The sequence below is a fragment of the Carcharodon carcharias genome, chromosome 5 (assembly GCF_017639515.1).
Source record: "Carcharodon carcharias isolate sCarCar2 chromosome 5, sCarCar2.pri, whole genome shotgun sequence".
NCBI classification, from domain to species: Eukaryota; Metazoa; Chordata; class Chondrichthyes; order Lamniformes; family Lamnidae; genus Carcharodon; species Carcharodon carcharias.
The window spans coordinates 38,185,531-38,302,142 of NC_054471.1; the positions used below are offsets into that span (position 1 = coordinate 38,185,531).

The 116,612-nt window shown below is 40.9% G+C and overlaps 2 protein-coding genes across 11 annotated transcripts; one reads left to right on the plus strand and one right to left on the minus strand.

Moving 5' to 3' along the window:
- Positions 1-12,658: 12,658 nt before the first annotated feature.
- LOC121277840 (zinc finger CCCH domain-containing protein 6) lies at positions 12,659-68,085 on the minus strand. Of its 5 annotated transcripts, none has more exons than XM_041187519.1 (13): positions 67,210-67,434; positions 66,951-67,105; positions 45,081-45,270; positions 44,807-44,923; positions 42,975-43,233; positions 40,330-40,460; positions 32,158-32,289; positions 31,183-31,294; positions 27,931-28,040; positions 25,660-26,000; positions 23,186-23,763; positions 22,083-22,325; positions 12,659-15,198 (listed from the first exon to the last, which is right to left on the minus strand). In XM_041187519.1, exons 2-13 carry the CDS (start codon positions 67,043-67,045, stop codon positions 13,700-13,702), a joined length of 3,807 nt encoding a protein of 1,268 aa, XP_041043453.1. In that variant the 5' UTR covers positions 67,046-67,105; positions 67,210-67,434; the 3' UTR covers positions 12,659-13,699. The 5 variants fall into 5 exon arrangements, with proteins under 5 accessions (XP_041043453.1, XP_041043454.1, XP_041043455.1 ...); XM_041187520.1 differs by having other exon boundaries at positions 67,264-67,432; XM_041187521.1 differs by having other exon boundaries at positions 32,158-32,286; positions 67,210-67,432.
- On the plus strand, positions 65,566-105,760 carry LOC121277841 (ADP-ribose glycohydrolase OARD1-like). Of its 6 annotated transcripts, none has more exons than XM_041187524.1 (6): positions 65,566-65,589; positions 97,627-97,701; positions 98,167-98,320; positions 102,421-102,479; positions 103,167-103,279; positions 105,025-105,760. In XM_041187524.1, exons 1-6 carry the CDS (start codon positions 65,581-65,583, stop codon positions 105,125-105,127), a joined length of 513 nt encoding a protein of 170 aa, XP_041043458.1. In that variant the 5' UTR covers positions 65,566-65,580; the 3' UTR covers positions 105,128-105,760. The 6 variants fall into 6 exon arrangements, with proteins under 6 accessions (XP_041043458.1, XP_041043460.1, XP_041043459.1 ...); XM_041187526.1 differs by lacking the exon at positions 65,566-65,589 and adding an exon at positions 67,586-67,607; XM_041187525.1 differs by lacking the exon at positions 65,566-65,589 and adding an exon at positions 67,614-67,747.
- The last annotated feature ends 10,852 nt before the right edge of the window (positions 105,761-116,612 follow it).

The following is a 116,612-nucleotide window of genomic DNA, read 5'->3' on the forward strand; positions in this document are numbered from 1 at the left end:
TTTTATATGTTAAGAAACTATTTGGACGGTTGCCTGAAAGGGGTTCTGTAGTTGGGAGTCTAGTTAAGTGGAAATCTTTTGGGAACTGTTACAAGACAAGTTTAACTGTAATCTTGTGTGTGTTTTTTAATTTTCTTTTGTTAATAAATGTTTTAATTTAATCTTTAAAATCTCCAAAGGTGGTAGTGGAGTCTTTACTTCTGACTTCAATGTACCTATCTTCTCGTAACTGATACAAATTGAAAAATTGTTGTGATAGCCTGGCCGAGTTTCCCTTTGGTCAGCCTAGCAAACACCACCTGTCATATCAGAACAAAGTTGGGGGCTCTTTGAGGGATTTTAAAAATTCCTTGATTGGCTTGGAGTTGATGAATCTTAAAGCTACGAGTGTGAAAAGAACAGTCAACTCAGGAGTTGGTGTTGTGGGATTTTAAAGTGATCAGACTGCAAATATGGCTTTAGCAATTGCTAAGATTTTTCTGGGAGTAGATGTAACCCTGATCAGTTTGCAAAGAGTAAGGGAGCAAGCAGAAAGGAAGGAGAAAGAAAGAAAACAGGAAAGAGAAATGGAAATACAAAAAATTGACCTCCAGGGGGAGAAGTTAGCAATGGAGGAAAGAGAAAAAGAGAATACCAACTTAAAAGGTTGGGTCTTAAACAAAAGAGACCTCAGATGCTGAGGAAGATACTGATGGTGAAAGTACCACCTTCAATCCAAAATTGGGGAGATGTTTAAATTTGTGCAAGCTCTTCTGAAGTTTGAGGAAAGGGATGTAGAGGCATTCTTTATTACATTTGAGAAGGTAGCTAAGCAAATGAAATGGCCACAAGAAATCACAACATTGATTTTACAGTCTAGGTTGGTAGGTACAGCTCATGAGGTATATGCATCACTGTCAAAGAAGTATCAGTGGATTATGATGCAGTAAAAAAGACTATTTTTAGTGCATATAAGTTGGTTTCTGAGGCATGCAGACAAAAGTTTAGGAATGTAAGGAAACGGCCTGGACAGAGTTACATTGAGTTTGAGAGAGTAAAACAAAGTAATTTTGACCAGTGGATCAAGGCATTAAAGGTAGAGATGATATATGCAACTCTTAGAGTAGTAATTCTTTTGGATGAATTTAAAGATTCACTTCCTGCAGTGGTTAGAAGTCATGTACAAGAACAGAGGGTTAAAATGGCAAGCAGCAGAGGTAGCTGATTAATATGAGCTAGTCCATGGATCTAAATCTTTTTTCCATCATCCTTTTAAATCCGAGAAGGATAGAAAGTGGGAAGTTGAAAGGAAGGCAGGTAGTCAGGGAAGAGAAGGGAAAGTTGGGAATTCTCAAAGTTTCTCCCCAGACCAGAAAGGAAGGTGTTGAGGGTAGAACTGAACCTGAAGTCTTAAATGTTTTCATTGTAGTAAAGTTGGGTACACAAAGTCAAATGTGTTGGAGGTTACAGGAAAACCCATTGCAGTAATTGGAACACAGAAAAGTTCAGGAAATAAGTGTACTGTGGGCTTGGAGAGCCAGAGTCAAGGAAAAACAATGGTTTGTGTACAGGTGGAGCAAGAAGAATCAGTGGTAGCTAAAGAAGTGGGAATATGTTCACAGTTTACCCAAGGGAGTCCTGAGGGGAAGGTTAAAGAAATGCTTAAAGATTTTGTCTATAAAGGGAAAGTCTTTCCATGTGTACAGGGTGGAGCAGGCAAATATATCAAAATTTTAAGGGACATGGGAGCTAGTCAGTCCTTAATGCTATGGGATAGAGCTGGTTGTTGTCCAGAGGGGGTATTGCAGGAAAGAATATTAATAAGTGGAATTCATGGAGTTGCTAAACACATTCCATTGTGTAGTGTAAATTTAAAAAGAAAAATTGCCCATTGCAGAGGTTCAGCTAACCCTAGGTAATGATACAGTTGGATCACAAATGTTGGTGATGCTTACTGTAGTCATGCAGACTGTGGAGGCACAATCAATACAGATGTTGCAGAAAGAACATCCTGGATTGTGTCCAGATTGTATGGTAATGAGATCACAAGCTCACAGGTTGAAGCAGGAAGAGGAAGAATCTATAAGACAGGGGAAAGATATTGACATCCAGTTAGCTGGATCTTTGAAAAGATTGTTCAGGAAGAGAAGGTTGAAGAGAGTGAGGCTTGAGTGTTTAGCTCAGTGAAATTAGTAGAGTTACAGCAAAAAGATCTACGGATAAAGCAATTATACTTGACAGCTTATTCGGACACAGGGGCAGGATGTATACCAGAGGGTTATTACCTGAAAAATAATATGTTAATGGAGAAGTGGAGGCCGTTTCATATCCCAACAGGAGAGAAGTGGGTGGTAGTACATCAAATAATAATCAAATCTGGATACAAATTAAATATTAAGAGTGGCTCATGAAATTCCAATATCTGGACATTTAGGAATTAGGAAAACTCAGGTTAAAATACAAAAACATTTCTATTGGCTTGGGCTGCATAAAGATGTAGTCAAATTCTGTAAAACATGTCACACATGCCAGGTGACAGGAAAACTTCAAACAGAAATTAAATTGCACCATTAATTCCGATTCCAACATTTGAGGAACCTTTTACCATGGTCCTGATTGATGTGTAAGGCCCCTCCTCAAGTGCAAAAGTAGAAGTCAGTACTTGCTGACAATCATGGATATGTCCACAAGATTTCCGGAAGCAATACCTTTACAAAATACTACAGCAAAAAGGATTGTAGGGGAGTTGGCCAAATTCTTTACAAGATATGAGTTACCAAAAGAAATACAGTCGGATCAGGATTCAAATTTCATGTCACAGCTGTTTAAGGAAGTAATGAACATCCTGGGAATAAAGCAGCTTAAGTCATCAGCTTTTCACTCTGAATCATGAGGTGCTTTAGAGAGATGGCATCAAACTTTGAGAACTATGATGAGAGCATTAAGTCAAGACTACCCACAGGACTGAGATTGGGGTTTCCATTCTTGGTATTTGCTATTAGGGAGGCCCCTAATGAATTGACTGGGTTTAGTCCTTTTGAATTAGTCTATGGTCATGAAGTAAGGGGACCACTTAAGTTGATTCAGGAGAAACTAGTAGGTCAAAGTTCAGAAACTACTCTCCTGGATTGTATGACAAAATTCAGAGAAAAATTGAACAGAACCTGTGAGTTAGCGAAGGAACATTTAAAGATATCACAGCAGGTGATGGAGACAGGTGCAGATAAGAGGGGAAAAGCTCATAGTTTTGTTGCTGGAGAGGTGTTAGTGTTCTTGCCAGTGTCAGGTGAACCCTTAAAGGTAAGGTTTAGTGGGCCTTACAGAATTGAAAAGAGACAGAGTGAGGTAAATTATTTAATAAATACTCCAAATAGAAGAAAGGAGCAGAGGATGTGTCAGGTAAATATGCTTAAAAAGCACTTTGACAGGGAGGTATTAGTAGTGGTAGATCAGGAAAAATAGGTAGAATGAAAGATTCAGAAAATTATTTTCCTCTAATTAAATTGGACAATGAAGGAGTGCTTGAAAATGTAAACATAATACTGATTTATCTTCCAGACATATGTGAAAATGATTTGGAAAAGCTATGGCATTCTTTAAAGTTCAAAGGAAACAAAGCTATTTGTGTGAATAAGTTGGGGAAAACAAATTTAGCTGTACATGATATAGATGTGGGAGATTTAGTTTCAATAAGTCAACATCCTTATAGATTAAATCCAGTAAAATTAGCTGAAGTGCAAAATGAAACTGAATTCATGCTTCAAAATGACATCAGAATCTAGTTGCAGTAATTGGAGTTTACCTATTGTGATGGTGCCGAAACTGGATGGAACACGAAGACTGTGGGGATTACCGAAAAGTAAAAGCAGTGACAAAAGTGGATTCATAACCTATTTCAAAGTTGGAAGATTATATTGAGAAAGTGGGACAGTGTTTATCATAAAGATTTACTTAGTGCTTGCCAATATCCTCACAGCCTTATCAAAGAGAGCAAAAAAGATATCTGCTTTTGTAACGCCAGGGGGACCATATCAGTTCAAAGTTACGCCATTTGGTATACAGAATGCACTAGCAACATTTCAAAGACTGACGAACAAAGTAATTGCAGGCATAATAACAGAAAATGCTGGAAAAACTCAGCAAGTCTGACAGCATCTATGGAGAGAGAAACAAGTGTTAATGTTTTGAGTCTGTATGACCTATCTTCAGAGCTAGTAATTGCAGGACTGAGCAATTGTGCTGTTTATATTGCCGATTTGCCAAATGTGGGAGGAGCATTTGCAACATCTGAAATAACTGATCGACTGTAAGAAGCTAATTTGGTGGTGAATTTGGCTAAGAGTGAATTTGAAAAAGTGCGAGTTACATATTTAGGCCACACCATTGGACATGATCAGATGGCCTCACGAGATGTGAAAGTCAAAGCCATTGTGAATTTCCCAATGCCTACGATGAAACGGCAAGTTTTGAGATTTCCAGGCAAGAGTGGATTTTATTGGAAGTTTGTACCATATTTTAACAGTGTGGTTGCTCCATTGACTGAACTACTGAATAAGAACAAGAAATTTCAATGGATACAGGAGTGTCAGAATGCATTTTACAGTTTAAAAACTGTTGACAGCCACTACAGCTTTGGCAGCACCTAATTATGCCAAGCAGTTTAAGTTGGCGATTGATCTGGGTAGTGGTGCTGTGTTTTTGCGAGATGTTGAAACTGGAATTGAAAAGCCAGTAGGATATTTTTCATGTAAGCTGAATGTACACCAGAAAGATACCCATCGATCAAAAAAGGGACTAGGTCTGGTGCTAGCTTTGCAGCATTGAGTTTTTTGTTGCAAACAATTCTTCAGAAACAATTATTTATACAGACTACAATCCTTTAAAACGTGACAGAAATGCAAGACTATTCAGATGGATTTTATTACTGCAACCATTTAATCTAAGATTATACATGTGGCTGGACAAGGAAATTTAATTGCAGATATGTTGTCAAGAGTTTAACGTTCAAAGGAAACTGGACATTTAAAACATACTAGACTGGTGACCTCTGTTGTTGTGGAGTGTTTGTATATATTGTCATGTTAACGCATGTACCGGGTAGTGTAATAGTTTTGTGTATAGAGATAAGTATAGTAAGTAAAGCAAAATAGGTTGAGAAAATGAAACTGTCTTTTAGAAACATGCTGGTTCATTTTTCCATAAGGATGGAGGTGTAAAATAATTTTTTTCCCCACATATTTTTGTGGGATACTGAAGCAGGCTTGTGTGCATGGGACTAATTTAATTAAACTAAAGACAGTCCGAGTGCAAGATTTAAATTATAAAAGGGGTTAAGTGTAAAACAGGCATTTTGAAATGGAGATGGAAGCTGTATGGGGAGTGGGGAGATCTTGAGAGGTGGACGACTATGTGAAATAGATCTGTGAAAAAGTAGCCTCCAGCCACTCCAGAGAAGTGAGGGGGAGAGAGAAGTTGTGAAATACCTCCCCCCTTATAGCAACAATGGGTGCTTGTAGTAATATGGTTGGACGTTTTATAGATTAAGCATCTATTTGGACAGTTGCCCGAAAAGAGGTTGATCACTGAGGGTCTAGTTAAGTAGAAATCTTTTGGGAACTGTTATGACTAAGTTTAACTGTGTAACTAATCTTGTGTGCATTTATTTTTTTCTTTTCCTTTATTAAAATTAGATTAAACCATTTATTAAAATCTCCAAAGGAGGTAGTGGAGTCTTTAGTTTTGATTTCAGTATACAGACCTTCTCGTAATAGATACAAATTGAAAAATCGTTGTGATAGTCTGGCCAAGTTTTCCTTTGGGATTTGGTCAGCCTGGCAAATACCACCTGCCATATCATAACAATATTACAGACTTGCAGGGCCCACTTCTGTTCCTGTTGCTCACTGATAAATACCATGGTCCCACCTTGAGCAATACTAAAAGTCTTCACAAGTAGGGTAAAATTGAAATTAGTAGCATGTTGGTCAGTGGCCAGATGTATGGTCACTCAGGCTCAAAGGGATTAAACTGGTATTTTAAAGCAATGCTTGAGCTTGTGACCAAATTCTAGAGAAACCTGTGGAGAATTCAAGCAGCCCATCAACCTTTTATCCCCAGATCTAAAAAGCAAGAGTTAAAATATGGCTTCTTCAATGAATCTTTATTGGAATCCTGCTCTCACCTGAGGAATATCCTGAATGCACAATTAATTCTTTTCGCCTGATCTGATTTTACTGAATGGATCAATGCACTCATGCAAATCCAGCAGGGATCAATGAACAGCAAAGAACTAGAAGCATGGCCAAATTCCCACTCCTTATTCCTGCATTGCCAGACCATCTGTGATGCTCCCATCATCCCAGGGGATGCTGTCTCTCAGCAAAAGCCAGTGTTTAGGTAGCAGCTCTTAAAAGTTTTGTCTCTATTAGGTTGAATTAAAACTAGCTGTCATTCACTGTGTTCAGGACATAAAATATCGGATAGAAAAGCAAATTACTGTGGATGCTGGAAACCTGGAATGCAAGCGGAAAATGCCAGAAAAAAAATCAGCAGGTCTGGCAGCATCTGTGGAGAGAGAGAAGCAAAGTTAATGGGCGGAATTCTCCCAGATTTACACTAAGTGCGGTAGCAGGTGGGTAAAATGGAGTCCTACTCGTCAATGAAAATGGCAGGTTTTCATGACATATTGTACCAAGCCCGCCTCATTATATATTCACTCCCGCAAAACACACCGCTTCCATGGTGGATGGGCTCTCATTGGCCCGCCCATCACCCCGCTGTTGCATCACGCTGGCCGCCATGTTTAAAAGGCAGCTGTCAGCACAGCGCTCATCGCCACCAGCTCACCACCGCTGCCTGAGAGACATGGCCAGCAAAGCCAAAAAGACTGCAGCCCCCCAGCTTCAATGATGGGTCCCTCGAGCAACTGCTGATGCCGTGGAGGCCCACCAGGATGTGCTCTAACCCAGCTCTGTCAGAAGGATGGGCAGCAAAGTTACCAACCTGGCTTGGGAGGCTGTGGCAGCGGTGGTCAACACAAATGCCCTGCAGAGGAGGATAGCCACCCAGTGCCGCGAAAGGATGACTGATCTCCGTTCTGCCAGGGCAAGTCACTCTTTTCATCACTCCCAACTCACTCACTCTCAAACCCATCACACATCCACAGGGCCCTCACTGCCAGTTCAAGGGACATCACCATTCACTCTTTCACACACACCTGCATTGTCCTCAGCCCATCCATGGGACCACTCACCACCCTCAGAGGCCAGACATACTTATCTGGCCCGGCAAGTGTCCTGATACACTCTCTCCATCTCTATCCATGCAGGACAAACTGACAAACGGGAGGGAAAGGTCACAGACAGGTGGAGGGATACTGGAGATCAAAGTTCTTACACAGTTTGAAAACAGAGCCATCCAGCTGGCTGGCGACGACTGGGACCGGTCCTGTGCTGACGATGAGGTCGGTGCTGTTCTACCAAGTGAGGATCCAGAAGTGCAACATCCAGATAACCATGCCATGAGTGATGTGCCCCATTTCACGGGTCACCACCACGCTCTCCTTGCTTCTGCAGGCACATCTGCCAAACAGCCGACAGAGTCCATGACCCTGGGCCTCCAATCAAGCCCTGAAGAAGCCTCTGAAGAGGAACTTGAATGCTCCCTCCCTGTAGTAGCCTCTGGATCACAATCTGGTGAACACATCACACTTTGATCCCCAGCAAGCAGAAGGAGGGACTTCCCAGGTCCCCGACACTCCGAGGATTGCTGGAGACCAGACCGTTGCTGAGTTGAGTGTCAGATGAAGAGCCTCTGGACTTGGTCATGTCACAGTTGTTGGAGCTGCAAAGGCAAGCTAGGTAACATCAGGAAGGTTAGTCCGCTGCACTCAGTTGCCTCCAGGGCCAGGCATCTGTTGCTCCCGCCCCCAGCATCCCTGAGGCCTGTAAACAACAGGTGAGCTGTGGAGAACGCTGCTGCTCACTCACCTCAGTTCCCCCAAAGTGAAGGCTACCAAGTGCACGTCGCTTGCATGCAGTTGTGAAACACGTTGGTGTGCTTTCCCAACTTGGATAGATGATACATTGGGGCTCCGAGAGCCTGGTGGGATGGCCTTTTAATTATATGCCCATCTATTACAATTAGCTCCCTGCAGGCCGATAGTGGGAAATGCGGCCCACCATTGGCAGGCTGAGCGGACGATGGTGATTTGCCTTCACACCATCCTGAAGCAGGTTGCACCATATTTTCCATGCACACCACCTACCATGCCCCCTGCCAGCGGGCTCGGAAAATTCCATCCAATATTGAGTCCAATATGGATCCTCCCCAGAACAGATAAAATGTCTGATGTTCTCTTGCACACAGAAGTATTGGATCAGCGCAAATATGTTTCCACCCTCAGATAAAAGGTTGTTTCTACAATTGGTCACAAAAGGATACAAGAATACAGTACAGCTCTTCACTTACCAGCTCAATTCATTGTGATCCCAACTAGATGGCTAACATAATTTGACAGTGGCAACTAAACATTGGAACCTTCCGCTTCCTAAGTCTGTAACTGATCTCAAATGATTATTCTTTCCGATGATAAAACTGCCAAACTTACATGTATATATCATCCCTCATCTCAAGACATCTTATCCAGGCAAATAATTATTTTTGAAGTACTTTGGTTGCCATGTTTGCCTGCAAAACAGCAAAATGCATACAGCAAGGTGCTGCAAATAACAAAATAAATTGCCAGTTAATCTGTTTTGGCACTGTTGGGGATAAAAATTGGCCAGAACACTGGGAAAAATCCACTTCACTATGGATAGTGCCGGTAATGAGGTTAGAATCATAACTCCGATAAGATTAATACCACCAAGCCAAGCTAGCAATTGATGTTCTTTTGGGTACCATTTCACATGTAGAAACCTCCTCAGAGTTTAGGGAAATCAGTAACAGTAACATACAGATCTGGTTGCCCTAGTGCATGAATCACAAAAGGCTAATATGCAGGTACAGCAAGTAATTAAGAAAGCTAATAGAATGTTATCATTTGTGAGGGGAATTCAAAATAGGGAGGTTATGTTTCAGTTATACAGAGCAGAGTGAGACCATATCTGGAGTAGTGTACAATTTGGTCACCTTATTTAAAGGATACTAAAAGGTTAGTTAAGGAAAAAGTGGGACCTATCAGAGATGAAGGTGCAAATGTGTGTAGATGCAGAGGCTGTGGGAAGGGTTTTGAATGAATATTTTGTCTGTGTTTACAAAGGAAAAGGAGGATGTAGATATAGTAGCCCAGGAGGAACACTGCGAGATATTGGACGGGATAGTCATAGAGAGGAAGTACTCGAGGGTTGAAATCCTTGAAAGTTGATGAGTCACCAGGGCCAGATGGATTGTTTCCGAGGCTGCTGAAGGGAGTCAGGGAGGAGATGGCAGATGCTGAGGATGATTTTCCAATATTCACTAGATACAGGGGAGGTACTGGAGGAATGCAAATGTAGTTCCATTGTTTAAAAAAGGATCAAAGGAAATGCCAAACAATTATAAGCCAGTTAGTCTTACATCTGTGGTGAGCAAATTAATTGCATCAACCCTGAGAGATAGGATTAAATGTCATGTGGAAAGGCATGGACTAGTCAGGGATGGTCAGTATGGATTTGTTAAAGGAACGTCTTGGCTCACAAATTTGATTGAATTCTTTGAGGAAGTGACAAGAAGGGTTGATGAAGGTAGTGCAGTAGATGTTGTGTACATGGATTTTAGCAAGGCATTGGACAAGGTCCTACATGGCAGATTGGTCAGGAAAGTAAAAGCCCATGGGATTCAGGGTAATGTGGCAAACTGGATAAAACGTTGGCTTTGTAACAGAAAACAAAGGGTAATGATCAATGGATGCCCTTGTGAATGGAAAGTTGTCTCAAGTGGTGTTCTGCAGGGCTTGGTGTTGGGACCTTTGCTGTTTGTGTTATATATTAACGATTTGGATGTGAACACGGGGAGCACGATTGGGAAATTTGCAGATGACACAAACATTGGCTGAATAGTGGATAGTGTACAGGATGGCCATAATCTCCAAAACTATATAGATGGGTTGGTGGAGTGGGAGGTAATGTGGCAGATGGATTTTAACATAAAGAAGTGTGAGGTCATACATTTAGGGAGGTCAGTTACAGGGATTACACAATAAATGGGAATATACTAAAAGGGGTAGATGAAGTGAGAGATCTTGGCGTACAAGTACACAGGTCCCTGAAGGCAGCAGTTCAAGTAGACAAGGTTGTAAAGAAGGCATATGGAAAGCTCTCCTTCATTGGCAGAGGTATAGAATATAAAAGTAAGGGCATAATGTTGGAATTGTATAAAACACTGATGAGGCCACAACTGGAGTATTGTGTGCAGTTCTGGTCACATTACAGGAAGGACGTAATAGCTCTGGAGAGTGCAGAGGAGTTTTACAAGAATGTAGCCAGGGTTAGAAAAGTGTAGCTACAAGGAGAGATTGGATAGGTTGGGGTTATTTTCCTTAGAACAAAAGAAGGCTGAGAGGTGACTTGATTGAGGTGTATAAAATTATGAGGGGAATAGAGAGAGTGGACAGGATAAAATTGTTTCCCTTGGTGGAGAATTCCAGAGCCAGGGGACATAGATTCAAGATAAATGGCAGGTGTAGGGGGAACATGAGGAAGAACTTTTTTTTTTACGGATGGTGGGCGTCTGGAATTCGCTGCCCAAGTTGGTGGTAGAGGATTAAACTCTAAACTCTTTTAAAAAGTACCTGGATCTGCACCTTAAGTGCTGTAAACTGCAAGGCTATGGGCCAGGTGCAGGAAGGTGGGATTAGAAAGGGCACGTGGGTGCCCTCAGGCTGGCATGGACAAGATGGGCCGAATGGCCTCCTTCTGTGCTGTAACATTTCTATGGTTCTATGCAAATGAAATGGAAGCAGTTCAGGGAAGGTATACTAGACTAATGAGGACTGGCAGCATCGGCGGAGAAGAAGAGTTGATGTTTCGAGTCCTCATGACCCTTCCACAGAACTGTGTGTTACATTAAATGGATAAGCAGTAGTTCACTAGATTTCAGACTTATTCTAGACAAAACAAAAAGGTTTTCACAGTAAATGCTTTATACATTGATCTTTAGTAAATCATGTCATTATTCTGGTTGATGCTGCCAGACCTGCTGAGTTTTCCCAGGTAATTCTGTTTTTGTTTTGTATTTCCAGCATCTGCAGTTTTTTGTTTTAATACTAGACTAATACCTGAAATGGGTGTGTTGCCGTACGAGGAAAGGTTGGACAGACTAGGCTTGTACCCGCTGGAGTTTAGAAGAATAAGAGGCGACTTGATTTAAAGATATATGTTCCTGAGCGGTCTTGACAGGGTGGACGTGGAGAGGATGTTTCCTCTTGAGAATCTAGAACTAGGGGTCACTGATTAAAAATAAGGGGTTGCCTATTTAAAACGGAGATGAGATGAAATGTTTTCTCTGAGGGTCGTGAATCTTTGGAACACTTCCTGACAAGGCGGTGGAAGCACAGTCTTTGAGTCTTTTTAAGGCAGAGGCGGGTGGATTCTTAGTAAGCAAGGGTGATAGGTTATCAGGGGTAGGTGGGATGCAGATTTTAAGTTATCAGCCATAATCTTATTGAATGGTGGAGCAGGTTTGAGGGACCGAATGGCCTACTCCTGCTCCTTGTTCGTATGTAGTTTGGCAGCTTGGAATGTCTCAAGTCTCATGTAGCCCATGAAGCATCCATGATGCATACCAGACTTTCCAGAATAGGCTATCACCCAGCCACATAATCAAAATGTATGGTACAATCCTTTGGTTGTCAGTTTTACCATAACAAATAGCTTGGTGCACATTTTTTGAGTTCTTTGCATCAAAATTATTACTTTCATGCCTGAAAACTGAAACAAAACAGAAAACAAGTCTGATTTTCCAAATGAGCAATTTACATACTTATTACAAGATAAACATACATTTGTGTACACATTATCAGCATAACGTAAACCACATTAGAATGCAATACCTAATTTCAGATAATCTTCAAAACAAACCCAACTGAAACCAACCTTTCTTCTGTGAGCTTAACCTCCACACGGATGGGCCAGTACAGAATTGCCGCTGCGCATCAGTGTTCACAAGAATTGATCAGCTCTTGTAATTGTGTAGAATGGTTCAGGTATTTAGGCATTTGGTAAATATAAGCATGTGTTTCATTCAAACTACTGAGTAAGTGAAGACAAGAGTTAAAATACTTTCAATTCTACCTAAAACTGAAAAAGGTGTTGAACTATGTGCAATGCTAACTAAAATGATTTCTGATGTGGGTTCATAAATCTACAATAGTTTAATTTAAATTTTAGCTGTTAAATGCTTCATCATTGCAGAATGTCACAACTGGGTGGGTACAGTAGGTATGTATAAGTCTATTTGATTTTGTATATATAAGCATAATACAATCTTTAATTTACTACTCAATTCAATATCTCAATTTGGTTCCTGAGGATGTTACTCTAATTTTCTTTGCATATCATGTATTTTTCCATTTTAAAGTAGTTTTTTAAACCTTAATGTTTATGTATAGAAACCCCAAATTAAAATAACTGCAGTCAGGCTGAAGTATTATATGCAGGATTGTGTAAATAACTAAAAATTACAGCATACATATAAAATATACATTAAAAGAGTTTAATACATTTGTACAAAAAGCTTTTACATTAGGTTTTCTTTATAAAGCTAACTCTCAGTAGCTCAATATGAAAATACGGTATCGTACGTAAAGAACAAGTTCAGAAACTTTTATTAATGCACAATAATCCACCACTAGTTCCTTATGTTAAATGGATAAGCAGTAGTTCACTAGATTTCAGACTTATTCTAGACAAAACAAAAAGGTTTTCACAATAAATGCTTTATACATTGTATACATTGATCTTCAGTAAATCATGTCATGATTCTGGTTGATTTACCAATTCAAAAACTGATAATCAGCTGTTACATTTGCTAAACAAAAAACATAATTTTTGAAATACATTAACAAATTGTACAGTGCAATATCTATGGACAGTGTCTAACTGCAAATGGTTCCACACTTGATTGCGACAAAAAATTAAAGCAACTAATTTAAAACAAAACTGCAGTGCACGCATGACAGCATTGATTAACAATGAAACTCAAAAACTAGTTAGGACCATGACTAAGTATACCATTGGAGTGATATTATTGAAACTGTACAATATAAAAGTGGCAGTTATTTTTCTTTTTAAGATTAGCTCTCAAAACAAAAAGTAGTTACTTGAAAGTACTAAAAACAATATAGTTTTTCAGTGTACTACTTCAATAATACATAATCACACAATACCCAAGCAGGAAATAACTTAGAATGCGATTTCAGCAATTTCAGTACACGGAAAAACAATGACTTCACCGGGAAGAAAATTTAAATGTGGTCACAGGTATATTCTCTCTATACATATATATATATATATATTTCTATTACCATAAAAAATTATTCATTCAAAATGTAGTTCTTACATACTCAGACCAAAAGAAAATTAGTCATACAGTCTGCGTGTGCCACTGCATGCATTTCTTTGAACAGTTAAACAGACTGTACATAGTAAAAAATAAATAAACCACTACCAACAAGCCAAATAAGTTAAAGAACCAGGACAAGCTACAATGTACAGACTGAACACCAGTCTTTCGATGGGTGCTAACAGAAAGGTGATGCTGTTGGATCAAAAGTCTTGAACATTTCTTTCAGTGGTTTCTTATCCTTTTTACTGTTTAAATCCTCTTCATCCACTTGACTAGGAGGTCCAGAATGTTTAGTTTGTCTTGGGTCACTGTACTGTGGTCTAATTAGACCAGCTAAAGCCTGGATTGGCAGATTATGCACTGCAGGTGCAGAAGTAGCAGTTGCCTGGGATGCTTCAGGCTTTAGCTGTGGTCTGTAACTATCTGACTTTTCTGCACCAAGATCAGTTGCATTCTCTGTAATACTACCTTCTTGCACCAATGAAGATTTATATGTTAGTGCTGAGTCACACAGAACATTTTCTGACTTTGTGGGATTTTTTGGTACAAAAAGTTTCTTTACTTGCTCTCCTTCCCTAGAGGAATCTGCTTGCGTAGTTAAAACGGACGTCACTAAACTTTGTGAAGTTTGGGTCCTTGGGTCATAGAGACTGATGCCACTGAGCAACGTGCTGGGGGACCCAAGTCCAATGCCACTTGCAGAGAGCTTGGGAGCGTATGGGGGGAGTGTCTGATCCATCTTAACAGTCACTCCTGACACTTGCGTAGAACCACTACTTAATTTTGATAAGCGAGGATCTGCTCGTGCAATGTGGGACTCTCTTGAAGTGGTATCTGTGCTGCTGCTTTTCTGCAATCTAGGATTCGATGACTTTTGCAATCGTGGGTCTAAAGGTCTGTCAGAAGAAACCCTTGAATCGGCGTTCTTTTCCGTTTTCATTGTGTTATTCTCCTTCGACCGCAAAGATAGCCGTGGATCAGTTTGACGAGGGTCACTTATAATACTCAGAGCTCTATTCAGCCGTTGATTAGCTATTAATGGAGGGAGAGGTAAGTTTATTGAAGACACTGGGTCTGGCTTTGGCAACGGCAGTGGAAGGAGGTCCTCAGGAGTCCAAACAACAAGTTTTGCAAAGTGAGGTTTAGAGAGGGTGATGTCCATCTTGATATGGCTGAACTGCTTCAGCTGACAGCGTGGATCCCGTAAGGTCACACCAGGTATTGTATCTAAAGGTATTATGGCTGGTTTCTCCCTCAGTTCTCGTTCTGTCTCTTCGTCATCATCGAGTCCTTGCTGCTTATTGTTTGGGATAGGATGAGGATCATGTTTAGGGCTTTCACTAACAGAAAGGCCTACACCGGCATTCTCATGTACTTTCATCTTTCTGGGATCTCTTGCTAACCTTGGATCAGCAGAGACCATTTCTGGAGGTTTTTTGACTTCTCCAGCTGTGCCTTGTCGTAAGTCAGCTCTTAAGCGAAGATCTGAAGGTTTGTTTTCGGGGGGTTTTTCTTTTACAAGTCTGGGGTCCATATATGTGTAAGATGTTTGTTCAGTTACAGGAGGCTGCTGGCTTTTCATGGTTTCACTTTGTTTCTTAAGAGTTTTCAGTATTGATTTTACACTGCTACCATCTTCCTCTTCATCACTAGAATACCAATTTACAGTCTCATCTGAAAATATTAACAAAAGTTCTACGAGTTAAATATAAACACTGACTTTAAGTAAGTAGCATTACCATAATCAGGTGGTGTGCAAATGTGAATAATGCTTTCCCTTCCAGTGCCATGCATCATACTTTGAGGACAACTTGCTGCCAAAGACTTCACTTATGCTGCTTTAGATACAGTCAATAGAAGCAGCATGATACAGGTAGTATTCAACTGTATAATTTAATCATAAATGCTGTTGCCATGGTAATGGAATCAAATGAAGGGTTATAGTAAAATAAGTTTAGGCAGTGTTAAACCAGTTACCGCTGAGTTGGGCTGCATAGTAAAGAAGGGACATAACTCAGCATCATCAGAAAGTTATTAGCACAAAAGGCAATCATAACTGAGGGTGACCTGAATATTGCTCTTTTGGTTTAAAAATAATGAAGAAAAATGTTTCTTATAGATCCAATCGGCCACTAAAGGCAAAGAATGCATATATAATTTTGATGTACAAAACATACAGATCGTGCTAAACACTTCTAGGTGAGCAGTTCTGCAGCTGTCTAAGTGACCTCAAACTGATTATTACAAACATCCCATTACACAAAATGAGACCAAGTTCACCTTTTAACTAAAACTATGGGTTAAAATCAACCTAAAGGATAAAACGGTAGATTATATTGAGTTACAGCGTTAACAGATCATAATTCTATCTACACATTACTAAATTGTTCTCTAGGCGCATATCTTGTGTGCACAAACACTGGTTGTCACCGTTTTTACTCATTACTTTGTGTCAACATTTCCCATTCAATTTTGCTCTGTAACTGTTGTAGTTTCGAGCTCTGACCACAACGTGGCACCATGAAGCAAGCTGTCATAGTCTCATCCAAGTCCATCATCATCTAGTAAATTGAGCAATTCACTAATTACCCAGAATTCACAACACAGAAATAGACCATTTGGCTCCTTTGCGTACTCTTCTATTCTTTCTTTTACTCTCCCTTAAAGGCATCTGTGCAATTAACCTTCACTGCTCTATATGGTAGTATGTTCCTCATTCTAATTATTCTCTGGGTAAAGTTTCCCCTCAATTACTAATTGGCTTTATGAGCAATAATCTTGCATTCACAGCCCTCAGTTTTGATCCACCCCATGACCCCCACAAGTGAGATCATCTTTTCTATGTCTACATAGGATTACATAAGATATATGGCACAGAAACAGACCATTCGACCCAACCAGTCGTTTATGCCCCACTTCAGCCTTCTCCCACCTTTCCTCTTTGCAATCTACCATGGCAACCCTCTACTACCTTCTCCTTCAAATGCTTGTCAAGTTTCCCCTTCAATACATCTATATTATTTGCTTCAACCACTCACTGTAGTACCAAGTTCCAAGTTCTTACCACTCTTTGGATTAAAGATTTTTTAAATTCCTTACTGGATTTCTTGGTGGCTATCTTATATTGATGTCCTCTAGTTGTGCTCTTCCCCACAAGAGGAAACATTCTCTGCATCCACTCCAACAAAGCCTTTAGTAATTTTGAAGACCTGTTTTAGGTGATCCCTCAGCCTTCCTTTTTCAAGTAAAAATAGATCTAACCCATCAATCCTTTCCTGATACATGCACGCATACATTTCAGTATCATCCATGTAAATCTCTGCACCCTTTCCAGTGCCTCTACATCTGTTTTATAAAATGGCTCAGGAATGCACAAAGTACTTAAGTGCAGTCTAAACAAGGTTCGATACAGATTTAGCATAACTTACCTACTTTCAATTCTACCTCTGCTTGGTTAGTTATTTTTATGGCCTTCCGAACCTGTAGTGCAACTTTTAGTGATATATTTTATGATCATACTCCAGAACCCCCTTTGTTCCTCTACCCCTAAACCTACACCTTCCAAGTAATAATTGACCTCCCTATTCATTCTACCAAAATGTATCTCACATCTGTGTGTGGAACTTCCATTTGTCAATTATTTGCCCATTCTGCAAGTTTATTAATGCCCTCCTGTAACTTTCTGTGGTCTTCTTCACCACTGGCCACATGCCCCAAATTTGGTGTCATCCACAAATTTTTGATTCCAAAGCCAAAATTTTGAACAGCAGTGGTCTGAGTATTGAACCTTGTGGAACAGCACTTCTCACATCCTGCCACTCTGAAGAAGCCAGCTAGCAATCCATTCTGTCACTTATTCCGACTCCACATTCTCTGACCTTATTCATTAATCTATAATGGCGCACCATATAGAAGGCCTTAGATGTACTTTATCTAGATTGTCTAACGAATTACCATTGTCTACTCTGCTATCTCCTCAAAAAAATTCAGTAAGGTTGGTCAAGCAGAATTTTCCCTTTTGAAATCCACGTTAACTATTCATTATTAATTTTTTGTTTCTAAATGTTTTTCTATTCTCTTCTTTAGTAGGGATTCCATTACTTTTTCATGCCACCAATATTAAGCTTCCAAGTCTATTATTTCTTGGAAATATTCTGCCCGCCTTCTTAAATATAAAAATTACATTAGCTATCTCTCTGGCACTGCACCTTTTTCTAATGAGCTATTAAATGTATGTAGTAATGCCTCTGCTATCTCTTCCAGAGATTATCTTAAAATACACAATATAATCCCTCTGGATTGGTGGTTTTATCCTCTGAAATAAAAACAGAAAATGCCAAGAATACTCAGCAGATCAGGCAGCATATGTGGAGAGAGAGAGTTAATGTCCCTGATGTAAAGTTACAGACCTGAAATGTTAACACTGTTTCTTTCTCCACAGATGCTGCCTAACCTTCTGTGCATTTCCAGTTTTTATTTTAGATTTCCAGCATCTACAGTATTTAGCTTTTTGCTTTATCCTTCAAGTTTGATTTGTTTATTCAATACATCCCTCTTATTCAATTTTAAGTGAACTTATCACATTGCTTATCTCATCTTTCAATATTGTCACGTCTACTTGCTCTCTCTTATAAACAAAATAAAATAATGTAATATTTCAGCCATCGCTCGATCATTACCTGTGGTATTATCTTATTTCTTCATGGTCTTAGTTACATCACAGCCTTTTTACTGATGCCTGTAAAACATTTTACTGTTTTGTTTTATGTTTCTTGATTAGTTTAATTTCATAGTTCCTCCTTGCCTTCCTAATTGTTTTGACTTCTCTCATCTCTTCATATTCTCTCTTATTCATGCCCTCCGCTGTCTATATACTTAATGTATGCCTCTTTCCTTTCTGTCTTTATTTATTCATGGAGTCCCACTAGTTTTGTTCTTTTGTTTTAGCCAAATATATTTTTCCTGCACTCTGTTGAACACAGTCTTAAATGTTTCCCATCATGTTCTCCACTGTCGTTTGCCTATATTGTTGCCCATTTTATATTCCAAAGATCTATCCTCAACCCCTCAAAATCAGCTCTTCTCCAATCTATTACTCTGGTTTTCATCACACTTATTCCCTTCTCCGTCATCATCTTGAAGCGTATTATATTATGGTCACTTGTGCCCAATGTTCCCTTACTTTTACTTCTCATACCAGCTCTAGTTCATTCCGAATTACTACATTCAAGAGTACATTTTCCCTTGTTGGGCTTTTTACATCTTAGGTTAGAAATGAGTCCTCTACACATTGTAAGAACTCCACCCCCTTATCCCCATTACCTACCTTTTTAGTTCAATCAATATCAGAGTAGTTGAAAGCCCCATGATTGTTATTCGATGCCTTTCACTCAATTCCCTAATTTGTATGCATATTCTTCCTCCACTTTCCTTACACTATTAGTTGATCTGTGGACTACAATATTAGTGAGATTGTTACTTTATTTTTTATTTCTATCCATATGGATTCTATTTTAGTGTTGCTGATAGCTGCATCCTTGCAGTGCCTTATTACATCTGTTGCATTACCCTCGTGTACTCTGTTGCTTCTTCAAAGACTTGAAGGAGGTTGGTAAGGTTTGAACTTCCTTCTTGAAATCCAAAACAAAAACAGAATTACCTGGAAAAAAGGGCTCGAGGACTCGAAACGTCAACTCTTTTCTTCTCCGCCGATGCTGCCAGACCTGCTGAGTTTTTCCAGGTAATTCTGTTTTTGTTTTGGATTTCCAGCATCCGCAGTTTTTTGTTTTTATCTTCTTGAAATCCATGTTGGCTATTCTTAATTATGTTTTCAGTTTTTAGACATTTTGTAATTTTACTCTTAAGGTTCCATTATTTTTCCTACCATTGACAATAAACTAACTGAAATTATTCTATCTCCCATTTTAAATACAGGGATATAAACAGTCCTTCAAATCCTCTGGCGCTGTATCGATCTCTAATGAAATTTTCTAAGTATATAATGGTGCCTCTACTACCTCTTTGCTGGTTTCTTTTAGTGCTGTATGTATGGATGCAACTTGATACAATAGTGAAAAATGCCTGGGACACTCTTCTTTAATCATTTGTGCCTCATTGAGATGTCCCTCCTCAAGCTTGCTGGCAAAGTATTGTTGAGGACCACTATATTAATGTGCTCAGAGATGGAACTAAGTAATGGCAAGCGCAATGAAACCTAGCGGCAAGTTCACTGAGTAGTTCCATGCCAGGTTGGAAAGAGAATCAAGTAATAGGCAGGGAGGGAACAGTGTGTACTGAAACTCTTTCAAAGAAAAAAGATCACCCATACACAATCTAAGTCATTAACATTCTTTCACATTCATTCAACGAGAAGTATACAAAGCAGCGCAGAAAATTGGTAATGGGAATCTGGAAGACCTACAACTTCAGGATGGTTTGATACACAGTTCCATTTACTAACCGTGGTTAAAATGAGTTCAAGAGGAACCCTTTGAACATTGGATCACAAAGCAACCATGGAATAAGCGTCACTTAGCAAAATCATACATGAAGAAATAACCTGTAAACAACTGCTGTAGCTTGCTTGGCTGGTGGCGAGAAAGGCCCTCCCTGTCAGATCCTTCCTACACCTACACTCCAGGAGTCTCACCTCTCCACATGCTGCCCTTGAGATGGCTGTGGTGGGGAAGAGACCATTGTCCACCTCCTTGTGGAATGTGCCTTTGCAAAGAAGGTCTGGAGATAGATGCAATGATTTTTGTCGAGGTTCATCCAGAGCAGTTCCGTGACACAGGACTCTGTGCTCTACGGGCTGTTCTCAGGGACATACTCCAAGACAAACATCAACTGTAGCTGGAGGATCATCAAATTGTTGAAAGACACTCTTTGGTCTGCCCGAAACTTGTTGGTCTTCCAGTGCAGAGAGCTGTCCCGACCGACTGTTGCAGACTAGCACATTCCAAGATCCAGGACTATGTGTTGAGGGATGCAAAGAAGCTTGGCACAGCTGCCGCAAAGGCTCAATGGGAAGAGGTCACTGTCTATAGCCTTCCAGCCTTGGTAAACTGAGGGGCTGGGAATTATATAGACTCCTCTGGCTGTATGACTCATACTGAATGTATGCAGTGAATATTATGTGTATCACAATTGTATTGGAGCACCTCAGACTGCAACATGATCTATGCAGACAACTTAAATACCAATGCACTAACTGTCTGTTATGATCATTTTGAAATGCTGTAATGTTCCTTTGACTGTATTGAAGGACCTCGGTGCAACATGATCCAAGTGGACAACTTGAATGTTATTGCACTTTTTGTGATAGCCATTTTGAAATCTTTTTATAGGGCCACAGTCATAGTTATACAGCACAGAAGCAGGCCATTTGGCCCATCATGTCCATACCAGCATCTAATCCCATTTTCTACCACTTGACCCATAGCCCTTGATGCTAAGGCATTTCAATTGCTCATCTAAATACTTCTTAAATGTTGTGAGGGTTCCTGCCTCTATCACCCCATCAGGCAGTGCGTTCCAGATTCCAACCACCCTTTGGGTGAAAAATCTTTCCTCAAACCCCCTCTAAACCTCCTGCCCCTTACATTAAACCTATACCCCCAGTTATTAACACCTCCGCTAAGGGGAAAAGTTTCTTTCTATCTACCCTATCTATGCCCCTCATAATTTTGTATACCTCTATCAGGTTCCCCCCCTCAGCCTTCTCTGCTCCAAATAAAACAACCCTAGGCTATCCAGTCTCTCTTCATAGTTGAAACACTCCAGCCCAGGCAACATCCTGGTGAATCTCCTCTTCATCCTTTACAGTGCAATCACTATTGGGTGACGATCAGAACTGCACTTCAGCTGTGGCCCAACTAGCATTTTATACAGCTCCAACATAACCTCACTGCTCTTATATTCTATGCCTCGGCTAATAAAGGCAAGTATCCCATATGCCTTCTTAACTACCTTATATACCTGTGCTGCTGCCTTCAGGGATCCATGGACATGTACACTGAGGTCCCTGTGATGCTCTGTACTTCCCAGGGCCCTACCATTCATTGTGCATTCCCTTGCTGTGTTACTCTTCACAAAATGTAATATTATTTCAGATATTTTATAAATAAACAATATTTTTGCAAAAAAATGTAAACAAATACTGTGCATATTTATCACTAAAAAGGCTAATTGGATTTTAAGACAAGATGATAATATTAACTGCCTGTAGCCAAAAGTGCAAAAATATTGGTGAGGCCAATGGAGCCAATTGCAGCTATTTCTATGTAATGACTGAATAAACAGGAAGAATTCAGCTTGGCTGCATTGCCTCCAGTCTGCCAATACTCTGTAGCTAGATAAATAAACAAGGATTGATCACTTAGTTAGGGACATGATGGCTGTCAAGTGCCCAAACTCCAACAACAGTTGGAGTCTTCAGGACAGAAAGAGAAAAATTAGTCCATCAAATAAAAAGAAATACATCCTAGTTAGGAAATACAAGAGAGTAATCACCATTCAATGACAGATTCAATCAAATTAACAGCAATTTTTAGACCAACCTTCATCTCTGTTCTGCAGCAACTGTGACTGGTTGTTGTCCGATCCTCCCTCTTCCTGTTGCTTCTGCTTAATTCTTAGAAACAGAGCTTTTTGTTTGGCTGGAAGGAAGTCTGGAACAGTAACAGTAGGTTTACGGCCTGCTGAACTGCTGGCATCAGATTCTGTGTCGCTATCTCTCGAATCGTCTGTAGCCAAGTAAGACTGATGATCTCTCTGCTCAGATGCCAAATTTGATACTCCATCTGCATATTTTTTAAAAATGCAAAGAAAAATTGCTTCTTAAGCCAGTAAGACACTACTAATAGGTCACAAATAAGGTACTTCAAGGAAACTACATACCTACCTGCCTTATTTATATTTTTCTGAAATAAACACATCTTTTGCCATTCAATTTTATTGTATTATAATGTTCAGATTAAGTTCTACTTTGTCTTTCTGCCCAAGTTATAGGCAAGAAACCATTTTCAGGCATTTATCACGTCATAATTTGTGTTAGGCGATATGTGAGACTTGCCCGAGTTAAACTGTTTGCCTACACATTTGGTTGGAATGCAAAAGCCCAGTAAAGGCTCATAGTTCACCACCTGGGGAATTACAAGCAAGAAGCCTTTCTTGCATGGCTCCACAATGCACAATCTAGAACAAATAATAAATTAGTTTAAAACATCTTACTGCAATACTGAAAGAGCTTTGTCTGCACATAAAATTAGGCATTGTTAACTACAAAAAAAAAAATTAATGACATAGAATGTAAAGCAGTTTGGCTCAACTAGTCCATGTTGGTCTTTTATGCTTCACACTGGCCTCCCTTACATTTCATCTAAACCTATCAGCATAACTTTCTATTCCTTTCTCTAATGCCATGAAGTATGGTTCAACAGTGTGAACCATTACCTTTTAGTTACTTGAAGCTGTTTATTACGTCAGCAGATAGTGGGAATGTTTGGCCCAACCGTAAAGCGGAAACCTTGTTAGTTTTAGTTGAAGGCCAGTTTAAAAACGTGAAAACAAATTTTGAAGTCGATTCTGTCTGAACAATGGTTATTGTAAACACGACATACTGTTCCTTTAAGCAGTATCTCCAAATAAGTTAATGCCGTACCTCCCATATGGTTTTCTTGCTCCAAATTATGCACTACTTTCTGTGAATAGTAAGAGTTATAGAAGTCCACTGGATTTTGGATTTGTTGGTATGCGATGTCTTGCTGGTACCCAATGTCTTGTTGCATTTGTTGAGATGCATCAACTGCAAATTGTGGATGAGTCTGATTTTGTGATGGTGGCAGTATCTGATGTTCCATGGGCATGTTCATCATAGGTCCCTGAAATCCCATCTGACCCGGAGCTTCATTTGGTCCTGCATTTATTGGTGGACCTGGAAATCCTGGTGGAAGAGGTAAACCAGGATGTCCTGGAGGAACTGGTGCTCCAGGTTGGCCTTGTAACACTGGCTGTCCAGGTAAGCCTGGAGGCATGACTGGTCCAGGTAGACCTTGTGTAACTGGCAGATTATGTGGAGGACAAGGAGGACCAAAGCCACCTGGAGACTCTGGAGGTCCATTGGGTCCTGGAGGCATCATGTTTTGTTCTGGACCTGCTCCAAACATCTGAGGTGGAGGAGGTAGTTGGTCTTCTTCAAATGGAGGATGTGGGGGTGACGGGGAGTTACAAAACTGTGGCCTACAAAAAAAGCAAATGATTAATGAAAAACAGGTAGAATGCCATCTCTTTTTCTGAACCAACCAGTGAGAGAATTTAAAGTACCACTTAATAGTCTTGCTACTCCACACTCTTAAGCCAGGCTCAATTATTTTTAAAAACCACCGGCCTTATAAGAGAGGTCAATAAATTTATAATGAATGCCTCACAATATCTGTTTAATGCAAGTTACTGCTTTCTCTCATTCCCTTGGAGGTCATCATCTCTAGCTGAAATGAGACTGCCTTTCCTTTAATGCTGTTCTGTATCCAGATGTTTGACTATAGCACTCTTTTCAACCATAGGTGTAATCAAAATTTGTGTGGAAAGCACAAACCCATGAACGAAAGCCTATTTTTCTGTAGTGCTGTAATAACTACAGACTGGGGTAGGAAAGCTGCTCGATTTCCCAAGTATAAAACCTTAAGTAGAATTATGTGTAAATTTCTTCTTGTTTTCCAATGAAGAGAAAAACTAACTCCAAACTGATATTCTCAAATTATCTAACAATTCAATCAGCACTGACTGTACTGTTGCTGTTCTAACTTAAAGTAATGTATTATTTATTAAGATTTGTTAGAATTGGACCTTTACTGTCATTTTAAAATCAATTTTGTAATATGTAATGAAATCTGGTAGATGAAGTTCAATAGTGTAATATATTTTATCTATCATTTTCTGCACAAAACAACAGGTTGAGAGGGTTGGAAAAAGCTCTAATCTTCAGGTTTTGAGAGAAACTAATTCAGTGCTCCTATGGTTTTCATAACCAGCTATGACTTTACAATAGACCATTCTCAAATTTATAGGACAACACAAAGTCTGCATTTTGAATATTTTAACTCAAAACACTGCTTCAAGATCCTGAACGGCCTTAACAAAGTGGGTATTGAAAGGATATTTCCTCTTGTGGATGAGTCCAGAAGTAGGGGGCACTGTTTTAAAATTAGGGGTTACCCTTTTAGGACAGAGATGAGGAGAAATTTTTTTCTTTGAGGGTTGTACGGCTTTGGAACTCTACCTCAGAAGGTGGTGGATCAGGGTCATTGACTATTAAGGCAAAGGTAGACAGATTCTTGTTAGGCATGGGAATCAAAGGTTATGGGGGGGTAGTTGAGAGTGTGGAACTCGAAACACAAGGTCATCAGCCATGGTCTTATTGAATGGCGGAGCAGGCTTGAGGGGCCGAATGGTCTACTCTTGCTCCTATTTCTTATGTTATTTATAGTCAATATCGATACAGTATTTTCAAAAAACCTTAACATATAGATGAAGACAAGCAAGCCATTTGGAAGATAAGCCTGATGTTTTTACTTTATGGTGACTTTCCAAGTTTAGCACAGGGGTGAATAAGCAGTTTGCACTTTATTCCTATGCTAAACTTACATCATGTAAATACAGGATTGACCTATTTGGCTCCAGTACAAAGTGGTCTGAGACTCACCCCTCCAGAGCTTCATGCCACTTTGCTCCCCAGTTAGGATGAGCTAGGTCAGATGTAGGTTGCAACCAGCTTAACATCAGTGTGAACCAAAATCTTTTTGCACTGAAATTAGTTGGAGTGTAAAGGCATCCATATCAAGTCTTGGAGCCAAGTTAGATATTGCACATAAGTTTATTATCGGGAGGAGACAAGGAAGCCCCCAACATATGCAAACAATTGTCCGTAAATAACAAACGATGCAATTTTATGTATATCTGCCATCACCTATTCAAACTAGAAAAGATTTGCAGTATGCTTCCAGTAGGCACATACTAGTACATTTTCAACTCAGTTTGCTTTGAAGGGAGTTTGTAACCCATTATATGATTCAATTAATTAGATAATGCCTGATCACTGGCTCTTATTCCAATAGATAAAGATTAAAATCAACGTACCTTCGTCCCATCTTGTTAACAAAGACACTTGTTGGCTGTACAACAATATCAAAGATAGAGGGAATCTTCCTCCCTGGTGAAGTTGCCTGTGGCTGGTTGCCAGGAGAACCCATTGGCATTGGACCAGGATAGTTTGGTGGTTGTGGAGGAGTTGGTAATAATCCAACCCCTGGTGGTGGCTTTGGAAGAGGAGTTATACCTTGTTTCCTAAGTTCTTCCACTTCAAGTTTATCATCGTCTTCGTTATACACATACTCATAATCATACTCATAATTATCAAAATCATTGGTATTGCTGTGGTCATTGTTATTGTCGTAATTTATATTTTCATTGTTCAACACCTGATAAAATATAACAAATATTAAGTTTCAAGCAGGCATGGGTCTAATAAACAATTTTGCAAAATTTATGAGATCAAGCAACTCAAAATCTAAAAAACCACTTCTTAGGTACAAGTATGCTTTCCTGTTAATAAAATGCAAAAAACAATATTATAATACTTATCAATGAAGTAATGTTACAATCTCTGCACGACTAGTAATGCTTAAAAGAAATTCAAACAGCCAGAGATTAACTATGAGGAGGCCATTTCACGTTTTAAAGAAAAACAAATATTACTGCAACAAAAAATATTAAGCCATGCAAGCACTACTAATTTAACACTGCGGTTTATAAAGACTTACTTTATAAAAAGAATATTTTTTACTTCCACCGCCCCACTGACCCAAAGAGTTCCCTTATAATTTTCAAAGTTTAAGACTTAAATTTATTTACACTGTCGGCTAGGTTAAGAAAAATACACCTACAACTGAACACACTTTCTTAGATCATTGTTGGCAATTCAACAACTTTACCATTCCTTATTAAGTCTATAACCCTCACAGAAAAATAAGAAATGGCCACAACCAGAATGGTCAAAGGCATTAGCTTTCAACTTGGCCAAGACTCAATCTAAAAATCACAACAAAAACCCAACCCTTAATTTTATCAAAAGCATTTTAAGTTCTCATGCTGTCAGGAAGATATAATAATTTTCATGTTATTGGAATTTATTGTATAGTAATAGTGGGATCTGGGTCTGTGTGTGGCGGAGGGACTTAATTGAATTAAACACAGCTGGTCTGAGGGCTTTGATGTATCAGAAGATAAAATAGGTTTGAAACATTAAGTAGGTAAACATGGGTGAAGTTTTAGAATGCGAGGTAAAGGGAACATTTGCATTTTTAAACAAACCAGGCTAGCTTGAATTAAAAAGAGGGAGTGAAATGTTACACCTAGCCAGAAGAAGTTAAGAAACGGTGTTTATTTTTCCCAAAGATTACTGGTAAAATCGGTACTATGATAGATTTTTATTATTAGAGGTAAAGTCCAAAGACATAGTAAAACAATGCGAATTTGCATTCAAAGGAGAAAATATGTACAAAGAAGAGAAGGCAGTGTGTAAGGGCAAGCTTTCTAAGATCTAACAAGTGTGAAAAGCCTCCAGCACCTAAGCCTCAAGCTGCTGTCTACAAGGAACCGAAGCTGAGAAAAACTCATTTTGACTTCGATTGTCCAGGATGTGTGCTTTGCCTGGGTCTGTTTAAACCTATGTTGTTTTACTGTTGCCTTAACGGAGGTGTAACTGGCAGTTAGATTAATTAGGAGAGCTAGGAGTTATCATAATAGTAATTTGTGAACCTATATATGTGCTTAAGATCTTTTGTTATTGAATAAAAGTCTAATTTTGTTTTGTAAGAAACCTATAAGATCCTGTCATCTTATTACTGCTGAATTCAAGGCACTCATCTCAAAATATATACAAATTGCAAAACAGTTGTGGCAGTTGTTTCAAGTTTCCCTTAGGGATTTGAGTAGATCATTTGCCACCAACTGTGCCATAACAATGTGATAATACAAATTGAAGACTCTTTTTGTCCAGGACCTGTCTTAATTGACGATTTGTAATGAATCTTAAAATAAGATTTGGAAAACTCAACCACGGAAGGCAACACAGCTGACCCTATACTATCCCAGTCTCTCTCATGCACACACATTCCATAGAAGCTGCATGGCTAGTGAAATGGAAACTGACAAGGACGCTGAAGTCAATTTTGCATCCCCAGTGGTAAACCTGCTAAGGTCACCTAACACATCGCAAAACAGCAAACAAACCTGGGAGCTTCCTAGTTTGCATCTCTGAATAAGGTACCATATTGTGCATTTCCCTATACAGCCATCAATATGGCTATTTGTGATACATTTCATGTTATCACATCTATTTACACAAACCTTGTCTAGCAGCTCCCTTGTTTCTTCAGTAAGTGGAGCATGAGAGAATTTGCAGTTGTCTCCTTGATAGCATTTTGCTCCTGTGTGGTAGAACTTACATGGATATTCACGTAAAAATACATTAAGGAACATAACTAAATTAATTGGAACATTTAATTAGAACATTTAAAAAGAACAAGGAAGACTGTGGCAAAGAATTCTTAGAACTCAGAAGCGGGGCGAGAGGTCAGCAAGCAGAGGGGCCATAAAAGCAGCAAGACTTCCGCGAGCAGAGGGCTTATCTTTACATCCTTGTTCAGAAAAGGATGTAAAGATAAGCCCAGCAACTACAAGCTAGTCAGTTGAACTTCGATAGTGGGAAAATTCTAGAAACAATAATTTGGAACAAAATTAAGTCACATGGATAAATTCAAGTTAAAGAAAGCCAGCATGGATTTTTTAAAGGGAAAATTATGTTTAACTAGCTTGCTGGAAGTTTCGAAAAGGTAACAGGGAGGGCTGATGAGGGCAATGCTGTTGCTGTGGTGCACATCGACTTCCAAAAGGTGTTTGATACAATGCCACACCACAAACTTGAGAGCAAAGTTATAGCTCATGGAATAAACAGGACAGTAGCAATATGGATACAGAATTGGCTGTATGTCAGGGAACGAAGAGTAGTGTTTATTGGATGTTTTTCAGATTGGAAGAAAATGTGTAGTGGAGTTCCCCAGGGGTCAGTGTTGGGACCCTTGTTTTTCCTGATATATATTAATGGCCTAGACCTTAGTGTACAGGGCACAATTTCAAAGTTTGCAGATGATACCAAATCTTGGAAGCATTGTGAACTGTGAGGAGGGTGGTGTAGAAATTCAAAAGAACACAGACAAGATAGCAGAATGGACAGGCAGGTAGCAGGTGAAGTTCAATGCAGAAAAATGTGAAGTGATTCATTTTGGCAGGAAGAACATGGATATTCAGTACAAAATAAAGTGCACAATCCTAAAGGAGCAAAGGGACCAGGCTGTACAGGTACAAAAATCATTGAAGGCGGCAAGATAGGTTGAGAGAGCAGTTAATAAAGCATATAGTATCCCTGGGTTTTATTAATTCCAGCATAGTGTACAAGAGCAAGGTGGTTACGTTGAACTTGTATAAGACACTAGTTCGCCCTCAGCTGTAGTATTGTGTCCAGTTTTGGATGCCACACTTTAGGAAGAATGTAAAGGAATTGGGAGAGTGCAGGAAAGATTCACAAAAATGGTTCCAGGGATGAGGAGCTTCCATTATGAAGACAGATTGGAGAAGCTGGGAAGGCTTTCCTTGGAGAAAAGAAGGCTGAAAGGAGATTTGATAGAGGTGTTCAAATCATGAGGAGTCTGGACAGAGTAGATAGGGAGAACCTGATCTCACATGATAGGATCGATAATGAGACAGCACAGATTTAAAGTAACTGGCAAAAGAAGAAAAAGCAACAATGAGGGAAAACTTTTTCCTGCACAAATTTGCAAAAGAAGAAAAAGCAACACGAGGCAAAACTTTTTCATACACTGAGTGATCAAGGTCTGGATGCATTGCCTGAGAGTGTGGTGGAGGGAGGTTCAATTGAAGCATTAGGAGATTTAGACTGTTATCTGAAGAGGAAGAATGTGCAGGGTTAGAGGGAGAAGGCAGGGGAATGGCACGAAGTGAATAGCTCATTCAGAGAGCCGGTGCAGACATGATGGGCCAAATGGCCTCCTCCTGGCCCATCGAGTCTACTCCACCATTCAACGAGATCATGGCTGATCTGATAATCCTCAGCACTCCGGAATTCACTTCAATTTCTCCCTCAATTCCAGCATAGGTTTCACTGCCTACTTACTTAGTGGCTTTTAAAAATTATGAACATCCCTGATTCCCAATGGCCTCTATACTCCTAGTCCCGCAGATGGCTCCTTTCTCTCTGCCTATTCCAAGCTGACACTTCCAAGCTAACTGAAGACTTCCTTGTTTTTTTGTGAGAAACACCCAGGTGAATTAAAACAAAGGAACCTCTCTAACCTCCACAGCCTATCTCCATGGCAACATGGCATGCTCCAAACAGCAAAAGTAAACTAATTATTTTTTTACCTCAAAACAATTCTTTGATTCTGTAATCCACATGAAGAATGTACATCTCTAACGGAGGTAACAAGCCCCTCTCCAGATTTTTTGGTTCTATCAAGAAACCTCCATATTCACAAGACTGCTTTTGGCTTCTTCTAATCTGGGATTACATGAATAATTTAAATCCCTAATCGAAATAACCGTAGACACCACGGCTCTATCAAAAACTCAAAGATGGGTCATCCATTGTTTCTCACCATCAACTCTGACCTTACTGAATAAACACAGATTACCTTTTAAATGTAATTAGCCCAGGCTTTTTGATTTGCATTCATTTTAGATGTTTTCCAGTTTCTCAACCAAGTTTCTACTTACCTAATTTTAAAAAAAAATCCAATTCCCAAACCAAAAGTTATTTCCAAAACATATGAATTATGAAGCTAGATGTTCACAACAGTAACTTTACAAACCACATTTATGTACATACAAATTAATTTAATACTACAATACAGCACCTTTAAAATACACCATTCAAAAAGCCCATTAACTTAATTTGTCTAGATGATTTAAACTGTGCTTGCATTGTCTTAAAAAATAACTGGGGTGGGCAGGAAGAAAGTGATAAAAATGCAAAACACCACAAATGGAGCCCAAGGATATGGTATGGCAAAGTAAACTGGGTAACATATTAAAGGTACATTCAAATGGGTGCAGAAACAACTGTGAAAGTAGAAGCATTTTTTCTTTTTTAAGTCCATGGTTACCACAGTAATGAAGTTGTTTCTAACATGAATCACTTTTATGGCTGTGATGTTATTGGCTTTTCAGGATAATTTTTGATTAAAATAAGTTAAAACTGACCAGCTCAAGAAGACAGACATTTCTCCAGATCTGTAATTCTGAGAATTAATATTTCTGCATTTAAAGACTATATTACATACTTATAACTAAACTGCAAAGAATAATCAAGAAATCACTGATTTCGTGAATTTTCTATACAGAAATCCAACTACCTTTTCCTTGCAGCTCATAAAAAGCAGCAATTTAAACAATTTCTTGTACTGGGCCTGTAGCTTTATTCAGATACGGAACAAATATCACCAAGAAGTGGACCAATGCATGAACACATTGTCTAATGAAAGCCAACACTGGAGAATGAATGTTTACATGTGCAAAAAAGGATATCATGCATGAAAATGCAGTTATCTCCTTTGGTACAAAATCCATTTAAGTAGAATTTGCAGATGTCCTTCTTCTTTTGTATGACTACATCATGACTATATCTGCATTGGTCCCCCTATGTAAAAATCAAAAACACATGCATTATAATAGCCTGTCAAAGTAAAAAGGAAGCAAATTTGATGGTATTAGAAAATACAATACTCTTGAAACTTTTCAGCAAGTTGCAATTTCTTGAGGTTTGAGACTTCCTGAGGTGTAAAAAGTAGACTAAATGACCACTTTTGTTCACCTTGAAAGAATCAGTTAGAATAGTACTATTAGAGTTGTCAACCTGTGCTACCTATAGAAATACCTGGTATGTGGGGGCATCTGGTATGTGCAGATGGTCTACGAGTGTGTGCTTCTCTGCAAGCTTCTACGTGCATGTCTGCCCATGTACGAATAAACTAAAAATTTATATATTCTGGTATAAAGTTCTATTCTACAGTGATGGGCAAGGTGCCTCATTCTGTGTTGTATAAAATGATTATTCAACTCACTTCATACAAATTAAGTAAGTTGTTTTAGCCTAAACAATGAAGATGACAGCTTGGCATTTTCAAGGATCTGGTGGACAGCATGTTTTCAAATCAGCAAAGGTATGTTGCTAATTGTACAGCCAACAATTCCTGTTCAATGCACGTTTTAAGTTTGAAGTTTCTGTTCACAAGGAATGTGAGTTCGCCAATGGAAATCTAATCTGTAATGAACTGTTTTGGAAAAGGGCCTAAATGTAATAACCATGAATAGGTTATCCACAATCTACATTTACAATCACAACTGGGGGCTGGGTGAGGTGTGTGGTGGGAGAGGAAGAAGGGAGAAGAGAAATAAGTTCTGCACTACATTTAATCTACAGCTCTAACTGATGAATACCAGCAGCTCACTTTAGATGGTTGAGAGCATGACATATAAAAAGTTTTACAACAAAAAACGTACCCTAATACAGCGTCCTTCCAGAAAATACTTGCATATGCCTCCTTTCCTAATCTTTTCACCTGTTCCATGGTATGAAAAATCTTGATTTTTCTTCTTCTTCCGGGAAAAATTTGTATTTCCATAACCATCCTGCTAAATACAGTATTTAGATCAGTCGTGTTGCTTAAATAAAACAAAAGCTCCATTTTGTTTCCAGTTTGCATAACTGGCAGCTCAAAGTTATTACATCAGGAATATATAGTACAGCTTTCCAAAATTCTTAAGATTCCGGAAACATCCACCTTCCTAATCATTTAATCACAGGGTTGCTCCTCCCCAAAGTGTCTATTGTAAGAAAAATTATTTGGAATAAATATGATTTTTTTCTCCGGCAATGCAAACATCATTAAAACGATGTAGTGATTTACCTTCGGCACGCGGGAGTAAATAAATCAGTTTACCAGAGAAGAAATGCTGCCCATGTAGCAGTAAAGGAGGAAACAGTAACGATATGAGATGAAAATAAAGAGGTACATAAAAAATTGGCAGTCTGCAAAGCAGAGAGGTCACCCAGTCCAGATGGGATGCACCGTAGGTTATTGAGGGAATTAAGCGTGAAAATTATGAAGACTCTGGAAACAATCTTGCAATCCTCCCTGAATAGAGTGTTGGAGGATTGCAGACGCACATGGTAAGTGGGATAAACCTGGCAATTACAGGCCAATCAGCCTAATATCAGTGGTGGGGAAGCTTACAAGACAATAACCTGGGATATTAATTAAAATTTGAAGAAGTATAGTTTTATAAATGAAAGTCAGTAAGCAGTTGTTAATGACAAATCATCTTTGAATATGTTGAGTTCTTCAATGAATAGTGAGGATTGATTAAGGCAATGCAGTTGTTGGGCACATGGGCTTTCAAAAGGCATCTAACAGAGAACCACATAGTAGACTTGTTAGCAAAATTAAAGCCAATGGGATTAAAGGGGCATGAATAAGAAACTCAATAAGGAAAAGGAAGCCGAAAGTAGTGGTGAACGGTTTGCTTTTCATTCTGAACAGAAGTATGCAGGGGCAGCCTTAGGACCATTGCTCTATTTAATATATTAATAAACTAGATTTGGGTATACCAAGCATAATCACGAAATTTGCCGAAGACGTGAAATTCGGAGATACATTAAGAAAGGCTTGCATTTACATAGTGTCTTTTATAATCTCAGGATGCCCCAAAGCACTTGACCAATTTTTAAAAATATTCTTTCATGGGAAAGAATAGACTAGCATTTATTTCCCATCCCTAATCGCCTTTGAGAAAGGGGTGGTGAGACGCCTTCTTGAACATCTGCAGTCCATGTGGTATAGGTACGCCCAAGTGCTGTTAGGAAGGGAGTTCCAAGATTCTGACCTCACTGAGGGTGAAGGAAAGGCAGTGATATAGTTCCAGGTCAGGAGGGTATATGGCTAGGAGGGGAACTTGAAGGTGGTGATGCTCCAGTGCATTTGCTGCCTTTGTCCTAGGTGGTAGAGGTCACAAGTTTGGAAATTGCTGTCAAAGAAGCCTTGGTGAGTTACTGCAGTGTATCTTGTAGATGGTACACACTGCTGCCACTGTGCATCAGTGGTGCAGGGAGTGAATATATACATTAGGAGGATTAAGCACTGATCAAGTGAGCCACTTTACGCTGGATGGTGTCAAGTTTCTTGAATGTTGTTGGAGCTACATTCATCCAGGCAAGCAGAGAGTATTTCATCACACTCCTGACTTGTGTCTTGTAGATGGTGCACAGGCTTTGGGAGTTAGGAGGCGAGTTATTCACCACAGAATTCCCAGGCTCTGACATGTCTTGTAGCTGCAGTATTTGTATGGCTGGTCCAGTTCAATTTCTGGTCAATGGTAACCCCAGGATGTTGATAGTGGGGGATTCAGTGATGGCAATGCCATTGAATATCAAGGCCCGAATATTGTCCGGTCTTGCTGCAAATGGACACAAACAGCTTCAGAATCTGAGAAGTTGCAAATGGTGCTGAACACTGTACAATCAATAGTGAACATTTCCACTTCTGACATTTTGATGAAGGTCATTGATGAAGCAGCTATGAGTGGTTGGGCCTAGAACACTACCTGAGGAACTCCTGCAGCAACACCCTGTAACTTAGATGATTGACCTCCAACACCCACAACCATCTTCCTTTGTGCTAGGAATGACTCCAATCAGTAGAGAGTTTTCTTCTCTCTTCCCAGTGACTTTGGTTTTGCTAGGGCCCCTTGATGCCACATGGTTAAATGTTGCATTGATGTCAAGGGCAGTCACTCTCACCTCATCTCTTGCGTTTAGCTCTTTTGCCCATGTTTGGACCAAGGCTGAAATGAGGCCTGTTGCTGAGTAGCCTTGGAGGAACTCTGAGTAAGCATCAGTGAGGTCATTGCTATGTAAGTGCTGGTTGATAGCAATGTTGAGGACACCTTCCATCACTTTGCTGATGATTGAGAGTAGACTAATGGGGCAGTATTTGGCCGGGTTGGATTTGTCATGCTTTTTGAGGAAGGAGATACCTGGGCAATTTTTCACATTATCATGTAGATGCCAATATTGTAGCTCTACTGGAACAGGTTAGCTAAAGGCATGGTTTTTCTTTAAAAAAATTTGTTCATGGGATATGTGCATCAATGGCTAGGCAAGCATTTATTGCCCATCCATAGTTGCTCTTGAGAAGATGGTGGTGTGTTGCCTCCTTGTACCGCTGCAGTCTTTGTGGCGTAGGTACACCCACAGTGCTGTTAGGGAGGGAGTTCCAAGATTTTGGCCCAGCAATAGTGAAGGAAAAGCAATATAGTTCCAAGTCTGGATGGTGCATGATTTGGAGGGGAACTTGCAGCTCACATCTTCAGTACTACTATCGGAAAGTTGTCAGGGCCAATAGCCTTTGCAGTCTCCAGTGCCTTTAGCTGTATCCTGGTATCATGTGGAGTGAATCAAAGTGGCTGAAGACTGGCATCTGTGATGCTGGGGTCCTCCAGGAGAGGCTGAGATTGATCACCATTTGGCACTGAAGGTGGTTACAAATCCTTTAGCCATGTCTGTGGTGCACAGAGAGACAGGCAACTACACCGGAAAGAGACAGAGGCTGAGTAGTGAATTACATTCATGTGGTAAGTTCTGGTAAGTCCTTTTAAGAATCAAGTACTAACCTTCAATAAGTTAGGTTAGCTTCTTAAGTAGAGAAGTGCCTGTAGTGCCAGTTATTTGTCAATCACCTGAAAGCAGTTGGTTCAAGTGGTGTTAACTATTGCAGCAGGAAGTTAAACTAGCTAGGGACTCAGAGGGTCGAGAAAAGGGACAAGTTTTTCAAACCGCATGATCATTAAGAGGCATGCGAGGAGATAGGTAACTACGCCACAGTGAGTCAGAGACGGAGTGAGTAGCGAATTAGAGTCACGTAAAAATTTGGCGCACCGTGGAAAGGGGTGTGGCATACATAGAAATTATTCTACGTTAATTGAGTAATTAAACTAAGTTAATTAAATAGCACAAGGAATAATGGCAGGAAAGGTGTTATGTTACAATTGTGGAATGTGGGTGCTTTTAGACACCGAGGCGATCCAGGACAAACAAGTCTACAAAAAGTGTAAGCAACTAGAGGAATTCCAGATCAGGATTATTGATCTGGAAGCCGAACTGCAGACAGTGGGCAACATAAGGGAGGGGGAGAAATACCTGGACACTTTGTTCCAGAAGATGACCACAACTCTGAGAATAGGGCCATCTGTTTTGGTCAGCAGTGAAGGACAGGAGGATGTGACTGAGTGAGGCAGGTAACGGGACTGAGCAGAAAGAGAGTAGTGGAGGCGCCTCAGACTTTGCAATCTTCAAACAAGTTTGAGGTGCTCACAACCTGTGTGGACAAAAGCAAGGTCTGCAAAGGGAATGAGAAGGCTGGCCATTGCATCATGGTACAGGAAGCTGTTCAAGCGGGGAGCAAACAGGGGTGTAGTAGTAGTATGGGACAGTATAGGAGGATTGACACTGTTCTCTGCAGCAAAGAGGGACTGTCCAGAAGGCTGTGTCGCCTAACCAGTGACAGGGTTTGGGACCTCTGCTCAGGGTTGGAGAAGAACTTGCGGTGGGAGGGGGAGGATCCAGTTGTCATGTAGGTCCTCATGCTTAGGCAGGACAAGGAAGGAGGTTCTGCATAGTCAGTATGAGAAGCTAGGTACCAGATTAAGAAGCAGAACCTAAAAGGTAATAATCTCTGGATTACCATCTGAGCCACATGCAAATTAGTATAGGGCAAATAAGATTAGAGAGATGAATGCATGGCTCAAAGACTGGCGTGGGAAAAGTGGATTCCAGTTTGAGGGGCACTGGCACCAGTACTGGGGAAAGGGTGGGGAGGGGAGGTTGTACCATTGAGATGGTCCACATTTGAACCGTGCTGGGACGAGTATTCTTGCGAATCACATAACTAGGGAGGCAGAGGAGGTAGGGAGGTAAACTAAATAAGGTGGGTGAGGAATCAATCTTGGGTAGATATGGCAAATCAAGGGTAGATTCGAGGCAGGAGACCATTGTAGTAGTATGGGAAATGAAGGTCATAGAATAGCAGGAAGGGGCAGAGAGATAAAACCTAAGTATACACCAATAGTCAAATCTAGAGGTCACAAATATAACAAAAAGACAAAATTAAAAGCTCTGTATCTGAATGCACACAGCATTCTTAACAAAGGAAACAAAATGATAGTACACATTGAAGTAAATGCATATGATCCGATAGCCATGACGGAAACATGGCTGCAGGATGACAAGGATTGGGTCCTGAATACTGAAGGGTATATGACATTCAAGAAGAATAGGAAGCTAGGTAAAGATGAAGGGGTAGCACTGTTGATCAGGGATGGCATTTCTGCAATAGTTAGAGATGACCTTGGTTCAGGAGATCAGAATGTAGAATTGGTTTGGGTGGAGATGAGAAATAGGGGAAAGAGGTCACTAGTGGGAGCGGTCTACAAGCCCCATAACAGTAAACACAATTTAGGACAAAGTGCACAAAGGAATATTGGGTGCTTCTGATAAAGGGATGGAATTAATTGTGGGTGATTTTATATCTGGTTCACTAATGCCCCTTAGGGAAGGATATCTGCCGCCATAATCTGGTCAGGTCTACATATAACTCCCAGACCCATTGCAATGTGATTGACTCTTAAATGTCCTCTCAAATGGCCCTAGCAAGCCACTCAGTTGTATCAGGTGTAGAAAGTCTATAAGGAACGAAAGCAGAAGGACCACCCAACATTGGCTTTGTCACCGGAAATGACAACGGTAAGTTCAACCCTGTCAACCTTGCAAAGTCTTCCTTGCTAACATCTGGGGACTAGTGTCAAAATTGGGAGAGCAACAGCCTGACAGTCATGCTCACAGATTCATACCTTACAGATGATGTCCCAGACACCACCATCACCACCCCTGGGTTATGCCTTGTTCCACCAGCACAACAGATCCAGCAAAGGTGGAGGCACAGTGGTGTACAGTTGGGAAGCAGTTGCCCTGGGAGTCCTCAGCACCGACTCTGGACCACATTATGTCTCATTACATTAGATCAAGCATGGGCAAAGAAACCTCCTGCTGATTACCATGTACCACCCTTCCCAACCACTGATGAATCAGTAGTCCTCCATGTTGAACACCATTTGGAGGTGGCAAGGCTGCACAATGTACTCTGGGTGGAGGCTTCAATGTCCAACACCAAGAATGGCTCAGTAGCATCACTACTGACAAAGCTGGCTGAGCCCTAAAGAACATAGCTGCTAGACTGGGTCAGCAGCAGGTGGCAAGGGAACCAACAAGAGGGAAAAACATATCTGACCTCATTCTCAACAACCCAATTGCCGCAGATGCATCTGTCCATGACAGCATCAGTAGGAGTGGCCACAACACATCCTTGCGGAGATGAACAGCTATCTTCACATTGTGTAGAATTACCATGGTGCTAAATAGGATAGATTTTGAACAGATCTAGTGACTCAAGCAGGCCGTCCATGAGCAGCAGAATTGTACTCAAACACAATCTGTAATCTCATGGGCCTCACGCTACCATTACCACCAAGCCAGGCATTCAACCCTAGTTCAATGAAGAGTGCAGGAGGGCATGCCAGGAGCATACCTAAAAATGAAGTGTTAACTTGGTGAAGCTACAACTCAGGACTACTTGCGTGTCAAGCAGCACAAGCAGCATATGATCGGCAGAGCTAAAGGGTCCAACAACCAATGGATCAGATCTAAGTTCTGCAGTCCTGCCACATCCAGTTGTGAATGGCAATGGACAATTAAACAACTCACTGGAGGAGGAGGCTCTACAAGTATCCCCATACTCAATGATGGGGGAGCCCAGCACATCAGTACAAAAGGTAAGGCTGAAGCATTTGAAACCAGAAGTACTGAGGTGGATGATCCATCTTGGCCTCGTCAGGAGGTCCCCAGCAGAACAGATGCCAGTCTTCAGCCAACTGGATTCACTCTACGTTGTATCAAGAAACTGGATACGGAAAAACTATGGGCCCTGACAACATTCCGGCAATATTACTGAAGACTTGTGCTCCAGAACATGTTGTGCCCCTAGCCAAGCTGTTCCAGCACTGTTACAACGCTGGAATCTACCCAGCAATGTGGAAAATTTCCCAACTACGTTCTGTACACAAAAAGCAGGACAACTCCAACCCAGCCAATTACCACCCCATCAGTCTACTCTCTATCATCAGTAAAGTGATGGAAGGTATCATCAACAATGTGATCAAGAGGCACTTTTTTTTTTTAGCAATAACCTGCTCACTGACACTCAGTTTGGGTTCCTGGCCTCATTACAGCCTTGGTTCAAACATGGACAAAAGAGCTGAACTCCAGAGGTGAGGCGAGTGATTGCTCTCGACATCAAGGCAGCATTTCACAGAGTGTGGCATCAAGGAGTCCTAACAAAACTGGAGTCAATGGAAATCAGGGGGGAAACTCCCCACTGATTGCAGTCATACCTAGTACAAAGTAAGATGATTGTGGTTGTTGGAGGTCAATCATCTCATTTTCGGGACATCACTGCAGGAGTTCTTCAGGGTAGTGTCCTCGGCCTAACCATCTTCGGCTGCTTCTTCAATGACCATTCGTTCATCATAAGGTCAGAAGTGGGGATGTTCGCTGATGATCGCTTAATGTTCAGCACCATTCGTGACTCCTTAGACACTGAAGCAGTCCATGTCCAAATGCAGCAAGAGCTGAACAATATCCAGGCTTTGAGCTGACAAGCGGCAATTAACATTTGTGTTGCACAAATGCCAGGCAATGACCATCTTCAACAAGAGAGTATCTAACCATTGCACCTTGACATTCAATGGCATTACTGTCGGCTGAATCATCAACATCCTGGGGGGGGGGGGGGGGGGCGGCGGCGGCGGTTACCACTGACCAGAAACTGAACTGGACTAGCCATATAAATACTGTGGCCACAAGAGCAGGACAGAGGCTAGGAATCCTGTGGTGAGTAACTCACCTCCTGACTCCCCAAAGCCTGTCCATCACTTACAAGGCACAAGTCAGGAATGTGATGGAAGACTCTCCATTTACCTGGATGAGTACAGCTCCAACAACAATGAAAGCATGACACAATGCAGGACAAAGCAGCCCGCTTGATTGGCACTCCATCCACAAACATTCCACCAAGATCTACTGTTTATAGTAGATATTTACAAATAATATTAGTGACTAGTTATTCTATGATGGTGGTATAATATGCTCATCATTTAAATACAATAGCTGTGGCCATTTAACACTTTCAACTCTGTGTTGTCTTTTGCATCATTTCACACTTGAAATCAAGTCACAGACTTCACTTCAGATAGCTTTTCCTTTGAGAAATATTCAAAGACTCATTAACCCCTCACATGCTAATTCTAGAAATGAAGAATCTAAATTTAAAAATGCAATACAGATAAATCTTCTTTTTATCAGAATGGCACACTGCATGATAAACAGCAGCACAGCTTTCAAATGGCATGATTTTAGCTGCATGATATCGGATACTGTTCCGTTGCATTTTGTAGAACAGCACACCTTACATTTAGTTCAAGTTCCAGTGGCAGAACTTAATGTCTTCATTTAATTTGTTCTGGTAAAGGATGTTACAGCACTAAATTAATAGCTATTCTTTTTACCTCATCAGAAGCATCCATCATACCGCCGTCAGCTCCTCTTCCAGGTCCCCAGACCTTGCGCTTCTGTTTCGGTTGTCCTCGCATACCACGGCCCCGACCAATTCCTCGACCTCTACCCTTCTGCATAATACCTGGAAAATTTCACATCAAATTAAATGTCTTAGTTTATTTTATACACTCAAATCACACAGGCCTTTCGCAGCCAAGACCTATGTCCAAATCTTCAAGTTTCAGAAGCTGCAAACAAGAAATCTGAAGCCACTAGCCTTTAGAGTTTCCCTTCTTATGGGAAGTGGATCCTAGATGAAATTTCTCATGGCAGAGAGCAGAGAAACTGGAGGAAGGAATCCAAAATCTGACACAGTATTTTTCAGTTCCAACACATCTTTGTAAATCATTTAAAAGTAGTCGTATATGAAGATATTGATGATGGTATAAGCATTGCTGTATGCTGGTCTTTTATTTGAGTTAAAATGACACAGATTAGTGGGGTGAAAACTTCTCATGTCTGCTGGGCTACAAGGGTTCCACATGAAATGTGTCTAGTCATTCTCTGCCAATTGTTCATCAAGATGTGGGTCACAGGCCAAAACATCTCCAAATTCAACATTAAGTTGCCAACACTACACAGAGAAACCAGAGGATGGCTGGTGTATTGAATAAGAAAAGCTAGGAACTCTTCTAACTTTAGGTATGAGATACATTATTGGGTTAGATTTACTTTGCATTAATCAATGTTGCAGCTGACCTAGGAATGCTTTGATGTGAACACTTGGTGCCTGATATTGGAAGGTGCTCAGTTTTCAAACGCAAATATCTTATCAACTTGATAAATACAAAATTCGGGAAAAGTATTCAAATTCTTTATGACCGCTCAATTAGGAAAGCTGTGAATCACTAAGAATATATTGAACTCGCAAATCAATGGCCTAGATTGCATCAGAATTTGGCATCATTGACTGAAAGGAAATATGCGCATAATTCCATACATAGTAATGTGCCAATCTTAACTGGACCGTCAAAGAAGATAGTGAGATTTCCAACAGATTGGGAAGGGATGAAAAGTCAGGCTTTTTTGCCCATCATGTCTGCACTAGCTTGACTCCTTGCTCTTTTGTTATAGCCTTGCTTGAGACAGTTTCTTAGAGTGGCACATTCTGGAACCAAGCAGAGAGCAGTTTATATTATACTTGGCATTGTGTAATGTTACAGGGCTAATTAATGACCTCAGAGTGAAGGCACTCCTAGGTAGCAGCAACCACAATATGATTGAATTTTACATCCAGTTTGAAAGGGAGAAGAGTGGGTCTAAGACCAGTATTTTAAACTTAAATAAGGGCAACTATGTGGGCATGGAAGCTGAGCTAGCTGAAGTGAACTGGGATACTAGGCTAGGGGTGAGATCAATAGAGAAGCAGTGGCAGACATTTAAGGGAATATTTCAGAATACTCAGAATAAGTATATTCCCACTATAAAGAAAAATTTGAAGAAGAGGACTCACCATCTGTGGTTAACTAGAGAAGTTAAGGAAAGCATCAAATTAGGGAAAAAGCATATAACTGCACAAAGATAAGTAGCATGACAATTGATTGGTCAGAATATGAAGAGTGGCAGAGAATTATTGAAAGGTTAATCAGGAAAAAGAAATTAGAGTATGAAAGGAAGCTAGCTAGAAATGTAAAAAGGGATTGCAAGAGTTTCTGTAGGCATTATAAAGGAAAAACGTAGTGAGTATTGGTTCACTACAATGACAATAGAGAGTTAATATTAGATAATAAGGAAATGGTGGATGAAATGAACAAATATTTTGCTTCTGTGTTCGCTGTACAAAAAACATTCCAGTAATAGCTGTAAACCAGGAGGTGGAAGGGAGCAAGGGGCTTGGTGAAATTACAGTCACTAGGGAAGCAGAACTGGACAACTGATCAAAGCAGTGGACTGACAAGTCTACAGGTCCTAATGGACTTCATCCTAGGGTCTTTAACACCAAAGATCTTCAACCTCATTAGCTACCTCTTTCATTTTCCAAAATTCACTAGGTTCTGGAAAGGTTCCATCAGACTGCTAAGTAGCAAAGAGAACCCCTCTGATCAAGGAGGGAAGGAGGCAGGAAGCTATAGATCAAGTAGTTTGACAACTGTCATGGGGAAGGTGTTAGAATCAATCATTAAGGAGGTTATAACTAGGTACCCAGAAAAACTCAGTGCAATTGGGAAGAGTCAGCATGGTTTTGTGAAAGGAAAATCATGTTTGACTAATTTATTGGAGTATTTTGTAGCAATCACATGCACTGTAGATAAAGGGAAGCCTGTAGATGCGCTGTACTTGGATTCCAAAAGGCATTTGATAAGGTGCCACATCTACCGAAAATTTTCATAATTTTGAAGACCTCCCATCAAATCTTCCGCTAACTAAGATTCTGTGATTCTGAACTTGTGTCAAACATAGCTTAAAATGCTCCTGGTACTTTACTACATTAAATGTGCAAAAAAAATACAAGCCTTTGTTGTAGTAGTAGTTGCACCCACAGATAGTCAAGTTATTTGACTTTAAATGCTGCCATATACCACTCTTGGAAGCCACTACATGCATTTCAGTTCCAAAGTACATCCTTTCCAAAGATACAGACAACCCATATAGATACCTTTCATTCCAGGCTTTCGCATCTGTCCCATAGGCGGCCCTTTAGGAGCCATAACCGTTGATGCTTCCTTTGCCTGTTTGTACTGTTTTAATTCATGAGCAAAGTCATCGCACTCCTCGTCTTCATAGGCATCATACTTCTCCTCACTATAGTCACTGTATTCAGCATAATCTCGGTTATCAGCCTTGTTGTTATTGTAACATTTCTGTGCAGGTAAAGGTGCAGGGGATTTCATGTAATTTCCAGGTCCTTGTGCATGCTGAAAAAAAGTACCTAATTTAGATCCAATACAGCAAAGGTTTTATATCAACTTCACTTTATCATTGTCAGTATATTTTATCAAGAGTAGCAGATCCTTAACAAAACTAGGTTTCCCCTCAAAAGATATTTTTTAAATGAGTTCCAAGCATTATAACTATTTGGTAGTTGGATTGATAGACAAGCAGAATCGCAATACCAATCACAATTTAAATTGATCAACTTCACCTTATAGTTTAACAGAATGAGGAAATGGAATATGAAAAATACAAGGTGGCATTCTGAAAATATTGTTGACCAACACTGGCAAGGCAAACTGGTTGAAGCTCAGTATTACACAGCACTAAGTATGTAAGACCAATAACAGTAAAGTGGGAAAAAAATCTTCCTTTCTACAGGGCTGAAACCCTCAGATTAGTTTGTCTATAAACACCATTAACCTTCTCCTGTATTTATGGGCAATCTTTAAGAATGGTGCTCTTGCAGAAAAGGCAGCAATGTAGCATTGAATAATGCCTCAAGTACAACATGAGGGAATGAGGAAGAGAGGAAAATTTAAATGAAAGTAATTGTGCAAGACATTCTTAAAGGGTCATTGTCACTTGCTGACTCACCCAAGCATGGATTCCTGCTCAGATTTGGGCAAAGGTGCACAGAAGATATAACTGAAGATGTTAGACTACTCCATACATTACATAATAATACAATGTCTTGCACTTCAGTCAAGAGAAAAAATTGTGACCAAATGTAGTGCATTTCAAAGCAGTTTAACAATTCTGAAGCTAAAAAAATTACACTTGAGTCTTAAAAGAAAATTATGAAAAGACCTGCAAGTTGTACTACTGAACCTCTTGCTGTGCCACTGAAGATCACGTGAAGGTTATATATGGTTGACATTTGGGGATGTCACGGCAATGATTTTTGATAGTGATGAACTGTTTTTGATTGGCTCCTGACCAAATAGGAAATTAAGATATTTTATGGTACAGGCAATTTATTTAAAACGTATCACTAATGCTATATGCAAAGCTTTTAGATAAGACAAAGTTAGAACATCAGAGGGACAGGAAAGTTGGACTTCAGGACATGAATTTAAATGAGTGAGGCAGTTTTAAAATAGGTCAGGGAGGTTTTCTTTGTCTGGGTTGAGTGGGAGGGGGAGGAGACAGTGTGGTTGGTTAGTTGAGAAGGAATTGTCTCAAGATGCCACAAAAAGCAGGTTTATGCGCTGAATAAAGCATTCCCAACATTAACAAGTTTTTAGGTTAAATCTGCACTTTGAAATAGAGGAGGATTGAACTTCTTTCCTGCATCACTCAAGAACATTTCCTCTTCAGCAGATTAAAAAGAGGAAAACACACACTCCTACAAGTTTCTTTTAGGGCATGACTCCAAACTCATCCTCCAATTTTTTCTGTTTCCCATGATTTACTTTAGCCCTGCTGCTGAAAGAGAATGGTAATGCCACACAAATTGAGGGAATTAGTCCACATATTGCATTAAAGTATATTAGCACAAAGAAAACCTATCCTTTTTATTTAGAAACTGCATCACAACTGTTTTTGGTTACTTACTGGAGAGAAAGGAGCATCATATTCCCTGTAGGGTACAGGACCTTTCTTGTACGACCTTTCAGCATCAATATCAGAGTCATAACTGAAGTCTGAATCACCACTGGAAGGTGAATGTCGCTGCAAAATAATTTAAGTTCACTCAGTATAATAAAGGTCCTATATGCTATAAATGTTAATGTTTAAAGAGGATGTATTCTTTTCTACAGTAACCAAATTATATCTGTAGACAGACAAATACAAACACTAGTTGAACAGGGCCATCTGCTCATATTACCTTGTGTTTTTCTTTCTTTCTCCTCTTTGTTTTTTTCTTTTCCCTTTCCTTTTCTCGCTTTCTCTTCTTCTTTGATCTTCTATGAGATGACTTATCCTCTTTTTCACTTTCTTTTGACTCTTTCTTCACCTCAAGGTTTCCTTCAAGTCCATCATCATCTATTTCTCCATCTTCAAGCTCCCCATCCTCCCTATAATTGCAAATACCACCATCATGTTTGAAGGTTTACACATTTTTAATGGAAGTCCGAGCTGGGTAAAGCTTTTCCTTTTTTTATATTGGCTTTTTAAAAAAATCTCATTTGTCAAACTTTCTCTTCCAAATTACAGAAAACTGCTAATTTCATAGGAACAAAGGAGCAGGGGTAGGCCAGTCAGTCCGTTAAGTCCACTCTGCCATTCAAATAGATCATGGCTGATCATCTACCTCAATGCCATTCTCCTGAACTACCCCCATTGCCCATGACGTCATTAGTATCCAGAAATCTATCGATTTCTATCTTGAACATGCTCAATGATCAAGTTTCCAGTCTTCTGGGGTAGACAATTCCAAAGATTCACTACCCTGAGTGAAGAAATTCCCCTTCATCTCAGTCCTATATGGCCTGCCCCTTGTTTTGAGACTGTGCCCTCTGGTTCTAGACTCACCAACCGGGAAAACATCTAATCTACATCCACCCAGTCATGCCCCATAAGAATTTTGTAAGTTTCAATGAGGTCACCTCTCATTCTTTGAAATTCTCGAGAATACAGGCCCAGTTTCCTCAATCTCTCCTCAAAACAATTCCACCATCCCAGGGGGTTAGTCTGGTGAACCTCCATGCACTCCTCCATGACAAGTACACCCTTCCTTAGATAAGGAGACCAAAATTGTAAACAGGACTCCAGGTGCGGTCTCACTAAGGCTTTATACAATTGCAGCAAGACATCTTTGCTCCTGTACTCAAATCCCCTTGTGATGAAATGCAACATACCATTTGCCTTCCAGCACCTGCATGCTGGCTTTTAGCATCTCAAGAACAAGGATACCCAGGTCCCTTTGGTCACCAACGCTTCTCAACATCTCACCACTCTGCCTTTCTGTTTTTCAGGACTAGTTATTAAATGCAGGTCTAGTTATTAAATACACTACAAAATTCTACATACAAAACTACTAAAGAGCTGACAGTGCACATGAGCAAAATTAACTCTGCAATATGGCTCTTTTCACACCTCTTCCTCTGAATCGGCAATATTGTATGGGAATACCACAACAAATAAACCACATGCAAGACCAATGCCCAGAGAACAAAGGCTGAAGTTATAGGAAAGGAAACATATACTTGAAGAGGAAACGGACTTGACCTACAATGATAGACTGGTTACAGGTGGTTGCAATTTGGCCCACAGTATCCATGCTGGTGTTCTGCAAGCAAGTCCCACTTCTTTTTGCTGTAACCCCGCAATGTTTTTCTCTTCAAATAATTATCCAATTGTCTTTTGGAAGTCACAATTGAATTTGCCTCCATGCCATTTTAAGGCAGTACATTCCAGCTCTTAACCACAAGCTGCATAATAAAAAAATTTTCCTCTCAAGCCACCTTTGGTTCTTTTATCAATCACCTTAACTCATTGTCCTTTGATTCTCAACCATTTCCAGGATTACAGGGTTGGGGGAGAAAATAGGAAAAAAGTTCTCACTGCTGACTGGCCAGTCACCTCTTTCAAAAGAGCAGAGAGAGGGGGAAAAAGGTGAAAGTTGTAACGTATCAGAACATTCCTCCTGCACAAAATCATTATAAGCTCATTAACTTGTCACTAATCTCATTTAGAATTTGAGACACCTTCCTGAAGGAAAACAACAACCTGAATCTGTGTAAAGAATATTTAATCTTTGCTGCAATACCAAAGTAATACAAAATAGACTTGCATTTACATTGTCCCTTCCATGTTTTTGAATTGTAATCACTGTTGTAATGTATTAAACTCACCAGTCAACTTGTACACAGAAAGCTCCCACAAACAGCAATGTGATAATGACCAGATAATTCTTTGTGATGTTGGTTGAGGGATAAATATTGGTCAGGGCACCAGGGCTAACTCCCCTCTCTCTTTGAAATAGTGTCATGGGGTCTTCTCATGTCCAAGGAGCCCTAGCAAAACCAGGGTCAATGGGAATCGGGGGAAAACTCTCCACTGGTTGGAGTCATACTTAGTACAAAGGAAGATGGTGGTGGCAGTTGGAGTCAATCATCTCAGTTCCAGGACATCACTGCAGTTCCTCAGGGTAGTGGGTTCGTCCCAACCATCTTCAGCTGCTTTAGCAAAGGCCTTCCTTCTATCACATGATCAGAAGTGGGGATGTTTGCTGATGATTGCACAATGTTCAGCACAATTCGTGACTCCTCAGATACTGAAGCAGTCCATTTCCAAATGCTGCAAGAGGTTTGGGCTGACAAGTGGCAAGTAACATTCACACCACACAAGTGCCAGGCAATGATCATCTCCAACATGAGAGAATCTAACCATCGCCTCTTGACATTCAATGGCATTATCATCGTTGAATCCCCCACCATCAACACACTGGGGTTACCACTGACCGGTAACTGAACTGGGCTGACCATATAAATACTGTGGCTACAACAGCAGGCTAGGAATCCTGTGGCAAATAACTCACCTCCTACCTCTCCAAGGCCTGTCCACTGTCTGCAAGGCACAAATCAGGAGTGTGATGGAATACTCTCCACTTGCCTGGATGAGTGCAACTCCAACAACACTCAAGAAGCTTGATGCCATCCAGGACAAAGCAGCCTGCTTGATTGGCACCCCATCCACAAACATTCACTCCCTCCACCCCCAATGTGCAGCGACAGCAGTGTATACCATTTACAAGTGGCACTGCAGGAACTCGCCAAGCCTCCTTACACAGCACCAACCAAATCCACGACCATTACCATCTAGAAGGACATGGGCAGGAAACACATGGAAACTCCACACCAGGAAGCTCCCCTCCAAGCCACTCGCCATACTGACTTGGAAATATATCGCTGTTCCTTCAACTGCCACTGGGCCAAAATCCTGGAATTCTCTCCCTAACAGCAGTGTGAGTGTATCTACATCACATCAACTAAAATGGATCAAGAAGGCAGCTCACCATCACCTTCTCATGGGCAATTAGAGGTGGGAAAATGCTGGCCTAGCCAGCGACGCCCACATCTCATGAACAAATGAAAAAAAAAATCACTACTTCACCAATACTGCTAACAGATTACTCTAGATTGTATGATCAAATCCATAGGAGGAGCTTGAATTCTCAACCTTTTACGTCAGAAGTATATGTTACCACCTGAGCTAGGGGTTTTCTTACTGGAAACAGAATGCAGCCCCACACTGGACATAAAAATGAGAACGATTGGTCAATTTCAATATCCATACTGGGTTTGACAAACAAAATCATGTATTCTATTTAAAATTTCTAAAACAATAAGAGAAAAAGAAAGTTGCATTTCCCATTTTTCAAACTGGCATATATGTATAGTCTCATGTTGGAATAGGAACCTTTCACATAATAAAACATAAGTGAGGAGCGTGATGGAATACACTCCACAAACATGGAGGAGCAGAGCTGCAACAATCAAGGAGCTCAACATTATTCATGCCAAACAAGCGACCTGATCGCCAGCCCATCCACTACTTTAGCCCTCCACTCCCAGCGCACAGCAGCTAAATGTCCACTATCTACAGCTCTATTGAAGTTATTCCCTAGGCTTCTTCAACATCACCTCCAAAACCTGTGACCTTCACTGAATAGAAAGACAAGGGCAACAGGTGCACAGAGTACCATCGATTCCAAGTGCCCTTTTAAGTCATACACCACTACGACTTGGACATATATCACCAGTTCCTCATCACCTCAAGGTCAGAAACATAGAACTGCCTACCTAAAAGCAGCAGTTTAAGTGAACTCATCAACACTTTCAAAAGCAACTAAGGATGGCAACAGTGCAGGCCTCAGGTCTTGCCCAGAGATGCCCATATCCCGAGAATTGTTTTTGAATATTCAATCCGCTTGAGCTCATCATTCCAGCATAAATATTATCACATTGTGCACCAGCTATATAAACTCCATAGGACAAATGGAGGGTTCTCTTAAAACCATATGGATAACTGCAGTACGACTTCACTAATATTGTACAATCTGCAAAAGAGAATTGAATGGAAAAGAATGCAGTAAATGTAGCTTGTATAAAATAATTTACCTACAGCCTATACTTAAAAGTTGACATTACAAACATTATCAGTTCAATGTTATTTCATATTTACAATGCATGCATGATTAGCGTGCCAGCTGGTTACCATATCCTTTAATTTCTTCCAGAAGAGGTAGCAATCTGAATTGGGCTGCACTTTTATTTTAGCTGCAAAAGTCTCACTACAAGAGTAGCTAGTCACTGTGTCAGCTATCACAATTCTGGCAGGCGGATCAAAACGGAAGCGAGCGATAAATTTGGTAGACTTGAGTTAATTCAGATTTTGTCGAAGTTGATCAGACTTTAAAAAAAATTTGGGAATTCCATTCCCTTATTTATGAGTCAGTACTCGATTAATTATGAAAGACTGCACAAATTGGGTAGGTAAAAAAAATTCATACTACTGCTCTGACTACCTAGGTATTTGAAGCATGAGATGTAAGGGGTGTAAGGGAGGGGTAACATCTCTCACAGGCAAGATCACCACACTCTTTGGAGTGGCTCATCTTGTACTGGTCCTCATCTTTACCCTGCTCTCAAATGTGGTTCCAAATCGTTGTTAGCATGTGCCAGCCACACATCAGTTAACCACTTTGATGGGCAGGCCTAACCAGATGAGGGTAGCCGTAGGGTTTCCTACCCTTGGCGATTAAGGGATTTGTCTACCCTGATATGCAAAGACTGATTCTGCTGGACTGGACATGAGACCAATACATGGTCCAATGGCCCTGAAGACGGGTTAACACTGCATTCAGGTCATCCAATGCATCGGGATCTATCTCCAGCCGTCCAGACTCATCCTGCCACTTGACCAAGATAGGTCAGGACAAGAGAGAGTGTCTGACAATACATAGCTGTCTCTCACTACAATCCAATTCAGGCACAAGTCATGATCATCTTCTTTCTATAACTCGTCATCCATTACCCATCTGTCGCAAGTCCTGTGGCAAGGAGCAAGGGGTACAGCCAGCAGCTGAGGATTCACTGGAAGTTATGGCAGTGAACCTGCACAAAGGTGGCTCAGGACACAGGGTCACTTTTCACTGGAAGGAATCAGGAGTAGAACTCGGCAGCTCCCTGTGCAACTGAGCAGCCCTTTTCAGAACCAGACTGCTCACCTCCCTACTGAGGAAGGAACCAGAAAAGGTGTCCTAAAAATGGTCTGCTTCACCTCCCTGCAGGCCGTAGTTGGCAGGGATCCCGTCAATGCAGTCATAAGTCAATCTCAAAAAAGAAAGTAAAGATAACAAGGGCTATTGCTGGCATATGGAATGCATGCACCCTCATGGACAATGCCACAGCCGATAGATCTGAAAGAAGAAATGCTCCCCAATAGAAAGCTGGCTAGGTACATGTCCAGATCGTCCCCCTCGAGGAGATTCGCGAGGGTCAGCTCAGGAAAATTGGAATAGCGGTACAAAACAATAACAGCATGAAGCTGGTGTAGACTTTGCTGTCTTGAACCATCTAATCAGTAAGTTGATTTGCCTTCCCAAGGGGGTTAATAACCAGCCCCACCACCTCAGCACAATCCCCACCCGACATGAGGTTGAAAGGGCCATCAGACAGCTAACAACCAAATTGGTTGCCCGTGCAGACGGAATCCCTGCCAAAATATGGTGAAGTGCTCAACACGAATACATGACCTCATCTCCCTCATCTGGAAGGAGGGGAGCATGCCAGGGGATCTCCTAGATGCTGTAATTGTAAACATCTTCAAAAAAGGAGGTAAGACTTATTAAGATAACCACAGAGGGATTTCTTTGCTGTTCACCACAGGGAAGCTAATTGCAAGAGTCCCCAGTCGCCTTCTCCCCATGGCTAAAGAGCGCCTATGCGGATTCCATCCATTGAGAGGCACAGTGGGCATGACCTTCACAGCAAGATAAGTCCAAGAGGAATGCAGAGAGCAGCAGCAACCTCTATTCATGGTGGGAAACTACTCAACCTACAAGATCTCCTTTCCAGAACCAGGATCACCCAACCTCTGTCATCATACAGCAGCACGCTGACAATGCTTATGTATGCGCACACTCAGAAGTCGAACCCCAAATTTTCATACATTCACGGAGGTGTATGAAAAAACGGGCCTTAGGCTAGACATTGGGAAGACAAAGGTCCTTTACCAGCTTGCTCCCGCTGCATACACTGCCCCCAAACATCAAGACCCACAGCAAACCACTGGACAATGTTGATCATTTCTCATAACTTGGGAGCCTCCTCTCAGCAAGGGCAGACATCGGCGATGAAACTCAACATCACTTTCAGTAAGCAGTCTGAGGTAAAGAATATTTGATGACAAAAACCCCAAACCAGGCAAAAAGCTTGCTGTCTACAGGGCTGCAGTGCTACCTGACCTCCTGTATGCATCAGAGACATGGACAACATACAGCAGACACCTTAAATTCCTGGAGAAATATCACTGGTGACGTTTCAGCAAAATCCTGCAACTTCAAAGGCAGAACAGGCGTTCCAATATCAGTGTCCTTTCTCAGGCCAACATCCCCAGTACTGAGATACTGGTTATGGCTAATCAGCTACACTGGGTGGGCCACATCATCCATATGCCTGACACAAGTCTCCCAAAACAAGCTCTCTACTCCAAGCTTCATCACAGCAAGTGGTTACAAGGAGGGCAAAGGAAACGTTTCAGGGACATCTGCAAAGCCTCCCTAAAAAAATGCCAAATCCCCATCAATTGTGGGAATCTTCTTACTCGAGAACATCCAAAGTGGAGAAGTAGCATCTGTGAGGATGCCAATCATTTCAAATGTCTCCAACAGGCCCAGGTGGCAGCCAAGCACAAACAGAAAGACCATACCAAAATCCAATATCACACCCACCCACCTCATCAAACACTACCTGCCCCATCTGTGGCAGTGTGCGCGGATCCTGCATTGGACTTTTTAGTCACCTCAGGACCCACAGCCCTGGAGTGCAAGAAAGTCATCCTCCAGAGGGGCTGCCTAAGAAGAAGAATGACCATTTAATGGTGCTTAAACTCACCCTGCACGGTAACAGGCAAGCAACTCTCATCAGAATGCACAGTGCACCATGACCAACCCTGATGAAGTTATGGATAAATTTTACTGTGCCAAAGCAAAGAAGCTAATCATTCTTGGTGACTTCAATGCAAGAGTTGGTGCAGGTCACCAGGCATGGGAAGGGGTCACCAGGAAAAACAGGGTTGGCAGTTGTAATAGCAATGGTCACCTCTTGCGACAATATGTGAACATGAGCTCTTAATCACCAAGACAGTTTTCCGGTTCCCTAATTGCAACAACACGTCTTGGATGCACCATAAGGTCAGAAGTGGGGGTGTTCGCTGATGATTGCACAATATTCAGCACCATTCACGGCTCCTCAGATACTTAAATAGTCCTTGTCCAAATGCAGCCAAGACCTGGACAATATCCAGGCTTGGGCTGACAAGTGGCAAGTAGCATTCAGGCCACACAAGTGTCAGGCAACAACCATCTTCAACGAGAGAATTTAATTATTGCCCCATGACGTTCAATGGCATTACCATCACTGAATTCCCCCACTGTCAACACCCTGTGGGGTGTGGGGGGGTGGTTACCATAGACCAGAAACTGAATTGGACTAGCCATATAAATCCTGTGTCTACAAGAGTAGGTCAGAGGGCTAGGAGTCCTGCGATGAGTAGCTCATCTCCTGACTCCCCAAAGCCTGTCCACCATCGAAAAGACACAAGTCAGGAGTGTGCCGGAATACTCCCCACTTGCCTGGGTGAGTACAGCTCCCGCAATACAAGCTTGACACTGTCAAGGATAAAGCAGTCCACTTGATTGGCACCACATCCACAAACACTGACTCCCTCCATCAATGCACAGTAGCAACAGTGGCAGAAATCAGACTTTCTGATGCACTGCAGAAACTCACCAAGGCTCATTAGACAGCACCTTCCAAACCCACGACTGCTATCATCTAGAAGGTCAAGCGCAGCAGGTAGATGGGAATATCACCATCTGGAAGATACCCTCCAAGCCACACACCATTCTGACTTGGAAACATATCGCTGTTCCTTCACTGTTGCTGGGTCAAAATCCTGGAACTCCCTCCCTAACAGCACTATGGGTGTACCTATACCACATTGACTACAGCAGTGCAAGAAGGCAGTTCACCACCACTTCTCAAGGGCAGCTAGGCATGGGCAATAAATGCCATACCAGCCAGCGAAGCCCACACGAAAAAAAACTAATTGTTACTTACAGATTTATAGTTGCTTGCTACTATCCAGTACCTTGCCCAAGTAACATCTTTTCTCTAAGTCTCATCTGCAAGCGCGAACTGAAATGGTCAGAATTGGGCAGAGGTGGGAAGAGGAAGGGGGTATGCGGCTGTTAAAGCTCTTAGCAACCAGCAGCAGGAAGCATGGCTTATTATCCCACCTGTCCAGAGATCTATAGATAATTGTAGCGCTGCACTCCTTTGCCAGTTTCAATCAACACAGCCCAGGGATCAAACTCAGTATCACAATAGTGCATTGTCTCAATAAGCCACTCGGAGAACTCTTGCGGGCAATTTAATTAGCCTACAACCTAAACAGAAGCAATATTCAAAATTAGCATGTTTAATTCAATTTAATACCATTGGTCCATCTAGCCTATCCTTTCAAACCTCCCATCAGGATTCTTTTGGAACTAAGATATTGTTTGTATGGGCACTGGACAAGAACAGGAACAAGATGACTCCAATGTCTCCACAGTCAGTAACCTACAAACACTTGCGAATAATGACTACTAGCCAAATCACTAGCACTTGTGGCATTGCATTACAGCAATAAATCTACATATTCATGACAGGACAAAATTGGCACGGATTAAAAAAATGTTGATTTTAATGTTTCAAGTTTCAGATTCAAATTAATTTTTGCTTTGGTTGCTAGGATGCTTTCTGGAAGTGAGAGTAAATTATGTCTTCCTCCTGCTGACAAAATATTCAAGCCATAACAAGCTACTTAGGAAATCTAGCTGAATGTGGCGAGTTACGTTGCAATTTAGTTAACAGACCCAGATATTGCCATAACTTAGAACAACAAAGCATTATTCTTAAACAACAGCTGAACCCCTATTACTACAACCATTACTCACTATTAACCACCCACTTAATTGAATACAAAAACTGAACGAGAACAATGGGGTTAGAATGATCAAAAATTGCAAAATGGTATAGAAGGGACCAGCTGACATGAACTCAGGTGTGGCATAATAGGGATAACATCTTACAGCAGGGAAACGATAAGCCCATGATCCTCAAACATCAAATTAGATGTTCTAATTACTGAAATTAGAAACATAGTTAAACACAATCATAGTGAAGTGAATGGCATGTGGCTTCAGGAGCACAACAAAATTAAGGGATTGGGAAAAAAGACATCAGATGAAATTTACCTGGATGAAGAATAATAAATATATGTAATATGTTAAAAGTAGAGGCTCAAAAGCTTATGGGTTCATATAAATAAACACCAAAATTGAAGGCAGACTTGATAAAACTGAAAAACAGGATTTAGTTTCTTAGGTTTAATAGCAGAGCACAATGTATAAAAACAAAGTGCTGTTACTAAACCTATACTGTTCTGGCCACAGCAGAAAGGATAGCAATGTCATGGAGAGGATACAAAAAGAGCTACTTGTATTATACTGAAGCAAAATACTGCTGACACTGGAAATCTGAAATTAAAAACAGAAAACGTTAGAAATACTCAATGGGTCTGACAGCATCTGTGGTGAGAGAAACAGAGTTTACATTTCAGGTTGAGGATGTTTCATCAGAACTCATGAAAGGTCACTGGCCTGAAATGTTAAATCTGTTTCCCTCCTACAAATGCTACTTATATTACGTTATACTCATGATGAGCTGTTTGAATTATGAGGCTAGAGAAAATGGGGCTGTCTTCATTAGAGCAAAGTAAATTTTAAAGGTTCTATACGGATAAACCAAGAAAAGCTATTACATATGAATTGATTAGAATGAATAAATTATGGTCACCAAAAGAACTATGGAATATCATAAGAATTTTTTTTGGTAGAGGATTATTAGGACATAAAAGGTCCTATTAAAAAGTTGTGAAACCCAGAATTTTCAATAGCTTTTCAAAAGAGAAGTGGATGAATATTTGAAAGAACATTATAAAAACAAATAACAGGAAAATACAGGAGAATAGAACTAAGAGTTGGCAGAGGTCAATCACCAATGCTTTAAAATCTTTTGATTCTATTTCTCCTTCCCACATCCTTAAAAGAAAGTTGATCATTCATAAAGCAAAGCATTGCCCTCCACCCATACAGTTCTTCTGTATTGCTGTTTTTTGAAAATACTAAATCAGATGAGACAATTTTATGTGGTTTCCATTTACTACAAGTTATTATATGCAAAATGGTGGTATGCACTCCACTAATAGGTTACTTTAATTGTTCTATTCACCATTAATACATTCATGTGTTTTCAGCTGTCTCCCCATTTCTCAGTCCTTCCTTGTGAAGCCTTTCTTAGTTTTTTCCCCAGCTTAGTCTATAAATCCATTTTCCTGTTTCTGTTCAAAACCAGTGGTCAATAGAACTTGATGAAAAAACAAATAAGCACAATGGAATGAAACGATCATTAAATCATTTTGGATGATAACCGTAAAACCCATTTGACCTCCCCCGCTTATATAGTTAACAACTTTACCATCTTACGTAAGTCCAATATCTAGCCTCAACTACTCTCCTTAGAAATCTTTAGCATCCACTATATGAAGCAATACTTCCCAACATCTGCTGAAATCATTCTTTGTATCCTTGAATCAGAGTACTATTGTCCTGTTGCTCCGGTGTATATGCTTGGTTCACTTTTCCAACTCAGAAAGACCAAGACGGAAAAAACACTGTCAAAGCCATGCCAAAACGCAGCCTACAGTAACAATAGCAACTGTGATGAAAACTACAGCCAAAACTCTGCTCTTAGCCTAAAGAAATGTAAGCCAAGTCACTTTAATATAAGCCTACTTTATTGTATATATAACATTTATCACCACAAATATTTAGTGCATGATCATATAACCAAATAATTCCTGCAAACCAGTTTCACTCTCATTTGGGAAAGTTGTGTTGCCCACCTTTATCCCACAAAGGGTACAAGCTAATTGGGCCAGCAAGGTGGTGCTAGAGCATTGGTCAACTGGTAGGTGGTGAAATGCTGATCTCTTTATAGTAATCTTAGCTGCCCAACCATAAGGAGATAGATAGATGTTTGTTAGCTAAGTGTATGGAACAGAGATAGGAAATTGGTGTTGGGGGGCAGATGGAAGAACAGGCTTGAGGAGCTGATTGACCTACTGCTGTCTTGTGTAAGGCAGACTTTACCTCAAAGAGAAGCTAGTAAAAGGGAATCCACTGGACATAATGACAGTTGATTTTTGAGCAATCCATGGAAATGTGGGAACAATCTGATCACCGGTTTAGCCAGGATGATACATGGCACAGAAGAGCGAAGAAAGAGGAATTGTCAGCTTCAAATTCAGGATTGTTATTGCTGTAAACAAATATAAGCATTCTCAAGGTAGTCTGAGAAGTTACTGCACCCACCAGCACAACTGAGCAAACATCTATTTTATCATTAATTGAAACTCAGTTGTCAGAAACCTCTTCTGGGAGTGCGTGCATGAACAGGTACGGGCAGGTTGAGATTTGGTTGATGCCCATTGGCTACATAGCCTATCAGCATTTATCATCTTGACTTACTCAACAAAAAAGCCACTTGGAAAAGATAGGTAACTGAACAACCAGGAAAGGAAGACAAAATTTGGCATAAACAAATAACATACATAATGTATGAACATTATGCAAAAGTTTCCATTTAAGACAACAATGTCACTAGCTGTAACAAGCCCCACATTGCAACGGGTTGCTCAATTTTAAAAGCATGAGCTTACATGAGTTTTAGATGAATTGCATGTAACTACACCCTGAAAGAGTTTTGGCCATTTTAAAAACTCCAAGTAGTAAATCTCATTATTAATCTTAAAATCTACCTATACTTATTCACTATACCTGTTGCATTGTACCTCTTCCATTAATAAACATTCACTAGACCACTCCTTTGTGACTTTTTCTATTCTATCTCATCCAAAGATAAAACCAAATGTCCAATATGATCATCTAAACTGATGACAGGGTTACACCCTTTGCAGAACAAAATGTCAACCTTATTGTTCACTTTTTAGTACTATACCATTTGTATTTACCAATTTCAGATTGCCTCCACTGGCAGTGTTTTTATATTGCTTATCTGTAACACAAAGATCCGCTTCCATCAGTAAAGCCAGGGCAACTGTACTCAATATATTTAAAAACTTGCCTAGAACAGAGTCCAAAAGGTTCAACTCCTGAGCACTGCAAACTTAATTTGACACTGCATTGGAATTATCCTCCACACATTGTCAACCACTAAGGCTGCAAGACTGTTGTGCTAAATTTGCATACAACACTGCCTTAAGAGTCCAATTGTCCAATGGGAATGTTAAAAATATTCCACTGCTTTTGCCACATAATACAAACAATTAATTTCATAAACACCAAATAAAAATAATTAATGGAATGAATCATGATCATTCTTTTCCCCAGGAAAAAAAACTAAATCCAATTTTCTAGGCTAAACAATTGAGAAGTGTGTATATGCTGAAGTTGAGATTCTAAAACTTCCCACAATTTTAAATTCATTCATCTTATGGAATATTAAACGATATATTAAATAATGGGTACATGGGATGTAATTTGCAAGAAATGAACAATCTGTGATAATACATTTCAAGGACAGTTGTGGGGGCTCAAAGGGAGTTTGATTAGCTGTTGCAATACCCACTTGTTGTTATCAAAGCCTGGAATGCTGTGTTCCTAAAAATAGAATGAGCTTCAGTTTGGAATCTGAGAATAGAACAGCTGATGCATAGAGAAAGAGAAAACAGAAAAAGGAGGATGAACAGGTCGCGAGTGTCTGAGCAACACAGGATTAAGGCAGGTTCCTAAGTGAACAATGGCAAGGAAACAAATCAAAAATTAGAAGATTAAAACATTTGAAAGGTACAGTCATCTGAACATCAGAACAGAAGGGTTTGTAACAAAAATGTGTAAGGACACCAAGTTAAAAAAAATGTTGCACACTAGTGGAATGGACAGCAGATGGATAAAGCAACATAAAAGAACAGAAAATACTAAAGAGAGAACAAGGTAGCTATTGCAAAGAGACCAGGACTAATTACGCTGTGTCTAAATTATATCTCTGACTTGGATTCAGAAACTACATAGAATTTACAGCAGAGGAACAGGCTATTCTGTCCGACATGTCTGTGCTGGTGTTCATGCTCCACATAAATTTCCTCCCACCTTACTTCACCTCAACCTATCAGGACGCCCTTCTCTTTCTTTCTTTCGCTCATGTACTTATCAATCTTCTTTTTAAATACATCCACACTATTCACCCCAGCTACTTAATATGGTAGGTTTCGCTTTCTGATCATACTCTAGTTGCAACTTCAAGTCCCACCCCAGATTTTTCAACACAAATATTAAAGCTGACACTCCAGTGTTGCACTGTTGCTGCTCTATTAGGTGGGTGTAAGAGAGCCCATGGCACTTTTGCAAAGAATAGCAGCGAAATTCTCCTAGATATCCTGACAAATATTTACCCCTCAACCAATATCGCCAAAACAGATTATCTGATCATTATTACATTGCTGTTTGAGTGTGCTTTCGGTGTGCAAATTATTGCCATATTTCCAAAGTTACAACAGCTAATATACTTCAAAAAGTTCTTCAATGGCTGCAATGTGCTATGGGACATCCCAAGTTCATGAAATATGCTATATAAATGCAAGCCTTTTGCCTGAATTTATTAGATTTATTGAGGAACAACTTATAAGTGTACAGCTGATACTAAATTAGAATAGTCAAATCTGGTGAGTTATCCAATGAACTACAAAATGAGATAAAATAGAGTTGGTGAAACATGGCAGCATTATTGCAATGCAAGGGAGCAATGGGCACCAAGCCAAAGAAGGTATGAGAGGTAGCAAACACTTGCTCTAAGTGCAGGATTTTAAGGACAGCAAAATGGAGAAGCAGAGGAAAGGTGGGGGGAGGTGGGGTGGCATTGGAGACTGTGGATGCAGCAAAGCAAGATTACAGATAAGGAGGGCTGAAGTTATGAAGAGATTTAAATACAAGGATGAGAATTTTAAGAGACACATTGGGGAACCAATATAAATCAGTAAGGATAGTTAATAGGTGAACAGAACTTGAAGCAGGTTGGACACAGGCAGTAATGTTGTCCATGTGAAATTCAGAAAGTGAAAAATGGGAAATGAAAAATGAGTGCATCAGAAACAATGGACTTCCAGATAGTATAAAAGAGGCCAAGAATATAGGAGAGCCAGATTATAAAATGTAGTTTCACTGTTCAGGCAGCTAGATTAGTGAGTTGAAATGGTCATCCTCTGCCCTACTTATTGCTAAGGGGAGGAAGGAAGATGCAGAAATCAAAATTTGACACCGAGCTACATAAGACAATATTAGGGCAGATGGCCAAAAGCTTGGTCAAAGAGGTAGGTTTTAAGGAGTGTCTTAAAGGAGGAAGGAAAGGCAAAGTGGTTTAGGGAGGGAATCCAGTGCTTTGGGCCTAGGCAACTGATGGTACAGCTGCCAATGGAGTAATTAAGAGGGGTGCACAAGAGACCGAAATTAAAGGAGTGTAGATTTCTCAGGGGGTTGTAGAGCTGGAGGAGAGTACAGAGATAGGGAGGATAGAGGCGATGGAGAGATTTGAATAGATGAGAAGAATTTTAAAATCAAGGCATTGCTTAAATGTAGGTCACCAAGCAAAGGGGTTATGGATGAATTGTACATGCAAAGATGCAGGCAAAAAAGCAAGCAAATAAAGAACTGTACAAAGGATTAATAAGGCCAGATAGAGGGGATGCGTTCATAAAATATTTACCTGTTCTAATATGTCTCTAGAAGGTCCATCGTGATGATATTTAAAAGTGATTCCACAAAGCAAATATCCAAAAAAACACTTACTGGGACTGCTTTGATACTTTTTGATTGCTTATTGAACATTGGAAATTAGATTATATTTATTGCAACATGGTTATTCATTATGATCTAGTGTAATTTGGGGAACACTTAACTGTTTGTTTAAATTGTTACAATACAAAGTGTATTCCAATATTGTATCAGTTTAAATTGAAATGAAAAAGTGACTTATACTAAAAAACAAAATAACACGATACAGAACACATGCAAAAATAGTGCACAACATATAGCTGATAGTGTATGAAAGAACTGCTTGTGAAGATGAGCTCATATCATATCCTTGTGGGTCAGTCAGAATGGCTACTCAAGTTAAATACTACTTGTGGCCAGACACAACTAACTAAAAAAAAATTGAAGCATTTAACTTCAAAATTAAAATGACTTTCAGAGTAGACTCACAAATTAGTTAAGTATTCCAAGCAAAAAATACACCGATCGGATTTTATACAGGTTAGTAATCCAAATGTCTTTTAACAAATTCACTTCAAAGTTTGGGGCTTGTATTTGATTTTCCTCCAAATAGTGAAAAAAGCTTTAGTATGCCAACAGCATTTCTAAAACAATTGACATAACTTATATTACTCACAAAAAATGTTTGGTAAACTACATTCCAGAGCTAAATTATAATTGCATAAATATATTTAAAAGCAAATTTCACTGAACAGTTATCACTGGATCAGTGTATTTGACACTTCCTAGCACTGACACCAAGAATGCAAGTTACCACTAAACTACCAGGTTGCACAAACTACAATATCACTTACATCACAGGTCAATCAACTCTTGAACAAGTCAACAGTACAATTAAAACAAGCTATTGTTTTGCAACTGCTGAATTTATAAATCTAAGTAAAATACTTTGCTATACATTCATGTTAACTCCTTAATAAAATGTTTATTGGGTTAAAGGCTTCAACTGTAGCATTCCATATCCTATGAAATTTAAATATTTAATGAGCAAATGGCTTAAGAGCAGACTGCCAGTTTGGAGCAATTATGTTTTATGCTTACAATCCTTTCATTTCTATAATTTTGTACTGCAGTTGTTAAAATCCACCTATCTCAAGTCCCTCTACAGATAAAAATACAGATTCATGTTGGGGTACAGTTCCAGATGTGCTGGCTAATCACCACTATCTTTTCAATTGACCTCTCTTCAAATAAGCCTTAACAGCGATTTTTGGCAGGTCAGTCATTATTGGGGCCAGGGGTCTGGGGAGGCATTGATTTCAACCAATCCTGTTCTGTTCTCGGAGTCCAAAAATGCCAATTGCCAATAGAAATTCTAGCAATAGGAGTCAGAAGTAGAAAATCCCTTCTCTAGGTTAGAAGCACTAAGATGAAATGTGCTTCAAAAACCATTCAGCTGAGCTCAATCAACATACCAGATACAAAAGAGAGGGCTTTCCAGTCTCCATAACTTAGTTTCTGGGTGCAATGATTTATCAAATGAGTCAATGGGAAGCATGTTGCTTCTCTTTCCATTCAACTTTTAACATTAGCATTTTATATCAACATTTTCAACTTATCAGTGTGGTGACAAAGGAAGAATATGTTTGGTTAACTTTGCTAAAAACATGCAGATAAAAATGTTTATGACCTTACTGCTTTGTTGAAAAATTAAAAGCACAGCACACCTGTGATCAGCTATTTTCCCTATGGGCAGCCAAGGGACTGTAGTTAAGTGCTCCTGGGAACTTGCAGTTTGAATCCACTCCCCTGATAACACATTATAAAAGGCAGGTGGAACAAGCTCATTACTTGCATCTATTACTATACTCAACCTAGTGATAGCACTAAAGGCCAGAGACTTGGTTAGGTTGATATTTTAAGAAAAGCTTTGGGTTCATCAAGCGCTGGGTTAGACTTTCCCATCTTGTATGCGAAATGAGCAATCCCTCACTAGGTGCAGAATGGAACAGATGAAAAATAAATCTGTGAACTGCTACTAGTGTACCTTAACCTCAGGTTTAAATTGACATCCTGTATTGAACAAAGATGAATGTTCACTTAGCACACTATTTAACCTTACAGTCCGAGTTTGCTCACTTACGCAGAATCCTGGATGATTACCTCACCACCAGTTAAGAAACTGATGGCAAGACCTACATTTGAAAAAAAAATTTAATCTTTTTAATCAGCTTTATACTTAAATTAAATGGAAATTATGAATTGTGAATTGATACAGTCAGGGCAGTACATAGAAATAAATTAAGTTATTCAGAAGCAATGGGAAGCTACTAAATGAAAGATGAAACAACATCTCAGTAACGGCGGGCCCTGAGCATTATTAGCATGCATGAGCAGGACACAAGCAGAACGCTATGCTTGGTTGGGCAATATTAATGAATGTAGTAATACTATATACTAAAAATTTGTGCCTAGACTGGGCTGGAATGAAGTTACACCCATTCTGATAACTGGTGGGGGCCTCATATCTGCCAATGCATAAGTATTGAGCTAATAACTGCTCACATTTTAATTTAGATTATGAATTATACAAAAATCTTTTAGAAACATGAATTACAGCCCTAGCCCAAAATTAAGGACAAGGTTTATAAATGGATAAATGTTCAGGCAGTAAAAGTTTTAAAATTACTGCTTTACTGCACTCTTAAGGTTGCACATTAAGATGTACAATTGTCATATTATTTATTTTGATAATGAACAAAAAACTTAATTTATTGAGCGCTGGTGTATTGTTTGCTCAGCTTGGAGGTATTACTGAAATCTACAATGTGAGGAAGTTAACATTGGCAGTTGTCATTAACTTCAATATATATTCAAAGTCTTCTACAAGTAGGTATAGCAAATCCTCCAAGCTAGATCGGAGTGGAGCAGTATTCCAGAGTCATATTGCTTCAATAGGGTATACTAACAAGTTTTTGCAGGCACATGCTTTTTAAAAAGCATATATTCATGCATAGCCATCTATGTTGGAAATTTAAAAAGTTGCACTGCATAAGTGTTTTATCAGAAGGGCAATAATAGTTTATTTTTAGTTCTCCAGGCTAACTAAAGGTTTAGAAGCAGACCTCATGATGACTTTTCTTCCTCTCTTTCTCAACAACTAGCCTGCACTTGTTACTATCTCCCACTAAAGGAGAATTAAGGAAAGGAAACCACATCCAGTTACTCAATAGTACAACACTGATCCCAATGTGCTCCACTATCACTTCACTCCAAAGACAAGTAAATGTTTTAAGAAATTTACGCCAGTGAAGGCCTACTGATAAATCCATGCTATTGCAATTTTAAATACAAAGGTGTAGCATTTCCCAGACATCCATTTGGTAGATCTGTATTCAAATCACAATGCTTCCAAAGCATTTTTGATATGTAACATCTACTTTAGATCGCACAGGAATTTCTAGCTACTTTTAGCTTCCCTATGATTCTACTGGGATGACCAGAGAAAAGGGATTATAACAGGTTAACTCTTGTTTGAAAAGTTAGCATCTGCATAGGCTCAATTGATCGAACTATCTTCTTCTGCACTATCATTCCAATGACTCCAATTCCATAAGCAATGGCTTCCTACCACATGTCCATTAATAATTTGGCTACAAATACGAGCAGGAAATGTGCTGAGTATGATCTTCCAAATTATCTTTACTCCCCTTTAACGTTAGTGAGCCAGAATGACAGACTACGTAAAATTTGATGGGGATGCCTGCACTTTAAAAGTGAAACATTTGCAAATAAGAATTCTGAACATTGGTTATAACGCGTACTGATGTCAATTACAATAGAACTTAAAAAGATGGGCTTTTTACCCTTGACTTAAGATGTGGGGGAAAAAAATCACATTTATTTCCCAACTCTAACTATCTTGATGGATAAGGGGCTTGCTATGCCATATCAGAAGGCATTAAGATTCAAATGCACAGTGTAGGACTGGAGTCAAATGCAAGTCAGACAAGGGGATGGAAGGTCCTTTCTCTTTGGATATCAGTGAACCAGTCGGTTTTTAATAATGATCTGGCAGTTTTCATGATCATTTTTTGATGCTAGAAATTACTAGATTTATCAAATCCAAGGGCTTTGAACTCATGGCTTCTGGCTGATAGTTCTAATCCCAAAATAGCAAGATCGTAAGAACTAGGAGTCATCGGCCGTTCAGTCCCTAAAGCCAGTTTCACCCGATAGTTGATCTGATTGTGGCCTCAACTTCTTGTGCCCACCCCATCCCCCGCCCAACCATCAAAATCAAACTCAGCCTTAAATATATTCAATGACCCAACCTCCACTGCTTTCACCGTAAGAAAATCTCAAAAATTAACAATCCTAAGAAATTGCTCCTCAATGCCAGCTTAAATGGGAGGCCCCTTATCTTTAAACTCTGTTCCCCCATTCTAGATTCCACACTCACCCCCCCATCCTGAGGAAACATCTTCTCAGCATCTACCCTAAGTCCCCTCAGAATCTTATGTTTTAAAAAGATCACCTCTCATTCTTGTAAACTTCAAGGAGTATAAACCTAACCTGCTCAACCTTTCCTTGTAAGGCAACCCCTTCATCCCAGAAATCAACCTAGTGAATCTTCTCTGAACTTCCTCCAGTGCCTCCTTAAATGAGGCCAAAACTGCACACACTACTCTAGATTGGTATTACCAATGCCCTGTACGTTGTAGAAAAACATCCTTACTTTGAAGATCCAATCCCACCCCCCAAATAAGGGCCAATATTCCAATTGCCTAATTGCTTGCTCTACCTGCACACTCGCTTTTTGTGATTCATGTGCAAGGACACCCCGATCCCTCTGTACCACAACATTCTCTCCCCCTTTAAATATTCTGCTTTTCTATTCTCTCTCCCCTAGCCGTCCCCAAAATCATGAAACTGAATTGCTGAACACAACTGTTGTGAGTCCTGACATATGACTCGATAATCAGATTCAAAAGTACATTCATCATCAATACAGAATCTTATGCAGCACACCACCCCCTCTTTGCAACATTCAGTTAGCCTTCCAAGCTAGTAACCCAGAGTGCAGGTGAGACTCTCACTAAAATTATATTTTTAAAGCATGAATGGGCACAAAAATGCTATTTTTTAAGATTGTGTGCAGATGGCAAAACTCAATTATAGATTTAAATCTAAGTAAAAATGATCAACTACCCTTACACAAAACCAACGGCCCACGATCAAGTGCTGAGAGTTTACGGGTTGCTGTATGATTACGGTAAAGCTATACTATTCCAACTCTAATCCATTGGGAAAAGATTCAGTATTCCAAATATATGCCTAACGTTAAAAATACTCACTGAACCTCATATTTGTCTTCATATGGGGGAAGGCGAGAAGGGAGAGAAAAGAGAAACTAAATTATTTTTGTGACTACACTGCCAAGGTCCCAAAAGTCTGCACTAGCGTGTTAATCAAATACTAAAGTGTACTGAATAGTATCTGTATCAAACAAGTGCAGAGTGCAGGGAAGGCTTAAAAGCAAAAGCTCATCCGCAAATATATTTAAACAAGTAACACGCATTATTTAAAGAGTGAAAGGAATTTAAAAAGTTACATTTTCGGCAACTAATTAGTAGCTGCCCGTTGAGCTAAATTTCCCCTTCACTTTGAAACCACGAACGCAAAGAAATGTCCTTGGGTCGCTGCTATAAATATTGCTGTGACAAGTTTATGTAACAAGTCTGGGTGCAAACATTGTATTTATCATTTAAAAATAATCAAGGTGAAAGGAGAATGTTCGAATCGTTTTGGTTTTCCGATTTTTTTTTAAAAAAATCCACGTGATGGTGCTTGTTTTTTTGGGCAATTAAGTTTTTTTTTGGAAAGGGACTTCTTTGTTCTGTGCTCATGGGTATTTCTGTGGTGGCAACAAACTGAACGTTAACATGTCGGTCACGCCATTGATTTACATAAAGATTCACTGCCAAAATGGAGGATATAATCCGATGAGACGACATGAAACCGGATCCAACCCCGACTTCGAGAAGAGGTTTCACGGACTCGAAAAATTAAGACAAAACATTCAACCTCGTCACTACGTATAAAAATCAAATGGTTTCCTAAGTAAATAAATAAATAAATAAAAAAATGGTTTCCTCCCTAGTTTGATCTATAAAACTTACCACGTTGAGCAGTGTTCTTTTTTTATATAAAAAAATGGACAAATGATTTTTTTCCCCCTTTTTTTTTAAAAAGCCAAGCATGCACAAGTTTCAACTGTTTGAGATTTTTTTTATATTTTAAAAAAAAGGGCAGGTGAAAGCGATACCCAGCAAAACACTTACTGTACAGACAGACAGAGGGAGAGAGAAAGAGAGAGAGAACAGACAGAGAGAAAAGAGAGAGAGATAAGAGAGAGAGAGAAATACAAATTGTATAGTATTCACCTCCCATGAACTGATTTTTTTCCGGAAGAAAAAAGTTAAAAATTAAAACAGGTAAAGAGAGAGAGGAAAAGAGAAAGAAAGAAAGAAAGAAAGAGAGAGAGAGAGAGCGAGAGAAAGAATGGCAATGTTAAAACTTATTTAAAAAAAAAATAAATTTTAGAATGGTTGATATATAAGAATGTTACTCGACCTTTCGTCCCCTGCAAGCTCAGACTCTGTCATGTTTAGAACATCATTTTTGTCAACTGGGGTTGGGGGGTTGGAGAAAAGGCTTTCAAAAGCCATTTTTCCCCACACAACAGTACAAGGCTGAGAGAGTGTCTCACTGAGACGTTGCTGGTGTGACTGTTGGATTAAAAAATAAATAAATAAAAATCTCACGGTAAATTTGATGAGAACAGTATTTTTTCTCTTTTTTCAGAAAAAAACACAAGAGCGTTCAATCTTACGCGAGTTCTTATTTGGTTAAACTGTTTGCGTATTGGTTCTAAAGAGTTTGATACCCCTCTTTTTCCGTCGGTTTTGTTCTTGGTGATTTTGGTTGGCGAGAGCAAAAAAAAAGGAAAATTTTCACACGCTGTGGTTATTCCTCACAAACATGGCGCTCGATGCTTTCTAGTGCAGCGATGGTGACAGGGTTCTCTACCGAATTTACACAGAGGAAACGAATGAGCCCTCGCATCCCGCCTCAACCTAGCCTGATGCCCTCGTAATACCGCCCCTCCCTTTCCCATTGGCTGCCCGCCTTTGACGGACAGCAGCCTGGCCTAAAGTACATAGGGTGGTCACCCGCGCCTGATTGGCTGATCAACACATCAGTCCACCGAAGGCGGGCCACTCAGTTCCGGTAAGCAGGTTCGGTTGATGCTGAGATCGGACGACGTTTCTGGAAGGAGAAGGGGGGGGGCGGAAAAAAGAGTGCGCGCGGTCGCAGAGGAGGGATTCGGCGCGGGTTGATATTGCTGGCAGTGCTGCGGTCATTTTTAGGTACGTGGGTGGGGTCAACTAAACTTAAATCGCTCTTTGGTTCATTGCAAAAATAATGATTTGGTTTTGAGTAGCTTCTTTCTTACTAAAGAAAACGCCCTATCGGCGATTTTCGCATTTCGAGATAAGTTGAGCGACCTCAATTTATCTCGAAGAGCATCGAGACGTTCTGACAAAATGGCGCCTACAGGAAATGGTTTGGAGGGAGAGCAAAGGGGAACGTTTAACCTACAACGTTTTATTGCCCAAATTGAGGGATATTGATCCAAGTGTTCTTACTGTTCGCAGAGGTAGAGCGAAAACCCGTACATTCCGTGGGTAGATGGTGATTTCCTTCAAGATAATGTGTCTGTATTAATCTCCTGCAAGATAAGTTTTCAATGATTAAAAAAAAGCAATGTTGTTCAAAGGACAGCGATGAATGTTCTTTAACATTTACAGGGAAATTTTGGTTGAAAACTAAGGCGTGACGGATGCTTACGGTTCAAAGAATAATCTGGATAATTTAGAACCACACCCCCCCCCCCCCCCCCCCCCCAAAAAATATATTTTCTCTCCCTGATGGCCCTGACCCTCTTGCTGCATTAAATGAGACGGTAAAATGGCGGATCGTGGAGCTTATCATTACTCTGATCCCACTACCAGACAAAGGAGCAGAAGCAGGCCATTCGGCCCATCGAGTCTGCTCTGCCATTCCGTGAGATCATGGCTGATCTGATAATCCTCAGTTCCACTTTTCTGCCTTTTTCCCCATAATCCTTGATTCCCTTACTGATTAAAAATCTGCCTATCTCAGCCTTGACTATACTTAACAACCCAGCTTCTACAGCCCAGGAAGGTAAACAATTCCACAGGTTTATTACCGTCAGAGAAGAAATTCCTCCTCATTTCTGTTTTAAGTGTGCGAACCCTTGCTCTGAGATTATGCCCTCTGGTCCTAGACTCTCCCACAGGGGGAAACGACCTCTCAGCATCTACTCTGTCAAGCCCCCAAAGAATCTTATATGTTTCAATAAGGTCGCCTCTCATTCTTCTAAACTCCAATGAGCACAGACCCAACCTACTCAGCGTCTCCAACTCTGGGATCAACCTAGTCAACCTTTTCTGCATTGCATCCAATGCCAATATATGTTTACTTAGATAAGGGAACCAAAACTGTTCACAGTATTCTTGGTGTGGTCTACCTAGTGCCTTGTATAATTTTAGCAAGAATTCTCTATTTTTATACTCCATTCCCTTTGAAATAAAGGCCAACATTCCATTTGCCTTACCTATTACCTGCCGAACTTGTATTGCTAGCTTTTTGTCTTTCATGCACAGGGGCTCCCAAATCCCTCTGTGCTGCAGTTCTCTGCAGCCTTTCTCCATTTAAATAATATTGAACTCCTCTTCTTCCTCCCAAAGTGCATAACCTCACATTTTACCACATATTCCATCTGCCAAGTTTTTGCATTGTCATTTAATGTGTCTATATCTCTCTGTAGACTCTTTGTGTCATCCTTGCTGCTTGCCTTCCTACCTGTATTTGTGTCATCCGCAAACTTGGCAATAGTACATTCATTTCCCTCATCCAAGACAATTTATATTGTAAATAATGGTGGTCCAGCACTGATCCCTGTGGCACTCCACTAGTTACAGGTTGCCATCCTGAAAATGCCCCTTTATCCTAACTCCCTGACTTATATTAGTTAGCCAATCCTTTGTCCATGCTAATATACTACCCCAATACCACGGGCTCTTATTTTATTAAGTAGCCTTATGTGTGGTACCTTTTCGAACACGTTTTGGAAATCTTATCATCTACTGGCTCCCCTTTATCTATCTTGCTTGTTACCTCCTCAAAGAATTTGTCAGGCATGAGTTCTCCTTCATGAATCCATGTTGACTCTACTTGATTATATTATGCATTTCTAATTGCTCTGCTATTACATCCTCCTACTGTTAGCAACTGAATGATTCAGTGAGCTTATTTACCTATTTAGGATAAATGATAGTAAGAAGGCAGACGTGATGCAGAAGTTAGAAAGATAGAGATAGCCAGATGTGATTTTGAGAAGATGACGGATGTATTAACAAGAAGAAAATTCAAGCTTGTAACAAGGAACAAAAACTCCATAAAATGCTACATTCTATCTGCTTTTGTTATGACACACATGATGGGAAATGCTGAGTTGTTCAAATCCCAGAGGGAGACTTGAGACAATTGCCACAACGAATTTTTGCAATTTGTATGTTTCAAGATGCGGGCTTTGGATCCAGTAGTAATAAGACCTCCGAGCCTTGTAGGTTATTACAAGACTAGATTAAACCCTTATTAATAAGAGAAATGATTTTAAGCACATACATATGTCTACAAATGACTACAATAATAACTTCTAAATCCCCTAATTAATCTGACTCCCAGTTACACCTCAGTTAAGGCAATGGTCAAACACATTTTAAAAGACCCAGGCGAAGAACCATACCCTGAACAATCCAATTCAAAGTGAATTTTCTTAACTTTAGTTCGTTGTAGACAGCAGCTTGAAGTATAGATGATGAAGGCTTTTCACACTTTTTAGATCTTAAAATGCCTGCCTATACACATAGCCTTCTCTCTTTTATACATATGATCCCCTTTGAATGCAAATTCCCATTATTCCCACTATGTCTTTGGACTTTACCTCCCTGATGATAAAAGCTTATCCTAGTACCAATTTTACCAGTAATCTTTGGGGATAATAGACACATTTTCTGAACTTCACCTGGCTAGGTGACACATTTCACCCCTCCTTTGAAAACAATCTAGTCTGGTTTATTTTAAAATGCAAACGTCCTTTTACACCTTACATTCTAAACCCCCCCCATATTTATCTACTTAACATTTCAAACCTAGCTCATCATCTAATACGTCAAAGCCTTCAGACCAGCTGCCTTTAATCCAATTAAGACTCTCTCTCTCTCTCTCTCTCTCTCTCTCTCTCACTCACACACACACACACACACACACACACACACACATATATATATTAGACACAGATACCACTTTTTACAATAAATTCTAATAAATTATATCTTCCTGACACGTTCCTGTATGCCTCAGAAACCGGGACAAAAGTAAAGATCTGTGGAAGAAAATAAAGGCCTTTGAAATGTGGATACTAAGACATATGATAAAAGAATTCCATATACAGGCCACAAGACAAATGAAGAAGTACTTGAAATTGCGAAGGAAAAAAGAACTTTTAAGAATTGACATCTGGAAAAGACTATGTTTCGTACTTTGGCCATTTGATTAGAGCCGAAACCTACAGAGATCTCTTCTAGAGGGCAAAGTGGAGGGCAACAGAAAGAGGGATTGACCTCGGCATAGTTGGATGCCAGAAGTCACAGTTGTTCCAGGTGAGCTATTGTGAGGGTGGTGTAAGACAGATGAGCCTGGCATACTATGACAGCAGCAACATAAAGTGTTACAACTGGGATGGGAGAAATGTGCAGTTGATCTAGCCACAGATTGTACAATTAGTTTAAAAGTTTAATTCACTCACCAAAGTGACCAACTTACTTATTTACCTAACTACTGTTAGACCCAGAATAGAAGAGACTTTAATCAAGCTTCTTTCAATAAACTCTCAATGATTGATTTATTGTAAAACAAAACTTTGTTTTTTAAACCAGTTGCTGGTTAACACGCAATTGTCATTTGGAAATATAACTACCTATCCTTCTTAAAATTCCCCAGCACGCACACATACAAACAAAGGATAAACAGACTTTCTGCAGAGATGGGCAGTTGAACAAAAGACTTTATAAAGTTTGCAGGGTTTCGATGCTGTCGATCTGAAACACTCATATGAAGACAGATCATCAGTCTCAGTAGATGCCTGGAGGATCTCACCAATGGAGCTTTGACGTGGAGGAAAATAGAGCTGGATCAATCCTCCTCGTCTCAGCCTCTCAGGTTTCCAAACACAGACAAGTTCCACTGAGATGAGGATTCCTAGCTGGATATTGATAACCACTTTGCTTCAGGCAAGGCAAAGAGAGTACAAGCATGGCAGCTTCTCCCTTCTAAGTTTGTTCCCAACTGAGTTCAAAAAACAAGCTCAAAACATAAAGCTCACCATCAGGTGATTTTCAATAAATTACCAGGCCTTTGCCTTCAAACAGTATTTTTTCATCAATTTAAGTGTTTGCCATTCAAATGGCAAATAGCTTCCACTACCCACCTCCCTCAAGTGCTTGCTGCCCAGGTGATTTCTTGGAAAAGGCATGCTTGTTCAGTCTAAGGTGAACTTATGACCTTTTTTTTAAAAAAACCCAAGTCAGCTTCCAAGTGTCCAAATAATGCAAAGTCCTTCCAAAGCTTAGAAAAAAATACTGTCCTTGAAGATTTGGTTCTAGTAAAAGCAAAAGCTTATTCAAGGCTTGAATGCTGCTTGCACATCTCTTTCCCCCAACCTCTCTTATTAGTGTGACTGTAGTCAGTGTTTCCTAAATTTAATTTTTCTTGTTTCTCAAGACACAGTTTGCCAATTTTGCAACCTTTTTCATTATGTCTATGGTGTGTAAAATTATTTCTCATAATATATTCTGCACTCTTTTTGAGATTCGTAAAACTATAGAGCTTCTTGTCTCTTTAAATCTTGCCTTCCTTTAGCCACTAATACATGGATTGGGCAGGTTGTCTTATGAGGAAAGATTGGACAGGCTAGGCTTGTGTCTGCTGTAGTTTAGAAGATAAAGAGGTGACTTGATTTAAACCAACAAGGCGTCTTGACTGAGTTGATGTGGAGTGGATGTTTCTTATTGTAGGAGAAACTAATACTAGGAGCCACTGTTTAAAAATAAGGGGTTGCTGATTTAGGACAGAGGAGGAAAAAATTTCTGAGTTGAGTGATTGGAACTCTCTTCCTCAAAATGCAGTGAAAACAGAGTCTTTGAATATTTTTAAGGCAGAGGTAGATAGATTCTTAATGAGCAAGGGGGTGAAAGGTTATTGGGGGTAGATGGGAATTTGGAGTTGAGGTTACAATCAGATCAGCCATGATCTTATTGAATGGAAGAGCAGGCTCGCAGGGCAGAATGGCCTACTCCTGCTCCCAATTCGTATATTCATATGCCACTTTCAAGTGTTGAAAATTAAATCTAGCATAAATCAACCTTGTCTTCTCAGTCTTCGTGAAGCTTCACATCACAAGACTTGACGGTTCACATCAGTTCGAAAGATAATCCTTTATTAACCATTTTATGCAATACAATAGGATTATGGGGTAATTAGTGGATTGAGGGTCTGCTGCACTGACAGGTGCTGTATTTCCATTGAGGCTTAGAACTACAGTGCCTCTGACCCCTTAAGTAGATGTAAAAAGTCTTTAACAACTACTTAAAGAGGCAGAGGTGAGTTCCAAACATACAAATTTGAAGCAGTCAAGAATCTATCTAACTCAGCGTTAAAAATGTTCAGTACACTCTCTGAGTGCCTTCAGTACACTTTCTGAGGAAAGAGAATTCCACAGACTAACGACCCTCTTAGAGAAAAACACTCTCCTCCTCTCTGTCTTAAATGGGAGACCCCTAATTTTTAGATTTTTTTCCCTTAGTTCTAGTCTCTCCCCTAAGGGGAAACAGCGGGCAGAATTTTCCCAAATCTGCAGTAAGTGTGGTAGCAGGCAGGCAAAATGGCGTTCTACCCACCGATGGCGGGTTTTCATGCTCTCATTTGCCCGCCCGCCATCACCCTGCAGCTGTGTCATGCCGGCTGCCATGCTTAAAAGGCAGCCGCCAGCACCGCTCATCACCACCAGCTCACCACTGCCCAGGAGACATGGCCAACAAAGGAAAAAAGACTGCAGCCCTCTGTTTCAACGATGGGTCCCTCGAGCGACTACTGGATGATGTGGAGGCCCGCCAGGATGTCCTGTATCCCTGCTCTGACTGCAGGTAAGGCAGCAATGTGATCAATACAGCTTGGTGATCAGTGCCAATGCCCTTCAGAAAAGAACAACCACCCAAGTGCCACAAGAAGATCAGTGATCTCCATTCCGCTAGGGTAAGTCACTCTTCTCATCATTCTCAACTCTCTCACCCTCAAAACCATCACACATCCACAGGGCTTTCACTCACTGCCAGTTCAAGGGACATCACTATTCACTCTCTCTCCCACTCAATGTCATTATCTTGATCCCGTCCATGGGACCACTCACCACCCACACAGGCCAGGCATACTTATCTTTTAGCCTGGCAAGCATCCTGCTTACACTTTCTCCATCTCTATCCATGCAGGACAAGCTGGCACAAAGCAAGAGAGAGGTCGCAGACCGGTGGCGGAATTAAGATTAAACGGGTTAGGACTTTATTCCTTGGAGCGTAGAAGAATGAGGGGAGATTTGATAGGAGTTGACAAAATTATGAGGGGTATAGACAGAGTAAATGCGAGTAGGCTCTTTCCACTTAGATTAGGTGAGATAAACACGAGAGGACATGGCTTTAGGGTGAAAGGGGAAAGGTTTAGTTGGAACGTTAGGGGGAACTTCTTCACTCAGAGTGGTGGGAGTATGGAACGAGCTGCCATCTGATGTGGTAAATGCGGGCTCACTCTTAAGTTTTAAGAATAAGTTGGATAGATACATGGATGGGAGAGGTCTGGAGGGTTATGGACTGGGTGCAGATCAATGGGACTAGCGGATTAATATTTTGGCACAGACTAGAAGGGCCGAATGGCCTGTTTTTCTGTGCTGTAGTGTTCTATGGTTCTAAGAGAGAGGTCGCAGAGGTGGCGGAATGCCTGAAATCAAGGTCCTCACGGACTTTGAAAACAGAGCCATCCAGCAGGCCGGCCACAATCTAGACTGGTCTTGTGCTGGCAATGAGGTTGGCGCTGCTCTACCAAGTGAGGATCCAGCAGGGCAACATTCATCAAACGTGAATGATGTGTCCACTTTCACAGGCCACTGCCATGCATTAATTATCTCTCTTTGCTTTCACAGGCACATCTGCCAAACAGCCAACGAGTCTATGACCCAGGATCTCCGATCAAGCTCCAAAGAGGAATCTGGAGACACCCTCACTGAAGTCCCATCACAGCGCTCACCCGCACCTTCCCCCAACGCAGAGACACACGCCTCGGTGGGAACTAGCTTTAGAGTAGTCCAGGGATCACAATCTGGTGAGCACATCACACTGTCTGATCCACAGCAGGTGGCGGCAGGAACTTCCCAGGTGTCCGGTACCCTGAGAACTGCTGGAGGCCAGAGGTTTGCTGAGTCCGAGTCAGGTGACGATCTTCTAGACTTAGTCATGTCACAGGTAATGGAGCTGCAAAAGGCAAGCTGGGGAACATCAGGGAGGGATGTCCGCTGCACTCCTCAGATTGCAAGGCACAATGGAGGAATCCATCCGCCTTCAGGCTGAAGTGATAGTGCCGGCATACCAAAGCACTGAGGTCAACACTAGTAGGATGGCTGCTATCCTGGAGACCTTGGTCCAGGACTTTGCTCGTGCACTGCTGCGCAGACTCAACTCCATCGCTGATGCAATAGTTGGCCTCCAACAGTGTGTATGTGAGAGGGTTGCCAGGCAGCTTGATCTCACTGCTCCTCAAGGAGTCAGCCTGGGGCCCCCAGCCACCCTTAGGGAGGAGGATCAGCAGATGCATACTCCGGGCCCATCCATCTAGGTGACTCCGAGAGTGTCTGGCCCATCCGACTCTCCATTTCCTGTGAATCAGCAGCTCCAGCTCCACAGGCTGAGGAGGGTGCCATTGCCACAGATCATGACCCTGAAAGCAGGCTGGGGTCCTCCAAGTCTCAACCCTCTAGAGGACGCCCGCCAAAGTCATCACAGGGCATCGCAGTCAACAGGCTGCCTCCACCTCCGCTGTGGATGTCCAGGGAGCATCAAGACATCTTGGCAGGGTTAGGAAAGTTAAGGAGAATTAGTTGCACAGCCTGGGCATGGGTGTAAATCACTTGTACATACTGTTCACTGTTGTCAATAAACTGCCAAGGATGTCTTCCTGCCTATGGCTCCTGGTTCTGATGAGTAGTGTTCTTGTCACTCAGATTTGAAATCTTTCTGCACAAGATAAAGGCAGGTGTCTCAGTCTAGGGCCTCTTCCCTGTGCTCTGCAGCCTTCAGACCAAAGTGATGGTCCATCCTTACACTCCCTGAAAACATGATTGATGCCTGCACCTTGGCGGTGCTTGTCATTGCTGCCAGAATGTAGTGGCAGGCGCAACAGAGTTCTCATTCTCTCTGTGTGCTCTCAGCACCTTTTTAAGGAGGGGCTGGACTCCTTGTCTTCAGCATCTGTGACCACTGAAGGGTTCAGGTGCTGAAGACGGACAAAGCACCAGATGCTTTTAAAGTTTCATGGCTGCATCTCTATGATATGACCCTGATTACGGAGCATAAGTGAGCTGTCCTTGGCCAGACAGGAATCAGACATTCTCAGAGGCTATGTGAAGATTCATGAAGTGTCCTCACTGCATGTTGCCATCATCCTCTTGTAATCAAGCGACTATTAGGGCCTCCACTGCACCTCCACGACAGGAGCATTCTCACAAAGGGTATTCGTGCTGCCATAAGCTAGACTGGAGTTCACAAATGCGATGTGAGGATCTATGGGGTCACCTCACTGCATGTCATCATCTTCCTCCACAAATCTAGCAGCTGTGAGGGCCTCACGAGTGCGCCTGCCTCGTCTAGCCAGTGTGAGGGCCTCATCCACGTCATCGTCGCATCCAAGGATCTCCTTACCTTCATCCCTGTTGTCGGTGCCCTCATCAGAGGAGAGATACGGCTCCTCCCATCTCCTCCTCTGCCAGCTTGTCTCTCCGTTGGAGTGCCAGGTTGTAGAGGGCGTAGCAAATGACAATGATGCATGATACCCTCTGCAGACTGTGTTGCAGGGCTCCACCAGACTGGCCCAGACACTGGAACCTCATCTTCAGCATATCGATGGCATGCTCCGCCAAGGTGCAAGCTGCAGCATGAGCCTCATTATACCTTCGCTCTGCTGCAGTATGAGACCACCACATGGGTGTCATCAGCCATGGCCTCTGCCGGTAGCCCTTGCCGCTGAGGAACCGTCCCTGCAGCTTCATCTCTTGGAGACTTCAGGGATCTGTGACCAACTGAGGATGTAGATGTCGTGCACCCTCCCTGGAAACCATGCGCACACCTGCAGGATGTGTTTCTGGAGGTCACATACCAGCTGCAGTGATCCCTTGCAGTTGAAGTAGTCCACCGTGTGTAGCGATGGAGACCTGAGTGCTGTCAATCACACCCTGCACCTGTGGGAATCCGGAGAATCAGTTGGCCCTTGCGTCCTGGCTGCCCCAGTTCAGGGTGAAATGCACAAAGTTGTGTGGCCTCGAAGATGGTATCTGTGACCTCATGGATGCATTTGTGGGTGGCGGCTTGTGATATCACCTGTGGAGCCCTGAAAGAAACCACTTGCGTGGAAATTGAGCACCGTGGTCACTTTCACAGCCACTGGCAGTTGATACCCTCCATGTCCCCTTGGCCCCCAGCCCTGCAGTAAGTGGCAGATGTGAGCGACCAAGTGCCTAGACGTGCAGTCATCGGCAACACTGGTCCTCGGCCATCTGCAGGAACGGCAGGTGGCAGCTGTGGGGGAGGTCTGGAGCGCTTGGGAGCACTCTGGTACCTCTGCATTGTTTGCATGGGCGCGCAGTCTAGGAGCCTGACCCCAATCATGTCAATATGGCTGCGCCTGAACTGTCTCCGTTGCAGAGGAATGGTCAGTTTATACAGGTGTCCCTACTGCGTAGCCACCTGCCTTGTCTACCCTGTCCCTCCAACTCAATTTTTTGTACATGGGATCCAACACCAGGGCAGCAATTGCCCCCAGACACCCCCCAACAACAGTCACCTCCGTGGCAGGGCAGCATTTCACTCCAGCACCCCTAAAGTCTGCAAAGCAACAGGCAATCCTGGCGAGCTCCACAGAACAATGCTGTTCACTCACCTCCAGTTCCTCCAGAGTGAAGGCCACCAAGTGCTTGTTGCTTGTGTGCTGTTGTGAAACACGTTGATGTCCTTTCCCACTAATGTGGATGGAAGATCCAGTGGGGGTCCAAGAGCCTGGCAGAATGGCCATTTAATGATATGCTGATGTATTACAATGAGGTCTCAGGTCTCAGGACCTTATATTTCAATAAGATCACATCTCATTCTTATAAATCTAATGGATACAGGCTTAACCTGTCCAGCTTTTCCTCATAAGGCAATACCTTCATCCTAGGTATCAACTTAGTGAACCTTCTCTGCACTGCTATTGTAATTATATCCTTTCTTAAATAACAAGACCAGAACTGTACACATTACTCCGGATGTGTTCTCAGCAAGACCCTGTACAACAATAGCAAAACATCTCTACTTTTATATTCCATTCTCCTTGCAAAAAACAACAATATTCCATTTGCCTTCCTAATCACTTGCTGTACCTACATACTAACTTCTTGTACCAGGACATACAGATCCCTTTGTACCCCACTGGGACCTGAAAAGCATGAATCTAAAAACTGGTTCTTTTAATGAAGAGAGGAACTGTATGGGTATATAACGTTAACCTCAGTGCAAAGATTATGTACCAACCATTAAATTATGTTGAGACCAGATCTGAACAGTGATACCTCGGTAGTTGCTTCACAGCAAGTGTTTTCTTGATTCAGTTGTTACCGCTTACATTTGAGCCACGTGGTGTGAGTACGGTGTAGCCTGATGATGTAGTAGTGAGAATGTGTTAGTGTTAGAGCAACTGTCATTTGGATAACAAGGTTATTCATGTGGGTGTTCAATTCACAATTACTGCTTCTAGTGTCCTAGCTAAGAAATACAGCATTTGAGGGTATTATAGGATTGCCAGACATTTATTAGGTGTGGAACAAGTGGTAATATAGCGATGGTAGCTCTCACTCTTGATCACACACATACAAAATACTTCTCCAGTCTACCGGAGTTGATACAACAACAGAGTCAGGATTCTTCACAGAACTTTTCATCCCTACCAAGGAGGTAACTTTTAGCATAGGCCTTTGGTTAACCATTCCTGGCCGTAAAAATTTGGGATCTCGTGTTACATATCTAAACACCTGCCTGAGATAAAATTAGCTATTTGTCCTTACAAAAGATATGCCGATAGTCACGAGAAAATATAATGAACAAGTGATTGGCATGAAATACTTGCTGACCCCTAGAGATAAGACCTATAAGCGGGTACCTGGGAAGGGAAGGATGGAGCGAATGGCAGACGCTTCACAAGGTGGATACGTGCTATCTTTAGCTTAACACCACGGTCAGCTTGAGAGACAATCGTGTGGAGGAGACTTGTGCGGACCTCCGAGACCAAGCTATGTCATTCCATCAGTCAGTTTATCCAATCTGGGACTGGCAAACCATCCTTACCTGTTAAAGGTCACTTGCATACTTTTTCTGATCATGTCTTATGTGTCAACTACTGCTGTGTCATTCCTCAATAAACTGCTTGTAACCCCTCAATTCTTGAGTAATCTGTGACCACACATCCCCGCCACCCAAACAAATCTCAGTGATGTAAAAATTGAGATAATAGAAGTAAGGGCTAAACAAGCCTTGGCCTGTGAGAATCCAGGAAATTTTGAGAGGACATTTCAAATAGATGAAACCATGAGTACATGGCATTGGTATTTTACAAGAAACAGTTGATAGATAGCTTGACAGAAAGCAGACACACCTGATGTAAAAGACATCCAAAGATTTTTCAGAGAATGCAGTGGAGATTGTGCTTGCACACTTGGTAAAGTATTCAGAAGCACAAGTTGAAACTTTAAAAGTTGTCTACAAAGCACATGTATGCCTTGCAGTTAAATAAAAACAAGTTGAATGGATAGGTAAATTACAAAAAGAAAGTGGCAGTTGGCAGGAGAGCATAGCCATCTTGCTAAATCAACTATGCTGGGAACATGAAGCACTGGATGGATTTTTTTATCTGAAAGAAGCTAGAGCAAATACTAGAACAGAATATCAATATTAATAACTAACATTACTCTCCCAATGCCACCAAAAAGTAAATTAGTTGACCATTCATCTGATGTCAGCAAAACGATCATGAGGTTGTCTTGATTGCAGTTTATCCACAACAGTGATCACACTTCTAAGCTATTGTGAAGCACATCCTTTTTCGCAAAACAACAAAGTAACAGTGGTAGGTGGCTATCTCTCTGATTCTATTTAAGTTACAAAATTATTCAATTATAATCATTCTGATTCTCCACTATTAGCATTTAGAAACTTGGTTGGAGCTTACTAGTGTGTTGTAGCTCATTCCTTCATTTCTGAAAATTGCTAATAAATTTGAAAGCCTGGCAGTGTTACGTTCAGCTGTTTTATTCTGTTTGTTTCAAGCCGGGACCACTGATTCACATATGCATGAACTACTTAGGATCATATGTGTGGCGTCTTTTCCTGACCTTTCTACTAGCCTGTGTTCAAGGGTTATGGGGAAAAGGCAGGAAAGTGGACTTGAGGATTATCAGGTCAGCCATGATCTCATTGCATGGTGGAGCAGATTTGCTGGGCCGAACGCCCTACTTCTGCTCCTACGGTGAGACCATGCGCAATGTTCTTGGCAACTGAACTAGTTCAGTGTTACTAAGAATTTTGTGAATTCTGATACTTGGTAAAACATGATGACAGAGATAACTGGGAGTTTAAAGCATTGTAGAGGAAGGTAACAAATTTCTTAATTATTAATGGCAGGAAAGTATACCATATTTATTTTCTCCCTTGATGGACCAGTTCCTTTGGCTGACAAGGAGTATCAGTCACCCAGGGGGGCGTACTCTACCAATAGTGAGGAAAATAACACAACAATTCTATATCAGAAACCTGTTTTTAGAAAAAAAAAAGTATAATGAGATATCCACTCATTGATGCCTGGAATGAGTGGGTTGTCTTATGAAGAAAGGTTGGATAGGTTGGCCTTGTTTCCACAGGAGTTTAGAAGAGTGAGGAGTGATTCGATTGAAGTATATAAGATCCTGAATGGCCTTGATAAAGTGGATGAGGAAAGGATGTTTCTTCTTGTGGGTGAGTCCAGAACTAGGGGGCACTGTTTTAAAATTATGGGATGCCCACAGAGATGAGGAAAATTTTTTTCTTGGAGGGTTATGCGACTTTGGAACTCTCTGCCTCAGAAGGGGTGGAAGCAGGATCATTGAATAGTTTTAAGGCAGAGGTAGATAGGTTCTTGTTAGGCAAGGGAATCAAAGGTTACCAGGGTTAGATGGCAACGTGGAAATGAGAACACAAGACGATCAACCATGATCTTATTGAATGGTGGAGCAGGTTCGAGGGACCAAATGGTGGTCTCCTGTTCCTATTTTATATGTTCTTGTATTCATCAAGCTTAAACCAGCCATCATTGTGATGATTATTGGCCATTGTTTTGATTTGTGCAGAATATCACAACGTAAAAGGATGGTTGTCATGAAGCTATTAATGTATATAATGTTATTGGAATTTTTTTTAAGAGGTTTAGTCTGTGATATGTCTTAATTGGATTAAAGCCAGGTAGCCTGGGTGCTTTGATATATAGTAGTTTTGCGATGTAAACAGAGAGGTAAAGGTATATTTGCATTTTGCTGAATAGAGCATTCAGGAGTGGGAGTGAAATCTTGCACCTAGCAGGGAGACACTAATCAATGTTTATATTACTAATAAAATTGGTACAATGAAAGGGGTTTTATTGTTAGAAGAGGTGGAGTTCAAAGGGCCTGATGATGCAATGAAAATTTACATTCAAAGAGAAGCGCTGGGTATAACAGAAGGGAGCTTTTGTGTGTACAGGGCTGAGGCATGTAACATCAAAGCTGTAAGCCTACAACTGTCTGCAAAGGAACCAAAGTGAAAGGAACTTCATTTTGAATTTGTAAGGTGACAATGCTTTGCCTAGTGTCTGCTTAAAGTCTATGGGTTGTTGATGCCTTAGTGGGGATTAGTTTGGGAATTTGTTAAAAAGTTACGATAGTAGTAATTTGTAGCCATGTGTATGTGTTTAATTTGCGTAAGTTAATAAATGTCTCATGTAGTTTGATATAAAAACCTCTTGAGAACAGGTGGTCTTATTCCTGAATTTAGAGCTGCAACTCAAAACATACCACTTGAAAATATAAGTTATGTCAATTGTTTAAAGTTTCCTTCCGGGATTTTAAAAACAGGCTTTACAAGCTGCTCTGTCATAACAATGGCACTTATCCAGGGAACAGTACAGTTGAATTAATTAAGAGGAATCTTCATCAATTTTTGTGCTTGTGCTTCATGGTTACCTTAATAGTGTCCTGTGTTTACTGTCACATTTTATTGTGCAGACTGACAGCATGGTTACTATGATCTGGCCTACTCAGCACTGACTCTTTAGTAACACCAGTGCTACATATGAATTAAGAGCAGGAGTAGGCCACTCAGCCCCTCCAACATGTTCCACCATTCAATAAGATCATGGCTGATCTGATTGTAACCTCGACTCCATATTCCCACCAACACCCGATAGCCGTTCACTCCCTTGCTTTTCACGAATCTATGCACCTCTGCCGCAAAAATATTCATAGACTCTGCTTTCATCGCCTTTTAGAGAAGAGAGTTCCAAAGGCTCGGGATGCTCTGAGAGAAAATAATTTTTCCTCATCTGTCTTAAATGGGTAACGCCTAGTCCTAGATTCTCCCACAAGAGGAAACATCCTCTCCACATCCACCCTGTCAAGACCCTTCAGGATCTTAAAGGTTTCAATCAAGTTGCCTCTTACTCTTAACTCCAGCGGATACAAGCCAACTCTCCAACCTTTTCTCATAAGACACCCCGTCCATTCCAGGTATTAGTCTAGTAAACCTTCTTTGAACTGCTTCTAATGCATTTACATCCATCCTTAAATAAGGAGATCAGTACTCCAGATGTGGCATCACCTATGCTCTATATCCATTTGTAGCTTCCTTATGCCCTCTTCACAACTTACTTTCCTACATGTCTTTGTGTCATCAGAAAATTTAGCAACCATACCTTTTGATCCCTTCATACAAGTCATTTAGATAAATTTTAAGAAGTTGAGGCCCCAGCAATGATTTGTGGCCCACCTCTTGACACATCTTACCAACCAGAAAATGAACCATTTATGCCTTCTCTGTTTCCTGTTAGCTAGCCAATCATCTTCTGTCCATGCAATATGTTACGCCCTACACCATGAGCTTTTATCTTCTGCAATAACCTTTGATGTGGCAGCTTATCAATTGCATTTTGGAAATCTAAATACAGTACATCCACTGGTTCCCCATTATCCATAGCACATGTTACTTCTTCAAATAACTCCAATAAATTAGTTAAACATGATTTCCCTCTCTCAAAACCATGTTAATTCTGTTTGATTACCTTGAATTTATCTAAGTGCCCTGCTGTAATGTCTTGAGCTTCCAACATTTTCCCTATGACAGATGTTAAGCTAACTGGCTTGTAGTTTCCTACTTTCTGTCTCCCTCCCTTTTTGAATAAAGGAATTACATTTGCTGTTTTCCAATCTAATGGAACCTTCCCCGACTCTAGAGAATTTTGGAAAATTAAAGCAATGCATCAATAATCTCATTAGCCACTTTTAAGACCCTAGGATGAAGTCCATCAGGACCCGGGGACTTGTCAGCCCACATCTCCAACAATTTGCTCAGTACCACTTCCCTGGTGATTGTAATTTTCTTGAGTTCCTCCTTCCCTTCCATTTCCTGATTTACAGCTATTTCTGGGATGTTACTTGTATCCTCTGTAGTGAAGATTGATGCAAAACATGCTGTTCAATTAATCTGCCATCTCCTTATTTTCCATTATTAATTCACCAGACTCACTTTTTATAGGACCAACACTCACTTTGTTAACTTTTCTTATTTAAATATCTATAGAACATCTTACTAGCTGTCTTTATATTCTAGCTACCTTCTCTCATATCTAACTTTTCCTTCCTTATTAATCTTTTAGTCGTTATTTGCTGCTTTTTATATTCTGTCCAATCTTCTGACTTGCCATCCATCTGCGCACTTAAATGCTTCTTCTTTAAGTTTGATACCGTCTTTAACTCTTTTAGTTAACCACGGATGATGCGTCCTCCCCTTGGAGCCTTTCTTTCTTGTTGGAATGTATCTATTGTGTACTCTGAAATATTCCCTTAAATGTCTGTCACTGCATCTCTATTGACCTATCCCTTAACCTGATTTGCAGTTTACTTTAGCTAGCTCTGCTTTTATGCCCTCATAATTATCCTTATTTAAGTTTAAAATATTAGTCTTAGACCCACTCTTCTCTCCCTAAAACTGAATATAATAATCATATTATGATCGCTGCTATGTAGGGGTGCCTTCACTTTGAGGTCATTAATCGTTTCTCGTTGCACAATACCAGGTCGAGTATAGCTTGGTCTCTGGTTGGCGCCAGAACATGCTGTTCTAAGAAACTATCCCATAAACATTCTACAAATTTGTCATCTAGGCTACCTTTGCTGATCTGATTTTTCCAGTCTATATGTAGATTATAATCCCCCATGATTATCGCTGTACCTTTCTGATAAGCTCCCACTATTTCTTCCTTTATATGCTATCCTGCCATGAGGTTACTTGTTAGGGGGCCGGTACACAACTCTCACAAGTGACTTCTTACCTTTACCATTTGTCATCTCTACCCAAACTGCTTCTACATCCTGGTTTCTTTAACTTAGGTCATCACTTTCTATTGTGCTAATACCATCATTAATTAAAGATCCACCCCTTCACCTTTTCCTAGCTTTGTATCCTTCCTAAATGTCATGTACCCGTCAATATTTAGGTCCCAATCTTTGTCATCTTGCAGCCATGTCTCTATAATGACTATCAGACTATTATTTGTTTCTATTTGCACTATCAGTTCATCTGTTTTGTTTCAAATGTGACTTGCAGCCTTATCTGCTGATTTACTCTTAGATTTGTACTCTGTCCCTACTGTTTGTTATTTCCAATATTAATACCTTTCTCTCTTGCCTTGTCTCTATTCTTCAGTTTACCACATCTTCCCAAATTTGACCCCTTGCCCCCACTATTTAGTTTTAAAACCCTCTCTACTTCCCTAGTTACTCAGCTTGCGAGAATGTTGGTTCTGGCAATATTGAGGCGTAGACCGTCCCAATGGTACAGCCTCCACTTTTGCCAGTACTGGTCCCATGAACCAGAACTCACTTCTCCCACGCCAGCCTTTGAACCACACATTCATCTCCCTCTTGTTTTATTTACCCTATGCCAATTTGCATGTAGCTCAGATATAATCCAGAGATTATTACCTTTGAAGTTTTGCTTTTTAATTTAGTGCCTAGCTCCACATATTGACCAAGCAAAACGTCTTTCTTCGTTCTCCCTATTTTATTGGTACTTACATGGACCACAACGACTGGATTCTCCCACTCCCACTCCCACTGCAAATTCCTCTGCAGCCCTGAGCAGATATCCCAAACCCTGGCACTGGGCAGACAACACAGCTGTTTACTGTGGAGAGCAGTGTCTATTATTATGACACAGCCAATGGTAAAGGCTGAGTTGTTCAGACCCCAGATGGAAACTTGAAACAACTGTCGTAACCCATTTTTGCAATTTATATGTTTTGAGATGCAAGCTTTTTTTCAGTAGTAATAAGGCAATTGGGTCTCGATGTTTTTTTATAAAACTAAATTAAACATGTATTAATAAAAGAAAGATTGTAAACACATATGTCTTCAAAAGTACTTTTATAATAACTACAAAAATCCTCTAATTAACCTGACTCTCAGTTACACCCCCGTTAAGGAAACAGTACATCTCATAGATTTAAACAGTCACCTGGCAAAGCACACCCTGGATAGTCGCATTCAAATTGAGTTTCTTTCAGCTCTGGGTCCTTGCAGCTGGAAGCTTCCCACACTTGTTGGATCTACCTTGCACACAATTTCCTATTTCCTTTATACATATCTTTCCCTTTGAATGTAAATTTTCCATTGTATCACCAGGCTTTTAATTTTACTTCTAAAAATAACATCCCTTCATCCCACCAATTTTATTAGTCAGCTGAAAAAATAAACACATTGCTTGGCATCTTCTAGCTGGGTGTAAAATTTCACCCGCAGCCTTGAATGGTTTCTTTTAACAAATGCAAATTTGCACCTTACCTTCTACCTTCCTTATGTTGACCTAATTAACATCTCAAAACTACTGTACACCAGACTAGCTGGCTTTAATCCAATTAAGACCACACACAGACTCCACTAGAACTCTATTTTAAAAAATAATTTGCAATAACATTATAGATATTAATATCTCTTGCCACCATGCCCATGACTATACTGTCCCCTACTACTCCTACATTTCTTTTTGCACCCATCCACTTGATCAGCTTCCTGTACCATGATCAGTCTGCTCATGCACCCTGCAGACCTTGCTTTTGTCCACACATGTTGCAAGTACCTCATATATTGTTTTTAAGAATTGCAAAGTCTAAGATTCCTCCACTACTGTGTGCTCAGTCCCTTTACCTTACTCACTCATAATCCTCCAGTCCCTCACTGCTGACCAAAACAGACGACCCTATTCTAAGAGGTGTGACCATCTCCTGGTACAAAGTGTTCAGGTATTTCTCCCAGTCCCTGATGTTGAGCAGTGTCTGCAGTTGGGCTTCCAAATCAATAATCCTGATCCGAAATTCCTCTAGTTGCTTATACTTCCTGCAGATGTGTTTGCCCTGGATCATATTGGTGCCCAGGAGCTCCCACATTCCACACAATACCTATCCTGCCATTGTTACTTAGGTTATTTAGTTAATTTAATTTAATTACTTTCTTAATTAGAATTATTCTATGTATATTACAAGTTACTGTACTTATTAAATGCTGGTACCACCTTCAGCTAAGACTTACATGTTCTAATTGGCTTACGAGTTACTCACAAACCAGCTCCTTCTGCTGCACCAAACTATCAAAAAAGTACAAAAGAGTAATTGCTCTTTGAAAGACCAACAGAAATGGCTCACAATGATTAAGATAAAATAAAACAGAATAGGCCTGGCCAGTGCCATTCAGCTCCTGACCTCATTATAGCCTTGGTTCAAACATGGACAAAGTACTAAACTCCAGAGGTGAGGTGACTACACTAGACATCAAGGCAGCGTTTGACTTAATTTGGCATGAAGGCGCCCTATCAAAACTGTAGTCAATGAGAATCGGGGGAAAACCCACTGCGGGTTGGAGTCATACCTAGCACAAAGGAAGGTGGTTGCAGGTCAATCATCTCAGTTGCAGGACATCACTGCAGGAGTTCCTCAGGGTAGTGTCCTAGCCCCAACCACCTTCAGCTGCTTCGTCAATGACCGTCCTTCCAAATTAAAGTCAGAAATGGGGATGTTCGCCGATGATTGATTGCACAATGTTCAGCACCATTCGCGACTCCTCAGATACTGAAGAAGTCTACATCCAAATGCAGCGAGGCCTGGACAATATCTAGGTTTGGGCTGAAAAGTTGCAAGTAACATTTGGGCCACGCAAGTGCCAGGCAATGACCATCTCCAACAAGAGAGAATCTAATGAACGCCCCTTGACATTCAATGGCAGTACCATCATTGAATCCCCTACTATCAACACCCTGTGAGGTTTCCATTGACCAGAAACTGAACTAGCCATATAAATACTGTGGCTACAAGAGCAGTTCAGAGCTAGGAATCCTGCAGTGAGTAATTTACCTCCTGACTCCCCAAAGCTTGTTCACCATCTACAAGGCACAAGTCAGGAGTGTGATGGAATACACTGCACTTGCCTGGATGAGTGCAGCTCCAACAACACTAAGCTTGACACCATCCAGGACAAAGCTTGATTGGCACCCCATCCACAAACATTCACTCCCTCCACCACTGATGCACAGATGGTAAAAACTGCTGCCAGCACAAGATGCACTGCAAGCCACTTTAGACAACATCTGCCAAACCCTCGTGCACTACCATCTAGAAGGACAAGGGCAGCAGATACTTGGGACTACCAGCTGGAGGTTCCCCTCCAAGCCACTCATCATCCAGACTTGGAAATATATCACTGTTCCTTCACTGTCGCTGGGTCAAAATCCTGGAACTCCCTCCCTAACAGTACTGTGGGTGTACCTACACCACATGGATTGTAGCGGTTCAAGAAAGCAACTCACTACCACCTTCTCAAGGGAAATTGGGGGTTGGCAATAAATGCTGGCCTAGCCAGCAATGTCCACATCTCATAAATTAATTAAAAAAAACTCACGGATTGTCTCAGTTGTTGTGGTGGAATTTTTCACAGCTGTCAAAATGTGAACAGAGTTTTCAGAGCAGGTTGTTGTATATGGATAAGCCTGATGCATCTTCAGTGACATGGAAGCTCTTAATAAAAAAATGTTTTCAGCATTGTAGTTATTGAATATCAAGCTGGCAGGAAAAAGCCTCAAGGAAGTGCTGTGTAATTGTAATTTTGAGTCAACACAATGTAGTGGCGGCATATGCATCAATGAGTATCCTTTCCACTTGTTTTCCGTTAAGGGGTAAAAGCAGATCTAGTTTAGTGTTACTCTGCTGCCTCTTGAAGACACAGCATAGAAATAATAGCTGAAGTAATCTGAAATAAAAAGAGTTCTCTATTCATACAACTGGCCATGTTATCAAACGCGACTAGATATCCAGACATGTGAAAACACCGAGGACATAGGAGCGTACAAAAAGTAGTTCTGACACAGAGGACAAAGGGGCATCCAAAAGTAGTCCTAAATACAGGAACCAAAAAATCTAGAGTACAAAATAGTAACAGAACCCAAAAGCTCATGGGGAAGAAGGAAAACATGTAGTGATCTGTTAACTACTCATACACATCCTCGTGGCTGGTTTCAGAGGACTGTTTGAAGAAACCACCAGGTTTCTGCTGGCAGTTGAGTTGGAATTTGGCACAGGAAGACCCAAGAAGAATACATATTATTCATAATGTACTGAGCACCAAGGTAAGCAGTTTCCTTCTGCAATTAAAAATTTGAGAAATTTAAGCTTTTGTGATCATGCTAAGAGAGAAAGAAGAAACTTGCCTTTCGAGACATCCCAAAGTGCTTCACAGCCACAAATATTTTTGATCACTTGTTTATATGCAGAAACTAAACATAATGGATATCGTGGCTTCTGTTAATTCCTATACAGTGCCATCATTCTCATCACTCATATGTCCTATGCCAGACCAGTTTCCAAGGATGTAGTTATGGTTTTGCTTCAGGCAGCGGAATGTGGAATTGTTCCCACACTCTTGAGCAAGAGCTCATTGTGTTCCTTTTTAATACATTGATTAGTGTGCTCTTTCTTGCTGTCTGTCTTTTTTCTGAGCAAGAGGCATTTATAAAAAAAAAGCCAGCCAGTCTCATGTGGCGCTGTGAATGACAGCTGACTTCTTCCATTAATGCTCCCCATTAAGGGGTGGTTTAAAGCTCTCTGACTGCTGCAGCTGCTCACCAAGCTTCAGATGTTTTGCAGTGCTCCTGCTCTTTGTGTGACATTGCCCAGCGTCACTCAGACACTCTAAGCAGCTCCCTGACAACTACAACAATTGATTCAAGGCTTTCTGTAATTTTCTCTCCCGTGATGGGAGTGAATGCTTCAGTATCAATCAGCAGTAAAAACAAAGTGCCATGTCATTTGGTTGATAAAATATTCACACTGAAAGTTATGCTAGCTGCATCGCTGCTAATTGTGGAGACTCTTCTCAAGATTATCTTGTGTCTTGTGGGGTTTCCCAGTAATTCCATTACCATAGACAACAGATATCTGGAAAACAGACAGAAAATGTTCCTCAACTTCAGCTATTTCAACACCAACCATACTTGGAGCAAAGGAAATTGAAGTAAAATTTAGTAGTGGTGTACAAGATTATGAAAGACTTAGGTAAAGTAGACAAAAAAATGTTGTTCCCATTTGCTAACTAGTGGGCACAGATTTAAGATTTTGGGCAAGAGATGCAGGGGAGGATGTGAGGACAAAATGCTTGCTCCGTGATTGGTAATGACCTGGAAAACACTGTCTATGGGGATGGTGGTAACAGAGACAATCCAAAATGTTGGGCACTTGAGGCAAATAATCTTGCAGGCCCACAAGGATAGAATGCAGAAATGGGACTGATTGGTTTTACAGAGAGTTGGCATGGACTTAATGGGCTGAAGGACCTTTTTTTTTAAATTAATTCATGGGATGTGGGCATCGATGGCTAGGCCAGCATATATTGCTTATCCCTAATTGCCCTTGAGAAGGTGGTGGTGAGCTGCCTATAACTAGAGGAGTGCACAAGGATCAGTGCTGGGGCCACAATTATTTACAACATATGTTAATAACTTGGATGAGGGAAATGAATGTACAATCGCCAAGTTTGCGGATGACACATAAATAGATGGGAAGGCAAGCAGCAAGGATGACAAAAAGAGTCTACAGAAGGATATAGGTTAAGTGGTGGGCAAAAACTTGGCAAATGGAATATAATTTGGAAAAATGTGAGATTATGCACTTTGTCAGGAAGAATAGAGAAGTTGAATATTATTCAAATGGAGAAAGACTGCAGAAAGCTACAGCACGGAGGGATTTGGGAGCCCTTGTGCATGAATCACAAAAAGCTAGTAATACAGGTTCAGCAGGTAATAGGTAAGGCAAATGGAATGTTGGCCTTTATTTCAAAGGGAATGGAGTATAAAAATAGGGAAGTCTTGCTATTACTATACAAGGCACTAATTAGACCACACCTAGAATACTGTGAACAGTTTTGTTTCCCTTATCTAAGGAAAGATATATTGGTATTGGAGGCAGCCCAAAAAAGGTTCACTTGGTTGATCCCGGGGTTGGAGGGCTTTTCTTACGAGGAGAGGCTGAGTAGGTTGGGCTTGTACTCATTGGAGTTTAGAAGAATGAGAGGCGACCTTATTGAAACATATAAGATTCTTAGGGGGCTTGACAGAATAGTTGCTGACAGGTTGTTTCCCCTGTGGGAGAGTCTAGGACCAGAGAGGGTAATCTCAGAGTAAGGGATCACCCATTTAAGATAGAAATGACAAGGAATTTCTTCTTTTTGAAGGTAGTGAATCTGTGGAATTCTTTACCACAGAAGGCTGTAGAGGCTGGGTTTTAAGTGTATTCAAGGCTGAGATAGACAGATTTTTAATCAGTAAGGGAATCAAGGTTTATGGGGAAAAGGCAGGAAGGTGGAGTTGAGGATTATCAGATCCATTATGATCTCATTGAATGGCGGAGCAGACTCGATGGGCCGAATGGTCTACTTCTGCTCCTACATCTTATGCTCTTCTTGAACTGCTGCAGTCCATGTGACGTAGGTACACCCACAGTGCTCTTAGGGAGGGAGTTCCAGAATTTTGACCCAGCCATTGAAAGAACAGCTATATATTCCCAAGTCAGAATGGGGAGTGGCTTCCAGGTTATTGTGTTCCCATGTGTCTGCAGCCCTTATCCTTTTATGCTATTATGAATCTGGATCCCCCCTTGCCACTCCTCACAGTGAGGAGAGACTAGGGAGCAGCAAGGGACCAGGGTGCACCGGAGTTTGAAAAAGTAGGGGGAAAAATCGTTGTGTGATATTATGGGATGGCTGTGAGTTGAATGCCAAGTATTGCTGCTGTGTTTCCCTTTCTCCAAAGTTAGGGAGTTAGTTTAAGCAGCTCCAAAATTAAAAATTTAGGACTCCTGCTGTTGATGACCTAGACCTTGGCGTACAGAACACAATTTTAAATTTTGTGGACGATACAAAACTTGGGAAATATTGTGAACTGTGAGGAGGATAGTGCAGAATTTCAAAGGGACATAGGTTGGTGGAATGTGTGGGGAAAATGGCAGATGACATTTTATACAGAGAAGTGTGAAGTGATTCATTTTGGTGGGAAGAACACAGAGAGACGATATAAAATAGAGTATAATTCTAAAGAAAGTTCAGGAGCACAGGACCTGGGTGTATGTGTATGTAAATAATTGAAGATGGCAGGACTGGTTAAGAGAGCGGTTAGTAAAACTTAGAATGCTGCATGCTTTATTAATAGGAGCATAGAGAACAAAAGCAAAGAAGTTATATAGCCATGTAGATGGCTGAAGTGAGGATTATTTTGAGAAGTGAATGCTGAAAGGCGTTTTTATTTATTCATTCCTGGGATCTGGACATCGTTGACTCAGCTAACACTTATTGCCCACCCCTAATTGCCCTTGAGGGGTTGGAAAGCTGCCTTCTTGAACTGCTGCGTTCCATGTAGTGTAGGTACATCCACAGTGCTGTTAGGGAGGGTGTTTCAGGATTTTGACCCAGCAACAGTGAAGGAATGGCAATATTGTTCTAAATCAGAATAATGTGTGTGCTTGAGAGGGATTTCCAGGTTGTAGTGCTCCCATGTGTCTGCTGCCCTTGTCCTTCTAGATGGCCATGGGTTTGGAAGGTGTTGTCGAAAGAGGCTTGGTGAGTTCTTGCAGTGCATCTTGTAGATGGTGCACACTGCTGCCACTGTGCATTGGTGGTAGAGGGAGTGAATGCTTGTGCAATTAAGTGTGCTGATTTGTCCTGGATGGTGTCAAGCTTCTTGAGTTCCAGAGAACCATGGATGATATTCAGGATACAATGAGAAGGAAAAGAGAGGCTTTTAGCGGGTACAAGGGGAGCAAATCAGTGGAGGCATTAGTGGAGTACAGGAACTGCAGGGTGGAGCTTAAGAAAGCAGTTAGGAGAACAGAGAGGGGATATGAGAAAGCTCTGGCTGGTAAAAGTAGGGAAAATCCCAAGATATTCTATAAGTATATCAATGGAAAGAGGATAACCAGGGAAAGAGTAGGGCCCATTAGGGACCAAGGGGGCAATCTATGGGTGGGGCTAGAGGTCATCCGGAGAGTGTTGAACAAATACTTCACATCCGTCCTCACCCAAGAGAATGAGGATGAAGGTATGGAACTCGGTGAGGGAGACTGCGAGTTTTTTGAGCAAATTGATATAGGGAGGGACAAGGTATTGGAGATGTTGGCAGGCTTAAAAGTGGACAAATCTCCAGGTCCGGATGATTTGTGTCCCAGACTGCTGAGGGAGGCAAGAGAGGAGATCGCAGGGGCTCTGACCCAAATTTTTAATTTCTCTCTGGCCACGGGGAGACGCCAGAGGACTGGAGAACAGCTAATGTGGTTCTGCTATTTAAGAAGGATTGTAGAGATAAGCCAGGGAACTACAGACCAGTGAGTTTCAAACAGTGGTAGGGAAGCTATTGGAGAAAATTCTGAAGGAGAGAATCTGTCTGCACTTGGAGAGGCAAGGTTTGACCAGGGATAGTCAGCATGGCTTTGTCAGAGGGAGGTCATGCCTAACAAATTTGAATTTTTTGAGGAGGTGACCAGGTGTGTAGATGAGGGTAGTGCAGTTGATGTAGTTTATATGGATTTCAGCAAAGCCTTTGAGAAGGTCTCACATGGCAGACTTATTAAGGAGGCAAATGCACATAGAATACAGGGTAATTTGATAAAGTGGATTCAAAATTGGCTTAGTTGTAGGGGTGATGACAGAAGGCTGCTTTAGTGCCTGGAAGCCAGTATCCAGTCGTGTACCACTGTGCTGGATCCCCTATTATTTGTCATTTATATAAATGACATAGATGACTATGTGGGAGGTAGGATTAGTAAGTTTGCGGATGATACAAAGATTGGCTGGGTGGTTAACAGTGAGGCTACAGGAAGATAGAGACGGTATGGTCAAATGGGCAGATAAGTGGCAGATGGAATTTAACCCTGAAAAGTGTGAGGTGATACGCTTTGGAAGGAGTAATTTGACGAGGAAGTATTCAATGAATGGCATGACGTTAGGAAGTTCTGAGGAACAGAGAGACCTTGGCGTGTGTGTCCATAGATCTCTGAAAGCGGAGGGGCATGTTCGTGGGGTGGTGAAAAAGGCATATGAGACACTTGCCTTTATCAATCGAGGCATAGATTACAAAAGTAGAGATGTCATGTTGGTGAGGCCACAGCTGTAGCACTGTGTGCAGTTCTGGTCGCCATATTATAGGAAGGATGTGATTGTACTGGAGGGGATGCAGAGGAGATTCACCAGGATGTTGCATGGGATGAAACATTTAAGTTATGAAGAGAGGTTGGATAGACTTGAGTTGTTTTTGTTGGAGAAGAGAAGACTGATGGGAGACCTGATCGAGGTGTACAAGATTATGAGGGGCATGGACAGGGTGGATAGGGAGCAGCTGTTCCCCTTAGTTGAAGGGTCAGTCACGAGTGAACACAAGTTAAAGGTGAGGGGCAGGCGGTTTAGGGAGGATTTGAAGAAAAGCTTTTTCACCTAGAGGGTGGTGACAGTCTGGAGTGTGCTTCCTGGGAGGGTGGTGGAGGCGGGTTGCCTCACATCCTTTAAAAAGTACCTGGATGAGCACTTGGCACATCATAGCATTCAAGGCTATGGGCCAAGTGCTGGTAAATGGGATTAGGTAGGTAGGTCAGGTGTTTATCACGTGTTGGTGCAGACTCGATGGGCCGAAGGGCCTCTTCAGCATTGTGTGGTTCTGTGAGTGTTGTTGGAGCTGCACTCATCCAGGCAGGTGGAGAGTATTCCACCACACTCCTGACTTGTACGTTGCAGCTGGTGGACAGGCTTTGGGGGGGTCAGAAAGTGAGTTGCCCATCACAGGTTTCCTAGCCTCTGACCTGTTGTTATATATATGTAACCCTGAGGATTTTGATACTGGGGGAATTCAGCAATGGTAATGCCATGGGACGATGATTGGATTCTCTCTTGTTACAGGTGGTCATTGCCTGGCACGAATGTTACTTGCCACTTGTCAGCCTACGCCTAGATATTGTCCAGGTCTTGCTGCATTTGGACATGGGCAGCTTCAATATCTGACGATTTGCCAATGGTGCTGAACATTATGCAATCATGAGCAAACATCCCCACTTCTGACCTTATGACAGAAGGAAGGTCGTTGATGAAGCAGAAGATGGCTGGGCTAGGACACTACCCTGAGGAATCCCTGCAGTGATGTCCTGGAACTGAGATGAACAACCACAGCCATCTTCCTTTATGCTAGGTACAATAGGGGTATTCAAAATCATGGGGGGTCTTGACAGAGTAGATAGGGAAAAACCCTTCCCATTGAAAGGATCAAGAACCAGAGGGCACAGATTTAAGATAATTGCCAAAAGAAGCAGTGGTGAAATGACAAAAAACCTTCTTACAGAGTGGTTAGAATCTCAAATGTACTGCCTAAGAGTATGGTGGAAGCAGGTTCAATTGAGGCTGTCAAAATCGAATTGGATCATTATCTGAAAAGGAAGAACATGCAGGGCCACTGGGAGAAGGTGGTGGAATGGCTCTTAGGTGAATTGCCCCTTCAGAGAGCCAGTACAGACAAGATGGGCCGAATTGCCACTTCCTGCGCTGTAACGATTATGATTATGTATGTCAGAGGATAAAGCCTGTTACTTTCTCTGTTTTCCCTCTTCTAATTCAATTTCTCTTTTCTGCTCATCTATGTTTCTTATTTTTTTTCACCTAGTCAACTTGCTGTACTCTTTGATTATTTGCCACTTCTCAGAACTTTTTGATAGGGAATTTCGTGCCTCTGATCCAAGAACAGATTTTCCATTCTCCCCTCCTGTAGATTTTTTGATGAATAGATATTACAGTACTCTCCAATCTCAAGAATTCCAGCAGGAAAAAGACAGCCCAAGATATGGCACAGAACAGTAAGGAATGCCAACTAAATTAGGGTAGAGATGCTATAGGGGGAAATGGATGGTGTTATGTTCGAATGGACTATTTAACAGGCTGAAAGAGAGGAGAATTGCTGATAAGAAAATCTGAGGTGAATCAGTGGTGAATTTACATTAGGCTGTAAATTGATAAACCAGTACATAAAAGTGCTCATAAAACGTGGTAAGAAGCCTTATGAGATCTTTAGAAGATTGAACAGAGCATCAGTTTCAATGAACAGCATTGCCATGGTAAGTGAAATTTGTGGTGTTAGAACCAAGTGAAGAGGGACAGGATGGCTCTCCTTTTCCACTCCTCTTTTGACTGTAACAGGTTTTTATTAAAAGGATATGTTTGCCAATTCGGTGAGTGTCTAACTGTTTACATGTTGTGACTATAAAATACTCAAAGGCAATGGGTTTTCTTGAGTTTTAAAAAAAGAGACAATGTACTTAACTTGATCTAAGCAAAATAATAAAAATGCTTCAATTTACATAGCCACACACCCGAAGTTCACACCACATACAAATAGAGTACATAGTGGATAGATTAAGCAATTTAGAGTCCCATAACATTAAAGGGGTATACAGCTTTTGAAGGTTGGTGACTTGGTTGGCTTCAGGTTGAACTTGGAGTTCCTGTTGCTTTTCAGTGTCAAGGTTTAAAGATGTAGATGGACGATTTTTCTGTTCTTGTGGAGATACCAGCACTGGGTTGGGTTCTTTTTAAAATATCTTTATGCAGCCCCTGCATGGTAAAAATCTGCAAAACAGGACAAGCAAGTTGCTTAAACACACTTGTCACATGACCCTTTCCAAGTGTCCAATGACCCAAATATGATGATGGCTAGTGTATTCTAGTTGTAAATTGATTACATAATGGCTGAGAATTCCTCTCTCAACCAGGGCCCCATTGTCCAAGTGATTATGTTTAATGGTTTTTATCCACCTAGTTGAGTACCCAGGGGATTATCTGGACGCTTTGCTGATGGGATAGGAGATGGCCCACTTTCATACTCTTTCTAAAGGCAGTTGTTCCTGGTGTGGCTTTGCAGACAGGTTGCCTCCATTTCAATGGTTTTGGAATGTAGAAGGTGCAGTGATGCAAATGTGCAGCCATGTTTGACTGTGATCCCAAGACACTGGAACGTGGCTTTAGTATTTTTTCAAAATCAGTTGGGAGGTTTCTAGCCAAAAAATTCATTTTTTTTATATAAAGCATGGTTTCACAACAATAGGATCATGTTCTCAGATGCAGCTTTTGCATTTTCTGTTGAAATCTGATGCATGCTGAAAACGGGAAGAAAAGCTAGTGTGGGGTTTGATGCTTGAATAAACGTGCCCTCAAGAAAGATGGGAGTGAACCTTGGAAATCTGGGCAACTGCTGGGAAGAGGAACAAAAGGATGATGGATGGCAGTGGAGATGTATCATAATGATGCTGGTCCTGTCAAGTTGGGTCAGCTGGGTGATGAAGGTAGTCGGTGCAACAATGCTGCCAGTACAAGGACCAAGAGTGAAAGGTAACTAATGAGAAATTAAGTAATGGGAAATTTTCGATGTCAGTTTATTTTTGTGAGGATGGTCCAACTAGATTTAGTTTCTTATCTATACGGAGAAAGTGAAAATTGAAGATCTGGTCAACAAAGGCTAACATCTGTTGAGCAGGTAATTCAGAATAACTTTGTGGAATGAGAAAGGGAGCAGGAAGAAGGAGTTACATTTATTAAACGCCTGTCAGGATATCAAAAATATCCTTCCATCCAAGGAAGCACTTTTGAAGTGTCATCAGTGATGTTAAAGTAGAAAAAGCGGCAGATATAATATTGATTGGGAATGTTGGACAGGATACAAGCAGAACCCCTCGCACTTCAAACAGTGACATGGAACCTTTTACACCCATCCAAGAAGTTTAGTGAGGTCCCAGTGAGACATTTCAACTGAAAGACAACACCCTTGACAGTTCAGACCTCCCTCATTACTGCTGTAAAATGCCAGTGTAGATTTTGAGCTGAAGTCTTTGGAGTGAGACTTGAATCATGTGATGATGTTAACACTGAGCCATAACTAAGTGAATATTACAGTTAACAGAATTTATTTTGCTTTGTTAGAAGAAGGAAGCACAAAGTAAATCGAAGAAAAGGAGAAAAATGGCTAGTTCCCCAGAGAAGCCACCAGAGGGCAATGTAAGTATGGAGCACAGAGTATTTTACACTTCCTCCTTTTTTTCTCTCCTGTGACTCCTCTGCTAAAGCCAAAAATACTCCTGATATTTGATGTTTTAAAAAGGAGTTAATGGCTTATTTTCCTTACGAAACTTTGAATTAAGTGTAGTGTTTGCTGTGGTATGTTCTCACAGCTAACTATAACTCTCTAGCACCTTGTCTGAATGGTCACGTAAGATGTCTAGATTCATCATTAATAAGTGTGATCAAAATAGCATATGGGTATAAGTGAATGAGCAAGCCCAAGGTCTGAATTTCCTATTCCCCATTTCTAATTTTTTTCTATATTTTTCCTTTTAAAAAAAATTGTGAACTGTATGGATGCTTTCAACTGAAAAATACTCAACTACTGTAAACACTTGTGGAAATAGCAAATCTTACATATGCTGTTAACCTCTAACAGTGTCTTTTCATTGGCAACCACAGAACTTTGAGATCCGTTACTTGAAAGGTGATTTGTTCGCATGCCCAGAGAAGGATGCACTGGCACATTGCATCAGTGAAGATTGTAACATGGAAGCGGGAATAGCAGTCTTGTTCAAGAAGAAATATGGATGTGTTGAGGAGCTGCAGAATCAGAGTAAGAGAGTAAAATTACAGAGCTCATTTTAAATTGGTGAACCAACAGTGTATTATTATGACCAGGATGGGAGGAGTGCGCAAATTACCTAGCTCCACAGGTCATATTATTAGTTTAAAAGTTTAATTTACTCATCAAAATGGCCAATTGTTTACCTTCATTACTGGTACCTGGAATAAAAGAGACTTTAACCAGGCTTCTTTCAATAAAGCCAAAATGATTGATTTATTATAAAACAAAACATATTTTTAACAAATTGCAAGGACTGGTTGACACACAATTGTAATCTAGAAGTATAACTATCTATCGCTTCTTAAAAAATCCCCAGCACACATACAGATAAACAAAGGACATAAAAGTAGCCTCTGCAGAGGTGGGTTTTAAAAATATATATAAAAAAATGATAAGGTTCGCAGAGGTTCAACACTGTTGATCTGGAGCTCCCTCACATGAAGACAGGCTGCTGGTCCCAGTAGAGGTCTGGAGGTTCTCACCAATGGAGCATCAACAGGGAGGAGAATATAGAGCTGGATCAATTTATCCAGCCTCAGCTTTACGGGTCCAAAATGCAAACAAGTTACACTCAGATGAGAATTCTCTGGCTACAGATTTATAACCACACACGGAATTTCAGCCAAGACTGTGAGAGAGAAAGTCAGTAAGGGTAGCCTTCCTGCTCAGCTTATTCCCCAACAAGACTGAATTCACAAAAAAAGGTTCAAAACTTAAAGCTAGTCTCTGTCACGTGATTTACAGTAAATCACTTGCCTGTGCCTTTAACAGTTTTTTTCATCAATTAAAGTAATTGCAATGCCAACAAGCACACAGCTCTTACCCTCCCTCAAGTACCACGCTGATCAGGTGATTTCTTGGAAAAGGCATGCTTGCTCACAGTTCAGAAGTGAACTTATGACCTTTTTTTAAAAAAAAAAACTCCAGGTCAGCACCCAAAGGTCCAAATAATGCAATGTCTTCCAAATTTTGAAAGAAGAATGCAGTTCACGAAGATATGGTTTTCCCAACAATATCGGTTTCTCTGGTGAAAGACATAATTTTGTTTGGACACAAATTCTTACCCCCTTGTAAGGAAAATCAAGCAGCAAGTTTTTTCAGAAGCAATAAAATGCTCCATCCGCCAACCAATCCATGTTGGTGTTTATACTCCACTTCAATGGTCGTACTTCTCTCAGGTTCTACTCCAGTGGCCTTTAATCCTCTTTTGTTCAGCCACCGAACTAATCTATTCTGAAATGCCTTTCCTTCTTAAAACTCCGGTAATGTCATCTGTATAAAAAAATTTCTCCAATTGTCTATCCCAAACCTTGCGTTTAATCTTATACCTATAACTATACCTGTTCTTTCACCCCACTTTCCATTCTAGATCATAGCATGATTAATACTACAGTTTATCCTCAAATATTTAGAAACACGATTGAATTTTCAAGAATCATCATAAAAAGAATTGCCAGGTTAGATGGAGGGAAGTTTTTGCTCAGAAGTTAAAAAGAGAACTTGGGAGAGATGAACTAGAACACTAAATACTGGAATACTAAACACTGGAAATAGAAATAAGATGAACAATGCTGCGACAGGAAAGCAAGTCAGTCAGCAGTTGTGTTAAAATGAAAGACTGCCTCTGTTGGGACTTCAACACAATATTGTTGGGTTCTGATAATGAGTAGCAGGAAATATGGTTGTACATGGGCTATTCATAAGCTGAGCATAAATTCATTAACCTAAATCATAAGGCCTATTGCATAATTAACTAAAATTGCAGTTAGTAATGTCAATTTTACAGTTGAAGTACTCCAAGAAGTTGGGCTGATTCAGGTCCATCTCCTCCTTAGGATGTGGGAATTACTGGCTAGCTCAGCATTTATTTCCAATTCCTAATTGTCTTTGAGAAGGCGTTGGTGAACTGCCTTCTTGAACCACTGCAGTCTATGTGGTATAGGTACACCCAAAGTTCTATTGTGAAGAGAGAAAAATGGGGAAAGATCAATCAAACTGATGTTTAAAATACCCTGTAGCTGTAACTAAAAACTGTTTGTATTTTATTCATGCAAGATTGTGCAGTACTCTTTCATAACTCTTTGAACTGACTTAGGCCAGCTGTAAGAAAGCAACTAGTGCCATGGAACTTGGAAGGTTTTTGGGAATGAAGTGCAATGTTTGAATTGAAGCTGGTGAGCTTCTATTTGGGTGGACTTAAAGGCATTAAAACAGGCACCCTGTACTGTAGCAAGATAGATGTACATCCTGACCCCCCCCGCCAAACACACACACACACACACACACACACACACACACACAAAGTAACATACATAGAACCATAGAAAAGTTACAGCACAGAAGGAGGCCATTAGGCCCATCTTGTCCATGCCAGCCCGAGGACACCCAGGTGCCCTTTCTAATCCCACCTTCCTGCACCCGGCCCATAGCCCTGCAGCTTACAGCACTTAAGGGGCAGATCCAGGTACTTTTTAAAAGAGTTTAGAGTTTAATCCTCTACCACCAACTTGGGCAGCGAATTCCAGACACCCACTACCCTCTGCGTAAAAAAGGTTCTTCCTCATGTCTTCCCTACACCTTCTGCCACTTATCCCCTGGTTCTAGAATTCTCCACCGTAGCTAAATATTCTACTTAATTGGATTCTTCAAGAGCTTTTGTTCTTCCTGGGTGAGTTCAGTTGTCTCTGTGATACCTGAACTGAGTTGTTTGAGATCAAGGTTCACTGGAATGTGGGAAACATCAGGCGTACAAAGCCAATCAGTATTCGGCAACTCCAAACCTTTCTGAGCTGGATCAGATGGATTCGAGGTTCGCTGGAGTGCAGAGAAAAAATATCCAGTTTTCGGACACCATATTTTTTAGGTAGCCAAATTTGAGGTACTCTACCTATAGTGACTTTCATTGCAGTGCAATTTGATGTTGTCTGGGTATGGACCTTCCAGTATTTGGTCACAAGCACAGTCACCCGAATGTCATATGTGTTCTATAGCCAATTTTGTCCACTTTATTCACTTAAAGGCATAGAATAAAGCCTTCAATTAGAGGTATGCTGGGGAAGCCCTTAAATATTCACTATGAAAAAAAGAACTCTGCGGTAAAGACTAATACCGAGCATGGAAATAAATAACTAACCACCTTTTAGTAGAAAACCTAATATTGGCCCAGATCTTCTGGTCTCAGGATTATTAAAGACCGGATGTGCCACCCAAGATGCATGTTGGGACCCCATGGAAGTCCTGACACGCTCACTCCATGGGAATTGCCCAGGAAGACTGAACTTTCAATAAGCAGTTCCCTCTCCAAAAAAGTCTCCAACTCTGAATTTGAGTCTGAGACTTTGGACCTGGATAGTTACCCAGGAAACGTTGGACAGAAAAACCCTAATCTAACCAGTGGATAACTATGCAACTGAACGCCAACCACTCCCGCTGACCCCAATTTCTCCATACCCAGCTACCCGTCTGCCCCCAACTACCCTGCCAACCCAATAATTTTCACCCATTCTGTAACCTTCACCCAAGGGGAGTGTGTCTTCTGCTCTAATTCTCTTCGCTGCTCTGCATGGATCCTGACGCTGAGCGAGTTCTGGCTGCTGCTTTGGAAATCGGAGCCTTTTAAACATGTCCAGGTAAGTGTACTGATTTCTGCTTGATCAGTGCCGGATGCAGCAGTTCCGAAGCTGTTCAGAAGATTTGGGCCAATGCTTTAGCTAAACAGAAATTGCCTCCCTACACTTCTCCCAGTATCTACATTACCTCAATATTAATTAAATCTGTTCACTGTTTTAGTGCTATTGTTGTGCTTGTTTGAGAGCACAATAAAGCTGCAGGCTAAGCCATGACCCATTAGAATATGTCAAACTGATAATACAATAAATTTGCTGTGTCTACAACAGGATTGAAAATTATTAGTTATTAGCTTATTAGTCATTATTAGTTCTCATTTGGTCCCTTTACATAAAGATAGACTTTCTGTTTGCGAATGTAATTAATGATTTAAATTGTTTTGCTTTATCATCAGATTATTGCACCTTCTTTTATTTTAGTTAATATGTAAATACAATTTTGATTGGTGATTTTCCTTACAGAAAAGAAGACTGGGGAGGTGGCTGTGCTGCAGAAAGATCAGAGATACATTTACTATTTGGTAATGGATCCAGCCATATTTTACATTGAGTAATGGGATCACTATTTGCCATTTAAATTATCTAAACCTCATGTCGGGGTACAGGTTAATTTGGAAAAATGTATTTTTACTTTTGAAGTCTTTATTAGATTTAAATTTTTCAAATACTCTACTCACATGATTTTAACAAGTATTGGATATACTCCCAAGAGCTTAATGAAGTAACTGCCGTTCATTTATTTTCATTTGGTTAATCAGAAGATAAACTCGATTTTAAAAAAATAGCACTCGATCTTACTATTTTTTAAATTGTTGACTTATGTGCAAAGCTTACTGGGGGTTCATGCTCCAGACTTATCTATAAACCCATCACTTTAACCTTATCTTACAATAATGATGGAACTGCAAGAGAGTGTTTGTGTAATGTAATTTGGTGTTAAACAAGGCTTTAATTCTCCCTTCTCACTTTTTGTGCTTTTAGTTATTGACCTAATTCAAAGATGCCAACATATTGCTGAGTTATGAATACAAGATAAAATACTTTAAAGTTGGAATATTTTCCTTATCCACCTGATTTTCTGACATTCACTTAAACTGAGTGATCCTGTGTATTTGAGAACCAGCTCAAGAAAATTTCCACTTTTAATACCTCCTGTTCATTATTGTCTACCTTGTCGCCTGATATTAAGTGATTTAATTCTTCTACAGATCACTAAAAAGGTAGCATCAGATAAGCCAACTTATGACGATCTGCAGAGCAGCCTCAAGGCCATGAAGAATCACTGCCTGAGTAATGGAGTCTTGCACATCTCAATGCCTAAGTAATAATGAAGGAGAAGTTGAATTTGTTGCTTTTACTGCAGTTTTATCACAATTGTATTCTTGATTATTTCAATGTCCTGCTTTCTGGCCTATCATCCTGAACTCTGCACACTTCCAATTTTTCCAGAATTGAGATTCCAGTATCCTGTCCCATACTCAATCTCACTTATCTATGATACTTGTGTAAATTAATATATAATAGCTTTTTGTTCTCCACTGTACTAAATTCAGTGCCTCATCCTTATCAGATTTCTCAATAATCTTGCACAGTCAATTTTTCAGGATCCCACGAACCTTTATCTCCTCCCTTTCCCCGCCTCCCCCTTCGATACACACAACTTCAATCTCCTGACTGTCATTTGTACGTTTCTGCCACTTTGCTTTTCCTCAGCCTTAATAGCAGAGTCTGCAGCTGCTTTGTCTCTACTCTCTGAAACGACTTCCGTAAACATGTAGTTCCTCTGAAAGTTTTTGCAAAATTTATCTTTCTGACCAAACTTTGACATTCTTTCTGATCTCTGCATCAGTGTTTAGGCACCCACTTTCATGTCTGTTTCCATTGTGAAGCACTTTGAGAAGGTGGGAAGCAGTAGTCAAGACTTGAAGGAATACAGATCTCTTGAGGGCTATAGAGATAGAGAGGGACAGGACAACATGGGATTTTTGCAAGGGATTGTGAATATTAGACACATCAGTGGTATGTGTTGCTGCCAGGCTCAGCGAGGAACTCGCAATATTGTTTGAATTTCTGCATTAAACATGTATATGATGGAGAAAGACCATTCTCACCACCTCAAACCATCAGTTGACTAATCACAATGCATGCATAGCAATCATGAAGAAGCCTTCAGAAAGAGCAATTCTGTCTTGGTCACTGGAGGATGATAGGGTAGACAGTAAGGAATAAATATTTTTTTTGGAAAAAAAAGCAACGGGAACATAGAAAGCTGACAGTTGTTCTGTTCGTACTGCCTGTGAGCACAGTGAGAAATGGCTGTGGGTATGAAATAGACTCTACTCAGACTGTCTTTTAGCTGGAATGTAATCAGCTAATTTAAAGGGAGCGGAGATGAAATTGGTTTTAAAATAAACAACGTGTCATTTTTGGTTCTGTTAATTCTTCACTAAAGTTGTAACTGCACTTACAGAGAAGTTGGTGACATACAGAGAACCCAATGAAACGTTTGCCCAGCAGTAACTGGTCTTATGAGGATTTTCTTGTATTACTGTAATCAGAGCATAGTGCTGACATTTAATAGACCAACCAGAAAGCATGTTACAAGTAGAATCATTCCATAGGATAGTGCTATTAGTGTAATTGTATGTATGTCATGTAGACATTTGGGACCTGCATCATAAGAATGTAATGGAGTGTTTTTGTTGGGGGGTTCCACAGGTGAGTTTGTTTTAATTTCTGTCTTGGATAGCTGGCAGCTTCAGGAAATCATCTGAGTTTGCGATGCTGTTTGTTTTTTTTCCCTGTTTGCTAACTCCTGTGTGTGGCATGCATTACTAAAATCTGCCTTTGTTTCCGCTCATTGCGACTCAACTCCGAAGACTAGCCTAGTTGTCTCATCTGCCTCTAATCCATTTGTAAATAAATTAAATAATTTATTTCTGTCAGAACAGGTGTTAAATACTCACTATCCTGTATAATGGGATTTTGCAACTTTTCATTCTAATTGTGCTTAATAACTCAAGATCTGGCTATACTTTGTTATGAATAGTACCATTTTCTCTGCAGGATCGGATGTGGTCTGGACAACCTGGAGTGGGACAAAGTTTCAGCGATAATTCAAGAGATTTTTAAGGACACAAGTACCATAGTCACTGTGTATTCTTTGTAAAGATGCATACTATGACTATGTATACTGTTTAAAAAAAACACAAGTATTCTACACAAGTAATTTGAGCGATTAGGGACTGATGGATGTGAAATAATGACTTGGGTACTTTTTGTTGGTTACCTGTTTGATTCCCATCAGTTGATGGTTGATGTTTGCTTTTTCTGTTGATAGACCTAGGTAGTAATTTCTAAAAGCAAAAGGTAATAATTTTTGTTTATTGTGTATGTATTACAATAAGTTCATAAGATCTGGGTGAAATTCATCTCTCAGTAGAAAGGCAGGGAGGATCCTGTTGTTCTCAAATTGTCTAGCGAAATCACCACGCTTGTGAATCTCAGATTTTAAATGTTGTGCATTCCACACTTTCTTTAGTAGACTGCCAATTTCAGACTAAAACAAGCATTTTCTATTTCTGTTGAAAGAACGAGAGAATTTTTTTCAGTCTGCGATTTGCCAAAGTATCAAGATTGCAACTTGAGTGAGCCTGTTCACAAGTCCTTATTGAATAAATTCTTTCTGGTACTCTCTTAAGTTCAAATCTGTTGTTGGGATACTGCTGCTGCCATGGAATTATTGTACTGATGATCAATAATTTGATGTTATTTACATAAAATTTTACCGAACTAAAATAGACCATTTGACCCATCAGGTTTATTCTCCACACGTGACTCCTTCCACCTTAATTCATCTTGCCCTATCAATATATCTTTCTGTTCCTTTCTTCTTGTACTTCTCTTCCCCTTAAATGCATCTATGCTGCAAAAACACATTCACGCCACTGTCTGAACAAAGAATTTCACCTGAATTGCTTATTGGATTTAATGGTGACCAGCTTACATTTATCACCCCTAGTTTCATACTTGCTCACAAGTGGAAACATCTCACTATTGTTACCCTTAATAATTATAACAATCTCTAACAGGCCACTGCTCGGTCTTCTCTCTTCCAGAGAAATGAACCCCAATCTGTGTTTTCTGACAGTTGTCTCAGTTCTGGTCATTTTCATTTCCAGTACTTCTTTGTAATACGAGGCAGGATTTTTTAGTTCGGTGGGTGCCTGCGATCGGCAGGTCTGGGATTGGCTGGAGACCACCGACAGCAATCTGCTCCCGACCACAATTTCATGCTGGCTGGCCAATTAACGCGTGCTGAATTAAGGTGCGCTGAAATGCTCAGCGCTGCCAAGGTGGGGGCGGGAGGAGGGCAAGCGCTGAAGTCAGCTCAGGCGCAAGGGAACGCAGAATGAAAGCTCCCTGAAAGCAGAGAGCTGCCTCAGGGAGCTGAAGAATCCAAAAGCAATAAATTAAAGATTTTAAAATGCCAGAAGAAAGGTCCACACATCAGAATCGTATGCACGTGTGGATGATGAAAATTCTGTCCAAACATTTTTTTAAGATTAACACCGGAAATCTCATCCCGCCCTTGGATGAGGTTTCCTCAAAAAGGCAAAGGCCGCCTAGCTCATTCGCCCACAAGCCAACCAGAACGTTGGAAGGGCAACAAAAAATCTCCGACAATTACAATGTTAATGGCCCTAATAAGCCTCTTAATTGTCAGCGGGTGCGCTGCCGACGCTCATGTGCGCCTGCTGACTGAAATATCACGCTCGCCTGATGTCATCACGTGCTATTTTATGCTCGAGTGGATCGTGCATGTGCCTGCACACTGAGCGAAAAATTCTGCCCATGGGGACCAGAACTGTGATCCGTACTCAACTGTTGTTTAACATTGTTTTGTTTTTGAATTCTATTCCTCCAAAAATAAACCAGTGCTTGCTAGCATTTTTATAACTTTGCTATCTCCGTTCCTGAATTTTACCTCTAAATCCAATAGCACCTTTATCTGTGGCTTGGTTGATAGCACTCTTGCCCCTGAGTCAAAATGTTACGGATGCAGGTCTCACTCCAGGACTGGAGCACAACAATCTAGGCTGACACTCCAGTGCAATACTATCAGAGGTGTTATGTTTAGGATGAGACGTTAAACCGAGCTCCTATGTGTTTCCTGAGTGGAATATCTGTTATTGTGGCTTTATCTCGGGATTTGTTGGCTTCTTACTCTGATGGAGGCAATGACCTTCCGTTCAAAAGCATTTATTTAGATTCTAACTCTTTACAGAGGTTAAATAAGACCAAGACGTAGCTGGAGCTATGCTCGTGATGTTTCACACTCATCTCCTCTCAATGAGTGCCATCACTGTAACATAGCTCCCTTTGCACATGCTGAATAGTTATCATTAGAGTTAACCTTTATTCTACGTCTCCCCCAAGTCCCTATTCCCATACTATAATACACATTCTCCCACACTTCCCCCAATGTCTCTTTTCTTAAAGGGAAAGTGTCTTTGGTGGTTTCACCAGGCTTCCTGAGTGAATGCGAAGCTCCTGAGGTAGATGGGAATCCTGTTGCTTTGAGGTCAGTTTGTGGGGATTGTCACTCCTGGTTTTCCTCATTTCTGGTTGTGCAGCTGTGACATTCTCTTGAGGTTCAGGGTACTCTGCCTATGCTGTTGATGATTTTCTGTCCATTAAAATTAGGGCAGATCCGTTCCTTCGAATGATGCCTGACGCCTGACTGTGTCTTGACTAGATATGATCTCAGTTGCTGTAGCTTCTGAATTCCTATACCAGCACGGCTCTGGTCTCTGATCCATACCCTCTTTCTCCTTCCCAGAATCGAAAGGTCTTAAGCCCTATGCCAATGGTTCAACGTTCAAGCTTGACTTGCTCAGTAGGCTTCTTCCTAGCTCGATCATGGACTGAGGGCATTTGGGGGAGCTCATGGCATGCACAAATCTATGTGATGCTACAAATATTTGGAGGCACTCTGGCGAATTTGTGGTTGATTATCAGAAATGATGATGTCCAGAATGCCATGCCTAGAGAACATTTTCTTCCCCCTTTCTATAGTCAAACAAATCCATGCCAAGGTGTTCCCAAGGCCTTGATGGAAAGGAGGAAGGCAGAAGTAGCTTTTTCTGCTCCTGCCTGTGAATGGCACAGGTGATGCACTTGGAGATCATTTCTTCAATAGAGTGTGAAATGCTTGGCCATCATACTGGCTGCTGTGTCCTGGCTCAACACACAAGATATCCTTTGTGGATCTTCTGGAGGATTTCAGGCAGGGAGCTCCAGGTACCACCACTCTTGCATCGTATACCAGGAGGTTGTCTACAATGCTGAAGTGGTGATACTGTTTGAAATATTTCCTCAAGACGGAGCTGCTTAGAATGTACTGTGGCCATCCATCCAGGCAGTGTATGCGAATCTGGATACACTCTTCCTCTTGCCTTTGGGCTGCATGAAATTCACACAATTTCTGATCTGTTGCTGGCAAGTATTGGTAGTCAAGGCTGTGAGGATTTTATCTTCCTATACTGGGTAAGTGGCAGGTGTCTTGGAGAGTGCATAGCCTGATGTTTATCCTATATGTACTCTGTAGTAGCATTGTATCACATGAATCTAAGTCAGAATTGCTGAATCCTGGGTGACATCTTGGCGATTTCTTTTGCATTAAACAGGGTTAGTATTGGCTTATGATAGTCTCAATCTTAAACTGCAGGCCTAGTATATAATCGGAGAATTTTTCACATGCCCAAGTTATTGTGAGGGCTCCCTTTTCGATAACCACATAGCACAGGTCTGTCTCGGTTAATGAACTTGTAATTAACAAGTTGTCTTTTGCCATCACTTTGGACCTGGAATAGTACCGCTCCCAGTCCCATTCCAGATGCAACAACTGCTACAATCATGAGAAGTTCAAGGTCGTGGTGGTTAAGACCTCTGAGGATGTTATTATTGTTTTGATTTGTTTGAATGACTGTTGCTAATGTTCAATCCAGTACCATCCCTGCCTGTAGTAAAAATATATCTGAGGGGTTCATTTTATCTAGGCTAAGTGAGGCAGGGGTTTACCTAGTTGGTTGACAATGCCCATAAACCTTTGTAGCTCTGTTATATTTCTAGGTGGCGGGAATTTCTTTATTGTTCATGGTTTCTGTGAGTCTACTGTAATCCCAGTCACTTGTATAATGTGCCCTAGGACTTTATCATGGGCCTAGAAAGCTCACATTTATCATTGAGCATCAAGCCAGCCTCTTGTTACATTAGTAAGATTCCCTGACCTGTTTGTCGTGTGCCTGTTTGATTGACCCATGGATCAAGAAGTTATCCATGTGGTACATGACACCTTTCATTCTTTGCAATATATTGGACATTATCCTTTGGAATATTTTGTAGAATCTTTGCAATGCAGAAGGAGGCCATTCAGCCCATCGAGTCTGAAAGAGTATTCTACTGAGTCCCATTCCCCTGCCTTATCCTTGTAACCTTGTAATTCTTTATTTTCAGATAGCAATCCAATTCCCTTTTTAATACCTCGATTGAACTTACCTCCACTACTCTCTCAAGAAGTTCGTTCCAGACTCCAGCCACCCTCTGGGTGAAAAATGTTTTCCTCGCATCACTTTTACTCCTTTTGCCAATTATTTTGAATCTGTGCCTTCTAGTTCTTGATGCTCCCTTGAGTGGGAATAGTTTCTCACTGTTTACCCTGTCCATCCCCTCAGAATCTTGAATATCTCTGAAGGTGGAGGGGCATGTTTGTGGGGTGGTGAAAAAGGCATATGGGACACTTGCCTTTATCAATCAAGGCATAGATTACAAAAGTAGGGAGATCATGTTAGAGTTGTATAGAACCTTGGTGAGGCCTCAGCTGGAGTAGTGTGTGCAGTTCTGGTCGCCACATTATAGGAAGGATATGATTGCACTGGAGGGGGTGCAGAGGTGATTCACCAGGATGTTGCCTGGGATGATACATTTAAGTTAAGAAGAGAGGTTGGATAGACTTGAGTTGTTTTTGTTGGAGCGGTGAAGGCTGAGGGCTGACCTGATCGAGGTGTACAAGATTATGAGGAGCATGGACAGGGTGGATAGGGAGCAGCTATTCCCCTTAGTTGAAGGGTCAGTCACAAGGGAACATAAGCTCGAGGTGAGGAGCAGGAGGTTTAGGGGGGATATGAGGAAAAACCTTCTCCCCCAGAGAGTGGTGACAGTCTGGAATGTGCTGCCTGGGAGGGTGGTGGAAGCGGGTTGCCTCACATCCTTTAAAAGGTACCTGGATGAGCACTTGGCACGTCATAACATTCAAGGCTATGAGCCAAGTGCTGGTAAATGGGATTAGATAGGTAGGTCAGGTGTTTTTCACATGTCAATGCAGACTCGATGGGCCGAAGGGTTTCTTCTGCACTCTGTGATTCTGTGATCTCTATCACGTCTTCTCTCAGCCGCCTTTTCTCAATGAAAATAGCCCCAACCTCTCCAATCTACCCTTATAGCTACAGTTCTTTATTCCTGGAACCGTTCTTGTCAATCTCCTCTGCACCCGCTCCAATGCCTTCACGTCCTTCCTCAAGTATGGCACCCAGAACTGGACGCAGTGCTCCAGATTAGGCCTAACTAACATCTTATACAAGTTCAACATGACCTCCTTACTCTTGTACTTAATACCCCATTAACAAATCCTCAGATACTTTGTGCTTTATTAACTGCTCTCTCAACATGCCCTGCCATCTTCAATGACTTATGTACCAAGGTCCCTCTGTTCCTGCACCTCCTTTTGAGTTTCTCCCTTTATTTTATACTGCATCTTCATATTCCTCCTGCTAAAATGAATCATCTCACACTTCTCTGAACTTCATCTGCCACTTGTCTGCCCAATCAACCAACATGTCTATATCCTTTTGAAGTTCAAGACTATCCTCCTCACAGTTGACAATCTTCGTATCATCTGTATATTTTGAAATCATGCTCCGAACACCACAGTCTAGGTCATTAATATATATCAGGAAGAGCAAGGTTCCCAACAATGACCCTTGGGGGAACTCCCAAGCAAAACTGGAGTCAATGGGAATCAGGGGGAAAAATCCTTGCTGATTGGAGTCATACAATGGAAGCACAATGGAAGATTAACTCTGAAGAAGAGCCGTATGGACTCGAAGCATTAACTCCGTTTCTCTCTCCACAGATGCTGCCAGCCCTGCTGAATTTTTCCAGCATTTTCAGTTTTTATTACAAAGGAAGATGGTTGTAGTTGTTGGAGGTCAATCGTCTCAATTCCAGGACATTACCGCAGGAGTTTCTCAGGGTAGTGTCCTAGACCCAACCATCTTCAGCTGCTTCATCAATAACCTTCCTTCCATCATAAGTTCAGAAGTGGGGATGTTTGCTGATGATTGCACAATGTGTTCAGTACCATTCGCGACTCCTCAGATACCAGAGCAGTCTGTGCCCAAAATCTGGACAATATCCAGGCTTTGGGCTGACAAGTGGCAAGGAACATTCGCACCACTCAAGTGCCAGACAATTACTATCTCCAACAAAGGAGAATCTAACCATTGCCCCTTGACATTATCATCAATGGCATTATCATCACTGAATCCCCCACTATCAACATCTTGGGAGTTACCATTGACTGAACTGGACTAACCATATAAATACTGTGGTTACAAGAGCAGGTCAGAAGCTAAGAATCTTGTGGCTAGTAACTCACCTGACACCCCAAAGCCTGTCCATCATCTGCTAGGCACAAGCTTGGAGTGTGTGGAATACTCTCCTCTTTCGTGGATGAGTGCAGCTCCAACAACACTCAAGATGCCTGGCACTATCGAGGACAAAGCAGCCTGCTTGATTGGCACCCCATCCACAAACATTCACTCACTCCATCACTGATGCACAGTGGCAGCAGTGTGTACCATCTATGAGATGCACTGCAGGAACTCACCAAGCCTCCTTAGGTAGCACCTTCCCAACTCTCAACCACTACCATACAGAAGGACAAGGGCAGCAGACATGGGAACACCTGGAAGTTCCTCCTCAAGCCACTCACCATCCTAACTTGGAAATATATTGCCGTTCCTTCACTGTTGCTGGGTCAAAATCCTGGAACTCCCTCCCTAACAGCACTGTGGATGTACCTACATCATCTAAACTGCAGCGGTTCAAGAAGGCAGCTCACCACCACCTTCCCAAGGGCAATTAGGGATGGGGTAGTAAATGCTGGTCTAGCCAGCAATGCCCTCCTCTCATGAATGAAGAAAAAAAGCACTTGCATCCCTTTTTGAACAAAGTGTAACATTTGGAATTCTCCACTCCTTTGGCACCAGCCTGTATCTGAAGAAGACTGGAAGATTGTCACTAATGCCTCTGCAATTTTCACACTCACTTCCCTCAGTACATTTGACTGTATCTCATCCGGTCCTGGTACCTTATCTATTTTAAGTAAAAATAGCTTTCACCACCTCCTTTTCAAATGTAAATTCTTCTAGCGTACCAGTTACCACCTCTCTCACCTCAACCTGGGTAGCCTTTTCTTCCTTTGTAAAGACAGATGCAAAATACTTGTTTAATACTTCCGCTATTTCTCCTCCCTTCACCTGCAAGCTCCCTTTATCCCTAATGGGCCCTACTCTCTCTTTTACCACTCTTTTATATGCTTATAGAAGACGTTGGAATTCCCTTTCATGTTAGCTGCCAGTCTCTTTTCATGCTCTCTCCTTGCTTTTCTGATTAGTTTGTTCACTTCCCCTCTGGTCCTTTTATATTCAGACTGATTCTCCATTGTATTTTCTACCTGACATTTTCTACCTGCACACTTCTTTTTCATCTTCACCTCTATCTCTCTTGTCATCCAGGGTGCCATGGATTTATTTTTCCTACCTTTTCCCCCATCAATATACCTTGACATTGCCTGCAATATCTTTTCTTTGAAGGTGGCCACTGTCTTTTGTGCCATTTGATTCCAACTTACTCAACTCAGATGCATTCTCATCCTATTGAAGTTGGCTTTTCCCCCAATGAATTATACATGCCCTGGATTGTTCCTTGCTCTTTTCCATGACCAACCTAAACCTTTTGATACAATGGTCACTGTCCCCTAAACCCTCTCCCATTGACATTTGATCTACTTGGGCCAACTCATTCCTCAGAACTTGGTTCAACAGTGCCTGCTCTCTCATTGGACTGGAAACAAACTGCTGCAGAACGTATCTTGAACACATTCCAGGAACTCACACCCCTCTTGTCCCTTTGTGCTATTCCTATCCCAGCCTATATTTGGATAATTGAAGTTCCCCATTATAATTACTTCATAATTCTTGCACCTCTCTGTAATTTCTTCACTCGTTATCAGATTGCTGGTTGTGGGAGTTTGTTGTGAGCAAATTAGCTGGTGAGTTTTGTACATCACAACAGTAATTATTCTTCAGAAGTATTTAAGCAGCCGTCAAGCACTTTGAGAGGTCTGGTGGTCCTAAAAGATGCTGGATGAATCCAAGTCTTTTTCTTCTTACCCCATTTCAAATTTTATTTTCCAAAGAAAGATGGCCTCCTTGTTCTACTAAAATGTACCATTTCACACCTTTATAAAATGAATTTTTGTATTGATAACATAAGAAATAGGAGCAGGAGTAGACCAAATGAATCACCATGCCTGCTCCCCTACTCAATTTGATCAAACCTGGTCTTTGGCCTCAACTCCACTCTCCTGCCTGTTCCCTGTATCCTCGATTACCTCAGACCAAAATCTGTCTGTCTCTGCCTTAAATATATTCAATGGTGCGGCATCCACTACTCAATAGGGTAGCAAATTCCAATCCTTTAGAGTGAAGAAATTTCTCCTCCATCTCAGTAAATGATCAACCCCTTAACTTGAGATTGTGGCCCCATGTCCTAGATTCCCTAGCTAGGGTAAACAACTCTGTCTACCCTGTCAAGCCCCTTCAGAATTCTAATTAACAGCAAAATACTGCAAATGATAGAAATCTCAAATAAAAACAAACTGCTGGAAATATTGGGTCTGGCACTATCTGTGGAGAGAGAAACTGAGGTAGTTCACTTCTGAAGAAGTCATATTCTACTTAATGTTCATGCTTTCTCTCTCCACAGGTACTGCCAGACATGCTGAGTATTTCCAACACTTCCCTTCATAATCTTGAATGTTTCAATGAGCTCACCTCTCATTCTTCTAAACCCCAGAGAATATAGACCCAATTTATTCAGCTTCTTAAACCCTCTCATCCTTGGGACAAACGAGTGAAACCTTGCTCTACCGCCCCCAATGCAGGAGGCGATGGCATAGAAACTAGAAGCAGGAATAGGCCATTCGGCCCTTCGAGACTGCTCCACCATTCATTATGATCATGGCTGATCACCCAACTCAATAGCCTGCTCCCGCTTTCTCCCCATACCCTTTGATCCCATTCACCCCAAGAGCTATATCTAACTCATTCTTGAAAACATACAATGTTTTGGTCTCAACTACTTTCTGTGGTAATGAAATCCACAGGCTCACCACTCTCTGGGTGAATAAATTTCTCCTCATCTCAGTTCAAAATGGTCTACCCCATATCCTCAGACTGTGACCCCTAGTTCTGGACCCCCCCACCGTCAGGAACATCCCTCCTGCATCTGCCCTGTCAAGTCCTGTTAGAATTTTATAGGTTTCTATGAAATCCCCCCTCATTCTTCTGAACTCCAGTGAACATAATCCTAATCAACTCAATCTCTCCTCATATGTTAGTCCCGCTATTCCAGGAATCAGTCGGGTAAACCTTTGCTGCACTCCCTCTATAGCAAGTACATCCTTCCTCAGATAAGGAGACCAAAACTGCACACAATATTCCAGGTGTGGTCTCACCTAGGCCCTGTACAATTGCAGCAAGGCATCTCTGTTCCTGTACTTGAATCCTCTGGCTATGAAGGCCAACATGCCATTTGCCTTCTTTACCGCCTGCTGCACCGGCATGCTTACCTTCAGTGACTGGTGTACAAAGAAACCCAGGTCTCGTTGCACATTCCCCTCTCTCAATTTACAGCCATTCAGATAATCTGCCTTACTGTTTTTGCTACCAAAATTGATAACCTCACATTTATCCACATTATTCTGCATCTGCCATGCATTTGCCCTCTCACTCAACTTGTCCAAATCACACTGAAGCATCTCTACATCCTCCTCACAGCTCATCCTCCCACCCAGCTTTGTGTCATCTGCAAATTTGGAGATATTACATTTAATTCCCTCATCTAAATCATTAATATATATTGTGAATAACTGGGGTCCCAGCACTGATCCCTACGGTACCCCACTAGTCACTGCCTGCCATTCGGAAAAAGACCCGTTTATTTCTACTCTTTGTTTCCTGTCTGCCAACCAATTTTCTATCCATCTCAATACACTACCCCAATCCCATGCGCTTTAATTTTACAATCCAATCTCTTATGTGGGACTTTGTCAAAAACCTTCTGAAAGTCCAAATAAACCACATCCACTGGTTCCCCCTCATCAGCTCTACTAGTTACATCCTCGAAAAATTCCCGTAGATTTGTCAAGCATGATTTCCCTTTCATAAATCCATGCTGACTCTGTCCGATTCTGCTACTGTTTTCCAAGTGCTCAGCTATTAAATCTATTATAATGGACTCTAGAATTTTCCCCACTACCAACGTCAGGCTGACTGGTCAATAATTCCCTGTTTTCTCTCTACCTCCCTTTTTAAATAATGGGGTTACATTAACTACCCTCCAATCTGTAGGAACTGTTCCAGAGTCCATAAAATCTCGGAAGATGACCACTAATGCATCCACTATTTCTAGGGCCACTTCTTTAAGTACTCTGGGATGTAGATTATCAGGCCCTGGGGATTTATCAGCCTTCAATCCCATCAATTTCCCCAACACCACTTCCCTACTAATACTGATTTCTTTCTGTTCCTACCTCTCACTAAACCCTATGTTCCCCAACATTTCTGGTATGTTATTAATGTCCTCCTTTGTGAAGACAGAACCAAACTATGTATTTAGTTGGTCAGCCATTTCTTTGTTTCCCATTATAAATTTCCCTGTTTCTGACTGTAAGGGACCTACATTTGTCTTCACCAATCTTTTTCTCTTCACATACCTATAGAAGCTTTTACAGTCAGTTTTTATGTTCCCTGCAAGCTTACTCTCGTACTCTATTTTCCCCTTCTTAATCAATCCCTTGGTCCTCCTTTGCTGAATTCTAAACTGCTCCCAATCCTCAGGTCTGTTGTTTTTTCTGGCCAATTTGTATGCCTCTTCCTTGCATCTAATACTATCTCTAATTTCCCTTGTAAGCCATGGTTTGGCCACCTTTCCTGTTTTACTTTAGCGCCAGACAGGAATAAACAATTGTTGCAGTTCACCCATGCACTCTTTGAATGTTTGCCATTGCTTATCCATCATCATCCCTTTAAGTAACATTTCCCAATCCGTCATAGCCAACTCGCGCCTCATACCATCGTAGTTTCCTTTATTAAGATTCAGGACCCAAGTCTCAGAATCAACTACGTCACTTTCCATCTTGATGAAGAATTTCATCATGTTATGGTTGCTCATCCCCAAGGGGCCTCGCACAACTAGATTGCCAATTATTCCTTTCTCGTTACACAATACTCAGTCTAGGATGGCCT

What these genes read in the sequence shown, in the direction of transcription:
- LOC121277840 (XM_041187519.1), bottom strand. Translation starts at nt 67,045, where the DNA reads ATGGCTTTTGAAAGCCTTTTCTCCAACCCCCCAACCCCAGTTGACAAA. An exon ending in GAAAGAAAGAAAAACACAAG is followed by an intron (nt 44,924 to 45,080) that starts GTAATATGAGCA and finishes ATTATTTTGCAG; the next exon opens with CGACATTCACCTTCCAGTGG. An exon ending in GCAAGAAAACCATATGGGAG is followed by an intron (nt 22,326 to 23,185) that starts GTACGGCATTAA and finishes AAAAATATGCAG; the next exon opens with ATGGAGTATCAAATTTGGCA.
- LOC121277841 (XM_041187524.1), top strand. An exon ending in AGAAGCCACCAGAGGGCAAT is followed by an intron (nt 97,702 to 98,166) that starts GTAAGTATGGAG and finishes TGGCAACCACAG; the next exon opens with AACTTTGAGATCCGTTACTT. An exon ending in TTGCACATCTCAATGCCTAA is followed by an intron (nt 103,280 to 105,024) that starts GTAATAATGAAG and finishes TTTTCTCTGCAG; the next exon opens with GATCGGATGTGGTCTGGACA.